This window comes from Neovison vison, chromosome 5, assembly GCF_020171115.1.
Source record: "Neovison vison isolate M4711 chromosome 5, ASM_NN_V1, whole genome shotgun sequence".
In the NCBI taxonomy this organism is placed as follows: Eukaryota; Metazoa; Chordata; class Mammalia; order Carnivora; family Mustelidae; genus Neogale; species Neogale vison.
The window spans coordinates 138,596,853-138,733,953 of record NC_058095.1 but is presented as its reverse complement, the minus strand read 5'-3'; the positions used below and the strand labels follow the sequence as shown (position 1 = coordinate 138,733,953).

Below are 137,101 nucleotides of genomic sequence, written 5' to 3'. Positions count from 1 at the left end.
AACTGACTCTGCCCATTTTGAATTTCCTTTTTGCATATTAATCTCCCCCCTTATAAAATGGAAATGAAATTACGCACTTCACTGGAGGGAAGATTTAATGAGATAACAAAATACCTAGTGTACTGCCTGTCATATAACTGGTATTAAATAAAAGATAGCTGGTAACATAATGATTCATGTTGATAGTAAACAATTAAAGAGTCTGTTCCATATGTCTCAGAAGTCCAGACCCATGTACTTAATGTATCCCCTGCATCCCCTGCTTTATGAAAATGTCATCTTAGGTCATATACATATGGCATACCCAAAAGGTATTTTTGGCTTCTAAAATATTCAAGTCACCAAAAAAAACAAGAATCATTTGTGAAACACTTTTTTTAAAATTCTACCCAGAGTATATTCACCAACCTCTGCGAGGTTAAAATGTCACTTCAAAGAGTTCAGTTTTAAGGAGTATCAGTGATTTGTCTCTTTAGGGAAAAAAAAAAAGGTTCATTTTGTTTTTGTTAATTTTGTCATTTTGTTAATTTTATTATTTTATCAGTTGTAGCCATTAAATAACACCCCCCCCCCAAAAAAAAGCAAGTTGCCTTTTTGGACTTTAATACCAAATTTCAAGGTTGGTAAGCATACATGATATTGTCACCAATTCAAGGTGACCAATTATTTGGTGTCAAAACCATTAGAGATCAATAATCAGGAAATGAGAGCAGTATGTTTTTATCTATTATCTGTTAATAGCAACTAAAAAAGCTTTATAAATATACTTAAAAATAACTGTAGGCTATCCAGTTATTTAAAATCAGCCAAATAATCCTAATAATAAAAACAAGTTACTGCCTGACACCAATTAGGATGGCTATTATCAAAAACAAAACAACATAACGAAACAGGAAATACGTGTTGGGAGATAACCTAGAACCCTTCAGTGTGACAATTCTTTAAAAAATAACAAATAGGGGGCACCTGGCTGGCTCAGTGGGTTAAAGCCTCTGCCTTCAGCTCAGGTCATGATCCCAGGGTGCTGGAATCGAGCCCCACATCGGGCTCTCTGCTCAGCGGAGAGCCTGCTTCCTCCTCTCTCTCTGCCTGCCTCTATGCCTACTTGTGATCTCTGTCAAATAAATAGATAAAATCTTAAAAAAAAATAACAAATAGAATTACTATATGATCCAGTAATTTCCACTTCCGGATACTGATGCAAAAGAACTGAAAGCAGAATCTTAAAGAGATATTTGTATGCTTATGTTCATAGCCGTATTATTCAAAATAGCTAAAATATGGAAGCAACCCAAATGCCATTAGACAGATAGATGGATAGATAAGCAAAATGCAGTATATACATACAATGGCATATTATTCAGCCTTAAAAAGAAAGGAAATTCTGACACTAGCTACAACACAGATGAACATTGAACACATTGAGCTAAGTGAAATAGGCCAGTCACAAAAAGACACATACCATATGATTCCATTTATATAAAGTACTTAAAGTAGTCAGAATCATAGAGACAGAAAGTAACATGGTGGTTGCCAGGGGCCGAGGGAAGTTATTGTTTAATGGAATATAGCGGGGAGTTATTGTTTAATGGAATAGAGCTTCAGTTTTCCAAGATGAAAAGACTTCTGGAGATGGAGAGTGGCGACAATTGCACAACAATAGGAATGGACTTAATAGCTGGGTATTTAAAAATGGTAAGATGATAAATTTTATGTTATGTATTTTACCACAATAAAAAAATTGGGGGAAAAGTAAAAAAATTGGGGGAAAAAGTAACACACCCTACACTATGTTACTTGCAACAGAAGACAAATTGTATATACAAGGTGAAACAAGAGAGATTAATAAATATTTTTACATGTGTCTGCAAATCCAGCATACACAGGTATATGAGTGATCCCTGTATATCCTGAATAAGGAAAATATTATTCCTATAGGAACTCAGTGTGGCTTGGAAATTTTATAATTTCTAGTTAATGTGGAGGAAATTATTAGAAAAAAATATGAAGAACACATAAAAAGTTGATGATAATGTGAAATATAGGTGAAATAATGTGATGATAACTGGTGAAAGGAAATAAGTTGTTTCACTCTGTTAACACATTCTATTCACAGGCAGAAGAAAGATGGCTTAAATGTTTGAACTACTTAACACAGACTCAAATACAGGGCTGACTAGACAAAACAAACTAGTCATTAGAATTGAGGTTTCTAGTCAGATTTGCCAGATGCACTAAGAAACTTGGTAGCTAGTGTGGGGCTTTATGGTAAACAGAAAGAAAAGCGAAGGAAAGACCAAAGAATCAAGGACATAGTTTTATAGTTTGCATGTGTGTTTAATAAAGCATAAGTTTTTACCACTGGAAAAAAAAATCAAGGACACAGGAAAACAAAACAAAACAAAATAGCAAACATAGTTGAATATGGACTCAGTTAGTTCTGATGAAGTATATGTGTACATCTGAGTTACATTTAATTTTTAAAATTTTGTTAATCTATGGTAATTATAAACTGGACTGTGTGAACTCTGAGATCCTGTTTCTTTCTCTCTCTCTCTCTTTTTAAAGTTTTAATTATTTATTTGGGAGGCGGGGCATGTACGTTCACAAGCAGGATAAGGGGGAGGAGAGGCAAGGGAGAGAGAGAATCTTCAAGCAGACCCCATGCTGAGTGTGGAGCCTGAAACTGAACGCATCCCACAATGCTGAGATCATGACCTGGGCCAAAATCAAGAGGTGGGCGCTCAAATGACTGCGCCACCAGGTGCCCCAGATCCTGTTCCTTTCTAAGGATTATATTCTAAGTTTCATTGCCCTTTAAAATTTAACTTCCATTCTAACACTTATCTTTTTTTAAGATCTTTAAAAAAAATTATTAGAGAGATTGGAGAGAGAGCACAAGTAGGCAGAGCAGCAAGCAGAGGGAGAGGGAGAAGCGGGCTCCCCCCTGAGCAGAGAGCCTGATGCGGGACTTGATCCAAGGACCCTGGGATCACGAACTGAGCTGAAGGCAGTCACTTAACCAACTGAACAGCTCAGGTGCCCCTCTAACACTTCTTCCCCCAAGAAATAACTCATTGGCTTTTTAATATTTTTAAATTCAATATTCAGGCATTCTTTCTTTGCTGGAGTACCTAGAACAATATCTTCTGATGTTTAGTATATAATGAGGTCACAAAAATGAATACCTCGTTTGCCCTCAAGGAGCTCACTATCAATATAGCAAGTGTTGAGAGGTAAACAGATAATTCCTTCATCTTAAAGGATAAGGAGGCGTGAGGTTAAAGTAGCTACAGGTGTTCCAGGTGAGAGGCGCTTTGAAAGTGCACAAGAAAAACCTGAGAAACAAGATTGCCCAGTGCCTGAAGAAACTTCAGTAGTTAAGTGTTCTTGGAGAGAAGGGTGGTGAGTGATTGGGCTGCATGGCTAGCAGTGGCCACATAATTAAGAACTCTGTTTGGTAGGCTAAGGAACTTGGATTTTATCCTGAAGTCAAGGGAAGTCAGTTAAGGACTCAAATTAGAAATGTGGTGAGATAAAATATGAATTTACAGTTAATCTGAGGATGAAGTGCATGTGTATTCAGATTCAGAGGTGCGTGTGTGTATCAGAGGCATGGAGGAAACTGAAAGAGAGCTGTAAGAATCCCAGCAGGAGTCACGTCACCTGGACCAGTGCCTGGACAGTAGGCTCTCAGAGGCAGGAGCAAAACCTGAATACCTCAGAGATATTCAGGAGGCAGAGCTGGCTAGCCATTGTGAGCGTCTCTCCTAGGATTTAGTAGGTCTATGGAAAGATCTTGAAGCCAGTCATTTAATAAAATTTTCCAGGTATGCTTCTGATTAGTCAGGTGTAGGACATAGCGTTACATACCGCTTCTCAGAGAGTTTGAGTTTCCAAAAAGAGAGAGAGAGAGATGGCAATTAGAAGACCCTGGAGAGCCTTTGGTGAAAGATCAAAGAGCCATGACTGTTCCCATGGTGAAGAAAGAGAAGCCACAGGGAGGGAGCAGCATCCCCTACAAGATGGATTCCAAGATTTTGGAATCCAAGATTTTGGAATCCATCTTGTAGGGGAAAGACTTCCAAAATTCCAAGATTTTGGAATCCATCTTGTAGGGGAAAGACTTTGAACAGAAGGAGGATCTCAGTTTTGAGTTAGGAACTAAAGAAGAAAGGATAGGAACATGGACCCAAATATTTGGGGGGAGAGGATAGGGACAGGATTTAAGGAATTCTACTTTATATCCTCCTCTAATTCCCCAGTGAAGCAGCCAGGACCTTTTCTGAAAAGGCTAAGGTGAATAAGGCGAATGGTGGGACGCCTGGGTGGTTCAGTTGGTTAAGCAGCTGCCTTCGGCTCAGGTCATGATCCCAGCATTCTGGGATCAAGTCCCACATCGGGCTCCTTGCTCCGCAGGGAGCCTGCTTCTCCCTCTGCCTCTGTCTGCCTGTGCTCGCTCTCTCTCTCTCTGACAAATAAATAAATAAAATCTTAAAAAAAAAAAATAAGGCGAATGGTAAGAACCATGGAGAGGATGAAAAGGGGGCTCACTGGAGAAACAGAAGTGTGCTGTGGCCTCTTAGAGAGCACTACCAAGGCAAGAAACTGTGTTTGTACTGGTACCAACAAGCACACTGTGATTTTCTTTTCTTTTCTTTTTTTAAGATTTTTTTAAAAAGATTTTATTTATTTATTTGTCATAGAGAAGCGAGAGCAAGCACAGGCAGACAGAGTGGCAGGCAGAGGGAGAAGCAGGCTCCCTGCCGAGCAAGGAGCCCGATGTGGGACTCGATCCCAGGACGCTGGGATCATGGCCTGAGCCAAAGGTAGCCGCTTAACCAACTGAGCCGCCCAGGTGTCCCCTTTTTTTAAGATTTTTAATTTATTTATTTGACAGACAGAGATCCCAAGCAGACAGAGAGGCAGGCAGGGAGAGAGGAAGGGAAGCAGGCTCCCCGCTGAGCAGAGAGCCCGATGTGGGGCTTGATCCCAAGACCCTGGGACGATGACCTGAGCCGAAGGCAGAGGCTTTAACCCACTGAGCCACCCAGGCACCCCACACTGTGATTTTCTTCCCATAGAGTTGTCACGTAGAGCAAATAAAAATATAAGATCCCTGCCTAAATTTGAGTTTTAAATAAAAAACGGATAATTTTTGAGGACAAGTAGATCTATGTAACTTTCAGGACAAACTTAAAATAAAATTTTTTCATTAGTTATTTGAAGTACACATTTAACTTGACAACCTGTATATTATTTGGGAACCCTGTATGAGAACTAAAAAAATCAGGTGTGAGCATTAATGTCTAATACTTAGAGTTAAGGTTGAAGTTTACTATAAAAATCCTCTTCATTCATTAATATTTATTTTATGTGCAAGCATGACTCACTGTCAATAGCAGACAGATCCACAGACACATGCTCATAACGTGGCAACAACCACAGACTGATAAGCTGTGACTATTGAGCTGCATCCTTCCTACCTGTGGCATTTCCAGAAACATCCACCTTCACCTCTGACTTCAAGAATCAGTGTTTCTTCACAGTGAACCATCTGTTGGGTTTTTTGCTATCCATATCTGATAAAAACGCAATAATTTCTCTCACACAACTCTAAACCAGCTAACCTGATCATTAGCTAAAAGTAGAGTAACCAATGGTCTCAGTTTGCCAAAACTGAAGATTTCTCAGGACTTGGTATTTTCAGTTTTAACACTGGGAGCATCCCAGGCAAACCAGGATCGCTGGTTATCTGCCTTGTCCATGGTAGATCCTTTAAACCAGTGATGTCTTTATGTTGACTACTAAGTTTTAGTTCTCAAAAAACAATTATAATTTCTCTCCTCAAAATTGTTCCTCCTCCACAGCCTCATCTTCACTACTTAAATTATCTTTTATATAAAAGGTAAGAATTACCCTAAAAAGAGTAGATTTTTTTACATTTTATGTCATATCACATCTTAGTTCTTAGAATATTCTCACTGGAAAAGTCTGTCAATTATAAGATCATGTGTTTTCTAGGCTAATTTTAGCGATACCATTTTTAAGTGATTGAGTTAGGGAAAGAGTTGATCCTTCTGTATCAGCTGACTTTATCCCTCTACATACCAGTTTGAAGATATCCTATGATGCACGAACAATACAGAATGACAAAATGCACATATATATCTGTATATATTTGTATCCTGAAAGCAAAAGATAAACAACTGGCAACAAAATCTTAGTTTTGTACCTTGCAGTGAATTACCCTCCCACAAATTTTAAGAAAACACCCATTCTAGTGGCTCAAGCATGACTTTACCATTGGGCAGAGACAAACAACATAATTAGGGAGTTGTGTTTAGACCAATTAAAACTTTCATAATGATGGCAACATTCAAGTCTTGATTTACAGTTATGAGAGAGGTTAGCTGCCAAACAAATATTGATTATCTTCTTCTTACTTTGATTTTATTCCAGGTAGCTATGTGATTAGATAAAAGACTCCTTTTTACAGCCTCTACTGCAGCTAGACATGAGATTCAGAAAGGCCCCTTAAGAGAGGAGAACCAGCTTACATGAAGCCTTTTTACTTTTTCTTCTGTCTTGCTTCTTGCCTGGAACTCAAACATGGTGGCTGGAGCTTCAGCAGTCATCTTGGACCATGAGGAAACTTTGCAAATAGAAGCTATGGTTACAAAAGGCACAGGAGGAATATAGGAACAGGCTGAGTCTCTGATGACTTTGGCACTACCCTATAAAATGTAGACCACCCATCCCCAAACTTCTTTTACCTGAGAAACAGTTAAAGATCCCATTTTGTTGTCTGCTACTACCTGCTAATGTAAATCCCAACAGACACAACTGTTAATTGTGAATATAAGTAAAGGTGAGGTGTGCTTGAATTAGTTCATAATAGTAAAACATATTGTTTATTGTATGTCAATTTCTGAAATACTTTCTCAATATTATCTTATTTAATCCTCATAAAGAATTATGAAGTAGGTATTGCATATACTCTATTCTTCATATAAAGAAACTTAGCTCAGAAATGTTAAGGAACTTGCTCAAGGTCACAAACTAGAAAGTGATAATACTGGAACTCAAATTCAGAAAGGTGGCCGTGACACCCTGGTTCTAAACTTCTCAAGGGAAAAACAAAAACAAAAACAAAAACAAAACAAAAACCCACACAATTCCAGTGACAGAAAGCAAAGAAAATTTTATAATTTTAATGGATCAATCTTTCATTTGTGAAATTATGAGTGTTTATTATGAACTTTGCTCTTTTAAAGAAGCGAAACCTAGAAATAAGACACATGTCCCATCTTTACAGCTCCTGGTTTAGGGGGAAAGAATCTACAAAATATTCCTGTGAACCTGCTCAATAATCCCAAGGAAATTATAAAACAGGTAAGGTCCTCCACCGGAATCTTCACATTGCTTCTCAGTCTTCTCCTCATCTGTAGCCAGGCGGTGCTTTTGCCTGATGATGAAATGCCGGATTCCAAAGGACTCTCTTCACATCCATAGTCGTCAGTGATTTGTGCATGTGTTTCCATGATTTTCTGACAGATGACAGTAAAATGTCTCGTGAGTGTGTTCTTTCCTAACTTGCACAAGGGTACTATTTGGGCTAGTGTCAAGAGTGTAACCACTCTGTGTGCTCCTCTATTCTGGGCACCTTAACTTGCGATCTCCCATCCGAAGCACCCCAACAGCACTCCCACAGCTCCAGGCCCTATCACATCCTAACCTTAACCTAACAGGCTATGTCCCAGACAACTTCCAATGGCCTAGAATGACACCTCTCATCTCAAATCAAAGTCTTGATATCATTCAGTGGTCAAGATAATGAAGTCCATAAACTAAGTTATGACAAAAATGGAAATTAGTCTTTCTTGTTTTCTTTCTTAAGACATACTTGAACACTAAAACGTCTTAATTCATAGACGTGTGTGTGTGTGTGTGTGTGTGTGTGTAAGGGAAGGAAAAGGGAAAGTTTAGTAAAGTAATAACCATTTAAAAATACAGTACTGGGGGCACCTGGGTGGCTCAGTGGGTTAAGCCTCTGCCTTCGGCTCAGATCATGATCCCAGGGTCCTGGGATCGAGCCCCACATCAGGCTCTCTGCTTGGCAGGGAGCCTGCTTCCTCCTCTCTCTCTGCCTACTTGTGATCTCTCTGTCAAATAAATAAATAAAACCTTAAAAAAAAATAAAAATACAGTACTGAAAAAATACAGTACTCTTACTATAATCCCTAGTTCATCTGCATCTCATTCCCCAGGTGAAACTCTTTGAAAGGTAACACACACTTTTTTCTCTTTTTTCTGGTATTTACCTCCACATTTCTAAATAATCTACTGATACTGGTATGTCTTATTTAATTAATTTCAAATGTATTTATGAATATCGTATTATGATAAACGAGGATTTCCATCTCTTATACCACCAATCCTATTTTCCTTATATCTGCCACTCTCCCAGGTGCCTGGGTGACTCACTGGGTTGAGTGCCTAACTCTGGATTTTGGCTCAGTTCATGATCTCACGGTCATGAGATCCAGCCGTGAGTCAGGCTCTGTGCTCAGCACAGAGTCTGCTTGTCCCTCACCCTCTGCTCCTCCTCCCACACACTCTCTCTCTCCAACAAATAAATAAATAAATAAAATCTTAAAAAAAAAAAATCTTATACTCTCCCAAGATAGTTACACCACAAGTTTTGGTTAAATCAATATCCAGTGTTTACATTGTTATGGCTGTGTAAATGTTAACACTTCAGACTCCTATTCTTTCCTGTAGACGTTGTTTTTCCTAGCATTCACTGCCTCATCTTGTCATTTCTTAGTGTTAGTAGCTGCTTCATTTCTCAATTTTTCATGAGAAATTTTTATACATCAAATATCATTATTTTTTGAGTACTCAAACATTACAAATAATCTATGAATTCCGTTTGTCCCCAGAGGAAGACTCCCCACCATCCTCCTGCTCTGATCTTGATTGACTTATTATTGGGTTCGTTATCCAGCTGTCAGTTGGGGTGTCCTTTCGCTATTAATAGTCTGGAAGTTTGCTTTGCCTCCTCCCTGTGTTGGATCCCTTTGTTACTGTCATGTCTACTCCCTCATCTGGAGTACATTCTCTAGTAGTTTCTGCAAATGTAGAAACTATGTTTGAATGCCCACGTGTCTACATTTGCTGTTATACTTGACTCTTAATTTGTCTAGGTGAAAATCATTGTTTCACAAATATTTGATGAACAGTTTCGCTGTCCTTTAGGATCCCAGATTACTGCCAATGAGCAGTAACAGCCCTGATGTTCCAAAATTTCCTGACAACATGCCTTGGTGTGGGTCTCTCCCCTTTTACTCTGCTGATAATCAGTGGAGTCGTTTCAGTCTGAAGACTCACGGCCTCAGCTCCAGGAAATTTTCTTGTTCTCTTTTTCTGGAGCTCCTCTTCCTTCAGATGTTCTCCTAGATCGATCCTTAGGATCTATTACATTTTCTTTACTAAAGTCTTTTTCTTTGTCTTTTTGTCGGATTTTTTCTGAGAGATTTTTTACCTCTATCTTTCATGTCATTTATCAGAGATTTTGTCTGTTGTATTGTTCGTTTCTAAGAGTTCTTCTTTGCCATTTTTCACTTCATCTTATTTTTTGTTTGTTTTTTAGGGATGCAGTATCTTGAGGGAGGTTAGGTATGCACCAGGATATTGGTATTCAGGGATCCATTCAGGAAAAGATGGTAGGAAGCCTTTGGAGAAATATGAGGAAATAATGTATTAACCCATTTTCTAAGATTACCAGGAATGATTTAGGATCAGACTTTTTACTTCTCAAAGTGGCTTCAGGACTGTCCTTGGTTCACTCTATGGAACAACAATTTTTGAATTCAGATACAACTCAAACTGTGCAGGTTAGGTTAGTCGACAATCTAATGGAGGGAGAATGATTTCTAACAAAAGAATTCTATTTTCTTATGACTGAGTTCTCACCAGGACCAAACAAACGATCTATTTAGATTTCGTTTTGTCTTCTAATTTTTTGGCTACAGGCTTCCTTAGGTTCAGAAGCAACTCAGACTGCTTCAGAGAAAGGATAGGTATTTGCTCAGTTTCCTGTTTTGATATTATGCACAATAATAACTGAGGTTCACAAACTCGATCAGGCAGAATGATTTCCTGCAGTTCCATTCTTGTTTGTGATCTTTCCTCCTAACTGGGCTACACTCACACTTTGTAGTTCTCTCAGGTTTCTTGGGTCTTTTCTAAAAGGCTGACCAAGTAGCAAAAAATCCTTAAACCTTATCTAGCTGTTGAATTGGCCTCAGATTTGTTCTTTTTCTCTTTCTTTTTTCTTCCTCCCCCCCAAATGATCGAACAGCATTGACTTCTCTTTATGGAATACTAGAAAGTTTGGGCAGGGACAAATATCACAGCTTCACCCTTCCCTCCACCTGGTTAGCCAACATCTTTATTTGGATGATATCGCATTTTATGTGAAAATCAGGGGCACTGGAGTATACAGTTTGGGAAGAATAAGGGAGATGCAGTATATTTCCCCCCCCTTTTAAAGAATTTTATTTATTTATTTGTCTGAAAGAAGGAGAGAGGGAAAGCAAGAGAAGGGGGAGGGGCAGAGTGAGAAGCAGGTTCCAGGCTGAGCCTATGTGGGGCTCCATCCCAGAACCCTGGGATCATGACCTGAGCCAAAGGCAGCTGCTTGACCGACTGAGCCACCCAGGTAAGCCCATCCTTTTTTTTTTTTTGAAGACAGTGGAGGTCCTCATGTACTGACTCTACAGACACGAGCCCACGCCGCCCTCCAACAGTGGCTGAGCCACTTCCTCTCTCAGAAGAGACTCCCTGCCCTGAGTCACCATCCTGCTGTTGTCAGCCGCCTGTTTGCTCAGTGGTAACACACTCCGCCCCCACGTCCCTACACGGGAGTTCTGGGGAATTGCCCCAATTTTCAGCTCTGCTGAGATGGTTTGTGACTAATCTCCTATCTCTTTAGTGTCATTTTGAAGGGACAAGAATAACCCCTATTTTTATTGACTTATTTATGTATTTTTGGTCATTTCTCTTCTAGGCCTCTCCTTATTTATTTGGACGCAGGCTAAATTAAGTCCAAAATCAGTAACTTGGTTTTGTAGATCATTCATTTAGAATCGGATTTCTCTCCTGCTTCCCTGTTAAGATAGTTTTCTTTCCATGAGGGGAAAACCACCATGCAGGAGGAAGATCTTATTTTCTGTGGTACAGTTTACCGTATTTTCCATTAAATGCTGTCAGTAATTGTCTGAAATAAGGTACAGAACTACAATCCTAGGCATTCTATTTAGGATCTGTTTATTCATAGTTTTACATACCACGCTTCTCCTGGAACGACAAGGATTGCCAATGCAACCAGAAGTTGCTACACTTGATCTTTGCACTATTCTGCAATGTCAAGTGATTTTTTAAAAAAAAATCGTGATTCCACTGTATTTGTTTGTTTTGTTTTACTATCATTTAAAACTGTTATAATTAAATATCCTCCACCTCTTAGAATTGGTGTTTTACGTTAGAGATCTTGGCATGTTTATTAGCGACTTAACCCCCCATAAGGCAGAGACACCCACACTGAGGGGCTGTGGAAGATAAGTCTCTGTGTACGTACTTAACTCCCATCACTAGCTTGGAGCCAAAGGGATTAGAGAATTTTAAGCAGCCCAATTTTGTTTGAACATAAGGTGTGAAGGTGGGAATGGCAGGAGATGATGTAGGAGAGACAGTGTTAAAGAGCTTAAATTTTGTAATTTTAGAGTTTGTCATAGGTCTGGAGAGGAGGCTGGGCATAATCTAATTTTAGGAAGTCTAAAATCTAAATTAGATCAATTTTCCTAAATTTAAAAGACTATATTTCAAAAAAAAAAAAGAAACAGAAGAACAGATTATAAGGCTCCTATTTAGCTCAAGAGGGTTTAAAACTCCAGAAATCTGTTTCTCTTTATATAATTCAAATGGCATCAGTAATCACATCAGTATTGAGTAGATGCTCTATACTATATAGCTATTGGTTTAGTCTATATGTGAGTGAGGGAATGGGGCGATATCAAAAATCCCGTATAATTCCCATAAATTGTTTGGTAATATCACATTTAAATTATAGTATTAAAAAAAGATATTATTTTTTTTTATTCAACAAAGAGAGAGAGCACAAACAGGGGGAGCATCAGACTCTCCGCCAAGGAGAGAGTGTGATAAGGGACTCGATCCCAGGACCCCGGGATCATGCTGAGCCAAAGTTTAACCAACTGAGCCACCCAGGTGCCCCTAAATTACAGTTCTGAATGTGATATTACCTATGTGCTCTCTCTCTCACACACACACACACACACACGTATGTATGCATATATAGTGGAAATAAAAAGCATATAACTATGGGCAAGGTCAGAGGGAAGCCATATGCCTGAAGAATAAAGTGAGAAGATTTTTTAAATACCATGTATCACAACTTGTTTCTTTCTTTCCTGTTCACTTCCCTCCCTCTTCCTTCTCTTCCCTTTTTTCCTTCCTTCTCTGTTATTATTTCATAAAAAAGGAAGGAAGGAAATTGAGAGAAAAAGAGAGGAAAGGAAAGGGAGGGAAGAAAACCCACATGTTGTGGGTCCCAGCCAGGGTTTCCATGCCTCATGCATATTTGCTGACTGGTCATTATATAAGCCCTAGTCATTTCTATATAAGCCATGTACCATGTAGAAATATGGTATCTATAGACAGTAAAAAATTGCACCTAGACCCTGGCTGAGATGCATGTAATGTACTTTGCTTAAGACAGTTACAGAAACTATAAAAGGTAATTATCCTGGAGCTTCAGATGAATGTAGTTTGACTAAGAAGAGCAGCAGCAGATCTAGGTTTTCTGGCGTCTAGAATGTATTTGGTTTGGGAGAAGGGCCCTACTTATGAAATAAAAGCTGACAAATTCAACATTTATATGGTTTCTCCCAAAGCCTGGGGATAGGCTTATGCAAGCAAAGGACCCTCAATCTTAAGCTTAAATCTGCCGTTGCTCCATTGGGACTTTCTTTAGTGTAGCAGGACCTTACCCTGGGCAATCACAAAACCACTGGCAACACTTAAACACATGTCCTCTGCAGAACACAGGAAGTCATAGTCTCTGCCCATCTCAGCCACAGAACAGGGAAAAATGATTTGAGTGACAATCTTCTCAGTTCTCCCAAGCTGGTTATAAAACTAGTACCATTCTAGATGCATAGGAGAGAAATTAATCTCTGGCATGCAGTGAATGCTTGATTGCAATATGGCCTGATTCTCACTTGGAATTGGTTGAGAAAGACCTCCCTAGCTTCATAGCATCTGTTATTCTTTGCTACAAATGTATCACTGTAAGTTACACAATAAAATGTATAAGATATATATATATATATATATATATATATATATGTCAGAGTGCTTACTTTTGCTACTTTTTGAAGCCAATTTCTATAAAGCAAAGTTACTGCTCTACACTTCGTTTCCAGAAATAGGGCTTACTCAGAGGGGATGCGTATAAGCAGATATGATCTGGTAAGTAGAGCAGAGTAATATCAATCATTAGGACCAAGAGGCAAAGATCAGATCATAAACAGGAAGTGAGGAAAAGCATCAGGAACCACCATAGTAAGGAAAGAGATATCGAGTAGAAACAGAGGAAATGTTACAATGCTGTTCTTAACAGCGCTCCTCACAGGGCACATGAAAGAAAGATGCAGAGCAGGAATAAAATGAAGATTATACAACATTCAGAAGAGATAAGATCATTCCACAAATTTCTAAATTGGTAGATCTCAAGGAAGATTCTATTTGTACTATTAAGGAAAACTTCATGTCCTCCTAGTTCCCAGCATGGATTAACTTGAGAAGATGGATACACCCTAACGTTATCTCTCCAAATTCCACACCTACTGTTCATTACAAACAATAGAAGAGTGTGCTTGTGAGCTTCAAGGAGGGGAAGAGGAGAAAAGAAGAGGGACATTGGCTATGGGGCTGCAACGGAATTTAGTATAACATAACACTGCACAATAAAGTAGGCAATGAAAAGGCTATGGCAGTGGAAAGTGTCAAAGCCAGGTGATTGAGGAAAGCCAGAGAAAAAGAACATGCCAATATCCAAAATGTTAGAAAAAGAGTTCAGGAATTGAAGACAGAATATGGTGCCAAGAATATGGACTCCCAGGTAATAACATCAAGTGCAAACAGTTTCGGATTAAATAGAAGGAATGGAGAGATGGGAGGTAATAGAGGAAGTCATTACTGAATGGTTGCCCCAAACATTGGTTCTTAAAGTGTAGAGCCCAGATGAATAACTCATAAGAATTTGTTAGAAATGCAGATTCTCAGGCCCTTCCCCACATCTACTGAATCAGAAACTCTTAGGTGGGATCCAACAACCCTTGTTTTAACAAGCACAGCCAGGGATTGCAGGACAAGCTCAAGTTTGAGAACCACTTCTCAGAATATCAGCATTTGCAGCTTGTTGTACCGGGAGTAGGAAGCTCAGCCTAACTCCAAGTGCCAGTTTCTGTCTTGACTGTCATATGTTAAAGGTTTTTATTTTAAAAAAGAAAAAAACTGGGACACCTGGATGGCTCAGTTGGTTAAGCCACTGCCTTTGGCTCAGGTCATGATCCCAGGGTCCTGGAATGGAGTCCCACATTAGGCTCCTTGCTCAGCGGGGAGCCTGCTTCTCTCTCTACCTCTGCCTACCACTTTGCCTGCTTTGACAAATAAATAAATAAGATCTTTTAAATTAACTAATTAATTATTTTTTTAAAAAAAGAAAAACCCACCCAAACTGTTTGCACTGTGTTTAGATTTCAGGAATCAGTCACAAATCCTTTTGTTAAAAAGATCTGCTACCAAAAAAAATGTGCTTTTTTCCCCTAACCACTGAGAGTTACAATGAACATTTTATAGTTCTGAAAATAAAAGACTTCAAAAGAGAAAGCAGTGAACTTGCTGCTGACTCATTTGCACCAACGGATTAAATTATGAACCATCATCAATTTTTGCTCTCGCTGTTGTATCATGACTTTAGGCAATTATTTATGACAATCCTTCACAAAACATTTACACCTACTCAAGTACAAAGGTTCCTATTGTGTCTTTCACAATAGATAAAATCAGGTTCCACAGTACATCATCTTCTTTTTGGGGACAGGGGCTTGAAGAACAGAAAGTACACTATAAAACAAAATGCAATCCGAGGCAGGACATTAATTCCTAACTTAGTAAACCAATGAGCAAATGGTAATTTACTTGATTTAAAAAAACCAAACCAAACCAAAACAAAACAAAACCACCAGTTTATTTGAACAGGAAAAGCTCAACGATAACGAACTGTTCGAATTCTTTTGTTAGACAATTCTTTCGTTAGACAATTCTTTTGTTAGACAGTATTATTGCTAGACAATAAGTAGAGGGTGGTCATCTACCAAAATGAGTAAAAGGAATCCAAAAGTGTCAGGTGTAAAAAAGCAGCTAGTATCTGGAGGCTGTGAAAACACAGATAGTAAAGGAATTAATTACAAGGAGCTGGCTGTCCCCAATCCCAGGCTGAGAGTCTGATATCTTCAGAGAGGAAGTGGCTACCATAGTGATAACACAGCCTGCTGGTCGCTGAAGAAGTTGCCACTGGAGTGGGCACGCCATTGCTGGAAGTTGTGAGTGGGCTGGAGCTGGTTTCTAGAAGTGATGCACCATTGCCAGAAAGTGTAGGCAGAGCAGACCCACTCAGACTTCTGGTAGGGAGATCATCACCTTAGGGTACAGCTGGAGCTCCTCTGAACATCAGCTGTTTCTGCTCTGGATAATATCTGAAGACAGGAATCTGGAAGGGAAGTGTGTTCCCACTGCTATTGGTATTGTCACACCAGTGTTGAGAATCCAGCTATAACATCACAAAGTAAGCCAAATAGAAGTGAATATGTAGTTGATAGATAATAAATTGATAACTACACAGCCCATGCTCTGGCTAAATGCACTTTTCTCCACACATGGAGACCTCTACTCAACAACAAAACAACTCGAGTTTTCTACCCAATGAGATGCAGCTGTCCTTCATACACATGAGAAAGTTCTCACACTTTTCTCAAAATGGAAAGATTCACCCTTCCAAGGGTTATTGTAATTATTGCACTGTAATTCAATCACAGCCCAACTGAATATTATTATCTAAAGGCTATTTAAATGTAAACTTCAAAAACATGTATATAAAATCATAAATGACAGAGAAGAAAATCACTAATATATGCATTTATGCAAAAAAAAAAAAAAAAAGCAAAGCTGCTACAATCCTTGCTTTTGTAACTGGCCATGAGGTTGTAGTCGATAATAGACTTCTTTCTTCTACTACCTTTTCCATATTTTGCTTGCTCTCAGGAAAGATATCACCTATGTGGGCTCTTTACCTGGTGGAATGATCCCAAACTTAATTCCTGAGGAGTCTGTATTCTCAATAACTTTGTCATTCATTCATTCATTCATTCATTTATTCAATCATTCGTTCATTTATTTTTGGTTGCTGAGTTTTCCATTAATTCCAAAACATGAAATTACTTGGACAACTAGGTAACCATTTGGAAAAAGATAAGATTAGATCCATATCTAAATTCCAAATAGATTAGAAATCTAAATGTAAATTTAAAAATCGTATAAATACTACAAGAAAACATGGGTGAATTCCTCTTTCACCTTGGTATAATTCTAGTCATGATTCAAAATCCAGAGACAATAAGAAAACAATAAATTTGATTACATAAAAATTAAAAAAATTTTGCAAGACAAAACTCTAAACAAAGTTTGTCATGAACTGACTGACAAACTGTGAGAAATATCAATGACATAAGATGAACAAAGGACTAATAATCTTAATGTACAATGAATCTTAAAACTGAGCGACAATAGCCAAAGCTGTGCTTACTAGGATATTACGGCATTAAATATTTATATCAGAAAGGAAGAAAAGTCTCAAATCAATAAGGTAATTTTCTAATTCAGTAGTTAGCAGAAGAAAAGAAAAATAAACCCAAAGCAGGAAGAACTAAGGAAATAACATGGAGGAGAGCAGAAATCAACCAAACTGAAAACAGAAAAATAGGGAGAGTCAATGACACAAAAAGCAGGTTCTTTAAAAAGAATAAATAAAATTGATAACCTAGAGTGACACTGAGCAGGCAGCGCAATAATACTAATACCAGGAATGCAAGAGAGGATATCACTACAGATCCCACAGGCAATAAAAGAATAATAATATGAGTGGGGCACCTTCGGCTCAGGTCATGATCTCAGGGTCCTGGGATTGAGCCCCATCTCAGTCTTTCTGCTCAGCAGGGAACCTGCTTCCCGCCCCCCAACCCTGCCTGCCTCTCTGCCTACTTGTGATCTCTGTCTCTAAATAAATAAATAAAATTAAGGAAAAAAAAGAATAATGATGTGAGTAATAATAAGATGAAAAAGACCAATCCTCGAAAACTACAAATATCAAACTTATCCAACCTGAATAATCCTATTACTATTTAACAAATTGAATTCAAGTTTAAAATCTTCTGATAAAGAAATATCCAGCCCAGATTGTTTCACTAGAGAATTCTAGTGAATATTTACAGAAATAAAAATAATAAAAAATAATTCTATACATTCTCTTCCAGAAAATAGAAGCAAAAATAGAATAAGTGGAAGTTAACAGAAAAATAGAATAGAGGACACTTCCCAACTCATTTAATGAGGCCAGAATTACTCTTGTGCCAAATCCAGACAAAGATTTTAGTAGAAAAGAAAACTCAGACTCATACCCTCAAGAACATAGAAACTGGGCACCTGGGTGGCTCACTGGGTTAAGCCTCTGCCTTTGGCTCAGGTCATGGTCTCAGGGTCCTGGGATCGAGCCCTGAATCGGAGTCTCTGCTCAGCAGGGAGCCTGCTTCCCCTCCCCCCCGCCACGCCTCTCTGCCTACTTGTGATCTCTCTTCCTCTCTGTCAAATAAATAAATAAAATCTTTAAAAAAAACAACATAGATACTAAAACCCCAGCAAAATATTAGCAAATAAGATCCAACAAAATATAAAAAGAATAATGCATCGCAACCAAGTGGGTTTATCCCAGGAATGCAGGGCTAGTTGGTTCACCATGAGAATTCAATCGTCATCATTCACCATAGTAACAGCCTAAAGAAAAACACCACATGATCACTACCAATTAAGGCAAAAAAAATTTTACAAAATTCAATACCTGTTTATGATAAAAACTCTCAAAAAACTAGAATAGATAGTAGCCTTCTCAACCTGGTAAGTGGCATCTACGAAATATCCTCTAAGCGAACAGCCTCAAACCAATATCAAATATATATATTTGAAACACATATGGTTTTGTCATAGGCAAGATATAAAGTTGACATAAAGGCCTTCTGTAATGAGTGACTTGGGTCACTTGTTTGCATAAATAACACATAAAGAAGACAATCTTTCCCTTCTTTCCATTTTCATGGGATATTATATCACTAACTTCAGAAGATCCAAATATTGTTTGGTTTAAAACAAAACAAAACAAAACAGGTGTGCCTGGGTGGCTCAGTGGGTTAAAGCGTCTGCCTTCGGCTCAGGTCATGATCCCAGGATCCTGGGATGGAGCCCTGCATTGGGCTCTCTGCTCCACTGGGAGCTTCCTTCCTCCTCTCTCTCTCTGCCTGCAGGCCTATTTGTGATCTCTGTCTGTCAAGTAAATAAATAAAATATTTAAAACAACAAGAACAACAACAGAGGCTGGTCCAAGTGAAATGTTGTTTACAATTCATTGATCACAGCCAGTTACAGAGTTCTCTGTTCCTTCTCCACTCCCACTGCTTCACTTGACTGGCCTTAAATAGAAAATTAATTAATTACACAAGAAAAGCCAGAATTCCAAAGTGTAGTTTGTTCTCTCTCTACCTTTTTCAAGACAGAAGTTTCTCATATGAATGAAATGCCTTTCATTATAATTACTACAACTAAAACAGTAGTTCTGTTGTGAATATCCCCAGGTTTTTCCTTCCTTATGTTATGCTTAAAGTAATTTTATAATTTAGGTTGGATGCTGGAGACGTAATATAATTACTTGTTTATGAAACACAACACATGATTTACTGTAATTACAAATCCTTCTCTGGGCACCTGGGTGGCTTAGTCAGTTGAGCATCTGCCTTCCGCTCAGGTCATGATCTCAGGGTTCTGGGATTGAGCTGTGCATCAGGCTCCTTGCTCAGCAGGAAGCCTGTTTCCTGCCCCCCCCACCTCTCTCTCCCCTGCTGTGCTCTCTCTCTCTCTCTCTCAAATAAATAAGATCTTAAAAAAACCAAAAGAAACACAAAAACAAATTCCTGCTTCTAATACCGTTAAGAATGTCCTTTATAAAAGGGGTATCAATGAAAAGGCCCAGATTTGTCTTAATCAGAGAATTCTGTATTTTATTTACAAGGAGATTTTGGGAAATGGAAGTTCAAATTTTTTTCTTTTTAGACTCATTAATATTTGCTTCTGCATGGGTGGAATGTTTATATAGCTTAAAACAACTATTAAACTGTAATGCATATACATAATTTTCCATACAAATGGCTAATAAAAAGGTGATTCTATAATCTATAACTATTATTTAAAAAATCATTCAAGGGGCACCTGGGTGGCTCAGCGGGTTAAGCCTCTGCCTTCGGCTCAGGTCATGATCTCAGGGTCCTGGGATCAAGCCCTGCATCGGGCTCTCTGCTCAGCATGAAGCCTGCTTCCTCCCCCTCTCTCTCTCTACCTGCCTCTCTGCCTACTTGTGAATTCTGTCTGACAAATAAATAAATAAAATATTTAAAAAAAAATCATTCAAGTACTTATTTTTTTTTCTTTTAGTATACAAACTTAATAAGAACTAACATGTTTAAGATCAATTTAAAGGAATGTTAGGGGCTGAATGGTATTCCCCAAAATTCATATGTTGAAGTCTTTTTTTTTTTTTTTTTTTTTTTTAAGTGAAGGAGAGGGTGAGGAGGGGCAGAGCGCAGGGGAGAGAGAGAATCCCAAGCATGCTTCATGCCCAGTACAGAGCCAGATGAGGGGCTCGACCTCATGACCCTGAGATCATGGCCCAAGCAAAAATGAGGAGTCAGATGTTTACCCAACTGAGGCATCCAGGGGCCCCTCTATTAACCTTCAGTACTTTAGATTGTGACTGTATTTGAAGATAGGGCATTTGAACAGGTAATTAAGATACTATATGGGTGGACTCTAATCGAATAACACTGGTATCCTTTATGAGAAGAGGAGATCAGGACATAGATATGCACAAGGGAAAAAACCATGTGAGGACACAGCAAGAAGATGAACATCTGTAAGCCAAACAGGCCTCAGAAGAAACCAAATTTGATGACACCTTGGCAGAAATGTGAGAAGTAAATTTCTGTTGTGTAGGTTACCCAGTTTGTATTATTTGCTTATGATAGTTCTAACAAGCAAGCACAAGGAGTTTTAAAAAAATTTTTTCAGGGTGAGCTGTGTGCTAGGCACTGTGGGGAATACAAACATTTTAAGAAACAGTTGTTCACTCAAGAAATTTAAAACGTTTAACTGGGCTGAAGACCACTGTGGTAGATCCTATATTCTCTAATAGGCAGAATAATATATGTATATATCCCTTTACATTCTTTAATAAAGAGGAGAGAAAACTAAGTGGTCTGTTCATGATCACTAAAATCTTACAGTGTTTTTTTGGACTGTAATACGTAAATCCCCACAATAATATGTAAATACAGTTTAATTATGAAAAAATTATTAATGAGGGGCACCTGGGTGGCTCAGCCAGTTAAACATCTGCCTTCGGCTCAGGTCGTGGTCTCAGGGTCCTGGGATTGAGCCCCACATCGAACCCCATGCTCACCAGGGAGTCTGCTTCTCCCTCTGCCTCTACCTGCTTGTGCTCTCTCTGTGTCTCTCTGTCAAATAAGCAAATAAATAAATAAAATCTTCAAAAAAATTAATGAAAAACACTTCTTTCAGCTTAACCACGTTACTGCAAGAAGGAAAAATGGTAAAACTTCCACCACATTTAATGGAGAATATCTTCAAGATTTCCAAATAGGTGTTCATTAATGGCTAAACACCCACTGAAAGATCCTAATTTCAGGCCAGGAGACTGATACCTAGAGCTGAGTAGAGAAAAGCGATCATGCACCAGAAGACCTAGAATTCAAATCATGGTATCCAGGACTCTACTATTCTTACAAAACAGGAGCAGCTCTTGTATTTGTGATTGTTCTGAGGAGAAATTACAGAGAATTTCTCTTTAGTAAAAAGTTAAAAAATTTATACAACTCTTTTTTCTACTTAAAAAAAATCTCGATTATTAGTTAAAAGAAGATGTGTTGATAAGTGAGTTTTGTCTGTTCTCTGTGGTTGGGTACAAGCTGTATAATCTGTTCCAACCTACTCATCTACATTACTCATCTCTATCACTGAATAATTGAAAGTTAGTTTCACATTTGGGCACTTACTGCATTGTCTTCTCATACATTCTTAATATTGTATTGCTGATAAGTTGATAATGCACCCCCTTATATTAGAAATAAATAATTAATTAAAGGTGTTGAACTCTGGGAATATGAGCTATCAGCTTTCATTTCCTCCCTAAATATTGAGTTTATTACTTGGATCACTTGGATCAGTGGTTAAGGTTAGCCCATCCTCTGCTGAACACTAAATAAGCATCTTCAGGAAGCTCCTTCTGCAAATGAGCTAATTAATTTGATCAGAAAAGACAGAAAGAAGCAAGTGTACAGTTCATAGTACTTGCTAGGAAATATTTGCAACACAGGGAACTTGCTGAAAACTGTATGAAACATTCTTAGGCTTTGTCTATAAATTTTAAGATGAACACTGAACAAATTAACTCCATTCATTCATTCATTCATTTACTTAGTCCACAAAGATTTGCTGAATCTTTGATTATATCTTATATCAAGTCCTAGAAGTAGAGCCCGAGATGAGGATTCTTGTTAAAATAATTAGTTGAGGAAGCGATCTCAAAAGAAGGTGGGTGAGAGAGTCAAGATGGTACAGGGGAAAACGTTGGGAAGGACGTAATCTCTTTAAGACATTAGCTTCAGTCTAGTTCCCGAGGAAATTCTCATCCCATCTTGAGTGAATGGGGCCAAATTTTGTGCCCCTTGTTGGTCGGTTATCACATGGCAGCTATAGATCTCAGGGTGTGGCTGTTCCAGTCTCCTCTTCTGCGGAAAGGGATAGAGCAATTCTCCCGAGGTGGGGACAGCTGTGAATGGCTAATAACAGGAACTCAACAGCTAGGGGACTGGGGATAGACAAACCAGCCAGATAAAGGGAAGGTGGCCACCCACACAGTCTAGTAGATGACTGTTAGAAACGGTCACGACTTACATTTTTAAAGGTAGAATGTACTTTAGAGATTAGATCGAGGGGTACCTGGTGGCTCAGTCAGTTCGACTTCCAACTTTTGATTTTGGCTCAGGTCGTGATCTCAGGGTCGTGAGTTCAAGCCTGCATTGGGCTCTGCGATGGGCATGGAACCTGTTTAAGATTCTGTCTCTCCCTCTCCCTCTGCCCCTCCCTACTGCTCGCACACTCCCGCTTTCTCAAAAAAACCAAACCAAACCCAAAAAACAACAATCATTTTCTACATAAGCAACACTGAAGCTCAGAGACATAGTCTTAAGAGTACCTAATTTGGCACAATGTGGATTACAGCACATACATAGCTTCCACCAGGATAATTTTATTATATCCTAATTCCTAATTCCAGAAATTTTTCTTTTGATTAGTATATATGTTGCAGAAATCTTATCTCCAGTATTTTTCTTTCAGAGAACTAAAGGACCTGATAACATATTTTGAGACTAAATGAGTTTTGTGAGAGGAAAGAATTAATAGCCCAGAAACAAGTAAATGGACTGCTCCTGCCTACAATGAATTTAAGAAGAATTCAATATCTAAATTTAGATGATAATGAAAAAAAAAAAAAGGCAGCCCCAAACTGGAGATAAGAATAAGAAATAAGAGATCAATTTTTTCCTATCACAAGCGATGAGGCAGAAAAATCTCAAGCAGCAATAATGCCTAGTAATGAGAGAGAAGAGATGTCTTGTCATTGGATTTTTTTATTAAAAGCACTAAGTATTTTGACCACATTTTATGAGAAAGAACCTGAGAGAAACCGAGTTAGGACTCTGTTTTCAAGTCTTTAGACTTGACATAGACAAAATCCAGGAATGTGACTTTTCTCTTAAAACATTCTTGCTCCGGGGTGCCTGGGTGGCTCAGTGGGTTAAAGCCTCTGCCTTCGGCTCACCTCATGATCCCAGGGTCCTGCGATGGAGCCCGCATTGGGAATCTCAGCTCAGCAGGGAGCTTGCTTCTTCCTCTCTCTCTCTGCCTGCTTCTCTGCCTACTTGTGATCTCTGTCAAAAAAAAAAAAATTTTTTTTTTTGCTTCAAGATGTATTTACATTGTCTTTAGGACGAATAACCAAAATGTGAGGGTTATGAATTCTGTTTATCTGTTTATATCAGGAGTTCTTAACCGGAAGTCCTGGTGTGCCCGAAAGGTCCATGGATAGAATTCAGAGGGTGTTTGAACTTGAGGGGTAAAAAATTTACATCTTTATTTTTAGTAAGGTTTAACTGAAGTTTAGAAAGTCCTTCAAGTATGAATGTTGGCAAAACCTTGGTCTCTGTGACTTGGTCACCGCTAGAATTCATAGATATTTTTAGACCACAGTGAAGTTATAGATATCTTAAACTATCATTTGTGCTAATCATTTCTCAAAAAGTGCTGCGTATGGGCTCTCAGCCTTCCAGTTTGGAGCTGGCCAAGTCCAGTCCTCCAACTGGTGAAGCCATATAACCTCATAATAGAAATTTAACTACCACAGTTTCCAAGAATTTTGGCATTCTTTGAGGGAACCTATCCATTTCTTGTGAAGCGAGGCATGGAAACTTTAATTAAATTTATGATAATATATTTTTTGGCGATCCAAATTGTCAACACTTGTAACCAACAAACCCCCAAACTGGACATCAACAGGATACCTTACATGACAGATGCATTCCCTTGTCAAAGGTGATCATTCTTACTCCTATTCAGTAACAACGACCTTCACACAGATAAGTGTTCTAAAAATAAAACTTAACTTTGACTTGAAATTAACAGATTTGAAATCTATTGTAATTTAGTGTATTTTTAAAAGCTCATATGTTGTTATATTACAAAAATAGTATTTTATAATATTTTCAGTTGAATTACTTATTTTTGGTAATCCTATATATTTTATGTATTAAAAACCTTATTCTTGGTAGGAATCCATAGGCTTGACCACACTGCCAAAAGGCCCATGATATTAAAAAAAAGTTAAGAGCCCTGGAATTAGGAGGTATTTATTACTTATGTCAATTATGACACTAAATAGTCACTTTCACTGGCCTTTGTTTCTGTGTTCTGACTCAAATTAGTGAATTATTTCCTTAACTCATATTATCACCTATTTTTCTATCTTTTGTGAGATGTATTTTACATATTATAAAATGCACCCACTTCAGGTATACAATTCAGTGATTCAATTAGTAACCTTTTTTTTTTTTAAGGTGTGTTTACTTATTTGAGAGAGAGAGAGAGAGAGAGAGAGCGCACACAAGCAGGAGGGGCAGAGCGAGGAGTGAGAATCTCAAGCAGACTCCACGCTGAGGTTGGAGCCCCACATGGGGCTTCATCTTATTACCCTGAGATCGTGACCTGAGCCAAAACCAAAAATTGGACACTTAACTAATTGCACCACCAAAGCACGCCTCAATTAGTAACATTACTGAGTGCTGCAATCACCACCGTAAGTCAGTTTTAGAACACTTGCAACCCCCAATAAAATCAGTCTTTAATTCATTATTGGGCATATTAAAATTGTATCCTACCCTCATCATTGATTATGTTTTTTAGATTTTAGGAATTCATCTATAATAAAAGTCCTATGATTATGCTAACACTTAGCACAGCATGAATGGTGTGCATTTTAGAAACAAGTTTAACTTAAAAATACTCATTCTAATTGATTCAGGTAGTAGTCATCAATGGATGCTTAAACTAGTGTGTAAATGTTTGAGAAGTAACAGGATGGTTACACAATCTCAAAGTATCTTTCCCAAAGTCTTCTACTAATTCTAAGAGGTAACGTAACAATGTTACAGTGGAGAACCGTGACAGACACCACCTTCGCCAAATGATCAAGGTTAAGCACAAATAGTGAGACAAGTCATCAGCATATGCCTCCTAATGTGGTACACTAAGAACCCAGGATCCTTTCTGTGATATTCCTGTATAACTTGAATCTAACAAAGGGAAAATATCAGACAAAACCCAATTTGAAGGATCATCTACAAAATAACTGTCCCGCACTTCAAAGAGGGTATGTGCATCTTCAAAGAGGCCAGCTTCATGAAATACAAAGAAAGTCTCGGGGCTTCCATATTGAAGGAAAGTAAAGAGTTATGACAACTGAATGTTATGCATGATCCCAAATTTCTTTTTCTGTAATTGCCTTTACTGGTCTGTTAGTAAAATCTGAGTAAAGGCTGTGTAATATATAATAGCATTGTATCAGCGGTAATTTTCCCATTTTGAAAATTGTGCTCTTGTTACATATGAAAATGTTCCTGATTTTAGAAAATGCACACTGAAATGTATAGCAGGAAAGAACTTATTCTTAAATGATTCAGTGTGTGTGTGTGTGCGTGCACACTCACGTGTAGAGAGGGAAAAAATGAAGAAGATTATGAGACAATAAAAGTTAACATTTGCAGAATCTGGGTAGAGGTTATTCTAGAATTTGTTGTACTATTTTTGAAACTTCTCTGTAAGGATGACACTGTTAAAGGAAAACAAAATAAAAGACAGCCCTAAGTGTACTCATTGTCCTACCAAATGCTAAAAGTTCTGACACCTCAATTTACATCACTATTGGTTGTATTTAGCTGCTGGCTAATTTTCTCCATAGATTTTTTTGGCTGTGCCCCATTTGCTTCTTTCATTTGAGTATTTGTGCTCTCTTCTTTTGTTTATTATTTCCTTAGGGCATATGTTGCTGAGTTTCAAACATATGGCCATTTTCATTTTCTGCCATTCACCTCCAAAAAAAAAAAAAAAAAAGCGAAAAAGGACCAACCATTGCGATAAACTAAAATAAACTATAGAAATGTGGAGCAGAATGAGTCATATATTTTGGGAATCTGCAACTTTGGTTAGCTACCAACTCAATTTATGACCTTGGAAAAAAGCACATCACTGCTTTGAACCCTATTCTCCCCATAATCTTTTTCAAAACAGCACTGAAAGGATTAACTTATGATTGTGCATCATGTTGACTCTTCTTGGTTTAGCTCTTAAAAGAGTTACCACAAATAAATACCCCTATAAATAGCAAACTTATGAAAATCTTTTTCTTGGTATTTTGGTAGTTGTTTTAGAACTCTAAAAGCTTTTCATAATGTTCAAAGTATTACCAGCACTGGCTGGAAGTTGATTTTCTCCCTGTGGACATTGTATTATTGAATAATATTGATGAGAATAGGAATCATGCCAGGGATTCATAGATCACGAGTATTTTGCCATTTTTGTCTTTTCATTTCTAGACTGAAAGTATCTAATTATTTTTTCTTCCAAGTTTTTACCCTCTCTACCAGGCCTGTTATTTTGCCTGCCTGGTGTCCATCCACCCTTCTTCTAGATCAAGTTTAATTTGCAGACAAGGGGCGCCTGGGTGGCTCGGTGGGTAAAGCCTCTGCCTTCAAACAGGTCATGATCTCAGGGTCCTGGGATTGAGCCCCGCATCAGGAATCTCTGCTCAGCAGGGAGCCTGCTTCCTCCTCTCTCTCTGCCTGCCTCTCTACTTGTGATCTCTCTCTCTCTGTCAAATTAAAAACAAAAACAAAAACAAAATCTTCAATAAAATGATTTGGAGACCATCCTGCACCAACTCAGTTCATATGGTTTAGCTGGTACTGACCCAGGAGGATGAAGTCCATGGCACAGATGGGACAAATCAGAGCAGCACATACCCTGTCTACGACAATTGTAGGAATAGGCACATGATACCAAGAACCATGAGTTCCTCTTAATGACTCTTTCTAAAATGAAGAAGCAGGTGATCTTTTTCCAGTGAGATTGCTAAAGTGGGAGAATGTAAGTCCATTATTTCTAGTAGCTCTCTTGCCTCCAGGAGGGGAAAATAGGTCTAAGCCTGTTTCCAGTACAGGTAAAAGCACAGGTGAGAGATAAAGGAAATAATTTCCTAATGCTTATTTGAGTGCCTAGATTGGTATGCCTGCAAAGAGTTAACCTAAAGTTCGCTCTGGGGGTCAATATATTCCCTGGTTTTTGTTGTCGCTGTTGTTTGGCTTAAGTTGTTGAAAGAGCTCCAACAAAATCATTTGGTACCTGTGGTGAAGGCAGCTGGTTGCTTATTCAACATCCATTTTCTCCTTTATCCTTAGCAACATAATCTCAATTTTATTTAAGGTTCCAAATGCCCCAGCTTTAAAAAAAAAAAAAAAAAAAAGTACTTTCCAACCTCCTTTGTAGACAGATATGACTATGTAACTAAGTACTAGTCAAGATATATAGGTGAAAGTAATAGGTTAGGATTTATTAGAAGGCTCTTATTAACAGAAGGCTTGTATGAGTCCTTTCATTCCTTACCTTCTATTTATTCCTGCCTAAAATGGACGTATGATGGTTTCAATTCCTGTTGCCATCTTATGACCTTGAGGATGGAAGCTATATGTCAAGAAAAGCACTGTCGAACTATAGGAAGTCCTGGATTCCTATTGTCTTTGTGAAACTCCATGCCACTGCGGAGACAATAAACTCTTAGGTGTTTAAGCCATAGCAGTCAGGTATCTATTACTAGCAGCTGATAAAATCCCTATGTAATATGATACATCTGCAGTCAAATACTAGTGGTACTTCATGAAATGCTTAAATTTATTTTTTGTGAATGGAAACTGAAGAGAAACAGAACATTCTTGCTTCAAGCTATCATTAATTTACCTCGTTTATGAACTTCAGGTGACAAGCAATAATTCTGGTTGCTACTACCTCAATCCTTTTTCTGATCATCTCTACACACTAAAGAAAATTCTAGATGGGTCAAATGTGGCAGTTCAGAGTCACACGAGCTTGCAGATGTTCCTAATTGTTTGCCTTCTCTATTCTTGGGCTCGTTATTCCATTTTAAGTCATCGTCAGCTTGTTACTTGGATTTCTTACATCCAACCTTTGTTACTAAGTCCAATTCTCTGTACTGGCATTACAGTAATCATTCAAATATATATCATGATCTTAAAAAAATTCCTCACAGAACAACTAAATGAACTGGAGAGTAAGCAAAATTAGGCAGAAGCTGGAGGGAGGTCAATACTTGAAGTAAAAGGCAACAGGTGAAAATATTATATGGGATTTCTATCCTGAGGGCAGGCTCCAGTGAAGGAGCTAAAATTTGAAGAGAAACCCATGGCCATTCTCGTTTCAAGAAATAAGAAAGCATAGAGTTTGGGGTGACCACTATAGTCAGAAATAAAAAGGGGAAATATAAAAGAGAGGTTCAGAGAGGAGAGTTCCAAATACTCTGCTCAAATTTTAGTTAAAGACTGAACTCTAACTTGCTCAGGGCAGATTTGAAGCAACCCAGAGAAGTCAAAAGATCTGAACAGAGATTTCGGCTGCTGCCTTCCATAGGTAAGACAGTGTGAGTCCAGTGATGTTAATCACCTTTAAACAACAAGAACAAAACAAAATACCACCCTTAGTCAAGTAGGAATAGAAAGAGAACTTCTTCAATTTGTTAAAGAACATCTACAAAAGCCCTGCAACTAATGTCATACTTAATACCAAGAAAGTTGAGGTTTTTCAGATAAGATTAGGTACTGGGCAAGGATGTCTCCTGCACCACTGCTTTTTAATATCATTCTGTTAAGTCCAGCTAATGCAATAAGACAAGAAAAGGAAATAAAAGTTATAAAGATTGGGAAAGAAGAAATAAAACTGTCTTTGTCATTGATGACATGATCACCTATGTAGAAAAGCCTCCAAAATTGAAACAAACAAGCAAACAAACCAACCCAACAAAAACCATTGGAGAATTCTTTATAACCTGCGAGTGGGGAAAGATTTTCTATAAATCAAAATCTAAAAGGTTGTAAACAAGATTGATAAATTTATGTAGATATGAAAATTTCTGCATGCTAAATATATACCATAAATCAAAAGACAATAAAGTGGCAACACATAGCATAAAGGGCTAGTCACCCTAATAAGGAGAGACAGCAATTTAATAAGGACCAACAACCCAACAGAAAAATGAGCAAATGATTATGAACAGTAAGTTCCTGAAAAAGAAAGAAAAATGGCTTTGTCACTGCTGTTCAATTAACTCACTCATAGTAAGATAAATGTACATGTCACCTACTAGACTGGTAAAATTCATAAGTTTGATAACATTCAGTTGACAATATTGTGATGAAACAGCTACACTGTTCCTGAAGGAATGTAAATTGGTAAAACCTTCATACATGGTAATGTGGCAACATCCATTAATATTATAAATTCATATGTCTTTTTACCTCGCATTCCCACTTTTGGGGACCTCATCTTTTAGATACACTCTTTACATAAACAAAATGGTCCATATATATAAGGTTATTATTAAAAAATTATTTGCGGGGTGCCTGGGTGGCTCAGTGGGTTAAAGCCTCTGCCTTCGGCTCAGGTCATGATCCCAGGGTCCTGGGATCGAGCCCTACATCGGGCTCTCTGCTCAGCAGGGAGCCTGCTTCCCCCTCTCTCTTCCTGCCTGCCTCTCTGTCTATATGGGATCTCTGTCAAATAAATAAATCTTAAAAAAAAATACTGCTTTAAAAAATTATTTGCAAGAGAAAAAGATCAGAAACAACTCAAAAGTTCAACAAATGGGAACATGTAAATAAATTATGTTCTTAAAATGCACTTGCTATTCACTATACAAATGTTTATTTTTATAAAAAGATTTTATTTATTTATTAGAGAGATGGAGAGAGAGCACAAGCAGGCAGAGCAGCAGGCAGAGTGAGAGGGAGAAGCAGGCTCCCCGCTGAGCAGGGAGCCCGATGCAGGGCTCGATCCCAGGACCCTAGGGATCATGACCTGAGCCAAAGGCAGCTGCTTAACTGACTGAGCCACCCAGGCGTCCCTCCACTATACAGATGTTTAAGAAAAATGAGTAAGTTTTCTATAATAGACTTACTGGAAAGATTTCCAAGATATATTAGTGATAAAACTAAAATACAGAATAGGATATATGATATGCTACTTATTGCATAGGAAAAGGTGGATTAGAATGAGACTTTACATTCATGTATGCCTGTGTATTCATAAGTAAATCCTGGAAGGATACTTAAGAAAATAATGAATGGTGTTTATGTATGTAGAAGGGCTGAGAACTGAGTGAATGAGAATGTGTTTGTATTTTATTACATATATAAGAATTAAACTTAAAATGTGTAATATTTTACCTATCACGTTAAATGTTTACAACCAGCAAGTTTTCATTATAGTTTGGTCCACTTTACCAGAACCAAAAATCTTGGTAAAAAAACAATTTTGGAAGCACGTGCTATGGAAAAAATAAATGGAAAGAATGACATTTCAATTGTCTGCCATTTCTAAATAAAATTAGTGATATTGATATCTTATTTGTGAATATATTTTTAACTGAAGGACTTTTTACTAATACATTCTATTATTTAAATAATAACTACATATTTTTCAGAATCCAGCACCTTTTATTTTTTATTGTTACGTTAGTCGTCATACAGTCTGTCATTATTTTTGATGTAGTGGGCCAAGATTCATTGTTTACATATAAACAAACACCCAGTGCTCCAATAAGTGCCCTCCTTAATACCCTCATGGGGTCAACCCATTCCACCACCCCTCTCCCCTCTAAAACCCTCAATTTGTGGGGCAAATTGGAAGGGGAGAGAAACCATGAGAGACTGTGGACTCTGAGAAACAAACTGAGAACAAAGGACCTTTTCAAAGAAAATAATTTTTGGTAGTGATTTAAAGAACAAAGCAAAAAATGTTTGAGCTCCCTCTGCCGGCTCTGTAGTAGCACATCAGCATGTAGTTTGGTTTTATTTAGAAACTGGCACACAGTTAACGCCATTAGTTCATTTGCCAATATTAAAGAGAATCGTTTTAGACTGTGTGTTTTCCATACTCTTATAGATGTTAAAGTCTGCTAATGTACTACTACTATTAGCAAGTAAGATGAACATTCAATATTAATGTTGAAGTTTTATATAGTATGTGCCTGTTCCATTTAATACTTCCCTTAATATTGGGTTAAGCCTCTGTCTTCGGCTCAGGTCATGATCCCAGGTCCTGGGATCGAGCACGCATCGGGCTTTCCGCTCAACAGGGAGCCTGCTACCCCCTCTCTCTCTGCCTGCCTCTCTGCCTACTTGTGATGTCTCTCTCTCTGTCAAATGAATAAATCTTAAAAAAAAAAAAATTCCTAAATATGGTACCACATTAGTGGGCTGTATAGGAAAAAATTTCTACATGAACAATATGTATAGGGATATTTTAATTTATTATGCCTTCCAAATTTCAGTAATCATAAATGTTCCCGTTGTGTTAGTATATTCATATTTAATTAGTTAAAAATATATGCATATTTTGAAGCTAGGGAGGAATGTAAAATATTTGCAGAGTTAAGCAATAATTCACGTGACAATTTTGAGTATCTATAGTTTTTTGTCACAACAGCACAATCTATGATCTGCTTTGCAAAATTACAAGTTACCTCTTCCTTTTATGTTTTCTATTTTTATTTTCCAAAACATTTATTAGTGTCTCAGTGGTGACCATCTGATCCTTCTCTTTATCCACTAAATTCTTCAATTTTTTTGTGTTGAACTTAATTAAACCTCTCAAAGGATGCCTTTTAAAAAAAGCAATTCAGGTTTTCACCTCTTTTATTTTTTATCAGTTCCATTATCCTCTTGCTTGTTCTGACTGCTATTCCTCTCTCAAACTACTGGTGCTTCTCGTTTCATGTGTTGCTGAATTCTGGTTGCTGAAATATTGGGAATTCCCCATGTGGTGGAAGGTCAAAGTGCTTCTAGTCAATGGTGTGCTGGAGCCCTCTGTTAGCAGCCTGTAAGAGCTTATTTACAAGAATTCTGCAAGCTGGTTGTTTGGACAACTTTTATTAAAAACTACCTAAACTTAAAATTACTCAATTGTACCTTAAAGTGCAATAAGTACTAAAAACTTATTACTTCCTAATTATTCTACCCTATTTTAGTATTATTTGTGCCCCTCGGGTTATTTACATCTATTGTATCTGCATGGTGGAAATAGTGCGCAAAGATATGTTACTGTGACTCTCTTTCCAACTCTGCATTCAGCGATATGTTGATAACCTGAAATAAGCTAGTTTGGGAGCATTTATACCATGGAAATTGGCAACTGCCACAGAGTTGGACTCGATTTATTGTTTTGTTGATTATCTTTCTAGACATAAAAAGTAATCCAGAAAATGTTACAGATATAAGTATTTTGTAAAAATCATCTAAAACATTTTGTCAGAACCAATTTGTTGTAGGGAATTTGTAATAAAGAGTATTGTATATTTTATTATTTGTTAAGTTGTGTTTTACATATCCTTTGTATCAGTCAAACTTAGTACATACATATGTATCCATACATTTTATTTTCTAGAAAGGCAGTTGCTAAATATTAACCAGCAGAGCCCCAGTCTCTATCCCTGAAGGTAGGATAGAAAGGCAAGCAGTCAATTCTCTGCTGATGCTCCTGGAGGAATCACTGATGTACTACTCATGCAGCCTCAATGGTAGTGCTGTGGTTTTAAAGTAAGTCCACAAATTCTTTGAGAACTTTTTTTTTTAAGGATTATTTATTTATTTATTTGACAGATAGAGGGATCACAAGTAGGCAGAGAGGCAGGCAGAGAGAGTGGGGGGGAAAGCAGGCTCCCCGCTGAGCAGAGAGCCCGATGCGGTACTCGATCCCAGGACCCGGAGATCATGACGTGAGCCGAAGGCAGCGGCTTAACCCACTGAGCCACCCAGGCGCCCGAGAACTTTTTATATAAGTCCACAGCACCTATCCCCCACCTCCACCGGAATGTGAGCTATACTGTAACTCTAAAGAACAGAATGTGAAAGAAGAGATGGTATTAGATTTCCCAGTGATGTATGCAAACATGGTGGGGAAGGGGTCTGATACCAAAAGGGGCAGGGTTGGATGAAGCTCCATGTTCCCTCCTCTTGGCCCCTCTATCTCCTAACTACTTATTCTCCAGACATTTGACTACCTGCTCTGTTTGGGATGTTCTGCAATTCCACAAGCTAAAAGGTCTCCGACTCCATGAGGGTATGGCACAACGGGCTCTGAAATCAGGTAAATTGGCTTGAAATGTTGGCTCTCCCACCTCCCACTGTGCGATGTGCCCAAATCCCCTGAGTCCTTCCTCTCAGCCTCAATCTCCTCATCTCTACATGGGGACATGAACAGTATTTACCTTATGGGATTCATGTGATGAGTAAATGCATGTCAGCTCTGAGAATTCCATGAACAAAATAGGCTATTCAAGACCCTGGATTGATGGAAAGTGATGACATATTTTTTCTTTACTTGACAAGGACATAGACCATCAAATGCCCCTTATGCTCCACAAAGCAATTGCCTTTAAAATATCTCTAAGCAGCATTTTTTCCCCTAAAGGTCTCTTTGCTTAACACATTCCTGGAATGTTTCTTTTGAAGTTGCCTCCAGCATGAGTATCTTTAGTAGTGACAAATCTCTTTCCTTTGGGGATACATTAGGACCAGAATGGCCAAACGGAGACAAGTGCAGTATTAAGGGGCGTCCTTTCAGTTAAATGTGAGGGGCAATTGTGAAGTTCTAATCTGGTCCCAATACATGTGCCCCACTTTATCAGCTGCCACAACTCCCCGTGCAAGGCACTCAGAATTCCTCAAACCTTACCATTTCCTGAACAAGACTTTCCCTGCTCCCAGGACTCTGGGCGACTACTCCCCCTGAATAGAATGGCACAGCTTTATCTCGCTGATCCATCCAGAAATATCCTACTTAACTGGCATGCCCCAGCTCACATTCAACTCCTTTGTAAAGCTTCTTCTCTGTCAATGGTCCAGATCAGCACAATGAGAACCCAAGAACAGGGCTCAAGGGAAGCAGCAGACAAGGTTGTGGACCACGGGGCCAAGTGGCGAAGGTCTGAATCCTGCCTCTACAATGTGGTCACAAGCTCTGTGATCTTAGATGAGTTATTTTACTTCCCCATGAATCAGTCTGCTCCACAGTGAAATAAGATAGAGTGGTAGCTACGTCAAAAGTCTGTTTTGGAGATTAGATAAAGCACCTAGAATAGTATCCAGCAAATATTTGCCTAATAAAGTCCTAGATCTATCATTTCTTAGCAAGGTGACCCTCTGTGGGTTATTTAACCATTTGCATCTCAATTTCTTGACTTTAAAACAAGAAAAATAGTATCAATTTCATAGGATTTTTGAGGATTAAATAATGTATGTAATTTGCCTAGTACTTTATCATATGTAGAGCCTCAATATGGCAGAATATCAACAAAATGGTAGTTTAAAAAAAAGTTTGTTGCTTCTTCTGAACTCATAATGCTTTATTTATATCTTATTATATCAAATTATAATAACCTAGATTGGGAACTCCTTGAGAGGACAAGAGCTTTGTCATTATTCTTTGGATAAAGGGAAAACTGGTTCACCTGGCAACTAGGATGTGAAAAGGGAACTGAAAGTTGAAATAGAAACTACCACTAGCAAAACCATATCATCACTCACAAAATAGAAAAACTGTACAAAACCATGACACGCAAGACAAATTGTCTCCAGTCTCTGCTTAGCAACTCATTGGACCCATTGTAGTCTGAATAAGACCACATAGACAGACTAACCGAACAACAACTCCACAAAAAGTCATGTGTCCTAAAGATACAACTACCGATGGTTCCTAGTTTACAAATTCAGAGCAATCTCTGCCAAGGCCATCCTATGACTACTTCCGGCTCTACAAACTCTATATAAGTACTCTTTTGTAAGTGCCACCTGTTGAAATGTTGAACTCCCCACAGTGTACATTCTCCCTCGTAGCAGCCAGCTGATAAACCTGATTTGAAGAAAGGAAAGAGAAAAGAACTATCTATTATATGTTAGGCACTGGGAATAAAACAGTGAATGGAAAAAAGCTTTTGCTTTCAAGAAATGTGATCTTTTAATGTGGTGGACAACTATTAACAATATAGGGTGATAATAATTATAGTAGGGATGCACAGTGTGAACACCCAACCCAGTCAGAAAAGACTTCCTAGAGGAAGTGATTTTTTTAAGATAAATTCTGAAGTGTGATTAAGAGTGAAGTACAGAACAAGGCTGGGCATGGTAAATGTTCTTAACAGCAGGGGTTTTTTGTGCAAAGAAGAGAATAAAGGGCAGTGTGTTTTGGAATAGAATAAAGGACAGTTAGGAATAGACTGAGGATTTTATAGGCCTAAGGCATCAAAAATATTATAATGCTTTTTCATTTTAAAGTCAAATTCAAAATAATGTTAATAACAAAATACATGCAGGAAATTCCTTCTGTCTGGTTTTTATCATGTTTGGTTGGATACTTTAAGAGAAATTCCCAAATTCTCTAAAAAATATATTTATGTTCCTGTTTTGATTTTTATTTTTTAAGATCTTATTTATTTGTCAGAGAGAGTGCATGAGAGCACAAGCAGGGGGAGTGGCAGGCAGAGGGAGAAGCAGGCTCTCTGCTGAGCAAGGAGCCCAACACGGAATTACCTGAGCGGAAGGCAGTTAACCAACTGAGCCACCCAGGCATCCCCTATTTTGATGTTTTCTTCAGCATATACCAGTTTGCTTATTGCTCAATACAGTACTGTGTATTTGGGGAACTACACAAATACTTCGGTAGGGTGTGAAAGGTGAGGAAGTGAGATGAATTTGGAGAGCCAGACAGACACCAAATAATGAAAGATTAAGTAAAATGTGGTTAAAGAAGCAGTCACTGTTGTTTAGTGATCTGAGTTCAAGTTATACCATGCTTGAGTACTCTCTGAATGTACTTAGACCACTCAAGGCTTTAATTTTCTCAGCTATAAAAAGGGAATGGTAAATTGTAAGGATTAACATAGTATCTATAAAGCACTTAGCACAGTGCTTAATACCATAAAACACACTACATTTCAATTAGATATTATTATGAATAAATTTGTACTTCAGTCTGGTAATCGGGGAGTCAGTAAAAGATTTTAAATTGTGACATGATTAGTATGGGCTTTTATGGATTTCTTTGGCTGCAGTGTGTAGCCTGGGCTAAATGATAATGAGTAGACTGTAGGTGTACTTATGAGGAAGACTCAGTAAGTATTAATGACTAATTGGATGGTGGTTGAAGAGATTTATGCATATATATATATATATATATACACACACACACATACACATTACATATTCATATTCACATATGCACACACAAAGCCCTTTGTATAAACTGCCATAGATGATGACAGTTAGGTATAATTCTCAGTATCCAGAGGAAAAAAATCTGTAATATTTTAAAACCATCTGTCAGAAACCATAAGAGACTCTTAATCTCACAAAACAAACTGAGGATGGTGGCGGGGGTGGAAGTGGAGTAGGGAGAGGGTGGTTGGGTTATGGGCACTGGGGAGGGTGTGTGTTATGGTGAGTGGTGTGAAGTGTGTAAACCTGGCGATTCATAGACCTGTACCCCTGGGGCTAATAATACATTATATGTTAATAAAAAATAAAAATAAAATTAAAAAAACACCCATCTGTCAGGTAAATGATGTGATGTTTTTGTTGTCAAAATAATTTGAAATGGAGTAAGATAAGAGTATAGAGTATCAATGAAATAAGACTGATCATGAGTCGATAATTGTTGAAACTAGATGATAGGGAAGATTATACTCTTCTGTGTTTGTGTATGTTTAAATTTTTCCAAAATAAAAAACATTTAAGAAATTACTAAGGAAGGAAGCTTGCCTGTCTTGTTTACATCTATATTTTCAGGACCTAGAGAAGTTCATAGCACACAGTAGGCTCTCAGTATATTATTTGTTGAATGAATGAACACTGGGGAACAAGACTTATAACCTGGGTGAGAGTCTCACAGCTTAGGCTCAGAGTAAAGGGTCTTGGGCTTCTCTTCATCTATCATGATACAAGTAACATTCCATCAGCTACTGTAAAGATGAGTGCCTCAAAAAAAAAAAAAAAAAAACACAAACAAACAACAAAAACATATCCAAAGAGAAAGCAAAGAAGATTGACAAACTTCACTTTGGAATTCCATGAGAAGTAGGTATTTACAGGCTTATATGCATATGATCTCTAGAGAGCCTCTGTGGGGACTCTGCCATATCATTTCACTTCATTGCTTTTTTCCCCAACACATATTTATTATGGAGCAATCTCTGTCCTTCAAGCCAAGAATCAGAAGAAAACTAGGTATATCCTTTTGTTCCTCCCCCTCTCACTGCCTGGTTAATAAGAAGTGAGGGAGGAATGAACCATCTTTTGAAGAAAGTTCAACTCTACATTTCATTTTTGTTTCCTTAGTAGCCTCAGGGCAAAAATACCTATTACAAAAGTAATGATGTAGAACCTTAATGAGAGTCTTTGAAATTCAAGCCCAATTTTATTAAGGCCAGTACCTCAGCAGAGGAAAATAACCAATGACACTGAAACAACAGACATCAGCCACAATTAAATACCTACATGAGACTCTCTCTAGTTTTAAAGCTGTGCTGTCCAAGAGCATAGCCATTAGCAATGTGTAGCTACTGGGCACTTGTGATGTGGCATGCTTAAATTGAGATAGCTACAAGGGTAAGATACACACTGGTATCAAAGACTTAGTAACAAGAAAAAAGTAAAATATCTCAGTAAGTCTTATATTACACACTGAAAAAAACAGTATTTTAGTTATTACGGGCAAAATAAAATATATTAAAAGTAATTTCACCTTTAACTTTGTTAAAATTATGGCCACTAGAAAATGTAAAATTACATATGTGGCTCCTATTATATTTTTATTGGACAGTGCTTTCCCCAAATGGAAGAACTTTACTCTCCTTATGTAGGATAAAAAGCTCAGTGTATTAATAACACAACTCCTAGTCCTCTTACTCTGTACTGTTCTGTTAGGTTTTAGATCCCTTCCATTAAAGTACTGCTATAGGGAGTTATTATAATCAATTATGGGTATAAATGGAGTGCCCACTAAAGAATTGGTGATTGTCCTTCAAATTCTTTTATTGCAACCAGAAGTACTCTGATCTTATTAAGGGGGAAATCATATGTCCTCTGATCCTAGTTTACACTACTAGCAATTGCTGAAGGTTTTTCTCTCGAATTACCTAAGGACATACCTCACCGCAGCAAAGCCTTATTTCTCTTTTCAAGTTATTGGCCTCTAGTCTCAGATGAGAAAACTATATTCCTTTTATTAACATGATCTTGATTCTACTTCTAGGGAGACAAAAATCCTAGCATTTTTATATAAAGGTGATTTGCCTTTTTTTTGTTTTTATTTAAAAACTCCCAAATTTAATTAAGCTAAGAAGTGTATACGTTCATGTTTTTAATTCAACCTGCCACACTGAAAACCTCTCAATTGATGCACATTGTATTTTATTTTTATTATTTTTAAAAGATTTTATTTGACAGATCGTGCATATGAATGCACAAGCAGGGGGAGTGGCAGAGGGAGACAGAGAAGCTGGCTCAATCCTAGAACCCTAGGATCATGACCTGAGTCCAAGGCAGATACTTAACCAACCAAACCATGCAGGCGCCCCTGCACATTAGATTTTAAATAAAATCTTGTTTAAAAATCTTAACATGGCCCTTGTTTACCTAATTTGGCCTATAGCTATGTCTCCTCCTGACTTGACACACTCTCACCTCTCTGACCTTTAAGATCCTGGCCCTTCCTTACCTCAGGAACATCCCACAAGCTATTATGTAGGCCAGAAATGTTCTTGTCTCTATTTTGCTTCACATGGCTAACTTGTACTCATTATTCAATTTTCTTAACCATTTAAATATCATATCCTTAGAGAAACCATGCTTCAGCATTCTAAACTGTTAAAATGGTTCATTTCCCCCTCTTTAGAATACTAATATATTTTGTAAGTTTTTTTCCTATATGATTATTTGTTAGAAGTCTGCCTTCTTTGTGAGCCTATAAGCTCCTTAGGGCAGATACAGTGTCTTTCTTTTATCTACTACTGTATTCTCAACAAGCAGTGGAGAAGAGACCTCTAGGAAACATTTGTTGAACAATGCATTGGAAAGGCCTAGTAGAGTACAAGGGTTGAACACAGGAGATAAAGAAGTAACTGAAGGAAAAAAGTTCTCAAGGAGGTCACAGGGAATTCAATTCAATGAGAGGTACTAAATCAATGACGGCCAGAGAAAGTCATAGGCTTGCCAGAAGGTATGTGTTGGGATGAGATTATATTAAATTGAGTTGGATAGGGATGGTTTCAAAGAAGCAATTGGGCCAGAAGGTATGGCTAGATTTTGTTATTAATTGTGACTTTAATTTATAAAAATAGAATGAATCAGATGACTTGTATCATTAGTTGGATTCTCTGGGGAGATGCTGAGTTAGAAACGCAAAAGGTTTACAGCAGACTAGCACTTGTGAAAGTGAAAGAGAGGAAGCAGGACCGGGCAGGGGGAGCTGTCATAGACTGCCATGCAAGATCTGACAGAGCCTCTATCATCAACGTTGAGTATGTCCTTATACAATGCCTGACACGGTCTTTGGCTGAGGATGGGCTTGGGGAAAAGGGGCTGCCCTTTCAGCTTGAAAGCTCAGGTGAACCTAGAAGGAGTTAACAGCTGGAGGCTGTCAGTTAACTATATGCCTTCAGTTGGGCAGCGAGCCCTTTCTTGAAGGAAGATCTGAGAAGATCTGAGAAGCGCACCTGACTACCACGCAACCAATTAATTTATACATTCAATAAGGGATTTTTATTTTACAAGCTCAACAATTTTGTTCTAGGAAGTATTTGGAAAAACAAAGGTTTACATTAAGTAAAATTTGGAAAAAAAAAAAAGCAAAAAGGGAGGGATTTGCCTGTATAGGTATTAAGATAGACTATAAGATGTTGGTAGATAAAAACAACAGGGTTTTTTTTTTTGTTTGTTTTTGTAAGTAAAAACAACAGGTTTTATTTATGACTGTTGTAGTCATAAACAGAGAGACCAACTGAAGAGTTCAGATCCAGAGCCATATATAAATGGAAAGAAGATATATAATAAAAGTGCCATCAAAAACCAATGAGAAAGGGATATACTGCTGTGTAGAATTTCAGAGAAAAATTGGCTTGCCATCTGGAGACAAAATAGGCTAGCTCCCCACCTTACACCAAATAAAGGAATGTATTCCAGGGAGAATAAGGATCTAAATGTGATTCTCTGGAGAGTAATGAACTATAAAGGAAATAGAACATATAGAGTATCTTTGTGATGTAAAAATGCAGGCTGAATTTTTAAACCAGAGCCCAAAGACCCCACTGAGAGTAATAAGATTACATCCATCAGCTAGGAGAGAGAACTGGAAGAACCTCTGAAGGAGTTAACTACACTATGGAGAATCTTCCTAGGATCAGGGCGGCTAAATAAACCACGAGGAAATACAAGTCTATTAGGAAGTATCATTATGGCTTGTCTGTCCAAAATATTTTCCCTTGCCTCTACTTCTTTCCTATTTAAAATTAAGCACATATCCTTCAGTAAACATTTCTGAGTTCCAGACACTGTGCTAAGTGTGGGAAGTACAATGATGAATAAGCTTGAGTCCTAGTCCTTAAAGAGTTCATAATCTAGTTAAGGAGACAGAGGAGAAAACTAACCAAGATGTTTTAACTCATATCCTACAGGTAGCAACCAAGAGGCAACTATCCTTGCCTAGGGCATCAGTGAGAAGCTGGTTTTTGAGCAATGAGGGAAGTCATTCCTGGCTAAAGGAACATCACTAACAAAGTCAACAGGTTTTCAAAGAGCACTGTGTATTGGAAAATGTTAACTAGGTAACCTAATACTGATATACATTCTGAAATGTTATTGAATGCAGAAAGTATTCAACAGAGGTTGTTTTAGTCATTTCTTAGCAGCAGTGACAATAACACTAGCTAATTATCACTTAAAAAAAAAGATTTTATTTATTTATTTGACAGAGAGAGAGATCACAAGGAGGCAGAGAGGCAGGCAGCAAGAGAGGGGGAAGCAGGCTCCCTATTGAGCAGAGAGCCTGATGCAGGGCTCAATCCCAGGATCCTGAAGCCATGACCTGAGCTGAAGGCAGAGGCTTAACTCACTGAGCTACCCAGGTGCCCCTAATTATCACTTTTGACGGCAAAGTCAAAGATGAAGCTGAAGTGATAAGGGATAGATGTTAATGGTTAAGAAAGAGAAGCACGCTACAAAGCACTGATGACTAAATATGGAATAACAAGCACTGTGCAATGGATTCAGAGGAGGAAGAGGTCACTGCCAGCTTCGTTGGTCATGGAAAATTTCATGGAAATGGGAGAGCTTCACTGAATCTTCAAAAAACTGAGAACTGATTGAATATATTGGGGCTGTGCTTGGAGCAGGAGCTTCAAAACTATAGTTACTAAGGGACAGATAATCAGATACTTGGAAAAATAAAGCAAGAGTGCTATAACAGACGCAAGCACAGGAGAAAATCTCAGAGTGACTCTTGGTTTAGAGCAGGGAGGTTAGGGATGCCTTTCCAAAGGTGAGGCTATATACACTGAATTATGATGGATGAGTAGGATTTCATCAAGTGAAAGGGAAGAAAAAACATTCGCAATAGCCCCATTTAGTGTGGGAACACACCTCCTTCCAAGGAACATGGAATAGCTCAAGATGGCTGAAGCAAAGCCTGAAAGTGAAAGAACTTTCTAAGGCAAATAGGTAGGGGTTTGATTACAAAAGCCCTTTTATAGAATGTTGGAAAAATCTGATTTTTATCCTAAAGACAATGTGGGAGTTGAAGATTGTAAGCAGGGAAGTTATATCATTACATGCAAATTTTACAAGGATTGCTATTAAAGTCAATGATGATAAAGGCAACTAAAGATGGACTGATAATGGGAGCAGCCAGAGAGACAGAGATTAAAAGGCTGTTGCTATTGTTTAGGAAAAGTCAAAGAAGACTTCAAACATACAGTACCAGTGGTATTAGGAGAGAGTGGGTAAGATTTGAGAAACCAGAGAAAGAAGTGGAGGTGTTCCTTGTGGAAATGATGTAGATAAGTATTTGGAGAAGTGGAGGGTGAGCAAATCGGTTTACCTAGAGTATACAGTATTGGTAGAACGGTGGTTAGCTTTGCAAGGCAGGAGCAGAGGGACATTTAAGGAACAGTTGGTGATGAAGTTGAACACCCTCCTGGAGTCAGTCTGAGACAAGTCTATTAAATAAACAAGCTAAACAATTAGGATTTTACTTTTCCCACAGCAAAATTAAAATAAAAAAATCAGGGGTGCCTAGGTGGCTCAGTGGATTAAAGCCTCTGCTTTCAGCTCAGGTCATGATCCCAGGGTCCTGGAACTGAGCCGGGCATCAGGCTCTCTGCTCAGCCGTGAGCCTGCTCCCCACCATGCCCCCCATTCCAGACGGTCTGCCTCTGCTTACTTGTGATCTCTGTCAAATAAATAAATAAAATCTTAAAAAAAATCACTTTTATTGTCATAAAGTATACATAAAATTTACTGTTTTAATCATTTTAAGTGTACAATTCGATCGCATTAACCATGCAATCATCAACCATGTTCCTCTCCAGAAACTTTTCAGCACCCCAAATAAAACTCTTTCCCCATCCTCCCCCTACTCTCCCAACACTGACACCCAACCATTCTACTTTCTGTCTCTGAGTTTGGCTACTCTAGGTACCTCATAAGTAGAATCATATATTTGTTTTCTCGCTTCTAACTTATTTCACTTGGCTAAATCACTTTAACCAACATCCGGGTTATTCGGTGACAATTCTAATTTCATTCTACTCTACATGCTGTATTTTAAAACAAATGTCTAGCTTTTCTTACTTGATAATCTTTCCCACTTACTGCTTAAGGACACTTCAATCCACCAAATTACAAACTCAGAGTTCTTAAGGACAATTTCGTCTACCACCGCCTGCCACGAGAGCTTTTTATTGTTCTACTTATTTTAAATCTCTTTATGTTGCTAATAATTTTCATTTCATTATAGTTTACAGGCACTAGACCTTTCGCAAAATCCCACCTCGTACCTTAACCATAGTAAATAACAGCAAATAAATTAACACGGACAGGATTCAAACTTCCCCAGAAGGGAAGTTAATTTATTTAGAACGCTGATATGAAGGGTCTTTTGACACTTTAATTTCCTATCTGTAGCTGAATCGGCTCTAAAGGAAGAGAATTAAGAACACACTGTTCTTATCTTTCGCTGGGGGAAAAGTCCGAAGTTTCAGATGGTTTGAAAACTATTTCGGAACCGTCGAGGTCATCTCACCTTTCTTTTGGGGGCAGCCCTAGACCATTACCTCTCTGCGATCAAGACGAGTAATTTTGGACAAGACACCAATCCTCTAGAAGTCTCCAAGGGTTAGCTTCCCAGTCTGGCCACACCACAGCGCACAGTACGGTACTGCAGGACCCTGAGATAAACTGAGGAGGCAGTACAGCACACCTGGAGACCACGGGCCGCCCTGCGTCCCCAGCACAGCGTGCAGACGCTCTCAAGGAGCGCTCCGCTCCGGAGATTCGTTCCACTCCTGCGCCACAGCCATCTATTACATAGGACGAACTGGGACTCCCACTGTTCCTGAAGTCAGCGGCCTCTCCCTTCTCATAAGAAAGGAAATCTTTATTCCGTACGCGGGCCAAAGCGCAGAAAAAACACAAAGGCCGCAAACCACGTAAATAAGCCAAAAAAAAAAAAAAAAAAAATCGAAGTACCGCTCTCAACTAGCGCGCTCTCCGCCGATCTTACGTCTCTTCCCAGCAGGCCCCGGGAGTCACCGCGAGACTTCATCAATTCTCGCGAGATTTATCGGCAGCCATCTTCTTGGGGGTGCTGGGAGCCGGGAAGACCCCCCGAATCGTTCCCATTGAGCTGCCCTTCGTTTTCGCTTTCTTCACTTTTGCCTGTTCTGCGTTGCCAACACCACCTGATCCCGAGGCTGAGTGAAAGCCCGGATCCAGGCGCGTGTCGCGCTCCCGGTTCAAGATTTGCTCGGGTGGAGGGAAGGGGGAGGGCCCGGGCAAACCGTTGCTGCCTCAGTCGGGGTCCGGGGACGGGGAGCTCCTGGCACCCCGTGGATTCGCGGCCTGCGACGGTACCCGCAGAGCTGTTCGCTGATCGGGGCTCGCGGGAACCTGCCACCGGCGCCTCCCACCGCGGCCCACGCGGGAGGCGCGCGGAGGAGGGGGCGGGGGCAGCGGCGGCTGTAGCGGCCGCGACCTGGGCGGGCAGAGGAGTGTGACGGGCCTCGGGGCCGCTGTGGATGGTTTCTAAAATGATCATTGAAAACTTCGAGGCACTCAAGTCCTGGCTCAGCAAGACTCTCGAGCCCATGTGAGTATCCGGGGGCTTTCTCCTTGCAGGGATGAAAGTGGGAGATAGGCGGACACAGAGATCTGTGTAGTTGCCCGAAGTGCCTGTGATGGAGGCCGAAGCGGGGAACATAGATCCCCGGGTTTTGTGTTTTCTCCATTTCCACCCTCGCTTACAGGTTCAGGATTCCCCAGAGAGCCTGAGCTGACCTTTATCATACAGCTGAGTTGGTCCTCCAACTCCTTCTCTTGTTTTCCCGTTATATGTAGACCGATCCCAGTCTACACACACATTTGGTGAGGGCCCCCAAATCGGTTTCTTTTCTTTTAGTGAATCCAAGCATAACCTCTTGCCCACAGACTGTTTTACCTTGTTTCTTTAAATGAAGTGAATGGCCCTAGTTAGGGGTTAGGACAGTTCTAATGTAAGCCATTCACGTTTTACCTAAATATAGTCCCCGAAAGAAAGGCCACGTTTCCCATGTGCTATCTGGCTCACCCGCACCTCCCTTAACTGATTGAAGATGTAACAGGTGCTAAGCTGCCCAGTAAGATTCCCTTTTCCCACTAGCAGATTTGTTAGCTTGGAGAGGAGGAAGAAAATGTTATTTATCCATATGGTATATTTGGCACGTTTAAGTGGGATGCTGTAGATGGACTCAGTGTTTGTGTGTGTGTGTGTGGGGGGGGTTGTTCAGAATGCTGGAATGTTTTATTTTGGAAAAAATAAGTGTTTTAATACATATAAAATATATCATGGGTCAGGTGCTTTATCAAAATTAGTTGATTGACAATAAAAGTGAAAGAGGGAAAATCCATTCATTTAATAAGCTTATTAAGTGCCTGCTGTATATTGTGGGAAGCTTTGGTGATAGAGCTTTTAAATTACAAAGTTGAGAAGACAGTAGTAAATGAGTATTAAAGAAATAAGGTAATTCCAGATTAAAATAGCAGTGACGGTTGTAATAATAGAGGGTCATATAAAAGACTGATTAGAAGGCCTTTCGCAGGAGGTAGCATTTGAGCAACACTGAAGGAGGAGAAGAAACCATCTGTGTCAAAGTCAGGAGAAAGACTGTTCCTTGTAGAAGGAACAGCAAGTGCAAAGGCCCTGTAGCAGATTTGATCATGGTGTGTTCCAGAAGAGAAGGAAGGCAACTCTGGCTGCAAGGAACAGCGTGATGGGGGAGAGAATGGAGTAACAGGAGGTTGGAGAATTAGTCAGGAGCACATTATTTAGGTTCTGTGAGGTCATGGTCAAGACCTAGGATCTTATTTAAAATACAGACCTTAGATAATTTAGACCTTAGATAATTTAAAGCAAGCAGGGATTGATTTGATTTTAACACCGCTTGCTTGCGGAGATTAAGGGGGCAAGAATGAGAAGACTATTCTGAAGGGCACTGTAGGCAGAAATGTAGGTCGTTTATATTAGAATGGTAATGGAGGCAGAACAAAATATGATTTATAAGTAGATCTGATAAACCTTGCTGTTGGAGTGGATGTGGGAGATAAGGGAAAGGGAAATCAAGGATAATGACTAAGAGGTTAGCCTAAACAGCTGGATGGGTGATGATGGAGAAGGCTGGGGGAGAATAGGTTGAGGGGAGGAGGAAAGGTAATTGGTGTTTGTTACACGTTCAAGTTCGATATTTAAGAGGTGATTGGATTGAGTCTAGAACTCACGTAGGACTAGAGAAAGAAAGAGTCATGCAGAGAGTATTTGAAACTATGGAATTGTGGGAGATTTCCTAGTCAAAATGTTGATAGGGAAGAAATGAGGGCCCACATTTGAGGTAGATCTCAAGACTGAGATTTATGGTACTTATGAAACAAATGTATGACAAGAGAGGTGGGTTGGCAACTTGATGAGATGCTGCAGAGTGGATGAAAAAGGTGAGGCAGATAAGTGGCCCTTAAGTTGGGAAAGGTAGGAGTCATTGGTGACCTTAGCAAAATAGTTTCTTTGAAGTGAGATGGTCCAGATAGAAGACTTATTTCAGGATGGAGAGAGAGAGAGAGAGAGAGTGCAACAGTGGTTGTAGTGGTTTAGAGGATGAACTTCAGAGTCGGAATGGCTGACTTTGAATTTTGCCTCTGCCACCTACCAGCTATGTAATATTGGGTAAATTACTTAAGTGTGTCGCGTTTCCTCATCTGTATGGGGAAATAATACGTATTAATCTTTAGACACTGCCTGGTTTGTAATTAGCACTCGATAGGTATTAGATGAACAGAAATTGTAAAAAAATTTTTTTGAGTTTAAATAGCATTCCTTTTTAAAGACATTTTTGAGTTACAGTTGACACAATGTTATATTAGTTTCAGGTAAGCAACATAGTGATTTAACTATCTGTATATGTTATACTGTAACCTAAAAGAAGATTATAGTTACGTAGTGTATGCTTGTGACTTTTATTCAGTTTTAATAAAGTATGTTTCAGATATCTTATAGCTTACTTAGATGACTGTAGCACTGCAGTCATTACTGTTAGGATAAATAAGGCTGCTAGTACAGCCTAGACAGTGGTAGGAATTGGGATTGCTCCTTTCATAATGTACATTGCTGTGGTAAAATTGAGCCCTTATCCAAGTTCCTGTCCTTTCGTTGCATTTTAGGTGAGTTCTCGATGACTTTTAAAGCTAATTCTATTTGCTTAAGACTTGTGGGTTCTAGCCTTGGTTTTGTGAAACTTTAGGATGTGTTATCTAAAGGGATTTTTTTGCTTTACTTTAAAAGTGTAATTGCCAAATAGCACTTATTTGAAGGAGGATATTTGAAGGCCCAGGGTTAAGATGTAACTCAAAACTTGTATGGAACTTTCTAGCTACCTGTGCTAGTAAAATATCTCATGGTTTTGGACTTCCCCTGCATTTTCAATGTTAATTCAGCAAACATTGAGTACTTAATCTGTACTTTGCGGTGTGTTAGATATTGGGGATATTGGGAAACAACCTGAAATAACTATATTCATATTGTTTACTATTTAGCAGGGAAGACAGATGTTGAGTATTGTGAAGATCTTTGAGTATTGTGAAGTCCAGAATGCTGTGAAATGTATGTTTGGAAGGTCAAGAAAGGCTTTTGCTGGCATAACATTTGATCTTAGCTTAAAAGGATGAGGAACAGTTTGCTAGGGCAAAACAGTAGGAGAGCTGTGAAGGCATTCTAGGTTTTGAAGAACAGATTTATGAAAGCCTTAAAATGAAAGAAAAAAAGTGTCTTGGGGGAAATGAAAGAAATTGAAAAAAAGAGCAAAGGGAAGACTAGCAGAGGATAGCTCCAGAGAGAGAGGAGCTGGATCATTCAGGACTTTGTTGAGTCATGTTAAGGATTTTGGATGTTAATTGAAAGATAGTGGGAAGCTGGGGAGGGGTTTTAGTGCAGGAGTTTTCAGATTGACATGAAAACAAACAAATCCCCAGCCTGGTTGCAGTGTTTTGGCATGAAATAAAAGTCGGTAAATCTGCTTGGTATTTGATTATAAGGTCTGTAGATGTGTCAGGGCTCTGAGTTTTGTGTTTTTCCCCCCATTGAAAATGTAGGTGTTAAAATTGGCATCTTGAAATACTTAAGATTGATATTTTGTTCTCTCAAGCATTTGCTTAGTCATACTTGCTATAATAAAATGAAATTAGATGTTGGTCTTGTCTTTAACATTTATTTCTTTTTGCTAATGTGAAGTCCTGGAAAAAAAATTTTAAGCTGTGTGTGTGTGTGTGTGTGTGTGTGTGTTCAGTTTTTCTGTTTTTGTTTTTTAAATAAATAGAGAAGGTTTTCTGCTGTATTTTGAAACTTTTTATGAGTTTATACATCACTAAATGGGTAACTTAATAAAATCATAGACTTTTTTAGCCAGAGGGAAACCTCAAAATCAAATCAAATTAAAAAATACTCCTTAATTTTTCAGACGATGGAGAGGCAGATAGACTTAATGATGTGCCCAGATTTTGTGAGGTTAGTAGTAAAGAACAGAATGCATAGTTTTGTGTTCCTGCTGCTATGTAGTGCTGGGGAGTTAATGTTGTGTAGTGGAAAGAAGCCAAGTTTTGTAACCATATAAACTAGTGTTCACATCTAAATTCTGCCACTTACTAAGTAATCTAGCCAAATGAACCTCCCTTTTATACCTCCCTTATTGGTATAATAGGGGGAATTATACTTATTTCCTTCTGCAGTTGAAAGAAATGAGACACATTTTTTTTTTCAAGATTTCTAAATTAATTAGAGAGCCACGGCCTGAGATGGTCACCGTGAGGAGAGGGAGAGGGAGAAAAGAGAATATTAAGCGGACTCCCTACTGAGCTTGGAGCCCTGCCAGCTGATCTCACAACCCTGGGATCATGACCTGAGCCACCAAGAGTTGGATGCTTCTCCCATGAGCCACCCAACAACCCTTGAGACACATATTTAGGAGCCTAGCCCTTCTGTCTTTCCTTAAATACTGCTTGATTAAACATAAATAGGTTACTTTTATTACGACCACTGCTGCTGCCACTACACCTGCATTTGTATGCATTGTTGATAGTTTTCTATTATTTCCAAGTTCTGAGAGGTAAGGAGACCTCCATTTTGCAAGTGAAGACACTCTGGCACAAAGTTAAGGTACTTGTCCAGAGTCACACAGTAATTTAAACTCACGCTTTTTTGCCTCTGGAACCATGTACTTAATTTACTGCTACACAGTATAGAGTGTATTCTGCCCTCTTACTGTATGCACTTTTTATCCTATTACATTTTCGTAATACTAGCTGCCATTATAAAGGAGTAAAGTTCGAAAGCATTATGGTTGTCAGTGCTTTACAGTTTAAGAAAGAAACTTCTTCAGAATTTTTGTAGTCTTTTTCCCCTCACCCACACTTGTTAGCTATACCTTTCTTACCACATTAAAATTATTTTTGTTCCTGTTTTACAGGAAGAATTTGAAAGGTGATCTTTTCACTGCTGAACTTTTATTCCTCTTTCCCTCCTTTAATCTTTCTCTTTTTACAGACTCCTTTTGGCATAGAAAGTCAATTTCCTAGTACTTAAGGAAGAAAAACTCAGCAACAGTTGCAGCAAAAACAAAACAAAAAAATAAAATAATACTTTTCTTCCAGTCATTTTCATGCTAGCTTTTCCTTTCACTAGTAAATCTAGAAATAGTAGTCAGTTTTTAATTTTTCCCTCCTTTGTCCCCAACCATTTAGTTTCCTTTGTCATTTAGTTTCTTCCTCCTTATACACAAAATTGCTTACCTCAGTATTACCAATGAATTTATTAAATGTAGAGATTTTATATAAATTTTATATTTTTTGTCCTATATATATAACACTAAGCAGTGCTGATGCTGCCTTTTTTTTTTAGCTTCTCCTATCCTAAATCCCTAATACTTCTCTTTCTTCTCAAATCAGCTGTCCTCTTCAGTTCTTATTCTTGCCTTTTAGTTACATTTTTTCAAGTTCTTTTTTCATGCCTTTTTTCCTCTCAACTATTTCTACTTTTGTCATCTCATTCATGTTCATTCCCATGGATAGTTTCCATTATAATCTGTTCCAGTGGTTCTTAAAAACTGTGTGTGTGTGTGTGTGTGTGTGTGTGTGTTGGAGTCTTTGAAAGTTTGATTAAAGACTTCCTTCCTTAGGATATTGCATATGCTGTATATAAATTTGTTTTGAATTTCAGATCTTTTCCAAGAGAACCTCTAATCTCTGCATCATTTTTCACATATGTATGTTTAGGCATAACCTCTCTTCAAAGCCTTATTCCAGTTGCTAGCTGTTTATCCACCTGGTTCTCCCATCTGAACTTCAAACTACATTTCTGAAAATAAATGTTCTCTGAATTCACTAATTTCCATTTCAGTTCCTCAAATTTTCTAGGCTTGAAATTTTATTTTTTAGTTTTTCCTCCCTTCATCCTTTCCCCCTTCAGTTAATCATTGGGTTCTATCTATTTTAATAATTGTTACTAATGACATTGCAATAGGGGGCCTCACACTTCTTATCTAAACTTTTGCAGGTTTTTTTTTTTTTTTATTTCCCTTCCCCTTAGTTCCTACCTGGATGCTCAGTCTTGTTTATATGCTTTCATTTGATCAAAATCTTTAGCATTCCTAAATAAATTGCATGCATTTTGGCTTAGGATTCAAAATGTATAATCTGCTTATCTTTCCAGTTTTGTCTTCCCATTTTTTTTGGTGGGTCTTTAATTTCAGCAAAGCTGATCTTTTTTCTATATCACATTGTTTATACTGTCCCCTTTTCCAGACTTTTAGAGGGTAACATTCATTGAGTGCTTATCATATACTAATCATTGTGTATTCATTGAATGTGATCTAGATTCTGTTATTTCAGTTTTAAATAATGAGGAAATTAAGTCTTAGGCAGATTAAGTAATATGGTTCATTCATAGCTGATAAATAATGGAGAAAGGATTCCAAACAAGATATTTTGATTTCAGAGCTTTGTTGCATGTTATGATATACTGCCTTTCTCCATTTCCTTTATATATGTTGAAATCAAAGGTGAAGGATGATTCCAGTTCTTCCAGAATGTTATGATCCATCCATCTGGAAGGAGTGACATGACTCTTTTCTCCTAGCACTAGTTTGCATCAATTATGACATTCATCACTTGCTTACTTGTTTAGTAATTAATTCTTACTACTTTAGCTTCATTATTAGAATCTTAGGTCCTTGAAAGTGGACTCCAAATCATAAGATTTAACTGTTTTCCTGTCGTATACAGCACACAGCATAGTGCCTTGTGTGTCAGAAATTAAATGCACTGGTTGAAATTTCCAGTTTGGGTAATCATAACCTAAGGAGAGAGAAATGTAAACTCTAAAATCTACCATACTTCAATGAGAATTTTCTTTTCCGAGCAGCAGATGTGTGAGCAATTTGAAAAGTTACTAATCTCTCGGTCTGTTTCTCTTTAGTTTTACTTCATAGCACCTCCAGATTATGTAAAGCCTAAGTGATTTTTTTTTTAAGGGGGAAAGGACACTGAAAAATAATAACATTTACTCAAAGTATTTTTGAATTCTGTTATGTGTAAGCTGCGGGCCTCCATGGAGCTGCTCAGAAAAGAATGCTATATGACAATTCTAGTCTGATGAATTTTACAGCTGGTAGAAGAATTTTTCTAGGGGCCCCTGGGTGTCTAAGTCCTTAAGCATTTGTCTTCAGCTCAGGTGAGCCCAGCATCAGGTGCCCTGCTCAGCGGGAAGCCTGCTTCTCCCTCTCCGTCTCCCCCTGCTTGTGTTTCCTCTCTCGCTATGTCTCTCTAAATGAATAAATAAAATCTTTTAAAAAAAGAATTTTTCTATGCTTAATTATTGGTTAAAATATTTTTCATTATCTTCCTTATCCCTTTAACTTTTGTTGAGTTGACTCTCATTACCACGTTTTGCTGCTCGACCTTTTTTGGCTTCTTCACCTGAGTGCTGAGTAGTTAAAATGGATTTAGCATTTTCTGTATGTTTTAGCACATCCTTGTCTTTGGCTTACAATAGTTCTCAAATAAAATGATTTTATATGCATATAAATCAAAAGACAGAGGTACTATTATGAGCAAAATAGGAAGTCAGATATTCCGGTGTTTGGTGTCTACACATCAGGAATGACTAATTTAAGCTTGAGCTAAAAAGCTTCTAGGAATATTTTTTCCTTCCTCCTGCTTCCTTAGTCCCAGAAAAAAGAGAATGAGAGAAATGAATCGATGGTATAAGCCCTTCCTACCAAACTTAGTCACTTACTTACTCCCACTGCCTTATTTCTGTGGAACAGTCCTTTTTAGTCTACAAATAGTAACTTCTCAAACAGGTGAAAGTTTATTTTTAACTTGGGGTCATATTTAATATTGTGTGTGTGTGTGTGAAATAGAATTCACTTGAGATCTGTTACTGAGTGATTCTTCCTGAGATATTTTACCAACACGTAAGCAGGTATGTTTATGTATTCTTCTTTCTCCTTTGTACACAATTGGTATCATACTTGGATATCATTCCATATAATACATAAAAGTGTTTCCTTTTTGTTAAGGTTATGTAGTATTTTAATGTAATAGATATACTATAATTTAATCATCTGTATTGATGAACTGGACAAAAAGTACTACAGTATATATTTACCACATGACACACCCATGTATACCCATCACTCTGATTCTGCTGTTAATATTTTAGTGTACTTGCCCTGTCCTTCTTTGATATATTTTATTTATTTGATTTGACAGAGATCACAAGTAGGCGGAGAGGCAGGCAGAGAGAGAGAAGGAAGCAGGCTCCCCGTGGAGCAGAGAGCCCGATGTGGGGCTTGATCCCAGGACTCTGGGATCATGACCTGAGCCAAAGGCAGAGGCTTTAAACCACTGAGCCACCCAGGCGCCCTCTTTGACGTATTTTAAAGTAAATTGCAGATGTTAGTGAACTTACTGCTAAGTACTTACGCATATCATTAGAGTTCAGAATTTATAGTTTTATTTATTTATTTAAAAATTTATTTATTTATTTATTTGACAGAGATCACAAGTAGGCAGAGAGAAGGGAGCTGAGGAAGCAGGTTCCTTGCTGAGCAGAGAGCCCCATGTGGGGCTCCATCCCAGTACCCTGGGATCATGACCTGAGCCAAAGGCAGAGGCTTAACCCACTGAGTCACCCAGGTGCCCCAAATACACCACCTTTTTTTTTTTTTTTTTAAAGATTTTATTTATTTATTTGATAGGCAGAGGTCACAAGTAGGCAGAGAGGCAGGCAGAGAGGAAAGGAGGAAGCAGGCTCTTTAACCAGCTGAGCCACCCAGGTGCGCCCCCTCCTCCCTTTTTTTTTTTAAGATTTTATTTATTTATTTGACAGAGAGAGAGATCACGGGCAGGCAGAGAGGCAGGCAGAGAGGCAGGCAGAGAGGCAGGCAGAGAGGCAGGCAGAGAGGCAGGCAGAGAGGCAGGCAGAGGGGCAGGCAGAGAGGGGCAGGCAGAGAGAGGCAGGCAGAGAGAAGGGAAGAAGCAGACTCCCTGCTGAGCAGAGAGCCTGATGCAGGGCTGGATCCCAGGACCCTGGGATCATGACCTGAGCCAAAGGCAGAGGCTTTAACCCCCTGAGCCCCCCAGGCGCCCCTCAGCACTTATAGTTTTTTTTTAATTTAAGATTTTATTTATTTATTTGACAGAGAGAAATCACAAGTAGATGGAGAGGCAGGCAGAGAGAGAGAGGGAAGGAGGCTCCCTGCTGAGCAGAGAGCCCGATGCGGGACTCGATCCCAGGACCCTGAGATCACGACCTGAGCCGAAGGCAGCGGCTTAACCTACTGAGCCACCCAGGCACCCCAGCACTTATAGTTTTAAAAGAAGTTTGATACAGTGTTTATATAATGGTGTACACAGATCTTAAACTGTATCCTTTGATGAGTTTTGCAAATGTATACATCTTTGTAACTCAATTCCCTGTCAAAATAAAGAACATTCCCATCATTCTGGAAAGTTTCCTCATTCCCCATCCCATGCTACCATTTACCCATAGAAATAATCACTGTTCTGATTCTTTCCCACTGTATATTAGTTTTGCTTGTTATGGAACTTCATTTAAATGGAATTTTAGATTAGGTGCTCTTTTGAGCAGGACTTCTTTTTACTTCTCAGAATGTTCGTGAGATTTATCCATATTGTTGCATGTATCTTAGTTTTTCCTTTTTACTGCTGAGTAGTCGTCCATTGTCAGGTGCATGCTATATAGTTATAATAATACCTGTGCTATGTTTTTTAGTACTGATTAGTTAATTTAACAGAATTTTTCTTTTTTCTTTTTAATTGAAAATAATACATACTTGTTTTAATAAAAACTCATGGAGTATAGGAATATAATCCAAAAGTGAGTCTTCCTAACCCCATCTTGATATCGTATGTAAAAAGATCAACATAATTGTATATTTATAAAAATAAATATACATATACTGTGTTTATGTAGGTATATGCAATTGAATATCACTGGTTTAAATTGCATGAGTCCAGGGTGCCTGGGTGGCTCAGTTGGTTAAGCATCTGCCTTTGATCCCAAGAGTTCTGGGATCAACCCCAAGTCGGGCTCCCTGCTCAGCAGAGAGCCTGCTTCTCCTTCTGCCACTCACCCTGCTCATGCTCTCTTTCTCTCTCTCCAAAAGAAAGAAAGAAAGAAAGAAACCAATTAAATTGCATGGGTCCACTTACACATGAATGTTTTACAGTACTGTGAATGTATTTTTCTAATAACTCAATATTTTCTTTCATCTAGCTTATTTTATTGTAAAAATACAGTATATAATTATATATAACATACGAATTTTGTGTTAATTGTTTATATTGGTAAGGTTTCTGGTAGCAGTAGGTTAGTAGAGTTAAAATTTGGGGGAGTCATAAGTTATACAGATTTTTGACGGTGTGGGAGTTGTCACCCTTAACCTTTGCGTTGTTCCAGGATCAACTGTAATTTTTTTAACATGGGCAGGATCATGTTGTTTATATGCTACTGTAAGTGATATGGGTAGCAGACACTCTGCATATCCTCCCATGTGAGTATATTATTTAGTTTCCTGTTCTGCCCAGTGGTTCCATAGTATTACATTATGTGAATATACTATATAATTTATTTTAATAGTGTTTTACTTAAGACGTGGGCATTACTTTCTAGAAAAAAAAATTAGCTTATTTTCTTAATGTATTAAATACCTGAACATAGTTGCAAGAAAGAAAACTTGCCAGAAGGCTTTGAAATGAAAAGTTAAAGTCCTCTTCACCCTTCTCGCCCTAGCACTTTTAGTATTAATATGTGTTCTTTATACCTTTGAAATGGCTGATTCCAGTTTTGAGTAGCTCTGCCATACTTTACTTAGCCATATTTTTACTTGTGTTTTAGTTCATTTCCTAGAGGTTTTTTGGTTTGTTTTTTTACTTTATAAATAACTGCAATGAACATCTTGCCATTTGTAGTTTATTTTTCTCTAACTTTTCCTTCTTTCTTTCCTTTCCTTTCCTTCCCTCTCCATCTCTCTCCCTTTCCTTTCCTTCTCTTTTTTGTTTCTCCTCCTTTTCCCACCTCCCTCCTGGTTCCCATTAGAGAGGAATTATTTTCCAGATGTCACCGAATACTGCTGTTGGAGGCCTTTTTAACATTAAAAGATGTGTTGAAAGCTCAGCCAGGTGTGCTTTTGGTGGTGATTGTTTAATAAATCCGGTAGTTCAGATTAACTTATTTTTTGAAGTCATGTACTGTGTTGCGGCAAGTACTATATCTAGTGTTCTTGTCTCAGAGAGCCATTTAAAAAGTGACAGAGGGAGAGATAGTGTGTCAGTATAAATTCTGGTCTGTTTTTGACTTTATAACTTTCTATATCCTGCTGTTTTGACACTCCCTGCTGCTTTGCCCACATTCTCCAATGATTAATTTTCCATTGCTTACTGGCAATTTAAAAGTTACTGTGAAAAAGCATTTCTACAAATTTAAGACTTCTACAAATCTTAAAAAGTTACCAAAAGTAAAAGATACTTGATTACAATTTCTACATAAAAGCATTAAATATGCCATTCAGCAGATCATTTTTTGCTCTTTGTAATGCAGTTTTTTTTTTTTTTTAAGATTTTATTTATTTGACAGACAGAGATTGCAAGTAGGCAGAGAGGTAGACAGAGAGAGAGAGGGGGAAGCAGGCTCCCACAGAGCAGAGAGCCCGATGCGGGACTCGATCCCAGGACCCTGAGATCATGACCTGAGCCGAAGGCAGAGGCTTAACCCACTGAACCACCCAGGCGCCCCTGTAATACAGTTTTTTTAATTGAATAAATTTGCTCAGTAAAATTGTATAATTTTTAAAGTGTAGTGTGTCTCTTTAATACATTTATGTATCTTAATATGACTGTCGATATAGTGATATTTATTATATAATTACAGTACAGTATTATTGTCTGTGTCTATAATACTGTGGATTAGGTCTCTGTGGCCTATTTATTACTCATTACAAGTTGTGACCTTAAATACCATCATGCCTGGTATGACCCACCCCTGCCCCTCAGACCTGCTCACCCATTGTAGCCACCATTTTACTCTTTTTCACAGGTATAACTTTTTTTAGATTTCACATGTAAGTGATTCATACAGTACTTCTCTTTCTCTGTCTGATTTATCTTGCTTAGCATAATGCACTGAAGGTCCATCTTTTTTTTTTCCACAAAAGTAAAGATATCTTTCTTTCTTGTGGCTGAATAATATTCTGTTGTATTTATGTACCACATCTTTTTTATTCATTTATATATTGATGGGCATTTGGGTTGTTTTTAGATCTTGGCTGTTGTGAATAATGCTGTGATAAAAATAGAAATTCATATATCTCATCAAAATCTTGTTCTCATTTCTGTTGGGTACATACCCAAAAGAGGAATTGTTGGATCGAATGCTCTTTTAAAAATTTTTTGAGACCTCTTTGTTATTTTTTTATAGTGGCTGGGCCACTTATTTTTCCCCCACCAACAGTGTATAAGGGTTCTCTTTTCACTACCTCTTCACCAGCATCTGTTGTTTCTTGTCTTCTTGATGGTAGCTATTCTAACAGGTGTGAGACAGTTTCTCTTTGTTTTGATTTGCATTTCCCAGATGATTCATGAAGCATCTCTCTTGTGTGTTGATCATTTTGATGTTCTTTGGGGAGGTGGCTGTTTAGTTCTAATTTTTTAATTGGAATGTTTGTTTTTGAGTTGATGGAGTTTTTATATCCTTTGGATATTAACCCTTCCAGTTTATGGTTTACAAAAATCTCCCTTTCTTCAGGTTATCTTTCATTTTGTTGAGGGTTTTGTTTGCTCTACAGAAGCCTGTAGTTGGATGTAGTCCCACTTGTTTATGCTTTTACTGCTTTTGCTTTTGGTGTCCGCTTCAAAAACTCATTGCCAGTACATTTGTCAAGGAGTTTACCACCAATTGCCTTTAAGACCTTTGTTTCAGGTCTTAAATTTAAGTCTTTTAATCTATTTTGAGTTAGTTTTTGTATATGGTGTAAGCTTTTGATCTGGTTTTATTTTTTTGCATACAGCTTTCCAAATTTCTCAGCATTTGTTGACAAGACTATTGACTCTCCTTTCCCCAATGTAAATTCTTGGCTTCTTTGTTATAAATAAATTGACCATGTTTGCATGGGTTTATTTTTGGGCTCTGTTCTGTTTTATTGATCTGTGTGTCTGTTTTTATCCCAATACCACACTGAAAATTAATATACTTTGTAATATAGTTTGAAATCAGAAAGTATGGTGCCCCTAGCTTTGTTCTTCTTTTATTGCTTTGGCTATTCAGGGTCTTTTGTGCTTCCATGAAAGTTTTAGAATTGTTTGTTCTATTTATCTGAAAAATACTATTGGAATTTTGGTCAGGATTTCACTGAATCTTTAGATTGTTTTGAGCAGTGATGGACAATTTCACAATATTAATTCCTCCGCTCCATGAACATAGGTTCTCTTCCCATTTGTTTCTTTGATTTCTTTCACAGTCTTGTAGTTTTTGTTGTACAAATCTTTCACTTGCTTAAATTTATTCCTAGGCATTTTATTATTTTGGGTGTTATTGTAAAAGGGATATTTTCTTCATTTTTCAGCGTTTCATCATTAGTATAAAGAAATGCAACTGACTTCTGTATTTTGATTTTGTATTCTGCAACTTTACTGAAGTCATTGATTAGTTCAAAAGCTTTTTGGTTGAGTCTTTTCTTTTTTCTTTTTTTCTTTTTATTAAATCATGTCATTGGGAAATAGTTTTATTTTTTACTTTCCAATTTAGATGCCACTTATTCTTTTGCCTAGCCTAATTGCTCTAGTAAGGACTTAACAGTTCTGTATTGAATAGGAGAAGTGAGAGTGGGCATCGTTGCCTTATTCCTGATCTTATAAGAAAAGCTTTCAGTTTTTCTCCATTGGATATAATGTGAGCTGTGAGTTTGTCCTATATGATAGCCTTTATTGTGTTGAGGTATGGTTCTTCTCTGCTCTGTTAAGGTCTTTTATTATGAAGGGATGTTATATACTGTCAAATGTTTTTTCTGCATCTGTTGAGATGATTGTGTGATTTTTATCTTTTATTTTATTAAAGTGGTGTCTTTTTTACATTTGTTGATTTGCATATGTTGAACCATTTTTCCATCCCAGGGATAAATTCCATTTGTTTTGATGTATAATCCCTTTAATATGTTCCTGAATTTGGTTTGCAAATACTTTGTTGGGAATATTTGCATATGTATTCATTAGGGATATTGGTGTGTAGTTTTTTTGTGGTGTTCTTATCTAATTTTGGTGTCAGGGTAATGCCAGCCTCATAAAAGGAGTCAGGAAGTGTTCCCTCCTCATTATTTTGGAAAAGTATGAGTATTATTTTGGAAGAGTTAATTCTTCTTTAAATACATCAGAGACTTCTCCAGTAAAGCCATCTAGTCCTGGCATTTTCTTGTGTTGGGAGTTTTGGATTACTGATTGAACCTCTTTACTAATTATTGGTCTGTTTAGATTTTCTATTTCTTCCTGATTCATTCTTGGTAGGCTGTGTGTTTTAGGGATGTATACATTTTGTCTAGTTTATATAATTTGTTGGCATATAATTATTCATAGTACTTTAAGATTTTATGCATTTCTGTAATATCTGTTGTGTTGTAATGCCTTCTTTTTCATTTTTTTTAAGGTTTTATTTATTTATTCATGAGAGATGGGGTGGGCAAAGGCAGAAGGAGAAGCAGGATCCCTGCAGAGCAGGGAACCCATTGTGGAACTTGATCCCAGGACCTTGAGATCATGACCAGAGCCAAAGGCAGCTTCTTAACAGACTGAGCCACCCAGGCGCCTTCTTTTTCATTTTTTACTTTATTTTATTTTTTTTGAGCATTCACTTCTTTTCCTCTTAGTCTAGCTAAAGATTTATCAGTTTTGTTTATCTTTTTAAAGAAGCAGCTCTTAGTTTTGTTAATCCTTTCTGATGTTTATCTGGTCTTTATTTCATGTATTTCTACTGTAGTCATTATTAACTTTGGGCTTAATTTATTCTTTTCTTTTGAGTTGTAAAGTTAAGTTGTTTATATGAGATATTCTAATTTTTTAATATATACATTTACTGCTATAAATTTTCCTCTCAGAACTGCTTTTGCTGCATCCCACAGTATTTTTCTTTTTTAAAGATTTATTTATTTATTTATTTGACACAGAGAGAGAGAGATCACAAGTAGGCAGAGAGGCAGGCAGAGAGGAGAGGAAGGGAAGCAGGCTCCCTGCTGAGCAGAGAGCCTGACTTGGGACTCGATCCCAGGACCCTGAGATCATGACCTGAGCCGAAGGCAGAGGCTTAACCCACTGAGGCACCCAGGCTCCCCTGATTTGTTATGTTTTTATTTCATTTGTTCGAAGATAATTTTTTATTCTCTATTTGGTTTCTTCTTTGACCTGGTGGTTTGGAAGTGCATTGCTTAGTTTCCACATATTTGTAGATTTTCTTACTTTCCTCTTGTTGATTTCTAGTTTCATACCATTGTGATCAGAGAAGACAGTTGGTATGATTTCAGTTTTTTAAAATTTGCCAAGATTTGTTTTGTGGCGTATCTTGTGCTCTATCTTGGAGACTGTTCTATGTGCACTTGAGAAAAATGTTTATTGTGCTGCTTTTGGATGGAATGTTCTATATGTCTCTTAAGACCATTTGTTCTGAAATGTAGTTCAATTCCAGTGTTTCCTTACTGATTTCTGCCTTGATAATCTGTCCATAACAGATGGTGGGGTATTGAAGTCCCCTACATTTACTTGTATTGCTGTTTACCTTTAAGATCTGTTTTAATTGCTTAATATATTTCTTTTCTCTTCTTTTTCTTTTTAAAGATTTTATTTATTTATTTGACAGAGAGAGAGAGAGAGAGAGAGAGATCCTAAGTAGGCAGAGAGGCAGGCAGAGGGGGAGGGGGAAGCAGGCTCCCTGCTGAGCAGAGAGCCCATGTGGGGCTCCATCCCAGGACCCTGAGACCATGACCTGAGCCGAAGGCAGAGGCTTAACCCACTGAGGCACCCAGGCGCCCCAGTTGTTTAATATATTTCAGTGCTCAGGATTTGGGAGCGTATATGTTTTGCTATATCTTCTTAATGGGTTGACTCCTTTATCATTATATAATGACCTTCTTGGCTCCATAGCTCAGGGGTTAGAGCACTGGTCATGTATAATGACCTTCTTTGACTCTTGTTACCTTTTTTGGCTTGAGGTCTATTTGTCTAATGTAATTATAACTCTGCCCATCTTTTTTTTTCCCCCCCAAAGATTTTATTTATTTATTTGACAGACAGAGATCACAAGTAGGCCGAGAGGCAGGCAGAGAGAGAGAGAGAGAGAGGAGGAAGCAGGCTCCCTGTTGAGCAGAGAGCCCGATGCGGGGCTCGATTCCAGGAACCTGGGATCATGACCTGAGCCGAAGGCAGAGGTGTTAACCCACTGAGCCACCTGTCATTTCACTTTTGAGCCTGTGTATGTCCTTAGAGTGGAAATGACTCTCTTGTAGTTTGATTTTGTTTTTTTATCCACCCAGCCACTCTGTGTTTTGATTGGTGAGTTAATGTTCATTTATGTTTATGATGATTATTGATATTTAAGGATTTACTATGGCTGTTTCATCTTTTTTTCTTCTGGTTATTTTCTTCTTTTCATTGTTTTTCCTTTTGTTTCTGTCTGTAAGTTGGTTTTCCGTTGTGATTTGCTCAGTCTTCTATTTTTTTTTTTTTAGTTTCATGTCTCTGCTGTAGGTTTTTGCTTTGTGGTTACCTTGAGGTTACATAAAAAATCTAGACAAGCAGCCATTTTCTGCTAATAAAAATGTACCTTCATTTTCTTATAAAGATTCCATTGTTTTAATCTTCCCTTTTGTATTTTTGATATCATAAGTTGTATCTTTTTATATTGTGATTACATTATCAAGTTGTAGCTATATTTTTAATATGCACTTGTTTTAAAATTTTTATTTTTTTATGTTAAGTAGGCTCCGTGCCTAATGTGAGGCTCAAACTTACAACCCTGAGACTAGAGTTGCATGCTTCACCACCTGAGCCAGTCAGGTGACCCTTTAATATGCTTTTTATTTATTTATTTATTTATTTATTTAAATTTTTATTTATTTGACAGAGATCACTAGTATGCAGAGAGAGGGGGAAGCAGGCTCCCCGTCAAGTAGAGAGCCTGATGCGTGCCTTGATCCCGGGACCCTGGGATCATGATCTGAGCCGAAGGCAGAGGCTTTAACAACCACTGAGCCACCCAGGCACCCCTTATATGCTTTTTTAAACCTTTATGCCATAGGGAGGAGTTTAAAACACTGTTCTGAAAAAGAGTTACAGTATTCTCATTCTGGATATTCTATTTATTACCTGGATATTCTATTTTCTGTACTTTGGTCTTTTCATTTCAGCTTAAAGAGCTCTTTTTAGCCTTTTTTTTTTTTTTTAAAGGTTTATTTATTTATTTTAGAAAGAGAGAGAAAGGGAGCAAGTGAGCATGGGAGAGAAAGTCTTAAGCAGACTCCATGATGAGCATGGAGCCCAATGCAGGGCTTGATCTCAGGACCCTGAGTTTACCACCTGAGTGGAAACCAAGTGTTGGACGTTTAGCCAGCTGTGCCACCCAGGCACCGCTTGACATTTCTTATGAGCATGTCTAATGATAGTGAACTCCCTCAACTTCTGTTTGTCTGGGAAGAACTCTATGTCTCCGTTGTCTCTCAAAAATAAATAAAAACAACCAGCCAAGAGTATTCCACTGGCAGAGTTATTTTTGAGATACAAAGGAGACGTAGAGGTTTTCCCAGTTTCAATGTTTTGAATATGTCATTCCATTCTCTCTTGACCTATAGAGTGTCTGCTGAGAAGTCAGCTGATAGCTTATGGTGGGGGTACCTTTGTAGGTTACTGGCTTTTTTTCCTGGGCTGCTTTAAAATTCTTTATCGTCGACTTTTGACAGTTTTCATATAATGTGTCTTGGAGAAGATCTTTTGTGTTGGTGTAATAAGGTGTTCTGTTACCTTTGTGGATTTGTATATCCAATTATTTCCCTTGGTTTAGGAAGTTATCAACTATCATTTAAATATGTTCTGTGCTCCCTTCTCCCACTTTTTTTTTTGAGGTACCCATTATTATTGTGGGGCTTGAACTGATGACCCTGAGATCAACAATGGTATGCTTTACTGACTGAGCCAGCCAACACCTGGGGTGGTTTTTTTGTTTGTTTTTTGGTTTTTGGTTTTTTAAAAACTTTTTAAAGATCTTACTTCTTTCTCCTCTTCCACCTGAATCATTTCCATATTTCTGTTCTTTTTTTTTTTTTTAAGATTTTATTTATTTATTTGACAGAGATCACAAGTAGGCAGATAGGCAGGCAGATAGAGAGAGAGAGAGGGAAGCAGGCTCCCTGCTGAGCAGAGAGCCCGACTCGGGACTCGATCTCAGGACCCTGAGATCATGACCTGAGCCAAAGGCAGCGGCTTAACCCACTGAGCCATCCAGGCGCCCCTCCATATTTCTGTTCTTGAATGTGTTAATTCTCTCTTCCATAGGATCTGCTGTATTTCTAGTACATTCTAATTCATTCTTCATATATTGAGTTTTTCACCCCAGAATTTTTTTTTTTTAGTTTTAATCTCTCCTGCAAAATACTCCTTCTGTTTGTTAATTTTTTTTTAAAAGATTTTATTTATTTATTTGACAGACAGAGGTCACAAGTAGGCAGAGAGGCAGGCAGAGGGAGAGGGGGAAGTAGGCTCCCTGCTGATCAGAGAGCCCGATGTGGGGCTCGATCCCAGGACCCTGGGATCATGACCCTAGCCGAAAGCAGAGGCTTTAACCCACTGAGCCACCCAGGCACCCCTCTGTTTGTTAATTTTATCCCTGAGATCACTGAATTGTTTTTCTGAGTTTTCTGGTTACTCATTAAATTTCTTCATAATAGCTGTTCTATATCCCAAGTTAGATCACAATATTTTGTGTCTTTGGGTTCAGTTACTGGAAATTTTTCATTTTTTATTGTGATGCCATATTACTGTGTTTTTTCATGGTGTTTGATGGAAGTGCTTCAGTTTCTCCATTTAAAGTAGTAAACACCTTTCTTATTTAGGTAAGGTTTTGTTTATTTTGATTCTTAACCATTCAACAGGTTTGTAATTATGAGCCTTCATTTTCTTTCCCAGAAGGTGGCACTATAGTACAAGCCTTTGGTTTCTCTTACCAGAGCTGACTCACGGTTAAGGTTGTTGAGCAGGTTCATTTAAAAGAAAAAAAAAAAAAAGGCCCAAAGGGTGGCTGCAGAGCTTGGGGAGGACTTCAGGCTTTGGGATGTTAGTGGTCTGCGGGGGATCCTCAAGTTGTTGGGGGGAGGATACCAGATGTCCTGGGTGGTGCTCTTATCCCCCAGGGCTAATAGCAAAAGACCCTTTCCTTCTGTTCTCTTTGCCTACTTCCTTTTCCTTCCCCTCTTCCCAGTCACTGTGGTCTCTGCGGAGAGAGCAGCTGGTTTTTGCAGCTTCAGCATGCGTGGTCGGGCAGACCGCTGTTGTGCCTTTACCCACCACCTCCTCTGCCGGAAAGGTTGTGCTGGCTTCCCGCTGGACCAGCCACCACCTTCTCTGCTGTTGCTACAGCCTCTGTGGTCAAGTCCACTCACTTTCAGGTGTGCAGATGGATAGATCTCTCCGGTGTTTGTGTGTCCTCAGCAGAGGTGCTTCCCCCCGCCCCCCACTTCAGTTGTGGATATCTAGTTAGTTGTAAATCATAGCGGAGAGAAAAAGGTAATGACCCATGCTGTCATGATGCTGATGTCTATAATATAGTTTTAAATGTATTAAGTACTTCAAGACCTTTTGGGGGCATTTTATAAGAAATTGCCAATGTAACTGTATTTGTATGTTTATATTTTCTTTAATGATATCTCTAGTATTTACTTTACGTTTTATAAAGTTTAACTCTTTATAATAGACAGTGAATGAGATAGGTCCCATTTTGAAAACTGTTCATAGACTTGCAGTGATCTTCAGTCTCTGAAGTTTTTCATGTACTCTCTCAAGTTGGATTCTGTTAAACTTTGAAGCTTCTGATGACATTAAGTAGCCAAAATTGGAAGAACAGTTCTGTGAGGAATTATGGCTGTTCATTTGGGTTAGGAAGAGGCTTTGTTGGCTTCAGAGTAAGATTAGATTTTACTGCCATGCAGAAGTGTTTGGACATTTTGGGGACCAGGTTGTGGTATACTGGGAAAGATACGTTAAATCTGGGCTGTAACTAACAGATTTTATTCTTTTTTTAAAGAATGATGAGTGTATGGAGGTTTGATTAGGTTAAGCACTTCTGCAGGCAGAGAAGATTAGTTAGCTGTTCTTTCTTGTAGCTTTAAGAGAGAGTTGTGAAATGCCTGAATTTGGACTTTGGCAGGAGGTTAAGAAGAAATGGCAGTGTTCTTGGGACTTGGGTATTGATAGAGATGAGAAGGAAAGGCAATGAGGAAAGACCTGTTAGTATGCTAGAGACATTTTATTGACTTTATCTGTGCAACAGGTCTTTGAACTTGGTGGTACACCTTAAGTATGTCATAATTGGTTTTGACCTAAAGTGAGAGCTGTTTTTTTGTGAGTTTAGTTGATAATACTCTTGATTTAGTGTGCTCTTAAATAGTGTGACAGTTAGTCGATACTTCTCAGCACTTTGTAGTTGGGTCTGGGGAAAAGGTAGACATAGTTACCTAGAATCCCTGTAGGGGAAACAGACAAGCATAGCATACCACAATAACAATTTAGTAGGACACACATGTGTACAGATCTTAAGGTCTGGCAGTTAAGGAAAAATTTATAAAATGTTTCTCCTTAGTTGAATTTTGTTTTTATCTCTTCCAAAGGGTTAAAATTTACTCATGAGTGTTCAGAAAGGGGGATTCTGTGGCTCCTGAAAAATAGGTAGGTGGAAATTCTTTTAATTTTCAGGTTACATACCGAATTATTTTAAGGTTCAGTTAGCTAGGTTTTTCCCAAACTTCTTGTTTTAGTGCTATTTCTTTTGGATAATTCTGCCTCTTCTTGGTCACAAAAAGAAAATATTTCCGGGCTTCTTTTCTCTTTTAGTAACTGGATGAACTACCTCAGCTCTGGTTTGTAAGTAGGTAGAATGTGATTATGAGTAAGTGAAGCGGTGGCCTTTGGAGGCCAGAGTCCTTTCCCAGAGAACTCAAGTCTTCTATGAATTGGAATATGAAACATGGACTACATGTGGAGTTTTGTTGTGGACTGCCATATCAGCATTTCACCTCCAGTCCCACTTTTCTTTTAAGAGAGAGTTCTGTGACATGATACTATAACCGTACCTGTCTGTGCTCAGTTTGCTGTTTGGGCTACTGTTCTTTTTAGTGAACAGCATAGAGTTTTCCAATCTGAGTTAGTTGGTCTTATCTTTGAGAAGATGAAATTGACTTTGTCTTTGAATCACATACTTAACAGATACTTTTTTTTTTTTTAAGATTTTATTTATTTATTGGACAGAGAGATAGGAGAGAGGGAACACAAGCAGGGGGAGTGGGAGAGGGAGAAGCAGGCTTCCTGCAGAGCAGGGAGCCCAGTGTGGAGCTCCGTCCCAGATCCCTGGCATCATGACCTGAGCTGAAGGCAGACGCTTAACTAACTGAGCCACCCAGGGCGCCCTTAACAGATACTTTTAAAATGAGTTTTAAAACCGTGGTTCTCAAGTGTGATGGGAGGACTCCTGAGCTTTCCTGAGACCTTTCATAGGGTTTGTGAAGTCCTTCCATTTCCAACTATTTATCTGTATGAGGTCAGATTTTTTTTTTAAAAGATTTTATTTATTTATTTGACAGACAGAGATCACAAGTAGGCAGAGAGGCAGTCAGAGAGAGAGGAGGGGAAGCAGGCTCCCTGCTGAGCAGAGAGCCCGCTGCAGGGCTTGATCCCAGGACCCTGAGATCATGATCTGAGCCAAAGGTAGAGGCTTCAACCCACGGAGCCACCCAGGCACCCCGAGAGGTCAGATTTTTTTTTTTATGTATTTCAGCCAAAATATCATATCCCAACAGATTGAATATAAAAAAAGATATTAGAATTGTTCTTTTAAGCCAGACATTTAATGGTATTTGTAAAATTGTGGAACATTGTTTTCTCACCAAATTTTTATTCTGTTGTGGAAGTATTTTTTCATTAAAAAAAAGTAGGGTATTTAGTTTCAGGGCAGGCTGTTAGTCATGGAACTCTGCCTATCCCTGCCCTGCATAGGGATTTAGCCCAAAATAGGGAAGATGAGTCATTTTCAAGGAGCAGTGTGATGCAGGAGGAGAGAAAGACAGTTCCCTTTCTTTGGATTCACTAGCTATCAGAATGATGTAAACCTGGAACTGCTCAGGGCCATCTTTGTTGCCATGTGAGGGCCTGCTTAAAATAAAATGAATTCAAGGGAAAGCAGAATGGAAAGATGGTCCTGGTGATTATCATTGGAACCTCTGGATCCAGCTATGCCTTTAAGTTAATTCAAAAATTAATTTACTAAATTCCTGCTTTTGATTACCACCCACCCCAGCCCAAAGGGCTACTTATGTTAAATTGTAGGTTTGTTATTTAATTTGAGTTGTTATTTTAAACTAAATAACTTAAATTTTTTCAGTTTTCCTAATATGATAAATATTGATAGATGTAGTCCTTTTAAATGAAAGCTCTTTAGAGTTCTCTGTAGTTTTTAACATGTAAATCGATCTCGAGACCAAAATGTTTGAGGACTACTGTTCTCAGGAAAAGAAGACATTGCTGCTATTTCTTGGGACTAAGAAAGGGAATGAAAGACTTGACTGAATAGTTTTCAGTGTTGTAATTACATGTATTGTGGTAAGTGTTTGCAGTGATAAGATGTGATTTATATGATGCTCATGGATGGATCATGTTAAGATATGCTTATTTTGTGTTCCTGACTTTATTTTGTAGAATGAAGTGGGTGTGATAATTCTTAATGAATAACCTTTGCTGTAGCTAATTACTACATGCAAATAATCTATTGTTGCCTCCTTATTTGAATTGAATGAAACTTTATAGTAAACTATGGCAATTGAATTTTTCAGTGTATGTATTATATTTGTTGTAATGGGATTTGGATTTTTAAAAGAATAATCCTAAGTACAGAATAATAGAACTATGACTTTGATGCAGATTAGATATTTTTCTTGAATATAAAGTGAAAATTTGGTAGGAACAGATGTGGGTGTATATCCGTGTTCTAAAGTTACTGAGTTAACATATTCAAATTTAATTTTTAATTTCCACTGCCACCTCCAGCTACACCTTCTCAAGATTACCAAAAATGGAAGCTTGGGTTAAATTCCTTAAGTTATCTTCCACAGAATTTCTAAAGCCTCCAAGAAACTTGAGCAAAACAAAACAAACTTCTTTTTGAAAGAAAGTACTGGAAGGCTGGCTTTTTTGTTTTCTTTGTCATTACTATTTTGAAAGTTCTAAATTAAAATTAAAAGCTAATATGAAGAGTGTGTTAGGAAGATTAATTATAATCTTTATACCTAGGAGTGATTTGATTCATGTCAGTGCTTTTGGGAAGTTTTATTTTTATTATAACATTTGATTTTCTGCATTGGTTTGGCTTTTCCAACATTCTTAGTGTATGTACATCCCTCCTCAGATACTTTAGGAAAAGAATGACCTTCCTAGATGGTTACCCCTGCTAATGTGTTTCTTTTTTTTTTTTTTTTTATATTTTATTTATTTGACAGAGAGAAATCACAACTAGGCAGAGAGGCAGGCAGAGAGAGAAGGAAGCAGGTTCCCCGCCGAGCAGAGAGCCCAGAGAGCCCAGAGAGCCCGATGCGGGGCTTGATCCCAGGACCCTGGGATCATGACCTGAGCTGAAGGCAGAGGCTTTAACCCACTGAGCCACCCAGGCGCCCCTAATGTGTTTCATTATTATTATATATCCTTAACACAAATTCAGAGATTGCTTAAATTTTACTTTTTTTGCCTTTAAAAGCATTGATTTGAATGATTTCATAGTGATCTGGACATTTAATTTGTTAAAGCTCATTGAGCATTTGATTTTAAATCTTTAGAGGTGAGAGATTAGAAATCCAGCTGTTCATGAATGCTCTCTTTTCTCTATCCCACTGGACTCCTGTGCTTCATATATAAGTAGACATCCACTTCAGACCTTTTCTTTTGGGCTCCTTTGGCCTGGGCTGTTCTTTTTCCAGCTAGCTCAAAGCTTGCTTGTACTCCATTTTGATCCCTGTTTAAATTCTGATCCCTGTTTAAATGTTATTTCAAGGTTCTTCCCTGATGATCTTATATATATTCATTCATTTTTTCTCCTCTTTCCTATTCTTTCCTCTTTCCTTCCCTTCATTCCTTTTACTCTGTATTTTAACTTCATGCTTTACATTATTTTTCCTCAGTGCACTTGCACATGACAATATGTTGTATGTATCTATGTACATAGTTTGTTTCCTCCACTGGAGTTTCAGCAGCCCTAGTGTAAATTCTGTGAGGACAGGAACTTAAATTATTTTTGAAGTTGAATCCTTAGGATCTAGAACAGTGCCTTACATAGTAGGTGCTTGTTAAGTATTTTTGAAAGATGAATGTGATATTTGGAAGATAACCAACTATTTTATTCTCAGTACTTACCTTCAAGAAGATGAAAAAAGAAAGGGTCCTTGATAAAAGTGAGCTATTGATCTAGTGGGATAGATTTGTATATATTTTCTCTGTCTTATTATTCTTTCTTAGGTATTGTGTTAGGCACAGTGGCTACATATGTGTGTAAGAAGTTCTGTTTTTGGATTTTGGTATAAACTCTTATATAGTACATGTTTTTTTTTTTTTTTAAAGATTTTATCCATTTGACAGAGATCACAAGTAGGCAGAGAGGCAGGCAGAGAGAGAGGAGGAAGCAGGCTCCCCACAGAGCAGAGAGCCCCATGCGAGGCTCGATCCCAGGACGCCGGGATCATGACCTGAGCCGAAGGCAGAGGCTTTAACCCACTGAGCCACCCAGGCGCCCCTATAGTACATGTTTTATCTGTAGTGCCAGGTCACTTAAAATTTTTTATTGCTAATACTTACAAACTAATTGAAAAGAATACTATACTGTCTTACATTTCATATATTTGCAAAATATTCCACAAACAAAATTAAACCTGAGGGTTATACTCTTTCAGGTTTGTGAGGGATTTACTATTCAATCCAGTGCTTATCTGCCAGGGGCCGTTCAGCCTATGCTTGAAACCATTCTAATGATGGAAAATGCACTTTGTTTCAGGCAGTTTATTCTGCCTTTGGGAGGCCTCTGATTATTAAAAAAGTTCATCTCTATTTTAAGCCAAAATCTGTTGCTTCTACTTACTGGCTCTAATTATATCCCATGGAGGATGTATTGAATAAGTGTAATCTTTCTTATGATAGCCCTTCAATTATTTGAAAATCTACCAAGCTCTCTCTGACATTTCAATTTTCCAGGCTAAGAATCCCTAGTAAGCTCTCTGATAATGATAACCATTTACCATTCTGGTCATTTTCCGGGAATCCGTTTGGGTTTGCTCATGTATTTGTAAAAATGAAGTGAAAGCTGTGGCTCTCTTTAAGGCTTGGGGAGCTGCACTGCTTCCTCTTCAGTGCTGTGTTCTTTTAAAATTAACATATAATGTATTATTTGCCCCAGGGGTACAGGTCTGTGAATCATCAGTCTTACACAGTTCAGAGTACTCACCATAGCACATACCCTCGCCAGTGTCCTTCACCCCATCCCTCTCCTCCACCCCAGCAGCCGACAGGTGTTGGCGAGGATGTGGGGAAAGGGGAATCCCCCTCTTACATTGTTGGTGGGAATGCAAGCTGGTTCAGCCACTTCGGAAAACAGTATGGAGTTTCCTCAAAAAGTTGAAAATAGAGCTACCCTATGACTCAGCAATCACATTACTGGGTATTTACCCTAAAGATAAAAATGTAGGGATCCAAAGGGACGTATGTGCACCTGAATGTTTATAGCAGCATAGCAGCAGTGCCCACAATAGCCAAACTATGGAAAGAACCTAGATTTCCATCAACAGATGAATGGATGAAGAAGATGTGTGTGTGTGTGTACACACATACATACGCAATGGAATATTATGTAGCCACCAAAAACCCCGAAATCTTGACATGTGCAACGAAGTGGATGGGACTAGAGGGTTTTTTGCTGAGCGAAATAAGTCACTCAGAGAAAAGCAGTTATCATATGATCTCTCAAAATGAGGAGTTGGAGAGGAAGGGTGGGGTTCTTGAGGGGAAGGGAGGGAAAAATGAAACAAGATGGGATTGGGATGGGAAACAAACCATAGTACTGTTATCTTTTTTAAATTGCATCTTTATGATTTAAGTTTCCCCCCAACCATGTCACTCTTTATCTCATTTGACATACTAAAATACTTAGTTGCTCCTTCTCCAACCCACCTTTCACAAGTGCTGTTGGCAAGTCGTGTCTCACGCCTGCCTTATTCTGTAGTTTGTTTTGTGTTTTGCCCACCCAACCTTCTCAACCCCCCAACACACACAGACACAAGAGTAATTGGAGTTGGAGCACTCTGTGGTTGGTTTGATGCTTTTTTAGCAGATTATGTACTTGCTGGATTGAGAAGTCCTTATGGAATATAGAATCAGTGGGAATTCAGCCTGTTTGCTAAGATAGGGATGAAACGTGTCACTCAGTGCTCTTTTGTACCTAAACATTTTCAAAATCTGTCCCTTCTCTCTGATCTGAAAGATTTCAGTTCCACTTTTCTTTCACTGTTTCTAGAATGCTAGTAACATAGTATAGGGTAGAGTCTAGCTCTGACAAGATCTGTTCATTGAAACTGCAAACTTATCATCAACAATGGCAACTGGTGCCATCATCAGTCTCGCTTGCCATGGAGACTTTTTAAAAAAATAACCTCTTAGTATCTTAATGTAATTTTCTTTTGATTAGGTAATTTAAACATTTTTACTGCATTAATTTTGCATAGCATGTTGTTGGGTGTTCAGATGAAGTAGCATTGGCACTTTTAATTAAAACATGGAAAAGAGAACATGTATTTTGCCCTTTCTCCTTGATTTATAATGTGGCATATTATTAAACCTCTGTAGTTCAGATAGTCTTTTACTTAGCTGCAATTTACACGTACGTATCTCTTTTTAAAAAAATCCTGAATAGGAAATGACTATAGGATTTAAGAAAAATTGCCTCTCAAATGTAAATCTACCCATTTTGGCATAAAATGTGAAATTATAAACCTTGTTTCTACTCTATAATTTGTAATTTAACAAATTTTAAGAAGTAATTTGTCCTTTCAGACTGTTTCAAGGATTTAGAATTTTTGTGTATAGTAGCTGATTTGCTGCAGTTGTGATTTTATTGGTTTTTTATTCAGTTCAGTAGCTTCCTATAAAAGATGTTGAGCAGTGATTGTTCAGGAATGATTTTGTCTTACTGTTTTATAAAACCGTGGTCTGTAAACCATAATAATTACAGAAATCACAAAAATCTTTTAATATATTTTTTAAAAAGATTTTATTTATTAGAGAGTTCAAACAGCGGGGAGCGGCAGAGGGAGAGCGAGAAGCAGACTCTCTGCTGAGCAGGGAACCAATATGGGGCTCAGTCCGAGGACCCTGCAGTCATGACATGAGTTGAAGGTGGACACGTAACTGACTGAGCCACCCAGGCGCGCCTGTGTTTTTAACTGCTAAAATTTTATTTGGCTCAACCTGTCCTATTTAGAAAAATAATGGAGTGGCAATGGAATAGATTTGGTGTTTAGTTAAGAGAAATGTAACGTCACAGTTAAGTCACTAGAAGAGTCATTTTTAAGGGGATTTCAACACAACAGTAAGACCAATGTTGAGTTAAACTATAGCATTTGGACTCATTGTGGAGACTGTAAATTTGTTCATTAACAGCAGTTGCAGTAAAACAGTATATAACACAGTGGTAGTATTATGTTTCACATTGATTTTTCAATTAATTGAATATGTTTAGCTTGTTGCCTAGTTAAGTGTTTAGTTGACTGTGCTTATTCAGGTTATCTAACATGAATAGGCATTGTTTCATTATTTCTTGTGTAGTATTACTGAATTGGTGGGTATGAGTATATCTGTAAATACATCATGAGGTTATATATGTCCCATTTCTTTGGGCTTATTTCATCACCAATGTAAGTATTTCTATACTCATTGTGATAAAACATAAAAAGTCTTAAATCATTTTGTCTATTTTTTTAAAATGTTCATTAAGTATATTGAAAAAAGAATTTCAAAGAAAAAGTCCTTAAAAATCTTTCATGTACCATTAAAATGGAATTTTTTCTTGCTTCTTGTTTAAGTAATAGCCTATTTCAAGTCGTTGTAAATAAATGTAAATAGATCTATGAGAAAAGTATGATTACTGACAAATTACCCTTCAACTTAATTCATGAACACAGCAGACATTCACCACCTCATGATACTTACCATCCCTGCGTCAGGAATTTGGAAGCAGGTGAGCTAAGTATTTCTGGCTCTAAATCATGAGATTGCGGTTAAGCTGTAGATCAGTTCTGCGGTCTTCTCAAGGTTCTACGGTGACTGTAGAATTCACTTCCAAGCTCATTCTCATTTGGTTACTGGAAAGAGACCTCAGTGCTCTGTTGACTAGAGTCCTCATTTCATTGCCACATTGTTCTCCATAAGGCTGCTTAACTGTCCTTGGAACATAGCAGCTGTTTTCTCTAGAAGTGATTCCAGAGTGAGAGCAAGGATGATGCCACAATACTTTGTAGTCCTAGTCTCTGAAGGTAGACACCCTCACTTCTGCTGTTCTGTTTGTTTAGAAGCAAGTCCCTAAATTGAGCCTACTCTCAAAGGGTGGGGAATCAGGCTCTGCCTTCAAAGGGAGGAGTGAAGAATTGGCAGATGTACTTAATGACCACAGTAATGTAAATTAGGAAGTCTTAGAACATATGATAAATGCTATATTAGTTCCTTAATAGAGTAGTTGTCAGTTCTTATGCTGTATTAGACTCATCTCTGTAGCCGTTATAAAGCAACAAAGCAAAACACAAATGGTTTGAATTAGGTCTGTTGATTCACTTGCAGTCAGGTTTTTCTATAGGTGTTTTTTACTGTGCAACCAAAGCTCTTCATTATCTTTTAAAAGATGTACTGTTTGATTCAGTGACATACGTTACTTCTGTTCTTTTGTAGAACTGTTACAGAATAGAGCTGAATACAGTATCTACAGTTCATGGCACAAACTAAGTGTTCGGTAGATATTAGTGTTTGGCTATTGCTACTATTTTATTCTTACTTAATCTAACTTATAAAGTGATCATTAATTAAATGGGTAACAATTGTAGCTTCATCGAAAAACAGTTGTTTGGCTTTTTGTCAGGATGGGCGTGGCTCAGGCATCAAATACTTGATTGCCTCACTCTGTTCCTCCTTCAGTTAGTCCCCATTATCTCCCCTCATCCCCCCCCCAAAAAAACCCAGTAATGTTTGTTTGTACTTCCATATGTTTATTATTCAAACATAAGCCAGTCCAAATACATAGTTTTTTCTCTTTCCCCCTACACAAATAGTAACATGATGACCAGTTTTCTCTACCTTACTTTTTAAACATAACAAATTGATAAGGAGAATTTCTGTGACAGGAACACGTCCTCATTCTTTTTTGTGTCTTTTTTTTTTTTTTTTTTAAGATTTTATTTATTTATTTGTCAGAGACAGAGGGAGAGAGAGCGAGCAAGCACAGGCAGACAGAGAGGCAGGCAGAGGCAGAGGGAGAAGCAGGCTCCCCGCCGAGCAAGGAGCCCGATGTGGGACTCGATCCCAGGACCCTGGGATCATGACCCAAGCCAAAGGCAGTTGCTTAACCAACTGAGCCACCCAGGCATCCCTCTTTTTTGTGTCTTATTGCTGTATTCATTCTTTCGTGTAGATTAGTATAATTTCTTTTTCCAGTCCTCTGTAAATGGACATTTTGCACATTTCTTATTTTGCAATGAATGTACCAATGAATGACTTGTGCATGTGTCACTTTGTATGTGTAAGTATGTCTGTAAAGTAACTTCAGAGAAGTAGAATTGCTAGGTTATTTGCACTTGGGATTGTATGCTGCCATTCCTCAGGGGCTAACAGTCTCCTCACAGCAGCCACAGTGTTTGAAAACTGCTTGTATCCCCATAGTCTTACCTCCAGAATATATTTTCATACCTTTACCTTTGTCAGCTTTATAACTGAAAAATTGTATTTCAGTATAGCTTAAGTTTGAATTTCTCTTATGGATGAGGGTGTATTTTTACTCATTTAGACTTACTTTTCTGCTTAGCGCCTATTTATATTATTTGTTTTCTTTCTCTTATGGTTTTGATCTTACTGATAGAAACTACATATTAGGAGAATTCACCTTTTGGAATGGGAAGCTTTTTTTTTAATTTGTCTTTTGACTCTTTCATTCCAAAGTTTTTGCCTTTTGTGTGTGTGTGATCAAATTATTCTTACAGATTTCTGTCATTACTCAGAAAATCTTCATTACTCCAAAGTTATAAAATAACTTTGTTTTTTTCCCTAATACTTGAGTGGTTTCATGTTTTTCAGTTTTAGATTTATTATGCTGTATGGAATCAGTTATGGAACCAACTTAGTTATTAAATAGATAACTATCAACTTGTCTCAGTATCATTTATTGTGTAATTCATCCCTTGTTCGTTGACTTGGATGCCACCTTTATAAAATCAAAATTCATACATTTACTTATTTGGGTCTGTTTCTAAACCTGTAGTATGTTTTCAGGTTTTCTTTTAGTGCCCTCTCTGTCTGGGTTTTCTAGCTAGTACTTGGGGTGGAGGTAAGACAAGGGCGCTTTTTGTATTTTTATTCTTTCCATGCTAATAGTTTTTGATGGTACTGTGTTATAGCTTCTCTTTTAGTAATAATAAAGCCTACTGAGTTTAATACATATATTAGTACAAATGTGGAAGGATACAGGGTAGTGGCTATGTATGTAATATAAAATATATTACTATAAGGGAGAACTTAACATTTCTTTATTGCCTTCCATGGGTAGCTGCTTTTTACATGTATTAATCCACTTAATTGTTTATCATATCTACTAAGTCTGTAACTGGAATTTTTAGAATGTGCAATTGTTTATGGCTAAATTTCCTTCAATATTGCTTTTTTTTCTTCAGTTGTGATGCAGATCCATCAGCCCTAGCGAAATATGTTCTCGCTTTGGTAAAGAAAGACAAAAGTGAGAAAGAGTTAAAGGCATTATGTATTGATCAACTGGATGTATTTCTTCAAAAAGGTAACATCTTTAGTTTAAAAATACTAGTTTATTTTAATAAATCTTTTAAAGCAAGATTTATCATAATATTAAAAGAACTCAATAAGAGAATAGACTCTAATTGTAACAAAGTTGAATAAACAGTATTATTACTGATTAGCTTATTTATAATGAAAACCTTTTTCATTAATATCTTTATTCTCTTTCTTAAAGCAAGCTGGTATTTTTCCTTAAAAGATTAAGTAAATGAATGCTTGTTTATTTAAAGATCGTGTTGCTTAAGAAACTACTTGGAATGTTAGCTTGATACTGCTTCTAACTTTTTTCATTTTGCTACTGTCTAGATAATAATAATATTTATGTTCAGTACTCTGGGTGCAGGGTCAGAGTCTAGTAATGGCTGGAAGTGACTGGCCCAGAAGCTCTGGCCATCGTAGTTCCACTACCCTGAATTTGAATGGATTAATATTACCGTAAGATTTGTGTCATGACTCACTGGTTGGGAAGCTGTTGGTCTTAGTAGTATATTTGAGAGTTATAAAAGTCAGTGTATACTTCATCATATTGAACTCTGATGTGTAGAAGAGGACAATTCAATCTTAGCAAGTGTCTTTAATCTGCATTTTTTTTTTGTCTTGGTTTTTGTTTTTAGAGACACAGATATTTGTGGAAAAGCTTTTTGATGCTGTGAATACAAAGAGTTACCTACCTCCTCCAGAGCAGCCATCATCAGGAAGCTTAAAGGTAGAATTTTTTCAGCACCAAGAAAAAGATATTAAAAAAGAAGAGGTAAGGATTTGTGTGTTAAACCTTAGATGTTCTTTAAAAATATAAGGAATCATTAAACTGAGTTTTAATTTCTGTATTTGTGTCAAGGATCCTCAGGATAATCCCTAGGAGCAGTCATAGAACTTAGCACTTAGTCATACTCATGGCTATGACTAATTACATCAAAATCAGCGAAAGAAAAAGTAGGTGTTGCACAGTCTGGGGGAAAACAGACGTAAGCTTCCAGAGACTTCTCCTAGGAGAGTCACAAAGGATGCACGTAACAAGTAGTTTCAACACATTTGAACATAGAGGAAGCTCATTAGAGACTCAGTGTCCAGGGTTTTTATTTGAGGCTGGTCACAGATGCACCTTCTGCCTACTATGTACTAAAATTGTGATTTCCCCGGAGGAAAGCATGTGTTCAGCTTAGAGCCATATCAGTGACAAAACAATTCAGGCATATGGTGAGCTATTATTATCAGGGAATGATGGGAACTCTTCAGAAATCAAAGTTCACAGATACTAGCCTTGAGCCTACCTTATAAGAAGCAGGCCTTTCTAAAGACAACAGTCTCAGGCTTGCTTTTTAACTGTTTTCTGCATAGTATCTTATATCTGTGGACTTTCATTATCTGTGTTCTGTGAAAATAATTAGATTAACATTAGATCAATTTGCTCTGTCCTGCCTGCATTTTGTAGGGGACTGGTTTTTTTTTTTTTTTAATTTTTTTTTCCAATTTATTTATTTTCAGAAAAACAGTATTCATTATTTTTTCACCACACCCAGTGCTCCATGCAAGCCGTGCCCTCTATAATACCCACCACCTGGTACCCCAACCTCCCACCCCCCCGCGACTTCAAACCCCTCAGATTGTTTTTCAGAGTCCATAGTCTCTCATGGTTCACCACCCCTTCCAATTTACCCAAAAGCACATACCCTCCCCAATGTCCATAACCCTACCCCCCTTCTCCCAACCCCCCTCCCCTGTAGGGGACTGTTTTTAAGGTAGTCATGTATAAAGACAGGGCAGTGGGCATGACTTCATCCTTTAAGAGATTTTGAAGAGTTTACCTTTTATACAAGATTGCCATTCTTGCTGAATAATCATAAAAATTCAGGTCTTCTCAATTTGATGTTTAAAGATTGTAAATTCGAGTATAACTAATTGATAAGCTGATATATTTCTGCAGTTAGTCTTGCTTTAGGTCAAATAAATCTATGGTTAAATTTTTGCTTTATCAGTCAGTGCTTTATGAGCTTGAAAATGTTACTTTTCCAAGCCTTAGTTTGCTTAGCTGTGAAATGGAAATATATAGGGTTTTTTTGAGGAATAATAAAATGTTGTCTCTAAAGCACTTGGTGTAGTGTGTAGCACATAGTATGTTCTCAATAAATGGCAGTTTCTATTACTGTTGAGAGATTGTTGTGTGATGGAAGATGTGATTGGGTTTTTTCCCCTCATACTCTTTTTTTTCTTTACAGATTATGTAAGTAATGTTTATTATGTAATAATATAAATATATGTATAACTTTACATAGTAATTCTCAAATGTATTTTTATTTCTGTATCTGAACATATCTACACACATGTACATGTATATAGTTACACAGACGTGCACATAAAACACTTCTGTTACTTCTCTGTGTAAGGGAAAACCAGAAATAATTTTGTGTGTATTTCATACCTAACAGTCGGGGCTCTTTTCTGTTAATAAGGAAGAAAGGAAGAGTGGCTGCCGTGCCGGCACACTGCTTATACCACATAGAGATGCACAATGAGTGATTTAAGTTTTGCTCACCAAAGGAAGTTTGGTGGGTTAGTTCTAGATTTTTGCTGTTGCAAATCATATTTTAATTCTTACATAATCTTAAGCAGTCTTCTCTTGATTTGAGAAGCAGTAAGAAGTCTATCCCCAAAATGAGTTAGTGGCAAAAACCTTAGTCCTACGTCTATTGACATAATAATATTTCTCCACAGTTTTCTTGACCAATTGTGAAGGATATTTATCCCTGATCTTTCAGAACTGTCAAAATGTCAGATGACAACCTGGATTTAAAATACCGTGGGTATAGTAAAAGTTCCCAGTTGAGCATGTACTGTGGAATATGATGATCTCTCAACATAAATTACTCGCGAGTGGGTGTTGAAGCAAGTAGAAGGGAAAAGGTGCATTGTACCCTGTTTTATTTGTTTTTTTTTGGGTGGGAAAGGGTCGAAATGGGTGGGAGAAGGAGAATGAAAGTATTTATAAGAACAAAAAGACTTAAAAAAAAAAAAGGTTTTTAAGCAGTGCTTCTCAGATTTTGGCCTATTGATAGGATTTCCATTTAATTTATCACCCAACATTGGACACTTCTGACAGTAAGAGGCTTTTACCCAGAGGGGTATTGGAACAGCTGGCATGAACTGGGACACTGTTATATTATCCTGCAGACTGCCTGCATCAGATTGTCTTAGAGTTCTTATTAAAAGTGCAAAATCTTGAGTTGTATTTACAGAAGCCACATGTTCAGTATTTCCTGTATTTGTTTATCCTCTAAATCTTTTTTTTTCTAGTAACACCTGTTAATGTTCTATATAACCAGTGTTCTGGACAGTATAGCATGGAAAATTCTGGCCTCAGAAAAGTAGCACTGATAAAGGGAATTTTTTTTTTTTTTTTAAAGATTTTATTTATTTATTTGCCATAGAGAGAGAGATCACAAGTAGGCAGAGAGGCAGGGAGAAGCAGGCTCCCCGCTGAGCAGAGAACCCCATGTGGGGCTCGATCCCAGGACCCTGGGACCATGACCTGAGCTGAAGACAGAGGCTTAACCCACTGAGCCACCCAGGTGCCCCTAAAGGGAATGTTTTCCAGGGCTGCTTTCTATTAATAATAGAATACGAATGGAGGCCCCTTGTAGGAAAGAGGAATATATAGCTGCCATACTGCTGAGAACTGGAGAGCTGTTTGATCTTATGTATCATTTTCTCTTATATCTCTTTTTCTGACTTGGTTAGTTCTAATGCATTCTGCTATATTTCCTAATGTGTTTGGTGCCAGGCCAAATCTGTGGAACCAAAACAAGAGTGTGTGTTGGAATTTTGAAAGAATTAAAATTGACTTTTTACTAATAATGTTAAAATGAGGACATTGGCCTAATTGTTTTCCCACCATTATTCTCTAAGATAAACATTTCTGGGTTTCTTTAGCATTCACTTTAACTTTCAGCAAGCCTTTCTTCTGGGGTTAAATTAAGTGATTGTACTTAGAAGAGAAATTTTTTTTAATGCTTTTAGAAAAGAATAATTTCATGACTGTATTTTAATGTCAATTAAATCATTGAAATAGTAACATGGCAAGGAATAATTTGCTAAACTTAATGCATATTTTTCTTTGTATATCAGATCACAAAGGAGGAAGAGCGAGAGAAGAAGTTTTCCAGAAGGCTAAATCATAGTCCTCCCCAGTCAAGTTCCCGATACAGAGAAAATAGGTGATTGATTGATTGAACCATGTTCAGTGTTTAGAAATTGGATATCTTTTATATGAATGCTTAGATTTGATTGTCTTTCACTTAGGGGCAGGTAATATCTACTCTGTTGGCCTAGGAAACTGTAACTCAGTTCCTTTCTTACAAAGACTATCTACGTCAGATTCGTAGGTCCTGGAAGTGAGATCTGGAATAGTGCTTAAAAAAATTATTATGGTATTTATTTCTAACTTCAAATTCCAGTGAAATCTTTTTTTTTTTTTTTTTAAGATTTTATTTATTTATCAGAGGGGGGGGGGGAGAGCGAGCACAGGCAGACAGACCGGCAGGCAGATGCAGAGGGAGAAACAGGCTCCCCGCCGAGCAAGGAGCCCGATGTGGGACTCAATCCCAGGACGCTGGGATCATGACCTGAGCCTAAGGCAGCTGCTTAACCAACTGAGCCACTCAGGCGTCCCTCCAGTGAAATCTTAATGTGAAAACTTTTTTGCATGAAGTTTCCCTTTAGTGTGAATAAGTTATTTTTCCCATTAAGATTTCAGAAGCATTTAGTGTGGGCAATAGGTGGGCCACATGCTTTTAAGTATGAGGTTATGTGTGTACAGGACACCGTGTGCTAGGAGATGACATGTACTGATCCTAAATATTTAGATGTCTTTGTGTATAAGGGTGAAGATTGAGACTTTGACAGTTTTTTCCCTTTAAAGGGGTTTTAGAGTTCTTAAGCAGATAATGTTCAGTTTTTCAATTTTAGTTCCTAAATATGTGGTGGAATAAAGAATCATGATGTTTACAGGAATTAAAAGTGACTTTTGCATTTAATGAGTTTTTTCTGTATCCACTTAATTATTTTCCTAAAAGTGATCATTTATTTCTTTAGAAGTCGTGATGAGAGGAAAAAAGATGATCGTTCTCGCAAAAGAGATTATGATCGAAACCCTCCTCGAAGAGATTCATATAGAGACCGGTACAATAGAAGACGAGGCCGAAGTCGCAGTTATAGCAGGAGTCGGAGTCGAAGCTGGAGTAAAGAGAGGCTTCGTGACCGGGATAGGGATAGAAGCAGGACTAGAAGCAGAAGCAGAACACGAAGCCGGGGTAAATAATCCACATATGTGTGTGTTCTGATTAGCATTCTTCTCTTGTGAATGAGCTATATTTGAGGATTTTAAAAATGGTTTTAATTTTTGTCAGCGTTGTCTTCATTTTTCTATTTTTTTTTGATGTATTTTGTGGTCTAAGTGAATGTTTTTTAAAAAATTCCTTTAAAAATTTTATTTAATGCTGATTAAAACCACAGTGAATCACCACTGCATGCCCATTATAATGACTAAAAGTAAAAAGGCTGACTTTATCTAATACTGGTAAGGATAGAGGTAAACTGAAATTCTCTGGAAAACACTTTCACAGTATCTTAAATTGAAATCTACACCTACCAAATGACCCAACCATCCCAACTCCAACCTATTTACTTAAGAGAAACAAAAGTGTATTTCCACACAAAGACTGTACGCAAATGATCATGGTACCTTCCTTTGAAATAGACAGAAACTAGAAACAACCCAGATGTCATGTGAGTGGGTAAACTGGTGGATCCATACAGTGGAAGAAAAGAATGTAACTTTTGGTATATGTCACAAAAGGATGAATCTCAAAATAATAATGCTGAGTGAAAGAAGCCAGAAAAAAGAGAATATACATGCATATAAAGTTTTAGAAAATACAAACTAATCTCTGGTGACAGGAAACAAATCATTGGTTGCCTGGGATGGAGTAAAGGGCGGAGAATTATCAAGTAGTGCAAGGATATTTTGGGGGGTGATGAATATCTATGTATATAATTTTGGTTATGTTTGGTTTCATATACATAGATAAAATTCATTAAATTGTATAAATATGTTCAGTTTATTATATAAGAGTTATATTTTAAAATCAGGAAAACAGTTAAAAGTCTCATTTCAGGTGAATATATTTGCAGGAGCATGTCATTTCCAACATTTTATTTTCCAGTATGTGTTACTGAAAGGAAGATACTGGAGGCAATAAAACAACTAAAACACTTTCAAGTAAAACACCTTTACTCAAACTTAGATTTTTGCTACTCTTTTGGCCTTTACTGTATAGTCACCTTTAGTCTTTGGGAAATACTGTTTATGGCCTTTTATATGCTTTATACTTTTACTGTTGCCCTGGCATTTTCCCTTTCTGTGATCTAGGTATACTAGGTCTTTTCTGCACATGGCTTCACTTAACTAATCTCCTTAATTCCTTTTCTCCTTGGGACCATACATAGCCCAGTTAATGGTTTTTTTTTCATGTTTAGTGTGAACTCCTTTTCCTTTCTCTTGGCTCATCTGTTTCCATCTTCAATAAATAGTTTTTCACTACTAATACTATTAATAGTGTATTATATTTATTTAAAAACGCATGCTGGGATCTTTAGGTGAATTACAACTCAAATGTTCATCACAGAAAAAATAACCGTACTTCACTGTATATTTTGTTTTGCGGGCTGAAGTTACGCATACTAAGATTGCACTGAAGAAAATAAAAAATCTCTTTTCTGTAAACAGCACTCCAAGGAGAAAAAGCTCATTAAGTACAGCAAATTTTGTGCGATTTTATACTTCAGGTCATATTGAAAAAAAAAATTAGCTTATCTTGGAACATTGTGTATTCATTTAGTAGTTTTTAAAGAAAAGGAGGCTTGTGTACAATGTGGACATTTTCTCTGTGTTTAGCAAAAATACCACTGTTTTGTATATCTTTGACTTTTTTATATAGTTTCATAAGTTATTTATATTTTGTTGCAGAAAGGGATCTAGTAAAACCTAAATATGACCTGGATAGAACAGATCCACTAGAAAACAATTATACTCCTGTCTCTTCGGTACCAAATATTTCGTCTGGTCACTATCCTGTACCTACTTTGAGCAGCACTATTACAGTAATTGCTCCTACTCATCATGGCAATAACACTACCGAAAGTTGGTCTGAATTTCATGAGGACCAAGTGGACCATAACTCCTATGTAAGACCACCAATGCCAAAGAAACGGTGTAGAGACTATGATGGTAAGTCTTTATGTTTCCTGAAGTACTGAATTAGTATTTCCAGTAAATTCTGTAAGTTTAGGTTGCACAGTTATTCATGGACAGCCCAGTTAATGGTGGTAAGTTAGTCTTAGGCACTTCTTGAATTCTTCAGTATTATTTAAACCTTTGTTAGTCACTACTGACTATTGTATATCAGTCTAAAGACACTGCTTCTTTACACATTAATATATTTTTGGAGTTTATCAAACAAGAGTAGTATTTACTGAGTTGTTATCTGGGAATCCTGCTACTGAAACATTCTTGACAAAATTCACTTTTTTAGAAATAAATGGTTATTGGCATGTAATTAGAACCTAGAAATGTGAATATCACCTATAAGAATTTTATAAATGAAGACTCAAAGTTTTACTGTAAAAGCTTTGTAAATTGTACTAAAGTTATAGTTGCATTATTCTCAGAGTTTTAAGTGAAATTTAAATAAAGGAAATGAAAAATAAATAAAGGAATTGCTTCTAATGACAGAGAGTATGTAAAAGTTTTATGCCCGCTTTCTAGCTAGGTATACTCATTTTAATTTGTGGATATATTTTTTAATGTGTTTGTTAGCTATATTTACATCGTAAGTATTTTATGTTACTGGAAATTAGCTCTTGTGTTATGGTTAGTTATACTGGCCCAATATTAAAAATATTCTTCTTTTTAAATATCTTACCTTTGTAAACCATGTTTCTAATTATTCTTGCTTACAGAAAAGGGTTTCTGTATGAGAGGAGACATGTGCCCTTTTGACCATGGAAGTGACCCTGTAGTTGTAGAAGATGTGAATCTTCCTGGCATGCTGCCTTTCCCAGCACAGCCGCCAGTTGTTGAAGGACCACCTCCTCCTGGACTTCCCCCACCTCCACCAATTCTTACACCTCCACCTGTGAATCTGAGACCCCCAGTGCCTCCGCCAGGCCCTTTGCCACCCAGTCTACCACCCGTCACAGGTAAGTAAATATGTTTGTTTGTCAGTACCCATTATCTGTCCATTCATAGCCTTTTTAGAAGTTAATAGTTTGATGCTTGCTTTTGTTAAAAATACCTGAAATAATCCTGAAGATTCCTGCTAGAAACCAAGGGCAAAGTACTCTTATTTAGAATATACCTGCACTTTGCGGGTGTTGCCAAACCTATGGTTTACTGTGGTTTGGAGGGGCCCTGACTTAGCACATCCCCAACGAGTCCCAGCTCTCCGGAGTTCTTTATAGCTTAAGACAAACCTATTTTGGAATACAGTAAAAGGATATTTTACCCTAGAAAACTAATATAGTTATAAGAATTTGAGTTTATAGATACTATAATTTTGCTGATAAATGAGAATATCATGTTTGGATATACAATAACTTATTTTATTTGTTTGCTTTCAGATGATATTTCTTATTCTTTGGTTTTGACAGGACCACCACCTCCACTTCCTCCTTTGCAGCCATCTGGCATGGATGCTCCCCCAAACTCTGCAACCAGTTCTGTTCCTACTGTAGTAACAACTGGCATTCATCACCAGCCTCCTCCTGCTCCACCCTCTCTTTTTACTGCAGGTGCAGTTTTGCCCCTCTTTATATTCATAATGTAGTGAGGGTTTAGAGCAGAGTTTTAGATAAGGAATTTAAAAATGTCTAGAGAGTGACTAGCTCTATTAGGTTTATTTTTCTTAGTAAAATCATATAGAATAAAATGTAGGCATGGGATTGTATATTAAATATAAGTCCCTTGGATTTCCAAAAGACTAAGTTTTATGTATGTGTGTATATATGTATATTTAACTTTTTATTTTTATAAAATGAAATTTTCTTTTTAATACATGTAGCATGTTAGCTCTGTATTAGTAATGTTATATAATTTACTTTTTCTTTTATCAATATTAAAAAATTACCAAGTGGTGTTTTATAATTGTTTTTTAATTACAGTTTTTGTATTACCAGATACATATGACACAGATGGCTACAATCCTGAAGCCCCAAGCATAACAAACACTTCCAGACCTATGTATAGACACAGAGTGCACGCACAAAGGCCTAACTTGATAGGACTAACATCAGGGGATATGGATTTGCCACCCAGAGGTACTATGATTAATATTTTCTTCTTATTTTCATATCAAGAGTGGCAAACATTTATAAAGAATATGGTCCTGCATTTATTGGGGTTGAATAAGGGATGGTGATTAAGTTTATTCCTCTGATCCTTTGGTCTTTCTTAAGAGAAAAGGTAATGTGTAGTTTTCTATTTGTGTTACTGGTGACACTTTATTCCATCACTGGAGGGGAAAGGAATTTCCTGAAAGTTCTTTTTTTTTAAAGGAGAATAAATCTTTTAAAAAATTCTTTAAGACTGTATTTATTTGAGAGAGTGAGTGCGTGCGAGTGAGAAGGCACAAGCTGGGAAGAGGATGAGGCAGAGGCAGAGGCAGAGGCAGAGGCAGAGGGAGAAACAGATTCCCCACTGTGCAGGGAGCCTGACTCAGAGCTCAGTCCCAGGGCCCTGTGATCATGACCTGAGCCGAAGGCAGATGCTTAATCGACTGAGCCAACCAGGTGCTCCCAAAATACATATTTTTTCAGGTAGCTTTTTGAGGGGTTATTTTGTATCATTTGCAGTCTTTCTTTTAACGATTTATTTTATTTATTTAGGGGAGGGAGGGGCAGAGAGGGAGAGAGTGAATATTAAGCAGACTCCACGCCCAGCATGGAGCCTTATAGGGAGCTTGATATCACAACCCTGAGATCATGACCTGAGCTTAAATCAAGAGAAATGGAGAGTCAGACATTTAACTGCGCCACTCAGGCACCTCTGTTATTTGTAGTCTTGCGCTCTTGAAAGTAATGATTTAGGGGTGCTGGGTAGCTCAGTCAGTTAAGCATCTGCCTTTGGCTGGGTGGTGATCTCAGGGGCCTTCAGATCGAGAAATGCTTTAGTTCCTGAAGATATTTTTTGTAGATTGGATAATGAAGTAAGCTTTATAAGCTTCTACAAACTTGTGCTTGATACATATTTTACATAGAAGAATTGGTTACTGGTTTGATCATAATATTTTAATCAAAAGGAATTATGTTTTAGGAAGTGACTTATCAGCTTTTAAAATTTTCTTAGAGGGGACAGACTTTTTGATAAAATTTCTAAATGAGAAAAGAAGGTAGGAGTTTAGATGAGGAAGTCACAAGCTGGGGCAGCAAAACTGCTCTGCTAGAAGTACAAACTGATAGGTTTAGAGGAAAGGAGAAAGGTCACATTAATTTGAAAGAGGGAGCGTTGGCTACAGATAACAGGAAGTGAGGGGTTGTCATCCATAATGGACAATGTATGTAGGCCAATAAAATATATTTTTTTCCCTAACTACTTCAACTAACTTTTAAATCCCATTTTCTTTGTAGTCTTGGCTTTTTTTTTTCCTAGTAACCAAAAAAAAAAAAGATCATGATTGATGCCTCATCAATTATGAATAAAACTGCAACTTGTTGAATGGTAGTGCCTAATGTGGTTTAGTAAACTTGTGAATACTTATACTTTGCATTTTTTTATTTGTTCATCGAAATGATCAAATTCTTTGATCATTCTTGAGTGTTCAGGGGACTTTGTTACAGAGGTATGAGGAACATCATAATTTATAACAATTTAATTTATATCATCTTTGATTTTACAGGAAAGCATTTCACGTGGATATCACTTTTCCCTCACACTTTTTAAATTCTCATTGAGGAATTCTAATAGCTATCATTAATAACAACAGAAGAAAAAAATTTTTTTGAGTTTTATATAAGGGATAAGATTGTTTATAAATGAAAACTATAAGCCACTTAAGATTGTGGCTTTTCATCTCCCAAGTCTCTCCTGCCTAGCTCAGAGAAAACCCCATTCTTCTTTGGCCATTGCTTAGCACCTTTCTTTTTATCATACCTATAGTCTTTGCTTTTACTAGAACCTCCTACATGAAGTCATCTCTTTCTTACCTTGCTGCTTAGGTGTGGCAAAAATATATGCTTCTATAGATCAATATGAGACTCATTCCAATGCCAGGTAAACTTTTTTGATGGTGGTCAAGAAAAGGAAGAGGGATCATGTTCCTTACATAAATCTCTTACCATGTAGAAATTGCAGTTATGGTAATTTCAGCTCTACATGTGTAGTTACAAGTTATGGGAAGTGGCCCCATTGAGAGAGCAATGTCTAGTATGTATGGTTAGAAATTTGAATGCCTTTTCCTATAGATTCATTGTATATAGTGATTATTTTTGTACTGTTCTTTATATATATCACATAGTATTTTTGTCATGTGGTTTAGGAATATATTCTCCACTAATAACATTGTTTTTATGTACCACAGAACTGATTTAGCACCCCCATTTTAATTGAGTAGTACCTATATTTTTATTTCCTCATCTTTTCTATTTCTTCCTCCTCTCCCCCCATCTCCCCCTGCAAAATGTTTTCATCGTTTGCCCATTTGGTTTGAAACTTATTTTCCTGGATGGTGACAGATACATAATTAAAAGTTTTTATATTATTTATTACATAATTAGTGTACATTTCTTACTATCTATAGATGATAGACTTAATTTAAATTTGTTGTAGGCTATTATGCGATAATTATATTGTTCCATAGTTTAAACTTGATGGGGAATCATCATCATTAAACAAAAGAAAAAATTTAGGCCCATTGATGCCTTAGAATTACTAATAAAAGTGCCTGAGAGGCTCTGAGAATTGTCCTTTCCAGATCTCTAAGGAGGTAGGGAATTTGATAGATGTTCCTTGACTGGATATAGGTAGGAGTAAGGGCTAGGTGGTTTTCCTTTTGCTGTCAACAAAACCAGGGCTAAAAATTTTAAGCATAAAAACAATTTATTAAAAGAATACTGTAGGGGAAAACTCAGTATGTATAACTAATAGACTCATTTGCTAATTGAATACCAAGAGGAACTTATTTCCATTTTTAATACTCCTTAAATAAGTAACAATGAAAGGCAATCTGAGTCAGAGAATATAGATGAATTGGAACAAACACATCACAATGAGTAGGGGAGAATATATCACTGCTTTTCTTAGTGAACCTTCAGATAAAGAACATATTAAAGTAAAAAAGGATATTTGATAACTCAAAAACTTTAAGAAAGTCAGTGAACCGTGTTGGGAGGCAAGAGTAAGGCCACAAATCCTGTTGTAGAACTGGTCTTGCGAAGGTGCCACTGAGCAAAGAAGCTGCCAGCTTGCACTGTGAATATCACCAGTGTTAGATAGTGGATGTTTCCACCTGATCTGCTGTGGAAACATAGGATGGTTTAGCCAGAGAAAGGGGGTAGGTAAAGAAATTACATTCCATAATACTTTTGAGAAACTAAAAACTTGATGACTGGAACAGAGGGAGTGAGATATATGGAGGGAGGTATGAGACCAGTTAAGGGCATTTAAAGAATTCTAGAAAAAGAGATGACAGTATACTAGCTGGGGTAGGGTACTAATAGTGGAAAATGAAAGATCTAAATTTAGTGGAATTGATGACATTATTGGATTGCGGGACTTAGAATGGGTGAAATGGAGAGCTTGAAATTGAATACATTAGATTTCTGCTCTGGATAATTTGCAGCTGATAATATCATTGAGAGGATGGACAGATTTGGTAGGAAAATAAGTTTAATTTTGGAAGTGTTTAATTTGTTGTGTCCTGGGCGTTTGAAGAGAAGTACCCAGTTGGAAGTAAGATCTGGACGTCAGGTCTCTTAAGAGAGAGATGGTTTAGAAAATACAGATTTTTAATCATGAGCATGTAAAGCAGTAGTTCTTAATCTTTTCTTCTGTGCCGTTAGTAATTATGGGAGGTATAGGGAGATGGAATGAGGCATATCCAAATCTGCAAGCCTGACTGATAGGGGTTCTGAAAGCTCTTCTCGTGTGTTTCTGATATACTTTTCTTCCCTTTGAGAATCACTAAAAATGATGAATGAAGCCATGGTAATAGATGTCTTAAGGTGATTGTGTAGAGCGAGATTGGAAAGTGCAAGTAAGTAACTTTGGAGAACGCCAGTATTTGAAGCTGTGGGCAGAGAAGGGGGAGCTTAAGTAGGTCACTGAGAAAATGAAGTCAGGAAGGCACAAACAAAAGCAGGGAGTGAGGAGTACTGAAAAATCCAAAGAAGATAGGAAAAGAAGTGATCAACAGCATTTTATGATAAGAGGTCAAGTAAGAGAAGGACTGGGATATATTTATAAGCTTAAGCAACAAGTTAGGACATCAGCAAATTCAGGATGAGAAAGTTAAGTGCAGTAATGAGAACTGCTGCCAGTTTTTGGAGGATTAGTGAATTGGGTGGTAGGGAAGCAGGTTAGCAAGTGTAACATCTCTTAGGAAATAGCTGTGAGGGTGGGGAGCAAAGGAAGGTGGTATCTGCAGGGGAAGTAGTTTTATGAGATTTTATTTAAAAATGGGGTAATTTGAGCTTGCTAAATGTTGATGGGAAGTTCCAGTTTAGAGGAAGAGGTTGAAGATGAAGGAAAACAGCAGAGCTCTGGGGCACTGATTTTGCTGATCTTTATATGGGACGAATTACTGGAAGGAACTCCAGAAGCAGAAATTCAGTTAGTACATTAGACTTGGTGAAAAGTAATGCAAGTTTGGACCAAGGTTGTTTCGGTGAGAAATGAGAGGAAATATATGCAAGGTGAATTGAAGGGATGTGGGCAGACTCAGAAATCAAATAGTAGTTTCATTAATAGAAATGCTTAAGAAAGATTTAAAAGTACATTTGATACGAAGATAATTTGTACTTTGTATGTACAAATTTTGAGTTTTGAGAAACCTGTAGGATTTTGAGAACTAGATGGCCAGAGAAAACCAACAAGTTAGGAATTGAGCACTGACTTCTGGACAAGAGTTCAGTGTGTGGTGGAGAGATTGATGTGATCTCCTGCCTGGAGATCGAGTTGTAGCCATCCCGAAGAGGTTGTGCTGGAACACCTTAAGTTATTTTGGTTAGTTTTGTGTTTAGAAATATTAAGAACAGGATATATGCAATCAATTTATCCATCTTTAAAAAGAATCTTAAAATTATATTTTTCTATGTGGATTAAGGTTTGCATGTGTTAAGCTTTAGTATTGTTTCAGAATAACAGGTTAAATGTACCTATGTTTGTCACATTCCAACTAAGTAAATGTAAAGTGTTGGAAGTAGCAGATGTGTACAGCTCTTTTACACTGCAGTTCAGTCTTGAATACCTTTTTAAATCAAGTGTGCTTTCAATCTTGAATACCTTTCTAAATCAAGTGTGCTTTGTGTTACTGTGTTGATATTTAAATAGGCAACTTCAATCACAACTGTATCAGTTCTTTTTTTTTAAGTTATCAATTCTTGAAGGTCATTGGGTTAATGTTAAATTTTGAATAAATTTAAATTTGAGTAAATGTTCAATTTAGGTTGTGCATTTGATTTCAAAACTATGAACTCAAAGCCTTAAGTAAATCAGAAACTTACATTTCTGATGTATTTGTACATTTATTTACGGGGAGGGTGATGGCCAATGAAAACAGTGACATTGATTTTACCTTTACCATCCCCCCCCACCGCTACCTTGAAAAGAAGTGGTGTAATTTCACATGTAAGAATTACCGAGTCTTCTTTAGTTAGATATGAAGTGAATTCAGAATAAGTTAAAATCCTTTAGATTATTATATTTGAATCTGCATTTATTTCTGTTTCTTTTAAAAATGTATATTTGGACAAGAAGTCAGAACTTTGTTTTCAGTATGCATTTAAGGAAGTATCTGTGATAAACAGAAAATATTAATCTGTGCTCTCTTTTCTTTTCAAATAGAAAAACCTCCTAATAAAAGCAGTATGAGAATAGTAGTGGATTCGGAATCAAGGAAAAGAACCATTGGTTCCGGGGAGCCTGGAGCTCCTACAAAGAAGACCTGGTTTGATAAGTAAGCTGGCAGGATTGAGAAGTTTTAATGTATAGTGATTTTTAGCATACTGGGGTATTATTTGGCAGTATAGTATTCTCTTTCAAAATGAGCTTTATATCATTCTGTTTTATAAGCAGTCTCACACTATAGTGTACATTGATTTCTAAATATTTGTAAATTAATAGGTACTTGGAGGGTGTTTTCATACGGAAGTGTTGTGGTAGTCAAGGACACAATTTTTCCTCTTCCTTCCTTTCCCCACCTCCAGAAAAAAACACTGCTTAACTTAGAGATGTCAGTGAAAACTACCGATAGAAAGGATAGTCATGAGACCACTATTCGAGAAGGAAGTTGGGTCAGGTTTGGGAAGAGGCTTTAGCATGTAGGCAAGTCCTATTAAGAGCTGGAAAGTGATCTTTTGGGGAGCTGGGGAGCCTGGATAGTCATTAAAGTTGTCAGGGAAGGGCTTCAGAGAAAGAGGATCATTGAAAGAACCAGAATGCTGGGGTGCGTGTGAAGATTCTCTTATAACATTTGTAAGTTGAAGGAGAGAGGATCACACTTCAGAGCTTTAGCATAATTTAGTAATGGGTACTATCTAGTTCTGGCTCTGCCTGTAATTCTGTGATGTAAGGAAAGTGTGTAACCTCTCTGGGCCACAGTTTTGGACATTTTTCAAGTGCCAAATGTATGGTTTACAGTTTTGACTTTTTTTTTTAAGGTGGAAAGTGGTTGAGACGGTTATACCTTGTTTTTAATCACTGTTTTAGAATAGGATACATTTCAGTAAGCTAGCGTTTGCAGAAGTGCAACAAAAATTGTATATGCAAATTTACTGAAAGAGCACTGGACTTTTCCTGCTTAAGTGGGTGTGGATTCGAGTGGGACATAATAAATGGCATAGGAGAAGCCTTCTCAGTTAGCTTCTGTGAAAGATATGTACAGTAGTAATTAAGAAATTTCAGCTTTTGGAAGAAAATTTCTTTATCAACCAGTAATTTCAGTTTTGAAAAAACAATAGAACTTAAATTGTAAAACCTTATTAATCTGTGCTTGATAGGGGTTAGGATTTATAAATAAATATATTAATCAACTTGATTTTTTGTTACAGGCCAAATTTTAATAGAACAAACAGCCCGGGCTTCCAGAAGAAGGTTCAGTTTGGAAATGAAAACACCAAACTTGAACTTCGAAAAGTTCCTCCAGAATTAAATAATATCAGCAAACTTAATGAACATTTTAGTCGATTTGGAACCTTGGTTAACTTACAGGTAAGAGCTATGCAGTAATTCTGTGGTCTTTGCTTAATTATTTAGGGAGGGATTTTAATGTAGTTAAGAAAAATACTTTTATAAAGGAATATGGAAAATTTGGTGACATTCTAAATTTGGAAAATTGGAATGATACAAAACTATATTTTTAAAACAATGTGTGATTTTGAGTAAGTTTTTTGCTCTCAGAAGGCAAGGAGTTTTGATTGATCATATTATATACTTTCTACCTAATAGAAGTTATTACAAAATTATAGCAAACTTTAAATAATTAGAGTAGAAAAATCCAATCTTTTTAAAATTATTTTTTAGTTTTTAAAAAGACTTTATTTATTTATTTGACACAGAGTACAAGCAGGGAGAGTGGCAGGGAGAGGGAGAAGCAGGCTCCCGCTGAGAGGAGACCCCACCGTGGGGCTCGATCCCAGGAAGCTGGGATCATGACCTGAGCCAAAGGCAGATGCTTAATCGACTGAGCCACCCAGGTGCCCAGGAATATCTAATCTTTAATAGTGTTCCTCAGTTTCTCTGAAGCATTACAACAGAATGCTTTAGTCAGGATGTTTCTGCTGCTCGTATATCAGGAAGTACTTAAACGTTAACTTTGGGGGGACCCAAATATCAGCTAATTAAGGAATACTTAATTAGTTCAAATATTTACTTTTTCCTCTGTCACTTTTGAACATCCTTAAGGATTAAGTATCAGTGTAATTTGTATATGACTTCACCTAAAATTAGACCTTGGGTTGGGTATTTAAGATTTAGATGAGATTATTTAGTATGAGTTAACATTATATATGTCAAAAATACTGTAATTATGTTGGGCTTTTTTTCCAGTATGTATGGTGTTCTTTTCGACTAAAATAATTACTTCCCATAACCTGATGAAAATAACTTTTAGAGAGTACAACTGAAGTCGATTGTTCGGAAAATTTTGCTTTTTTGACATTTAAAAGATAATATAGGGGCACCTGGGTGGCTCAGTGGGTTAAAGCCTCTGCCTTCTGCTCAGGTCATGATCCCAGGGCTTTGGGATCAAGCCCCGCATCGGCCTCCCTGCTCGGCAGAGCCTGCTTGCCCCCGCTGCCGCCTCTACCTGCCTCTCCCTCCGCCTACTTGTGGTCTCTGTCAGATAAATAAATAAAATCTTTAAAAATAAATAAATAAATAATATAAAAAGAACATGAAAAATGCATGCTTGCTTGGTGTGGGGCAATAGAAGTTGTTCCCCGCCCCCCCCCAGAGATTTTATTTATTTGACAGAGATCACAAGTAGGTAGAGAGGCAGGTGCAGAGAGAGAGAGAGAGGAGGAAGCAGGCTCCCTGAGAGAGAGAGAGAGGAGGAAGCAGGCTCCCTGCCTAGCAGAGGGCCCGATGTGGGACTCGATCAGGACCTGAGATCATGACCTGAGCTGAAGGCAGAGGCTTAACCCACTGAGCCACCCAGGCACCCCGGGGCAATAGAAGTTTATATAGAATTTAAAGGAAATGTTTCCACCTTAACTCTTTGTGTACTTCTCATTCCTTTCCCCATATATCCCCATAATCCTATTATTGTTAAAAATATATATCATTCTAGGTTTTTTGTATTTCTTTATCAGCACACGCGAAAGATACGTATATATTAAAAAATATACGGACCCATGGTATACATATTACTCCACAGTTAATGTAATCTTGAACATCTCTGAGTATCTTTTTATAGCAATTCAATTTTATCTACCACATTTAGATGTATACACAAAAAAGTTTTCAGAATATTCTTTTCCTCTTGCAATTTAACTGCCCTGGTAAAATTAATTTAGGGAAATTTTCAAAACTGAGGAGCAAAACATAGTGTCTGACTACTGTATCAGTTTGCATTTTTTATACAGTCCTTAGTTAACATTTCTTTGGGAGTGAAAGTAAACTGTGGTAATCTAGACGTAATCTAGACGTAAGAAAGAAAATAATCTAGATGTAAAAATAATCTAGATGTAAAGATAGAATACTTCCTGGAAGGACCAGAATTTCATCTCTTGAGGAATTTTATTGGATGAAACAATGGATTCTTTTGGAATTCACTGGTCTTAATATTTTAAATCTTAGGTTGCTTATAATGGTGATCCTGAAGGTGCCCTTATTCAATTTGCAACATATGAAGAAGCAAAGAAAGCTATATCAAGTACAGAAGCAGTACTAAACAATCGCTTTATTAAGGTTTATTGGCACAGAGAAGGAAGTACCCAGCAGTTACAAACTACTTCTCCAAAGGTAAGAGAGAGATTTGTGTGAAACTCAATGCTTTTCTCAGAAAGCTCTTAGCATATAGTGTTTAAGAGCAGGAGTACTGCAGTCAGGCAGACTTAAATTCAGATTCTCCAAAACTGTGAAGACTGAAGGAACTTATTTAATGTCCCTAACCTGTTCTCTTTATTGTGAAGTTAGTCCCTAGTTTAGAGAATCATTGGATGATAAGATAAAAAGCATATAGAAAAGTCCCTAGTAGGTAGGAGCCAATCAGTATGTGGTAGCTTATACATATTCCAGAAACTCATACTGTGTGTTCATTTTGGAAATCCTTCCCTCCCCCCCCGCCCACCTTCCCTTTTCTCTTTTTCAGTCACTGAATCAGTCACTAATGTTAGATCAGTTGCTTACAGGAGGATTTTATAGCAGTTTGTTTCTCGATTGAATTTTCTCCTGTTCATTATTTCCTTTATAAATAAGTTAATTTATGCAAAGAAAAACATCTATATATGTGTGTGTGAAGGAATTTGGAAGACAGGTTTTGATTATAAGCTGCACTTTTAAAACTTTCTGCATGGGCAGTGTAATAACAAATAACAGAGGTTACTTGACATGTTCATGAGCTGATCCTCTTGTTTAACATTTTTTTTTTATTCTGAGGTAATGCAGCCCTTAGTCCAGCAGCCCATTTTGCCTGTTGTGAAGCAGTCAGTTAAAGAGCGATTGGGTCCAGTACCTTCAAATACTATTGAACCAGCAGAAGCACAGAGTGCCAGTTCAGACCTTCCTCAGGTAAATGAAAAGTCCTATTGTGTGTGTCTCATAGCAGGTTCTCAGCAAATTAGTGTCCCTTGTGATTCGAATTATAGTTGTGTGTATCTTATACAGAAATACAGTCTGTACATATATGAACTCTGCCTGTAAATTTTCTTAACCATTAGCATAAGATTTTCACATTCTGTTTTTCCTATAGTATTTGAATTTTAAATTCTTCTCTCTAGTTAATACTTGAGTTCCCTTTCACTTTGTGAAGGAATTAATTATAAGCAAAACTGCCTGAAAAATGAAGTTCAGTATATTAAATCTTATTTTTCCCATCATCTTTTACTTAACTACATTTCTATTCCAGAGAAGATGATACAGTAGACTGCACCAAAAGCTTTTGGGAAGGGAAGGCTTAAGTCATCAGGTTTTAGCATGCTTGATGATACTGTTTCAGGTTACTTACATAGTTCTCAGAACTTTGCATCACTCATTCCTGACTTTCAGATTCTCTTCTCCACATGTCATTCCCTTCCCACTGCCTTCCACACTTGAGTGGCAGTTTCTTGTTTCTGCACCCTCTGTCTTTGAAACTTAGCTTTCTTTTTCTCTAGATACTTTAGCATTTGTTGTTCAGTGTAAGCATTAGGATATAGTTAGGATGCTATTTTCTTAAAATCGTCTTCTAGGTAATTCCTGAAGAGTCAGATAATGAGATTGTATGGAAACATGCGGAACGGAAATTGATAAATTTTCAATTACTAAAAAAAAACCCCAGTGATAATAATTCCCCATCCTGTTATCTCAAATCATCGCCAGATACAGTGTATTTGGCTATAGAAACATACTTTAGGAAAGAATGGCTTTTATTTTTAAGCTCAAGAACCATGCAGATATTTTAGTTTCTCAAATCTAATATTTACATTGTTCACACTTTTTGAACACTTGTCAACATAGGATTCTAAGAATTTATGATTCTGTATTAGTGGAGGGACTTTAATAAATACCTAGTTGAAACCTTACTTTACATCATGATTTTTTATGAGTGCATAATACTGCGTACTGTTTGTTTTTCCACACACATTTTCTTTCTGTCTCTTTGAAAAAGGCCCAGGTTGTGTGATTAACATCAGTATACTTAACGAGTTAGTATATATTAGTAGAATCAGAATGTTCAAAATCCCAACAGACCTATATGTTTGAGGAAACACTGAATATGTCCATTTTAATTTTTTTAGAATGTAACTAAGTTATCTGTGAAGGACAGGTTGGGTTTTGTATCAAAGCCATCTGTTTCAGCAACTGAAAAGGTAAGAAGAATAATAGCATGATCTGTTTGTCTTGGCTTCATAAATGTTTTCAGGTGGCATCTTAATTTTTTAATTTTTTTCATAGTTCTAAACTCTTGCTTCTTAATAGTATCTGTATCTCTTATTCCTACCTTTTTGCTTTCCATCTGCTGAAAAAAAAAAATTTGCCTACTTTTTTTTTTTTACTTTTGCATCAGCATTTTAATATTTGCCTCTCACTATATGTTCATGTGCTTCCTTCTTTTCATTTTCTCATTTTATTACTGTATTTTCTTTAGCGATATTGTGCATTTTAATTTGAAAACTCTTGCAGCCTAATGGAAAAGGCCACAAATTAGAAATTTTACCTGAGTTTGAGTTTTGGCTCTTCACTTACTAACTGCATGATACTGGGCAGTGCTCTTAACCTTTCCGATTCTTTTTCCTCCTTGGTGAAATGATGATTGTAAATTTGTGTTGCTCACAGAGTTTTGTGAGGATTAAATAAAATGATTCATTTAAAAGTATTTTTTAATTGGAAAGGATGATGTAAATGTAAATTTGTTATTTATTACTAACAGCTATTGTACATAGCCTGACAATTTCATTTGTCATTTTTTTTTAAACAATGGGGTAATTACTGATTAAATGGACCTATTTCATAGTTTTGTGTAGGTGTGTTATTTATTTTTTCCATTTAGGTATGAGCGAATGCTCTGGTCTCTAGTCTTATTTGATATATGGAATCACAGAATAGGATTAGATCATTTTTCTCATTTCTGTGTCCTCACCTTAGAAGGAAGGTAAGGCCCAGTGGATAAACTAGGAATTACTGAGTCAGGACTAGAATGTGGGTCTCCTCTATTTTATATCCATGGCTCTTTCCATTATTAAGATTATGTAGAAAGTTGACTCTTATATGTTACATAGAGCATCCCATGAAAGGGCTAACCTCTCCTCGCTGGTTTTTCAGTATATCCTCTTCCTTATTTGCCACGTTAAACTAAGGCAATTCTAGAAATTTGAATTTGAATCTCATTCTGTATTTCAGATTTTCATCTTGGGCACCTCAACATTACTTCAGGCATAATATGCTTAAAAAATGATGATTTGCCACCTAAATTAACCTCTCCTCCTCACTCCAACTCTGGAAGTTATACCACCATTTTCCAAGTTGTGCAGTCTAAAAACCTGAGAGTCATTCACTTGTGTTTGTCATCCACTTCTTTTTCTTCACCACCTTCAGTTTCTTGGCATCTGGATGTGGTGTCCTAGCCGTATGCTCCTCCTGTAGTTTATACTACCACCACTGTACTCCAGACTTATTTTAATGTTAACTTCTTACAGAAGTTAAGAACTTCCATTTCCCCAGCTACATAACTGCTTGATTCGTAGCGTATCATATCTCAGTTATTTGGGGCTTATGTCTCTGTGTTGGATCTTCTTTTTACCTTAGCAAGCCTTTTTCTGCTCATTATTTCTCACTCTTTCCTGCCTTTTTTCTTTTTCTTTTTTTGGTGGTGATTTTCCTGGAGTGCATTTTCCTCTAAGTGAATTCTAGTCATTCTTTTAAAGATTTGAAAAAATCTCTTTACCCTAGTCTGTAAAATCTTTAATTTTTTTCCACATATGATGCCTCCCTTTTTTCCCCCTGTATTTGTCTATATCTTAGTCCATGCTACTGACTTTAGCAGTATCTAAGTATTTACTTTGATTAGGTTTATCCACCTTGATAGTAAGTAACTAAGGAATAAAGAAAATAAGTCTGTTACACTTTGTTTAGTAATGACCAATTCTGGAGAGGTCTAAAAACTTTGTACTTAGCATCTGTTTATGTCAAGATTTAGACTCTGAAATTTATAGCTTTTACAGAACTCTTCTGGTATGTTTGCTTCTTTTTTTTTTTTAATGTGTTTTATATAGCTTTAGGATAAAAGAGATAAACAAGATTTGGAATTGATAGTGTACATTTAGTAATAGAGTTACCATTAACTGAAAAATCACTAATGGTAGTATTTTTATGAAGAAATACTGTAAAGAATCTTTTAAGGAAAGCAGTTATTTAGAAGTGTGTAACTTTCAGTCATCTTCAGTGAACTTCTTTATAGAAGAGCATTTTGTTTTTGCTTATTCTTGGTTGTTCCCGTTCCCCAAGTCTATAGGGGTTTTTGATGAAGAATCCTTAGAGCTTAGTGATTCAGAGAAGTCTTAGGAAGGATAGAAGAATGTTTCCCATCATCAAATTGAAGGCTGGGAAATACTCAAAACTAGTATCTATACAGTGTCTTCTGTCGTTATGAAAGCAAGTAAGTATACAAATATAAAAAATTTCCCCTTCCTCTGAACAACACTGAGTAAACCCTTCAGTGATTCTTTATTCTAAAAGTCCATTTTTATGTTGAAAGAGAAAACTTAAAACCTAATTTATACACCGAAATCTTAAGACATTGCAGTAGCTATTAAATGGTATGATTTGGAAAGACTGATCAGTGTAATGTTGTTTGAGTACTTCTCAAGATACAGTGATTTATTAAGAATAAAGGTGGCATCTGTGTGTAGCACCTTGATTAGTCTACAGAAAGACTTAAGACTGTCCAAATTATCTCCCTAAGACCCTTCTTAACTAAGAAAGTAAAATGATTAATTACATGAATATTTAAGGTTTGTGTATCATTATCAGTTTCAGGTATAGGATGTTATTGTTCTTAGCAGCTTAGCAATAGTTTCTTTCTCTCCCCCCTCCCCCCGACCTTTTTTAAATCTAAAAATATGTATCTTTGTCTCTTTGCAATATGATATGTTAACATATGCACCATGGGACTTTTAAAAGGGAAATTATGTGGTATACTGAAGGAACATTGCGAGTCATTTGGAGACTTCAGCTGTTGAGTTAACAGCTGACATTAGGTATGATCCTGAACAAAGCTTAGTCTCTGTTTCCTTAACTAAAAAATGCAGCCATCTAAGTAACCCTCTGATTTTTAAATTTTCATTTGTTGAGTAATTTTTAAATATAACAGTTAAGGAATTTATGAGTTTCTTTTCGTAACTGTTACTATTTTTTTTTTTTTAAGATTTTATTTATTTATTTTTTTGACAGAAAGAGAGATAGTAAGAGAGGGAACACAAACAGGGGGAGTGGGAGAGAGAGAAGCAGGCTTCCTGCTGAGCAGGGAGCCTGATGCAGGGTTCGATCCCATAACTCTGGGATCATGACCTGAGCCGAAGGCCAGTGCTCAATGGCTGAGCCACCCAGGTACCCCTGATTTTTTTTAAATGCATTGATCTCTCTCAGGATTATTACCTGGATTATTTAGTCAATTATTACCAAGTTTTTTTTTTTTAAGATTTTATTTATTTATTTGACAGATCACAAGTAGAGAGGTAGGCAGAGGGAGAGAGAAAAAGAGGGAGGAGGAAGCAGGCTCCCTGCCTAGCAGAGAGCCCAATGCGGGCTACATCCCAGGACCCTGAGATCATGACCTGAGCTGAAGGCAGCGGCTTAACCCACTGAGCCACCCAGGCGCCCCTGTTTTTCTTCTTATTTACAAGAATTAATAGTAGCTATGTCTGATAATATTTTACATAGGAAATAAGGTAAAGAGGTGTTACTGGATTGTAACTTGTTAAGAAATTGACTTTTGTCTTGGAAAGTGAGAGGTAGTAGTGATGTACATTTTAATAACAAAGCATATATGATACTTTTCAGCTCACTTTTTGAATTCAACAAACCTTTGACACCAAACCTAACAAATATATTACAATAAAGGAAAATTATAAGCAATAGCTCATGAATGTATACCTAAAAATCCTAAGCTAAATATTAGTAGGTTCTCAGTGATAAGAAGAAAGAAAATACTTGCTGGCCAGGTAGAATTTATTCCAGAAATGCAAGATTGAGTTAACATTTGAAAATCCACTTAATTTACCACATTAACAGAATAAGGGGGAGAAGAGTAGGAAGAACCTCCTATGACTATTTCAGTAGAAAAAGCACATGATGAAATTTATTACTTAGTCACAAAAAATAGGACACAAAATAAGAACAGAAATTTTTTAAATTTGATAAACTTTATCTTCATAAAACCTCTAGAGCTAAAATACTGAATAGTGGAATATTGAATGATTTTCTTCTTGAGATCAGGAACAAGATCTCTTCTTGAAATCATCACTTTTTTAAGTGTAGGGCCTAATCAGTATAGTAAGGCGAGAAAGTGAAATAAATGGTGAAAAGATGGCAAAAGAAGAAACAAAACTATATTTACTCACAGATGACATCATATATGTGAAAAATCCAAAGGAATTCACCAACCTTTGGAATTACTAGGTGAATGCAGTAAGGTCAATAGATAACAAAATACAGCGCAGGCAGAAACCCATTTGGAAAATAGAGAAGGTGTGATTGTTTGAAAAGCCACCACCTGTGCTTTGACTTTGTTCTTAGAAGTTGTAGCACCTTCTGTTCTTTTGGATTTGTCGTGTCCTTCCACTGGTTTTATTCTTAACAGATTTTCTTCTCTTTTATCACAACTCCATCTTTGTCTTTTGAAAATACAGATATCCCTTGCTATTCATACTCTTACTGTCTAAACTCTAGAACCAAATAGATTCAAATAGTGAGCAGTTTTTGTGATCATATAGTTCATTGTTTATAAGACATTTTATTTTCACCTTTTAACACCTCTGAATTAGGCTACATCTTATCTGTTTGCGGCTATAATTGGCAACATATTTGTCTTTAGTAGGGGTACATTGTGATAATGTGTTTCGTAGTGATGTCTTGAACTCAGTGAAATATGCCAGCTGATGTTCTGTGTAGAGAGAATAGAAGGCGGTTTCTGGATAAAACAAGGAGGTGGGATGCTTTTAGGAGTAAAGGAGTCTTCTCATTTTTGTCATACACTTTTATTCACTTCGAATCAGTATTCCTTAGTCTGATATCAGATGTTAACAAGTATACTTTGAAAAGGAGTGTTCCCTTCTCACTGAAATTGGAGAAATGCCAAATTAAACAAGTTACATGGGTTTCTTTAGTTCAGGCCTTCTCACAGCTTTTATGGTAAAATGCATCTTGAAACTAGAAAGTAGGTTTGTATTATTTCCAACTTATTTGAGTATAAAAATCTTTTTGGTCACAACTTTTCAACTCTTTATCGCACGCTCATGAAGGAAACAGTTTATGAGACACTCAGACTGTTTTGAGCACATTATCTTGTGTTTCTCTATAAAGTTATAATGTCATCCTTGTATGATCGTGCAGTTTAGCATCACATGGTATGGTAAGGTAGCATAGAAGAAATTTTTTTTCTGATATTACAGAGAATGGTGACTGAACTCAGACTGCAAAGTAAATCTGTATTTACTCCATATATTACCGAAGGCAACCATTTCATTATTTTTAGTGATATCTGAGTATTATTTTTCATTATTGAAGAAAATTATCAGTCAGATTTGATACACCTCAAGTATTATAAACAACCTTTATTTTTAAATGTCAGTTTTATTGTGTGGAACCAGTATAATTAATAGTATTCTATGTTTTTATGTTACTTGGAGGCTAAAACATTCTTGAATACTTAGACTAGTGATGAGTTGTCTAATCTTTGTGATGTTTACTAATCTAACTTCATGAAAGCACACTAGAAAATAGTGTCTGATACTTCTCTGATAGACCCAGATGTTTATATTTTAGTAGCTAAAAGGTCAGGCTTTTTCTCACTGATAATCTTCTGTTTGTGTAGTTCTTTTAACCTAATTTTAAGAAGGGAACTCCCTTAACACTTTGGAAACTGTGTTTTTTTTTCCCTCTGGAAAGTTACATTGTTCACACACATACGGTTCCATGTTTAGTTTTTATAACATTCATAGATTACCCTTAAGGGATCTCTAGACTCCTTTCTTAAAAACTGGTAACTGACCACACCCTGGAACCTACAGCTTCCTGCTTTTGAAGAATGAAAAAGGTAGCCTATACACTTTTATTTTCATGAATGACCCTTGTGTGGATTGTACACTTCAGTTTATCGTCATTTCAGTTTAATTTAGGTGCAAAACTATTCGTTGAGTGTTTACTACATGCCCTGGCACTGTTCTAGGCACTGAAGATAGATAGAGTGGTGAATGAAGCAAAAAAAAAAAAAGCTGTACCCTCATGGAATGAATTTTTGAGTTTGTAAGGACATTAGATGCCATCAACTTAAACATTTTCATTTTATAGATGAACAAACTGAGGCCCAAAGAAGGTGCTTGAAGTTACCCAGAGTCTCATAATTAGTTGGTAACAAGGTTTAGGTACTAGAAGAAGCACAAAGAGGAGAAAGACGTGGTTTTACTGAATAGACAGACACATAATTAATATATCATTTGGTCATTTTAGTTAGGTGTTTGAATAGCCATAGGAATAAAATTTCATGGAAGGATCTGGGTAGAAGAAATAAATAATTAGGGGTTTGTGGAGGTCTTGACCATTTGGTGCTGAACTTGAGCTAGGTTTAAGGGAGTAAGGTCACTTAAAACAGAGGGATCAATGCATCAAAAGGAATGGAGAAAGAAAGCAGTTTCTTAAGTTCTTAACAAAGGTTAATTTCAGAACTATAAATCGTGAATGATCATGTTAAATTGAGGGACAGTATCCAGTTTCCTCCTGTGTCATGCTCTTGTGTACAGTGTTTGCTCTAGTCACTAGGGATATTAAGTAAATGTTTTTAGCAACTAATATTTTCTCAGTGATAAAGTAATTGCAGTGTTTTTTTCTTGATTTCCAGTTTTTGTATGTTCTTTTCTATAGATATATACTGTTTAGTTTTTTTTATTTTATAGTTTATGCCTCAGTCATACCCTTTCAAATCACAAAATGTGGTTTAATTAATAATGTTACAATTATTTAAATAATACATTTATTTCAGTGTACTGATTTTTGACAAAAGTGTTTTAAAATTGGGTTTTATAGAAAAGACAGGTATCATGAATGCTTAATACATTTTTTAATAAATTGAATTTGTATCGGTAGGTGTTGTCTACATCTACTGGCCTAACTAAAACAGTATATAATCCAGCTGCTTTGAAGGCTGCGCAGAAAACCTTACTTGTTTCCACCTCTGCAGTTGATAATAATGAAGCACAGAAAAAAAAACAGGTAAGTACAGATAATAGTGTCCAAAATGTGCATGTAGGAAAGCTTTTCTGCATGTATGTGTTTTTTCAAGACTTACCACAAAACAGAACTAAAAGAAAAGTGTATGTTGGCTGCCACTGAACTTCTGTTTTTCATAGTGTAATGATAGGTATTAATTTTGGGTTGAAGGATTCTCTTGAAACTTACATATGTATTTAACTTGTAAACTTTACATTTATTTGTTGCCAAACTGCTGCATCTACAACCATTTCTTTCCTCTGGAATATCTGTTTATCAGAAAAATATACAGTAAATATTCTAATGATATTCTTGGTCTCTTTCACTAGGAGGCACTGAAACTTCAGCAAGATGTAAGGAAAAGGAAACAAGAAATTTTAGAAAAGCACATTGAAACACAGAAGGTAAAATATTAGATTTGGCAAAATATATTTATATTCTTTTAATTTTAAGTAAATTTAATTTGACACTATATAGCTAATCCTAAGAAATATATTTTATGTAATTGGAAAGGGTAAAACTGAAATATTTGTCTGATAAGGTATATATCCGTTGATTTAATGTATTGAGGATGAAGAGCATTAAATGGTGAACTGGGGTTTGGAGTGATTTCACGGAACTCGGGTGGTCAACTTGAAGTGAAAATGAGTGTTTATCAAGATATGTTGCTGCATAGTAGTTTGTCAACTGATAGTGAATTGGAACCTTTTTCCAGTTTTTTTTTTTTTTTCTGTTGAAATATGTACCTTTCTTTAATTGGCTTGGAATCCTCTAGTTTTGTGTCATCCAGTATGGTAGCTAGTAGCTTCATCCAACTTTAGAGTACTAGAGAAAAGTCTTGTCTAAATTGTTATGTGCTCTGTGGGTATAAAATGCATACTAGATTTCAAAGAAGCAATATGAAGGAAAAAAGTAAAACATTTCAGTAATTGTTTTGAAATATAGCATTTTGGATATATTGAGTTAAACACAGTATTAACTTTACTGGTTTGGGTTTTTTAAAAATCTTTTTAATGTGGCTGCTAGAAAAATGTAAAATTGCATGGTTTACAGTATTTTGTATGGGGTTGCTCTGTGACATTTAATTAGTGTCAGTTTTTGATTATATCTTGTAATAAAAGTTATGACATTTCAAAATATTGAAAAGGCAGAAACTTCTTACATTTTCACTTAAAATTTCTAATTTAAATTTGGATATACTTGGTAAAGAGAAATTACAGTGCTTTACACCACAAACTGAAACCAGCTTGACTGAGAAAACCTGTAGTATGTGGTATCTTCTCCCCCATATTGCCTTGTTTATCTTTTGATTCCTGTCCATCAGGAATCAGTTGGGGATATCAATCTTAGGCTAGCCAGTTATTGTTCCCTGTGACAAAGAATGTAAATAATTTTTTAAGATTTCATTATGTGAAGGGAGCCATAAAACTTCCTCTGGTTCTTTCTGGGTTGCAGACTACATTTGGAGTGGGAATACTTAGGGCCAGTAATATCCACAAGGATTGGAAAGTAAAATTATTGATATTACTTTAAATTGACAACTTTTCGGTGGTCAGATTGAATTTCTTATGTTTGTGCTTTGAACTTATATTCTGAGACACCAGTGATAACATGAAATTCTTGACAAAGTGTGCCAAGATTTAGACTTGAGATAGCACCACCAAAATCTGTTATTCTGCTTAGAAGTTGTAAGCCTTGCCATAAATATATAAATTAAAACTAGTAGTTATTTCTATGTTTATTTTGCTGTGTTTGCTTTGTTAATAGTATGAGGAATAAATATATTAATTTTTTCTTTTTAAAAAATTTGGCAGATGTTAATTTCAAAACTGGAGAAAAACAAATCAATGAAGTCTGAAGATAAAGCAGAAATAATGAAAACTTTAGAGGTTTTGACAAAAAATATTACCAAATTGAAAGATGAAGTCAAAGCTGTTTCTCCTGGACGCTGTCTTCCAAAAAGTATAAAAACCAAGACTCAGGTATTTTACTTTGTGTTGTTCTTCATTATACTACTTACTAAAAACATTTAACATTTAAATGCTTTAAGATTATTTTCCTTTTAGGTAATATCTTTTGCTTAAAATCCGACTATTATATGCTAACATTTTTTCCCTCCTTCATTAATTAATAGTAAATATGTATAGATAAGCAAACTCTATTAATTCTTTTAAATCCTGTCTCTATTAATTTTTTAAATTCTTTAGATTACAGTTGGAAAGTCAGTAATTAGGAGAATAGTTATGGATAATCTTTAAAAGATAACTTGAGTGATACAGGTACTTGAGGGAAGAATTTGAACTTTATTTTATTTTATAAGGAGTTCATAGTATGAAAGGTTAATAAACAGAGGTAACATTCCGGAGGCACCTGGGTATCGCAGTTGGTTAAGCCTCTGCCTTTGGCTCAGGTCGTGATCTCTGGGTCCTGGAATCAAGTTCCATGTCCGGCTCCCTACTCAGTGGGGAGTCTGCTTCTCTTTCTCCCTCTACCCCTCTGCTTGTTCGTTCTCTCTCTCTTTCTGAAATGAATAAGTAAAATCTTAAAAAAAAAAAATAACATTCCAGCAGCCTTATATTGAATTGATTAAAAGGGGGGAAATTCAAGTACATCAGTCTGTTGGATGTGAATAAGTGAGGAAGATAATTTCATGTGATAGTGATTTTTAAAAATCTCCAGTTATACATTTGTACTTAGTGTTGTGTGTATGTACGTATATGTGTAAAATCATGAATTCATATTGATATTTCTGATTCTCTCCAGTACCACAGGATGCTGCTTTTCCTCCTCTTATTCCGTATTTTATCTCCTGTTGCCATAATAACAGCTTGCTTCCCACTAACATCAGTACAGTACTCATTTTCACAGTCATTTAATACATTCCACATAGTTCCTGAATTGCTCTAACAATAGCACTTCCGACCATTAAGTAAAAGATTCAAAATGTATTTGTATTTTTTACAAGCTCACAATATATTCAGCTAAGAATATAGGGTCAGAACTGTGGCCTATGATTACTTTTTTTCCCCTTTTGTATGATTATGCCATCAAGTTAATGAAGTTAAATGTATGTCTATTTGTAGTCAATTTTGGATCTCCCTCCATTTCATTCTTGCTGCCTTTATTTTTTGAATAAAACATAAACATGTTTTGAAAGTTAAATTACATTTAAAAAGTATATATAGAATACCTTTTCCCTTTGATCCCTGCCACTCTATCCCCATTTTTCTCTCCCTCTTGGTATGTGTGTATGTATTCTTTCCTACGTAAAAGCATACTATATATTGCTCATTAACATCTTGTTTTTTTGTTTTTGTTTTTTTCTTTTCACAGTTACTTCCTGAAAATTACTTCATATCAGCCCATAGAAATCTCAGTCTGGCTTCTGTATGGAAAATGAACTATAGGGAAATGAATGGAAGTAGGAACAAGTTAGGAAGCTATTGTAGTGTAGACCAGAAGTGATTGATGGCTTGGACTAGGGTGGTAGGACTGGAGATACAGAAGGAATGTATGGATTAAATGGGAATGTATAAAAGCTCTTTGTAAAAAAAAAAAAAAATTGTAAATGCAGGATATTAATTTTTGTCACTTAAATTATTAATTACCATTTTCTAGATGCAGAAAGAATTGCTGGACACAGAACTGGATTTATATAAGAAGATGCAAGCTGGAGAAGAAGTCACTGAACTTAGGAGAAAGTATACAGAATTACAGCTGGAAGTATGTTTCACCACAACTACATAGTATGCCAAAGAGAAGCACATGTAGTCATGGTGGTCAATTTGAAAATACATCCCCCTCATTCTAGTCTATAATTGTTGGTAGTCTGTGACATACATTCTGGGATTTGATACAGGAAAGAGAGAAGAAATTTGCAAATTTTTCAGAACTGGTAGAGAAAATCTGTTATTTAATGAGGTGTGGCGGCACTTCTACCTGTACACCTAAATCCTTCCACTTCTAGTGAATTCGGTTCTTTTCCTAATTTTAGTCTCTCCTTCTCCCTGGGACCAAGATCTGTTAAAGCCTTTTCAGTTATTACAAAGATATTCTGTGTGTATACAGACATATTATATTGAGTTGCTGTAAGGATTAGACTTTAGTGGAGAACTGTATTAAAAGTATGCTTACTTAAGTTTTGCCTATAGATGGTGCTGTGGATATTTATAAAAGAAAATAAACTTCTAATTTAGCTATATGATTGTATAAGAAAAATTTAGTGAAATTGATCATTATAATGAGCATTTGTAACATTTAGCAAAAAAGTGTTTAAAAATCAGAATTACATTTTGAAGTACAGAGACGTTAATGTCATTAATACAGTTGGTCCTTGGGTACATTTATGATTGATGCCACAATTAAAATTTTTTATATATTAAATTATTTTGCCTTCATCTGAGAATTTTGCTTTTTTTGCCCAAATTTGTTAGCACCTTGATTTTTTTTCTAATAGGACATATTCTGAATTTAGTACTGGCATCGGGGTATTAAAGACTTAACATTTAGTAGCCAAACCACTGTGCTGTCTTAAGGCTCCATCTTGCCTGTCATAGAAACATAGGATGGTCTCGCAACCTGCATACATTTTGCATTCTCTGGAAACTTGATAGGATTGCCTTTGTATTCTGGCCAAGGTAACAGGTTTTGAAAAAGATAGATTTCTTTCAGTTAATATAGAAATTGTGTTTTCTTTATTATAGAGATTACTTGCCTGTGTTGGTGACACTTTATTTTATTTTTAATTTTTATTTATTTTTTTTAATTTCAGTATTCCAGAATTCATTGTTTGTTCGTGATACTTTAAAAAACAGGTTATTTTTAAAATTTTGGCTCAGAAATTTTAGTAAATAAATAGTGGTTCTACCAGTAATCTTTATTAGTCCATGCTTTGTTTCTCTATCATAATAAAACTAAATGCTGAATGGCATTTTCTGGTTTCCTTGTATGATGGCTAGACTTCAGTTTGTAGTTACCGTTGGAATATGCAATAATGTATTATTTCCCAGAGTGTGTCACTGACCATACCAATTCCATTTTTTTGTTAACATATTAGTGCAAAAAGCTTTTGAGGCCAAATAACTTTGGAAAAGTTTATATTAAACATGCTTGTTACCATAGGGTTTCTTTAGAGGTTTTTGGTTTGTGAATCCCTAAATATACGTATTCAGTATTCAGTATTGCTCAGGTTTGTTCATGAATCCTCTTTCAGGGAATATTTTGAGATAGTGTTGCTCAAAGCGTATTTCTGTATATGCTGCTCCATTATGAACATTAATCCTTGACCTGTGAAATTTATTATTTGGGTTTTAGATTATTATTTTAGCAAATGTTAAGATGAACTGTCTTGAGATGAACAAACAAATATTTATACTTAAAGAGATTTGTCAGTGGTGCCTACTTGACATTTCTGCTTGAATACTTCACATCCTCAGACTCAACCTGTTCAAAATTGAATTTGTCTTGCCCCTAAATTCCATCTACACAGTTACCCAAACCAGAAATCTGGGAATCTTCATTGATTCCCCCTTTCCTTCATTGTCCATATCAATTAATTACCAAGTTTTATACATATTACCTCCAAATATATCTTAAGATATGTTTACTTCTCTGTGATGCCACCACTGTAGACGAAGCTTCCATCTTGTTGTTGGAGCTATTTTAGTAGCCTGCTAACTGGTTTCCCAGCTTGTTCTTACTTTTTTCTACTCTGTTCTTAAAACTAGCCAGAATAACATGTTAAATACTGATCTGATGGTATCACTCTGCTTTTGTGTTTAAAATGTTTTAACTGATTTTCTTGGCTCTTGGGATAAAATTAAAAATCCTTAATTGTGGTCCTTAAAATTTTTCGTGATATGGTTCTGCCTATCTCTCTAGCTTCGTTTTTTTCATCCCATGTTGTCCAGTTGAACTGCATTCCCTGTATTCTTGGATGTACCACGTTTCTTTCAAATTCGATTGCTTTGTTCATGCTGTAGCCCCCACTCCGTACCCTTACGTTTTTTGTTCTTTGTGTCTTCTTTGATTCACTGAACACATATTAAATATCTACTCTCTCAGCTGCTATTGTAAGTGCTAGGGATCAAGTAGAAAATAAAACAAGTAAGTATCCTCATGGAGCTTTTTTGTTCTAGTATCTTACTCATTGCCAGTCTTTAATGTTCTGTTCAAGTCTTTAAAACATTTCCTTAACTCTTTGCTTTACTTCTCATTAGTACTGTTAAGTAACTTGGTTGCTAAAGGTCTCTTACCCCTCTAGGATTTGAGTTTCAGGAAGGAAAGGACTTGCATATAGGAAGTACTTGTTAAATATTTGTGCAGTGAAGGAATGGTATGCTATCCATATAGAAAAATGTGGTGGAATATAAATTATTGTGCTACATTGGTTGTAAAATGATGTTAGTATAAGTGACTAAAATGATGAATTTGAGATAATTATACCTACTGAAGTCAACAGGCAAACAAATACACTACTTAGAAGTTTTAAGTGGAAAAATGAATTTGTTGTATATTATGTATGTATTAAACTGCTGAAGTAACATTTTAACATTGTGTATTATTTGAAAATCAAGAATTGTTGGTCTTTTTAAGATACAGTCTGGTATCTTGGAAAGTAGGAACTTAGTAGAAAAAGGCACATTTAATAATTTCAAAACGTTGTTTAAATTAATGTTATTTTGTTTTCTAATTGCATCAGCTCCCTAAAATGCTTTCACTTTAAAAACTAAAACCTCAGGGGTGCCTGGGTGGCTCAGTGGGCTAAGCCTTTGCCTTCAGCGAGGGTCATGATCCCAGGGTCCTGGGATCGAGCCCCATGTTGGGCTCTCTGCTCAGGGGAGCCTACCCCCGCCCCCCCCCCCCCGCCTGCCTTTCTGCCTCTCTGTCAAATAAATAAATAAAATCTTTTTAAAAAAAAACAAAAACTAAAACCCCACCTTAAATTATGAGATCCTTTCATAGGCCAGTATTTGAATATGATGTCAAATTGTATAAAAGTTTGTCTATTCTCACAGAATATATGTAACACGGCCTGTGTTAGAAATTGTGATGTTTAACTTGTGTGTCTGGTCTCTTCAAGGCTGCAAAACGAGGGATCCTTTCATCTGGTCGGGGTAGAGGAATTCACTCAAGAGGTCGAGGTGCAGCTCATGGCCGAGGCAGGGGTCGAGGTCGAGGTCGAGGTGTGCCTGGTCATGCCGTGGTGGATCATCGTCCCAGGGCACTGGAGATTTCTGCGTTTACAGAGAGTGATAGAGAAGATCTTCTTCCTCATTTTGCGGTACTTTCTTACTGTCCAACAGAAAACGTACTAATAATCATTGTTGGGGATAATGGATATTGAAGGGCAAATTATGAAAATATGAGTAATTTAAATCCTTTAATCTGACCAAAGGGTTTGATTAATCCATAATAGTCTTTTGCTAATTATTTAAAAAATAAACTGAGGGATTTTTTTTGTTTGTTTAATTACTGTCTGGAAGACAGGTTGCTATTCTTAACAGTAGGCCTTCAGATATTGTGAAATGAATGATTTAAATTTTGCTGTTTCAGAGGGGAATGTCCTATAGTTTAGTTTCATTTGATATATACATGGAACAGAAAATTTAACATATCGCAAAGTCCACCCAGATACTTTAAAATTAAGATGGAATTTTATGTCTTAATACCATATTCTTGATCTTGCTGACGTTAGAAATGAAACAAGACAAAATTTTGATATATGACCTTGAAGTTGCCTGTTTTCACTGGCAGGATATAATTAAAGGGAGTAAGTCTAATGTAGACCTATGAGAAAGGAGAATGAGATTGTAGTCCTGGCTAACCCATTATTTTACTTGGACTTCCTGGGATCCATTGGGCTTGTGTGTAGAATAGAAATTATATTTGCCTAAAGGCCTTTTCAACTTAAATATTGTGATTCTTAGTGGTATCCCAAAGGTTAGTTACTAAGCATCGGCCTTGCCTTCAGGACTATAGTAATTGCTCTGGAGATACAAAAGAAATAACCAGTTCTTCACCTTCAAAGGCTTTATGTGTATTGTTTTAATACAAGGCAGTTAAAGTAAGCTGCAAACATAATTTACCACATCATCAAGCTAAATTTATTAAAAACTGAAGTACTTGAGTAACTCAGAAAAGTATCTTTCACATATGCCTATATGATGGAAAAAGAATAGTATAGGAGAATTTCATAAGGTAGGAAAACTGATTTAGATGTTTGACAGTCATATTCTAGGCTGTTAATAGAAGTTACAAAGGTGAAACTGTATTTTGTCAGGACATAGGGAATTATTGAAAGAAATGGAAAATATTAAAGAAGTAACGAAAATGATTAATATTTAAGGATGAGGAGTCTGGAAAGTCTTATGCTTGATGGTTTCAAAGGGAGAAAGAAAGGGATCAGAGAACTAGAAAGGATCTTAGAGATAATTTAACCCAATTTTTGTCTGTTACTCACCCCAGCTTCTCCACCCCTTTCACAAAGGGAAGGAGATTCAGATAATTGTTTTGCATGCAGTTATATAGCTAATCAAGAAACTAGCAAAGAATATGCTAAAATAATCCAGATACACCAGCGAGTTTGTTATAATGTATTTTAGTGACAACTAGGATGGATTTTGGTTTTATAAATATTCAGAGCCTCTAAATGGAGATGCTTGTGTGTATTTAGAGATTTGAACTCCTTTCAAAGTTAGTAGTGGTAATGCACATTTAAAAATAGTCTTTAAAAATGGTGCATGTTTAAAATTTAGTTTTCTGTCTCAACCTGGGATTTGAACATGTGACAAGTAATAGAAGAAAACTGCGTTATTATAGGACCATTAACTGTTACAGATTGTGATTAACAACATGCTTTCATTCATTTATCCACCTAAACCAGTAGTAGTATTAGTAATAAAAATAATAGCTAAAAGTTTTAGAGCATTTATTTTGTGGCAGGTATTATTCTGAGTGTCTTATATAATTCATTATATTTTGCGTTATCTCAACATCTCTGAGGTACATACCCACTTTAGAGATGAAGAAGATGAACCATGAAGAGATTAAGTAACTTGTTCAAGTTCAAACAGCTAGTAACTGACAGAGCTGAAAGGAGCCGATTGATGCTAGAGTATCGTTATCTTTACAGAAATTTTCAATATGGGGAGTGTGTGTGTGTGTGTGTGTATTTAATGAGATTATAGTTATTTTGTTTTGGAGTAGGAAAGAAGGCAGGTATTAATGATAAAGGACTAGAATTTTATATGATAAAGGTTGCTGTTTAAAGGAAATATGATAAAAAAAATCCTTCTACATAGAGAAAAAATAAAATCCAACAAAACAAAAGCAAGCATAATTTATTTGGTTTTTTTTTTAGAGTGTGCTATGTAGAGGAGTATGTAGTAGGAGTGAAAGCAAGGTCAGTTCGGATGTTAAATCAAAAGACCTAGACTCTTCTGCTATTTAACTTAAATTACTTTGGGAAAATTATTTAAATTCTCTGAATCTTCTTTTTGGCACCTTCTTTAAATTGGGAATGACACAAAAAACTCATAGAATATCCTGAGGAGTAAATATTCTGTTTCAGAAAGAATTTAGCATATTCTAGGATTACGAAGGTCAGTAAGGAAGCCCAATTGTGACTGTTATTTCATTTTTTTAAGGAATAGTTGATTCAAATATAAGTTTCCCTAATTCTAAAAAGTATAGAATTGTAAATAGGACCATTCTTTATCTTATAATATCAAGTACTAAAATGAATTATTCATCATTTTTTTCTGTTAATCACCATGAATTGTTATATATTCTGGGTTACATTTATTGGTAATTTTAAAAGCCATTAGGATTTTGGATGTTTCAAAATATTTATTTGGAGGAAATACTTCTTTTTAATTTAAAGCAATATGGTGAAATTGAAGATTGTCAGATTGATGACTCTTCACTTCATGCAGTAATTACATTCAAGACAAGAGCAGAAGCTGAAGCAGTAAGTATTAGAAATAATCTGATTTGTTGAAAATTCAGATTTAAATGTTTTATAAATATTGCTTTTAAGTCTTAATATAAAGAAATTTTTTTTTACCTACTAAATAACTACAGTTTGACAGTAGATAGATTATAAGAAGTAATTCATGGCCACAAAGAATGTCCTAAAGCAGTTAGGCAATTCTGTTTATCACATGATATAGTTAGAATAGTCACCAAGATGAATAGTAAGTTGTATTGTCTTGAGACACTAGCAGTTCTCCTTCCTTTCTCTTTCACAGGGGATAGGGCCACCCGACTTTCCATTATCCTTTTTCTCAGCTGGCCCAGAACATAGTCTGCTTTGGCAGAAAGAGTGATGAGAGATAAGGTAGAAGCTAAGATAAATCGTCATGTCGGATCTTCTAAAGCATCCCTTATCTGCTGCTTCCTAGTCCCAGTAGGCTGAACTTTAACGTGTCCCTAGCTCAGCATATCCCCAACTAAGCTTCTATAACTTTCTGCCCAGGCATGATACATTGCTTTAGCTTTTAGGGTCCTTTTATTATGGTTGTCTTAAACCATGCATCTTGAATTGTCTTTATAAAGGATGAGTATATGCAACCCTGTCTTGCATCGGGGTTTAAAAGATTTAAAAAAAAAGGAAAATGGGTATAAAGTGTAGGAGTTTGATAGGAATGTTTTTAGCCCTGTGTGTGCTTTTTTCAGGATTGTAGAGAAATAGATGTACCATCTTATCCTTGGAAAAATGCAGTAAGAGTTCCAAATGTGAATTAACCTAATGTGAATGAAAGAGTAGTATGCTTTTCAGAAGTTTTTAAGTGGATTGTGGTCTAAATTAAAGTTTTTTAAAACTTTCTAAATTGATTCGTCTTCTTTGTAGTGAATATTCCCTGACAACACAATGGTACCTTATTGGGGACCTAGCCTGGTAGGAGTTGGGCTTGGAGCATTGTAACCAATAAAAGACTGTGGGTCTGAAAAGTCTCAGTGAAGTGCTCAGCTGGGGCCTTGTAATAACTAGTGTCAAGATTAGTGGTGTAGGAGATGGATAGTTTTATGGAATAGGAGTTCCTGATCCTAGAGTTTCATTTTTTAAAAATCTACTTTTGGGTAATGTTTCACTTAAAGATCTTTTTTCAGAGTAAAGTATGTTATTGATGAGAGTTAAAAACTTTTATAAACTTGTATGTGTACATGCTATATTAGAAAATAGATCTTTGATCAAGTTTTCTCTCAAAGGTATTATTGAGTATAAGTTGAAAAATAAGCTTCTTTTTGTTAGGTAGCTTGAGTAAGTCTCTTTATGTTCTATTTTCTAGGCAGTAGTCCTAAAACAGTGGTAGTTGTCATTGTATAAATGATTATAAGTTTGTTAAAACTTCTTGTTTATGTGGCTAAGGGAAAAAAACTTTTTACCTTTGAAATAATTTTTGAAAGTTTGGCTCTTGGAAAATTTATTGACATACAGCCTCTTTCTTGGGTATTGCTTTTTCCACCTCAGATATATATTTATATGTACTATATATGTGTGTACATATTTATATATAAAGTATATTTTTATATGTACATATTTATATATATATAAATACATGTATATTTATACAATGCATATGTTTTCCAAATGAATAGCAATCAATTCAGAAGACTAGGGATTGATGTATGACAAACACTGAATTTTATGGGGGTTAAAGAAGTGGCAGAATAAGTTAGATCCAATAAGGATTATCTTTTCAGAGTAAATACAGTTTTAGTTGGAATTACTTAATAGCCTGAAAGGAAGAACTACCATTGCTATGATAAACATTTGAATTAAGTTATAGAAGTTGTTGATCCAAAGCCAAATAAGCCAAAACAGTTCTTGAAATTTTGTGACTTTCTGTTGTAGAATAGAAAATTAAGTTGAAGCTTATCTTCTCCAAACAATATAGGCTAAGGCAGTGGTTTTCCAAACGTCTAGATTTGGGCGACCATTGAAGTTTGGGAATTTAAAAAAAATTAGTGTTTTTGACATAGAGGCGCCAGTTTTTAATTTTGTTAAGGATGAACACTTACAAAATATAAAACAAATTTCATGGACCATCATCATCATTTTGTAAAATAAAGAAAATTTTGACACCAAAAAATGTAAGAGGTTATAAACTCAAGGTAAATGATAGGTCTTCCCAGGAAAAGAAAATAACCTACCTTTTTAAATGTTTGTTTCCAAATATTTCTTTGTTTTTATTTTCTGAACTGTTGTCCTACATGAGTGAATGAATGTCTTTGTATTTTCTGTAATCAATAGATGGCGTAGTATTTCATAGTGAAAGTACAAAATAAGGTACTTCAGACATTCATATATGACTGAAAAGTGAGAAATTTTCCCCATATAGATGTACCAAATTTAATTAACCATGGTGATGGCCTTTAAATTGTTTTTGTTCTCTTACAGTGCAGCAGTGAATGTTCTTGGAGCATATTTCTCTGTGTACATATGTGAATATGAATATAAGATACATTCTTGATACAGTATAGCTGGATGAAATGATATGTGCGCTTAAATTTTTGCTGGATAGTTCTAAGATTGCTTCCTTCATTCCCCCTCATATAGGTTGTACCACATTTCCTTGCCCACCAACGATGTATGAGAGTGCCTTTTCCCCACACACTTGCCATAGTGTATACTCTGTGTACTGGTTTGCTCATATAAAATACATGGGTACATGAGCCACAGAATGGTATCAGTTTTATTTTGGTAAAATAGCAACTCATTTCAGTTTTAATACACTTTTATGATTAAAATTGAACATTTTTATACTTGTTTAAATGCTCTTTATTTCTGTCAACTGTTAATGTCATTTGTTTACTCTCTTGCTGAATTCTATTATGATTTTTTTCTTTCTGATTTTTTTTTCAATTTTTTTCCCTAGAAAATTAGCTCATAATTTCTAAACATTTCAATGAAAATTCATATGACTTTTATTTGGCATAAGGTGTGAAATAGGGAGCCTACTTGATTTTAATGAATAAAAGCTAGTTTTCCAAACTTAGGTGAACTGCCCTTAGTGTGTAAAAATTTTCCATGTTTATTGGATCATGTTCGGGATTCATTCTCTTCTCTTGATAAGTTTTCTTTTCATGTGCCTCTTCTGCACTACTTTAATGAAGCTAAACTTTATATTTTAATAGTTTGTCAGGGTAGTTGTTTGGATTCCCTCTTATTGTGCTCACCTATTAACTCATTTTAAACATCTTCCTCATAGATTTTATATGTTTATTTGTTATATAAGCTTACCAGATTCTAAAAAGATAGAATAATTTATGAGAGATTTAACATCTTTGTGATACAAATATTCCTCTATAACATCATTATATTTCAATCCTTTATTCTCTAACAGCATTTAGAGGTTTTCTTTATATAGATTTTATTTATATATGTAAAATTGATATAGGTAATATTCATATGCTGCAGATTACATAATACATAACATATAAGTATATAATATAGTAACATATAGTATTTAATGTGAAATATATATAACACACGTATAATTTTTTACATAAATAATTAGTTTTCCCCCAGTCATTTAACTTCTAGTTATTTTAAATGAGGTCTTCTTTATGTAGAAAAATCATTTGTCTGTTCTTATTAAATATGTAGCTGCCATCTTACCAAATTATCTTGATAGTTTTTTAGTTTTGTTGTCTTTGGTTTTTCAGGTAACCATATCCATCATTAATGTTTACAACTTCTTACTTTCTGTTACTTATTGGTACCTTTAGAAAAATATTAAAAATAAGAATAGTAATTGTGTCTCCACTCATGACATTCCATTCATTGTCTTACTCATGAAATGAATGAAAACATTTCTAATAACTTTAGTATCATATGTGATGCTAGCTTTTTAGATTAAGATAGAATACAAATGATTCCTGTTTTTTGGAAGCTGTAGTGATTTTGGGTTTTGGTTTTTTTTTTTTTTAATGACTTCCCCTTCTCATGTTATTATTTTTTCTTTTTTTTCTTTTTTTAAAGATTTTATTTATCTATTTGACAGACAGGAGATCACAAGTAGGCAGAGAGGCAGGCAGAGAGAGAGGAAGGGAAGCAGGCTCCCCACTGAGCAGGAAGCCCGATGTGGGGCTCCATCCCAGGACCCTGGGACCATGACCCGAGCCAAAGGCAGAGGCTTAACCCACTGAGCCACCCAGGGGCCCCGATTTTGGGTTTTGATCAGAGAGAGATTTTATCATAATTTTTGTGTATTTATAGAAATATGAGGGTCCCCCCCATCTATTTATATTGTTTCCTGAGATTCACTAACCATTTGCTTCTGGTACAGATCCCCATGGTACTGTATTTTTCTCTGATAAATCACTGAAGTCTGAAGTCTTCCTTTTTTAAAAAAAATTTTTTTATTTATTTTTACTTCTAAAAGACTTTATTGAAGTATATAGTTGATAGGCATGTTATATTAGTTTCAGGGGTACAGCATAGTGATTTGGCAATCCTCTTACTCATTTCTCACCATGATAAGTGTAGTCACCATCTGTCACCATATAACATTATTACAATATTACTGATTATATTTCCTATATTATACTCTTGATCCATGTGACTTACTTATTTTTTAACCAAAGGTTGTACCTCTTAATCCTCTGTAGATAATTTTGCCCATTCCCCTATCCATCTCCCCTTTGGCAACCACCAGTTTGTTCTCTGTATTTAAGAGTGTTTGCTTTGTTTTTTATATTCTGCATATAAGTGAATTCATATGGTATTTGTCTTTTTCTGACTTACTTCACTTAGCATAATAACCCTCCAGATTCATCATGTTGTCGATGATAAGGTTTTATTCTTGTATTTATTTGTAGTTTTAATTTAGTCTTCGGAAGTAAGATTTGTTTGTAGACTGGAGGGGTGTTATTTACATCAGGTATCAATACTACTTGGCTTTATAAAGTCACTGAAAAATTTTCCATCTTTCTTTGTACTGAGTTAATTTTAAGTAGCATTGGAGATACATTTTCTTAAATGTTTAATAGAGTTTATCTGTGAATATATCAGCTTCTACTGATTTTAGACCCATGTATCTTTTTAAAACCTTTTTCTTTTCTGTGGAAAAGATTTGTTTATTTATTGCTTTTTTAAAAAGATTTAATTTATTTGTTAGAAGGGGAGAGGGAGAGTGAGCACAAGCAGGGGGAGCAGCAGGCAGTGGGAGAAGTAGGCTCCGTGCTGAGTAAGGAGCCCAGTGGATGCGGGACTTGGTCTCAGGACCCTGGGATCATGACCTGAGCTGAAGGCAGATACTCAACCAACTGAGACACCCGGGAGTCCCAATATATATATTTTTTCTTTTTTGGCTTTATTTTGGTACTTTGGTTTTTTTTTTTTTTTTTTTTTAAGATTTTTAAAAAAAATTCATTTATTTGACAGACAGAGATCACAAGTAGGCAGAGAGGCAGGCAGAGAGAGAGGAAGGGAAGCAGGCTTCCTGCTGAGCAGAGAGCCTGATGTGGGGCTTGATCCCAGGACCCCAGGATCATGACCTGAGCTGAAGGCAGAGGCATTAACCCACTGAGCCACCCAGGCACCCCTACGTTGGTGGTTTTTCATTGAAACTATCAACTATTTTCATTAAGAAGAGCAAATTTAATTTTATCTTCTTCTGGAGTTATTTTCCCCACTTTTCTTTATTTTGTTTATTTTTACAGTTAGCCCCACTTCCACCATTATAATACTACCACCTTGCTCAAATAAGCATCCTGTAGAATACATTTAAACATAATGTTTTTGTTAACATTTTATAAGTAGTTACAAAGTTCATTTTTAAATGTACATTTTAATAAAATGGTTGCAGAACTCTTGAAGTGACGGCCACAGTATTGAAAAGCATTGACCTAGTTGATATTATACTATTAAGCAATAGTAAGACAGTGTGATACTGGACTTGGCCAAAATATTCCAGAGAGCATAAGGACAAAATAATGTCAGAATAACTAAGAATATTCTGAAAAAGATGAAGAGTGATACCAAATTCATTGTGAAATAATTAATATAGTAATGGTATGGATAGACAGACAATAAAATAGTCCAGAAAAATACCTGAATATATGAAAGAATTATAGAGGATTAAGGTATTTTATTTAAATCAGGAAATTTAAATTTACTGAGTAATCTGAAAATAATGTTACAACATTTGGCTATTAGGAAAACATTTTACATTATGCCTTTATTTTTGGTATCAAAATAAAGGTGCATAAAAGTTTTTTCTTTTTTCTGTACATATGACTAGTAAAAAGCTGGGGATTCCTAAAAGTAATTTTAGTGTGGAGGGGGCTTTTTAAAGGACTGGCACAATCTGGAAGCCATAAAGGTAAACACTGATAAATTACAGTTCATGAAAATTTAAACTTATTTAAATTTATGACAAAAAGAACAGTAGCAGCCCCTTTCCCTTTAGTAAAACATCCATTGTAATTGTAAAATCAAGGTCTAGTTGAGAAAAGAATATTCTGCCAAACAAATAGGACAAAGTTCCATTCAAGAAATTAGTTTAAATATGGTGTAGGTGTGTGTGTATGTAAGTAGCCATTCAAGAAAAGTGAAAAATCTATTGGTATGGCTATGGAAAGGGTCTGTGAAATAATTGAATTAATAATATAAGAAAGAGGTGTGAGACCAGTAAAGTATGTTCCCGTGTACATATCCTATATATGTATATATATCAACACTCTTCATAAGTGCATAGGACTTTTTTTAGTGGGTTACAGGACTTTTTTCCAAACTCTTCATAGAATAGTGGTTATCTCTTCAGGATAGGACAGTCATGGATTATGATACTTGATGTTATGTAACCAGAAATTTTTGAATTTTTTAAAAAATAAAATGGGTAGATTATAGAATTTTTTAAACATTAAAGATTTTATGTTGCAAATGACTTAAAGTAAATTTGTATATTTAAAAAGGAAGAACTCAGTTATCTCTAATTTATATAGCCAAATAGTCAAAAATTTCTAATGGTGAATGTTGATAAAATGTTAAATATACCTAGCTTTGAAATCATCCTATAAAATGTTAAAAACTTTAGAGGGTTGTAGACTCACCTTATAAATTTGAAGAGATATGTGCTAAATACAAAGATTTACAGTATTAGGTCATCAGAAATGTTAAGAACTTAAGAACTTAGAGAAAATTTTTGGCCCTTTTTAACTGGATGAAAAGATGAGCTTTATGAATACACATTTTGCATGACACTATTGGAATTTCTTATAGTAATGTATTTTTATGTAATAGTTTTAGCTTTAAAAAATTACAAGTCATTTCTAAACTTAAATATCATATATAAATACTTAAAAATTTTTTTAGTTATATGACATTGTGGTGAGGCCATGGACTAAAAACTCCTGAGCTGCATTTTATAATAGGTATGAAATCTCTTAAATTTATAATAGATTTACATGTGCAAGATTTAAAATTTATACCTGGAGACTTAAATATCACACAAATCATGATTAGGTGTTGTTGAACATGTAATTGTTTCTGGATTTCACATTATACTATGAAGTTGTGCCATAAATCTTTCATGACTATGAAAGATTCTTTCATGACTTACTCTGGTATGTTGCTAACATTCATTTATATTCCTTCATGTTATTTTAATTTGAATACACGATTTCCTAATCACTTAATTTAGCAAATACTAAGTTTGACTTTTGCCTTACATAGTTCTGAAAGCTTTGTAGGAAATACTTTAGTTTCAGTAGAAACATTCAGGGTTTTTTTCCTTCATGGAGATAACTTAGGTTTCGTAAGAGTGATACATGTTGAGCATCATATATTTAAAGATAATGTGATACCTTATTGATGTAATTTTAAAATAATGTACTTTACGCATGCAGAAGTGTTCTTAGATCTGTTAAAGGTTTCTAGTTTGTAGTTACTATATATGTCATTCATAAATTAACAAGAATTAAAATACAATAAAGTACATTTAGCCTGCGGATCCTAATTTAGACTTCAGTTCAGAACCTACAGCCAGAATCTTGAAATGTCTTGAGATTGTTGCCTTTAATAGCCATTATCATTGTATTGTAAACATGTAGACATAGTTATAGTCAGATACTGGCCATTTGTAGAATAGCTCTGCTCAATCATGAGAAAGTGTTCTCATTTTCTTTTTAAACTTATTTCCAAACACAAAGCTGATTTTAGAAGTAAATAACCATAAAAAGTAAATTATAAATTATAATAATAAATAGTAAATAGGGAAATAACCACAAAGTAAATAGATAGGTATCTTCACTTTTGTTTTACTAATTTAAATATTAGATACTATAACATTTCATTGTTTAGAAATTATTAATATTCTGCATTCTAATGTTCTTAATTATTTTAGGCTGCAGTTCATGGAGCTCGTTTCAAAGGGCAGGATCTAAAACTGGCATGGAATAAACCAATAACTAATATTTCAGCTGTTGAAACAGAAGAAGTTGAACCTGATGAAGAGGAAGTATGTTTTTTTTTTTTTTAATTTGTGTTGGATCTTAAATGTTCACATTTTTATATGAAATATTTTATGGCTGTGATTTTAACATAAAACCTTTATTCCTGAGCCATATTCCAGGCAGGGGATGTCAGATAAATGCAGACCAACTTTAAATTTTCTGGATTAATGAGAACTATGGATTACTAATCCAAAGAAAGAAAGAAAGAAAATCATATATATACGCAGTTTTCATTTACTTTTAGAAAACAATAATTATTCTTTAGATTTTTATCCACAGGATATCTTGTAATATTTTAAGTTTTAGAGTATATCTCCTACTTATTTGCTTTATTAACATTTCAGGTTTCCTTTAATTCATGCCGTTTTAGTTCATTAGAGTGAATGCCTTCTATATGGTAGATACTGTGATAGGCACAAAAATGAATAAGACACGGTCCCTATCATCAAGGAGCTTTAATCGGGAAAGGGGGGTGGTGACAGACACATAAGAAACTAATTATAATGAAAGGCAGAGTGATACGCTCAATAAGAGATCTGAACAATACGCTGTGGGAACCCTGGGGAAGGAGTGGTTATTTCTGACCAAAAGGGTCTTGAAGAAGGTGGTGACAGTGGAGCTGAACCCTAAATGATAAAAAAAGCTTTCCATAACCAAGAGCTGGGACTGGGAATAGAGTTGAGAGAGGCATTTTAGGTGTGAAAGGGGAATAGGTGTTGAACAGTCCATTTTTCTTAGGTACAACAATTAGTATGATGGCTGAAAGGTGTGAACATAAAGAACAATAAAGTGGGAGAGCCCTTTGAAATCATAAACATAAACATAACTCTATTTGTTTGATCATGAAATAAGCTGTAGGAAAAAGTTGAGGTTAATAAAGGTAAGGTGGGGAAATAATGTTTCCATGTTTTACCTTTGTTAGATTTTCTTAATGGCACTTCATTTTGTTTGAAGAGCATTCGAGGCTGTTATACATATCCATAGTCAAATGCAAGAATAAAATGTGTATTTTGAAACTCATATACATGATTTGTCATTTTATATTTTAGATTATACCTTTGTCCTTCCATGAGTTTGAATTGAATGGGGAGAAAAGCAGGAGAGCTCCTGGTATTAGGTATTTTGAAAAGTTTGAAAAGCAGTCTGAGAAGCTTTTATGAAGGGAATGGGGAAAAGCAGGGAATGCTATAAAAGAAATGTTTGTTTCATATAGCAGAAAAAAGTATAAATCTATAAATCTTGATAGATGTTTCTACAAGTTATTGGTTGATTTAGTGTCCAGGGTTAGACAGGGTAAGTCAGAGAGCACTTATTGATGTTTTCTTTTTTTAAAAACTAAAGGTATTGAGCACTGTTTTGTAGGTGTAGAAGATGGCATAATTTGATCAAGTTGAGGCAGGAGAAATGGCATGTAAAAGGCTTACTTGGATATTATTTTAGTATCTGTTCAATATAAACCATAGACTAGATATTGTAGAGGAACCATTGAGTGGATAAAGGTTGCTTTTCTTTGTTCTTGAATATTGTAGCTATAGAAATACCTTTTGTATTCGCCTCTTTTGAGAGAAATCAGTATTTAAAAGTGTCACCTTTTTTCTTTTCTTTTTTTTTGGGTAAATTCCTAAATGCATTTTAACCTAAAGTTTCAGGAAGAGTCTTTGGTGGATGACTCATTACTTCAAGATGATGATGAAGAAGAAGAGGACAATGAATCTCGTTCTTGGAGAAGATGATTTGACTGATCATTGATCTGCATATGCTAGAACTCTACCTGTGTTTCATTAGTATTATCTAATGTACTTTTACATATTTGTAAAAACAATTTTTTTGGTAAAATGTGATGAAGATGGATTTCACAAATAGAAGAGAAGCAAACTACCTTCTGATCCTGTATTTTGAAAGATTGATGTTTGCATTTTATTTCAGTAAACAATTGCTAAAGACATCACACTAGAAACATATGCAATGTTTTTATTACATACTTCTACTGAACATTACAGAATTCTTTGGGTTCTTTGTAATTTAATGAATAGGTCTAAAACCTTACGACCAATACTTGTTATAACTTAGAGGATTTTGTTTTACTCCAAATAAGGAATGAATTTGCATTTAAAATCTTAATGAATGTTTTCAAAAATGAATAGATAACATAGTACTCTAACTAAAGTCTCCAAGTTATGTATTCATAATATTACATAGTAGTATGCTTAGGCTTTACTATGTATTAGCCTTTTGTTGGACTTGTGTATGTATTTTACCATATGGGTTTTAATGATAACGGTGTATGACTGCTTTGCATATGAGTCCTTATGCATTCAGATGTTAAAAATAAAGTGGAATGGTCTCTTGAAAAGAAAAGAAAAGAAAAAAAAAACAATGACAAAAAAAACCCCACAAAGACCAAGACAATGTTCCTTGATTTAAAAAAAAAAGAAAAAAAAAAGAAAAAAAAAAGAAAAGAAAAGAAAAAAAATTAAAATAAATAGACCATTCCAGATGGTGATCTACCCTTCCCCCCAATTATCACAAAAGGAGCTATAATCACTAATTTATTAATAATGGTTACTGGTACCTTTACAATAATGTACAATCCAATGTAAAAAATTTATACCACTTCAGTTTGGTTTGATCCTATAAATTTTCAACAGATGTCTTAAAATTTAAAAGCAGGCTGATTAGTTTGGAACCAGACTTCAAGTAGAGCTAACATTTGGTGAATAAGAAAACATCACATTACATTTTGGATGTATGAAAGAAAACTTGACCATTTGAAGATGTATGAATAAAGAAATGTACTATAGATACTACTTTAGGAAAACACTGTTTGGTAAGTGTTCCAGTCTGATATTTTAAGTGTGCATTTCCTATTCTTGTATAAAAATCTTTGACATTTGCAACAGTATTGTGATTTTTAAGTGGATTTCTCTGGCAAATGAACATGATCGTTGAAAGTTGATACAGCAGTTTCAGGAAATAAATGCATTCTTTGTAGAATGAGGGGGTGGGAGATTACATATTTACCTTTCAAAATTTATCATTTCATTTGCAAGTGTTTCTTCCCCTCCTGAGATTATAGTGATTATATTCAGTGTCACATTAAAAAGAATCACATTCTTCCCATACTGGGGTCCTCACAGTCACAAACTGTAATTCCAACACCATAATCCGCTGTCAGTGGGATAACTAATGGATGCTGTTCCTCTTTTATTTTTTTCCTCTCACACTTAGGGTTAAAGTTGTATATATGTTCTTGATGGTAATACTATTTCATAGGAATGTTTTGGCTTACATTTGGTACATGTCTTAATATTTAAAATTTCAAAATCGATTTCTTTTGTCAAAATAGTGACTTTACTCAAAAACTTCTTTACTTAGATCTGTGATATATTTTTATGTAGTCTCTTGTATGTTGACTATGTGCTATTCTGATTCATTAGGTAAGTTTGTTTTCTTTTCTTTTTAGTAGTCGTGAAAGGTGCCAAATTGGCAGAGGCTCACGTTTCTTCTCTTTACACCAAACAGGTATTATAAAGACAGAAAATCTTTCAAAGGCCAGTTAAATCTCCATGCTGATTTTTGGCTTTATAATTTGACTAGTAAATTTTAGCCTGATTTTTAGAAATTATTATAAAATTCCCTTATAATGTAACTGAAATTACCTACTTATTTAAATCCATAAATAGCTTATCAGTTTCCCTAGTCTTAAATTTTCTCGTAACCTAAAATTAAAATGTTTTAAGCCATGTTGCTTTGAATGAATCAGAAAACAAGTGCATTTCAGTTTCGTTCCAAAGAATGCAGAATAAATATTACATTCATTAGGTTCAGAGTTACATTTTCATTATCATTAAGATGATTTTAACTATAAATATTAGTACTTAATTGCTACTGGATTTTTGAAATTAATGAATATGCTTATAAATACTATGCATGTACTTTCATGTGTTCTGATTTTAAACTCAAGGTATCCCTTTGAAGTAGTTGCTAATTCCCATTTTACAGATAAGGAAACTTAGGCTAATAGAGATGGAGTGACTTCCGAAAGTCACAGCTAGTGAATGAAAGGACTAGATTTGAATGCAGGCGTTCTGATTTGGGTGCCAATTTTTTTTTTTTTTTTTAAACTCTACATTGCTACTCCTTCCTAAATATTGATTGAGCATGAGATTGTGTTTGCAGTAAATACGGTAGTTCTTGCACAAAATTGGTAGATGACTTGGTCATTAGCCAGTTCATACCTTTACCCTCCCTTCTAATACAGCACTTTGTTCATATCTCTGTTATAGTACTTATGTTGTAATATAATTTATCTGGTTTATATGTCTGTCTTCCCCACTAAATTACAAGCTCCTCTAGGAAGGGGACCATGTCTTATTCATCTTTTTATCTCTAGTGATTATCACAAAGCCTGGCTTATAATGGGCACTCAGATGTTTGTTGGGTGAATTAATGAATGAATGCATATTTAAATCTCCAATAATGGAGTGACAATTACCTCCCTTGTTAATTCTTATCAATTTTTCAAATCTCTCCTGAAGGTCTTCTCAGTTATTGAGACCATTTTGCTGAACAGTTGAAAAGTTACGTATTGCAACAGTGGGGTTAAAAATACTGATGGAGGAATATACATATAGTCTTAATGGAATTTCCACAACAGTTAAGACATTAATAATTTGGAGTATTAAATGTTGTAGTCCGTTTCAGGGGTAAGCTAGCCTTTGGTTTCTGTCTGTGTGTGAGAATAGAAATGCCAAGAGCCACCAATCTAGTCCATCCCACTAACTTTTTTATATCCAAAGATGACCTAGCATGGAGGTACCAGATAAGACTTAAGGGATTTAGCTTTTGGTCCCAGCTCTGCAACTGACTCTTTGGCCTTAGACAAGTCTCTCAACTTATCCAGGGGTGTTTCCTTGTCTGTAAAATGAAAGGGCTTGGACTAGATGATCTTAAGGTCCCTTTCACACTGTAGTTTCCTTGGTAGTATATTTAATATAAAACACTTTAATGTATCTGTGCCAGTTCCCCCTACCTGTTGATGGTATTGTTGTTTCTGTCATCAATGGAAACAACTTAGATTTGGTTATGATAGTCTGAATAAATGTGTCTCAGTACAGTTTTGTATATAGTGTTCCCAAATGCTTGCTTTTGCTGGCACAAAATTCATTTAACTTCTAAAGTATAGCTCAGCTTCCCTATTCACTAAACTTGGTAGACTTCTGCTTACAACTTTCCTTTTGCTTCTAAACTCGAAGTCTAAAACTCTTTCTGTTAATGATATGCTACCTAAAACTTGAAACATATATTTAATTCTACAATTCTCCCAACAAGTTCTTTGCTTTAGCACAGATCTGGGCTGAGTTTGAAGTGAAAAAAAGATTCAGAACAGTGTAGGTAGATGCTACTTAACAAAAAAAAAAAAAAGAGAGAGAGAAATTATATTACTGGTTAAAAGATTGATTAGGATTACCTCAAGGGATGGTTGTCATTTTATATATTTCACTCAATATTTATGTCTTAAGCAGTGTTGTTTAAATGTTATTGAATAATTGTGAGATTTTAAAAAATTAATTTTAGTATTTAATTGATGCCCAACTATTTAATGAAATCATGTTGCAGGAATGGGAGAGTATTCCATAGCTCTTGTTTTATTGTAATACAGTCAAGTGTATCAACTAATAGACAAAACTTCAGTGGTTTAGGCTGATTACCTGCAGAAAAGTATGGCTGAGCTTAATTGTAGGAAATTTCCTGTGACTAGAACTGTTTTATGGGGACTGTATTTCCAATCTTCAACTTGGGACACTAATCATTGGCTCTAAGGGTTACATAAGAAAGCAAAACATTTGCTTGTTTGGTATGTTGAAATATCAATGGTTATTTTAGAGTGTTATACAAACTTTACCGATCTATATTTTCTTTTTTTCTTCCCCTTATACATAAAGTGAACCAGTTGTAGAAAATTAGTTTTAGTCATCCTAGAATTTGTAGAAATATTTACAAGCTTTTTTTCTTACCTTACGCAAAAATCTTTGAATCTTTTAAAACAAAAATATCCTGCGTGGAATTCTAGTTAATTAGTTCACTTTTTGGTCTTTTCTCTCAGGGCTTTTATTCTTCTAAAGCCCTATAAATAAAAACAAAAATTTAGGATTAAGTCATCAATGAATGATGTTTGTAAGGCAGAGAGAAAATTTCGTTTTCCCAGATCTCAGAAACTACCCTTTTCTTGTTAACTTCTTGAACTGGCTAGTTGCTCTCAGGTATGTATACAGGCTTTTAGAGGAGAGTAGCATTTTTTTGTTGTTGTTGTTATTTTCTCTCTCTCTCTTTCTCTGATCATTATATACTTATCAGATGACAAGAGATTATCTTCCAAATTAGCTACCTAAAAATTCTGAGAAAAAAAGAAATCTTGGTGAAATGACTGCCATTCTCATTATTTTCTAATGAAAACATCATACTTGGTTAGTAGAAAAATTCTGAGTTTGGTAAATAACTTTCTTGCAGTTTATCAGTAATATGTATTCATTACATAGTGTATTGAAAGCACTTATTTGTTTTACTTTTTTTGGTATCAATTTATTATTGTTCCTGATTGCTCCCTCCCTCTTAATTTATTTCATCCATCCACTAACTTTCCATCATCCAGTTAGTCTCCCCTTTGTATATGAAGCACTGTCTCATTCTAATGTGTTCCTTTTTATTTTTGGTTGTTTAATCATTGTGCTTAGTACAGAATTTCATGTCCTGTAGTGTAATTGAAGATTGAAATGGTTATCATACAGAGTTTAAGGAAATTAGATACACCTCACAATTACTTGGAAATCATTGGGAAATTTAAGGAAATGGTTCTTGCTTTTATTTTTATGTACTCTATCTTGGAATTTGTTTGTGATTTCTTAAAGTTACTTTGCCTACCCACACTTCTTTAACATTTGACTATCTTGTCAGTTACTATACTTCCTGAGCAGAAGTTATAGATCATGGCTGTGTTGTAGCGCTGGGATCTTTGGCTTAATGTTTTAAGGAGGAAGCATGATGCAGAGAGGTTTTGTTAAAATCATTTAACCCAAAGCTGATTTTTTGTGAAATTTGTCTGCAACTTTGATTTTGATTCCTTTCTCCAATAGATTTTTTCTTAATGTTTAGAAAAGTTGGAGATCAGTTTATGGTGTGATTCAGTTTTTAGATTTATTTACAATTTTCAAAGTGTTTTTTAATAGTCTTCTCTTTTTCCAGCAGAGAGAGATCATCATTGCCTGAATTTAGCTTTGTGACTACAACAGCAAGACCTGTTCCTGTCTGGAGACGACTGTTATAATATCATCCTATCATTTTATGTTTGCTCTTTATCAATTTGAATAGATGTTTACATGTACTATAATTCGCATTTTGTCTTTTCGCAGTTCTCTAATTGCTACACCTGAGTCCAGAAGTATGTCTGAGTGTGTGCTTTGTCTGACCTTGCTCTTAAACGTCTTCTCCCCTTACTTTATAGCCATTTAGTTTTTAAACACTAAGAAGGAAAAAGACCTCTTGGCTTCCTAATACGAGTTAAGTTCAGTCTCAGCCAAGTTGAAAATTGTGTCTAGGAAATCTATAAAGCCATGATATTGTGTTCATTAGCATGAACAATTTAGAATGAAGAAAATGATTAAACAGTTAAGCATCAGTCTGTTTTTAATTTTTCCGGGTTTTAGGATACATTTCTGGGGTTAGGATAGTCACTTAAATAATTTTGAACAGATGCTAAAATACTTTTTTATACACTGTAATAACTTGCCTATTTCTTCTAAATATACTTAACCGAAATTGTTGCCAAGGCCACTTATTATTATTATTATTATTAAAAATTATCCAAATAATTTTTTTAAAAAGTTTCTTAGCTCTTCAAAGCCAACAAGGAGAATAATTTTCTTTTCAAGTCATACAGGATGATCTGTGGATTATAAATATTGAGAAATATCTATTAAATGTCTAATTTACACAGTTTTTCCATATTTTCCTCACTTGCAATCAAGACATCAAAGACAATCTTAAAAGCAAGGGGAAATTGTGTTGTATGTCTAACGTTTAAAAGGTGTATGTTCATAATATTTATTTATAAGCAATATGGGTTAGAATTATTTATAAAGAGTGTGATTAAATCTGATCCTAAATATTCACCCAAATACCTTTTTTATAATGAGCATCATATGAAGCTTTCAGAAAATTAATTTGAGTATTCCTTCATAGATTCTCATGAGGCATTTGAGAAGTTGGAAAGTTACACTTTATTAGAAAAGCCCAATTATACTTGATTCTATTCATCCTTGTTTTTTTAGTTTCTTTAAGCCATGCTCATATTTTCACTTTTTTTGTGTGCAGTTGACTGGTCTGCAAACACTTTTTTCTTGAGTGTGCAGTGCATTTGTCTTCATGAAAAATAAAAAGAATGAACACATCAATCATAATGTAAATTATTTTGATCCACATTAGTTGATAATTGCTTTGTTAATATTAGGTTTGTGTTTAAAGGCAAAGTACATATATTTCGGAAGGTCTTCTAATATAATTATGACCTAGTAGCATACAGGACATTTTTAAAATTAGACTTTTGTTTTAGTTCATATTCGCAAACTAGCATATAGCCACAAGGAGTTCAAAGATACTTTCCCTAATTAGTTCAGTATTTTTTCTTTTCAAGGAAAGAAGATTCTCTTCCCTGATGGTAGTGACTTACTTGCTAGGTTAGAAACCCAAAGAACATAGACAGAAAAGAGACCATACTTGTTAACAGTTTTGATTGGTTCTTGGATGTGGACCACATACCAGCACCCTCAACATTACTTTGTCATCTTTCTTTTTCTTTCCCTTGCTTTTAAATTAAAAGACAAAGCAAAGCAAAATTAAACATGCCATTGGGAATCAGAAGTCGAGATGATTTGACTCTCAGCAAGATCATTGTACTTTTTGAAAATTTCTATGAGAGCCAATAGGTCAGTTACATATTTAAATTCCTATGTGCTTATTAATTAAAGATAAGGATTTTCATTATTTTGTTTTCCTGAATAGGATTCTCATGGAGCTATGTGTAGATAACTGTACAGAATCACTTTTGTGTAATTGAATGAAGTGGTTTACCTCTGCATGATTGCATTATGGAAGCCTTTTATATATCTTTATATTTTTCAATATACTTAGATTTTACACTATTAGCAGCTCTAGTCATGCTATATTTGTTTTTTTTAAATAGAGTTTATAAATATTTATGCTCAAAATACAGATCAACTGAATATTTTTGGTCTTGTTTACAAGATAAATAATACTTTAAAGTGATGCAGCCCCTCAAGTGTCTTAGGAAAAAGTTATTGGTGCTAAAAAACCTTTCAATATCATTTTTGAACCTGTTATTTAGACTTCGCTAGGCTTTAATGTATGATCACTTGTGACTTACTCTAATCTAGCAGCATAAAGTGGTCTGTGGTAAGTCAGGTAAAGAGCCCAGCCTGTTAGAATTTAAAAATATGATACAGAATTACAGTACACTTATTTGTGCCCAGCTTCCAAAAAAGAAAGTAGTTTTTCAGTTTGTCATTAACTCTTTCGATAAGAGGAACTTTAATCTGGCTAGAATTTAAAAAAAAAAATGATACATTCAGCATGGCTCAGTTATTCCAAATTTCAAGTGGAAAACTTTTCTAGTCCTAAAAATATGGTGTAATCCTGCTCTGCTTCAAATTCCCATCTGTCTTTAACTGAACAGGAGGTGGCAGGGTAATTCTTACATAATAATAGAACATTTGATGAGTTGTAAAGGGATAGATTATTTACGTTATACAAGTGTTGCGTTGATGTGTAGATTGTTTTCTACGTCTAGAAGACTTCATTCCAGCACCTTAGTGAATGTTCTTAAGATACAGTTTTTAAGTATCAACAAAGCATTCATAGATGTTTACTTTTGATTCTCAGAATCCTGAATCTGTTTTGGATGTGATATTACTTCAGAACATGTTATCTGGCACAAGATTTCCTTTAATAAATGGTTTAGTTCTACTCAATTTCTGTGGATTGTTGAACCTAAAAACACCAAAGGAGTCTTTTCTTGTCTGGAGACTGGATTGTTCCAGTTTTTAATACCTGTGCCCATAAGTATCCCATTTCACGAATGTGTGTTGGCATGGGGAAAAAATTCCCTGCTCTTTGAGTGGAGCGAAAGTAATTGGTTAAGCTGTAGCAGCTTTTTTTTGGTTTATTTTTCAAAGTGATAATAAAACTTGAAAAAGGTAAAACTTGAACTAGAAAACTACTCTTGTATGCTTAGAATGTTTATAGTACTACATGTTTATGTGGGGTTGTCAACATTTTTATTATTTATAGTTGAATTATGTTGTTTTGTTTGTTAAATATCCATAATGTTTATTATTTTTATATTTTGAAAAATTTTTAAATAAAATAGTCTTACTAAAAACAGTTGTTAACTTTTTAAAATTGTCCTGCATCTTGCATTAGTTATATTAATATGGAATAGAAGGAAGAATTTGCAGCCCTCAGGTATTTCACAGTTGAGAATTTTGAAAATATTTATATATTTGTGTGTATATATATATACACACACACACACATACATATATATATACATAGATGTACAAGTGGCTCCACTTTGCCTCTTCTCCTCTCTCCCCTCCATTCCCACTTTAAATTGTTCTAAGTCACCTTTGGTACCAATTTGTTAGTGGCCTAGTGACTCCTTTTCTAACATACATACAGATCCTCCATACCCTTCTCCTTAATACCTGCCTCTCTACTGCTAGAATTTGTCTCTTCATTCTATTCGGGGACTAGAAAGTTTCTCCTTATCATGAGTAATAAACATAACTACTGTGTGTCAAAGAAAGACTGACACATTCTGAAATGAAATTCTGTAAAGTGCTTATGCTGTCAACCTCCAAAGCCATTGAAAGTTTCTAGAACTTCCCTCTGTAATTTTGTTTTCATCTCAGTGTTTTCCTGATTTGACCTGCTTTCTCAGCATTCAGCATGCTCATTTCATATTCAGTTTCACTGATTGATAAATATTGCAATTTTTTTTTTTGTTTTGTTTTCATTGCAGATGCACCTGTCATCTATAATGTGGGTTAAATAAGCTCGGTAATAATGTGTCTTCCACTTGTGACACTGCTTCTACAAGAAAATACATTATCATCTCAAAAGTGCACAAGTCTTGGTACAAATCTAGTTAAAGCTGCTTATGAAATAGTGGAGGTTTTTGGTTAATAATGATGTACTGGGTAAAATTATTTTTAAAACATATTTGCAGATTGAGCATATTATCAACCTTCACTTAACTTGAAAAAAATATTTCTGCATGAAGTATGAATGACTTTGGTCTTTAAAATTTTTTTTTTAAAATCATATGTAGTATCTTACTATATAGAAAGCTAGAAGTTAAAAAGCATGATAGCCTGTTATTTATAAATTATCACAGAACATTTAAAAATGGGGTTAGATAATGTATACTGTTGAGTGGTCTTTTTTCATTTATGATAGTAGATTCATACCATTTTTTAAAGTCCCTCTAGTTGTAGATGAATCATAATGTATTAAATCCTTATTTTGGGTGTGTAGGGCCTGTCTGTCCATTTTTATTTTAATATACATGATGCTGTACCCTTGAATATCTTTGATTATTCCTGCAAGGTACATTCTCAAAACTACTGGGTTAAAGTACACTTGTTTTTAAAACTCAAGTTATGTTTTCAGTTTGATCTTTTACAAAGCAGAGATGTATAAATGTGTTGGTACTTCCACAGTTTAGCTTTGGAGAGCAGCATAAGTTCAGTTTTTTGCGTGTGTTAAAACCGAATTTATATTCATATTTTAACAGGAACTAAAACTGATGCAGTGGTGACACTATTAGTATTTTCCACAGTATGTTGTTGCCAGGATTTTGTACACCATACCAAAATTTTTTTTTTTAAAGATTTTATTTATTTATTTGTCAGAGAGAGGGAGAGAGAGCGAGCACAGGCAGACAGAGAGGCAGGCAGAGGCAGAGGGAGAAGCAGGCTCCCCGCCGAGCAAGGAGCCCGATGTGGGACTCGATCCCAGGACGCTGAGATCATGACCTGAGCCGAAGGCAGCTGCTTACCAACTGAGCCACCCAGGCGTCCCACCATACCAAAACTTTTCTAGAGTCTCCTATCTAGTCTGTATTGAAAGGACAGATAATCGTTACATTTATTAAGTAAGATAAATGGCAGAATCAGGACTGGAATTTCCATTTCTCAATATCACAAGCACTAGAAATACACAAAGACCACATAATTTATAGCAAGGACAAACTCCCCATATTTTTTTTAATTTCAACTCCAAACTGCTTTTCTTCAGGAAAACAATTTGTTTTCCCCATGAAGTTCATGAACATTTGTTTCTGAAACACAAAGCATGAAATGGAATAAAAGAAGGAAATTATATAGAAATGGGAAGACAATGGGTTCCATAGATTTTCCTTCTATGTCCTAAGCAAAAAAATAAAAAAAAAAAATTGAAAAGATAATCCATTTTCTTGGGAAGAATAAAATCCCTTGCAAAGCATGAACATTTTCCTGAGCTATTTATGTAATGGTGATGTTTTATCTAATTATCTAATCCACTATGTTGTATGACATTAATTCCAGTATCTGAGGGTTTGCAGTGTTGTGGTTTCTTGCCAGTCTTTGATTCACCTTTTTAAAACCTAGAATGTGTTACTGAAGTATGGAGCAATACACTTTGTGTTCAGTGCTATGAGAATCACGATTCTGATGATATAAAATGAGTATGCAATGTATTTGTTTTGAGGATTTTGAATTTAGGAAATGGAGTTAATGAAAAGACTTCTGACTTCAAGGAGGATAGAGTGCAAGTTAAACGCAAAGTAAGCTTTTAAAATCTCCCACATTTTTGAAACACTTAATGTTAAAACGTTACTTATTCCAAAGATCTTATTTAAATAAAAATTTCAGGGTTGTTTCCATACCATTTTTAAAAGAGTAATATCTATGACTTAAGACTTAATGGTCATCACTTTTTATTAGAAGTTAATGTTAGGAAGAAATACTTAGAGATGTCTGCAATTTTGGAGTTAGAAATGGATAGCAGTCAAATTTGTACTAAGTTTAATGCAGCATTTAGTTTTTCTGTGGTAAGTCTAGTAGGTAATATGCCAATTTCACATTTTATTTTTTTTTTATCAAGTTAATATTCAGAGTTAACAGAAATTAAAGAATGATAGAAGATCTCTGGCACTTAGCATTTGTCATGTCTGAATGAGGTAAGAATTTAAACATCAAACAGGTAACTCTTAAAAATATTCTTTGAGTATTGATTTGATTGTTAGCCATGATAGCCCTCATGTATGCCATATTGGTAATAATAAATGGATGAAAACTACATATATTGAGAACAAAATAGCATCCTAACCAATGATTCTATGATTAACCTAGAGGAGTTTTTAAGTTTTGTTTTATCAAGATATCCAGTGAAAAAGAGGAGAGAATCCTCAAATTGGGAATACTCACAGAATAGAGCCTTCTAAGGTGCTGGAGATGGGGAGACTAGATTTAGTCCTACATTTGTGGAAGTTCTAATTGAAAGAAAGCAGCCTACAAGCAAGAATGCATTTGTATTTTAGGTTTTTTCCCAAGCTGATGAGCCATATATATATATATATACATACATATACTCTATTTATTTTATTTTATATTATAATTATATATTATATTATATATTTTATATATTGTAATTTATATTTATATTTTGACTTATATTTATAAACTGAGCTCTATATATATAGAGCTCAGTTTATAGAATTTATTACAAGTACACATCCAGGGCACCTGAGTGGCTCAGTCAGTTAAGTGTCTGACTCTTGATCTTAGCTCAGGTCTTGATTGCAGGGGTGTGAGTTATATAAAATACAAAAATGTGTATTATAAAACATGTACCCAAGAATACATTTATACAGTGACCCTCCTCTGTTCCTCATGGGGAGCCACTCAATATAGGGGTGATTGCAGCCTGAGTTCTAAGGTATCCCTCCAAAAAAAGACCCACCCTTTTTCTCTGCCACAAGAGCACCTCAGCATAACTTATATTACCACATAAAGCATAAACCACACCATTCAGACCTAATGTTCAACCAAGTTCAATTTCCTAAGATTTTCACTGTGCTACTTATGTACATACTTACATAACCTATGTGTGACTTATGTACTTATGTACGTACTTACATAATCTATGTGTGACTGCTCTTGCCCAGTTGGACCTGGGAATTTTTCAAAAGATGAACAGTTAGGGCCTTTCTGTGTGCAATTCTAGCTATTGCTTACTACGAATCATAAACATAAAAGAATAAATTTTTTTTCTATATACTAGCATCGAACAGGTGGGAGACTGAAATTTAAAGTGCAATGCTAGTTACAACCAAACTGGAAAAAAAAATGATATACCTAAAAGAAAATCTAACCATGTACAGGACTTGTATGCTAAAAACTACAAAATGCCAATAACCAAGGAAGACCTAAATGGAAAGCTGGAGTTCATGGATTGGAAAACCCAACATAATATGTTCATTCTCCGAATTCACACACAGGTT

General features: G+C 36.0%; 1 protein-coding gene across 15 annotated transcripts; it reads left to right on the top strand.

Annotated features, from left to right (window-relative positions):
* Window positions 1-44,668: 44,668 nt before the first annotated feature.
* RBM26 (RNA binding motif protein 26) lies at window positions 44,669-130,310 on the top strand. 15 transcript variants are annotated; one of them, XM_044249938.1, is made up of 22 exons: window positions 44,669-44,796; window positions 75,998-76,116; window positions 76,748-76,884; window positions 80,256-80,344; window positions 81,222-81,439; window positions 83,155-83,415; window positions 84,147-84,386; window positions 84,807-84,977; window positions 85,347-85,502; window positions 91,243-91,354; window positions 92,448-92,607; window positions 94,696-94,860; window positions 95,497-95,628; window positions 96,837-96,908; window positions 103,897-104,022; window positions 104,349-104,423; window positions 105,834-106,001; window positions 107,638-107,742; window positions 111,101-111,301; window positions 113,903-113,989; window positions 122,373-122,486; window positions 129,724-130,310. In XM_044249938.1, the coding sequence occupies exons 1-22, from the start codon at window positions 44,726-44,728 to the stop codon at window positions 129,745-129,747; spliced, it is 3,003 nt and encodes a 1,000-aa protein (XP_044105873.1). In that variant the 5' UTR covers window positions 44,669-44,725; the 3' UTR covers window positions 129,748-130,310. The 15 variants fall into 15 exon arrangements, with proteins under 15 accessions (XP_044105873.1, XP_044105870.1, XP_044105869.1 ...); XM_044249935.1 differs by lacking the exon at window positions 129,724-130,310 and adding an exon at window positions 124,125-124,426 and having other exon boundaries at window positions 84,837-84,977; window positions 85,362-85,502; XM_044249934.1 differs by lacking the exon at window positions 129,724-130,310 and adding an exon at window positions 124,125-124,426 and having other exon boundaries at window positions 84,837-84,977; window positions 95,506-95,628.
* The last annotated feature ends 6,791 nt before the right edge of the window (window positions 130,311-137,101 follow it).

Bases quoted from the DNA above. Each gene is read 5' to 3' on its own strand.
- RBM26 (XM_044249927.1), top strand. From the start codon at position 44,726: ATGGTTTCTAAAATGATCATTGAAAACTTCGAGGCACTCAAGTCCTGG. The intron at 84,387-84,806 runs GTAAGTAAATAT...GTTTGCTTTCAG, and splicing joins CAGTCTACCACCCGTCACAG to ATGATATTTCTTATTCTTTG. The intron at 107,743-111,100 runs GTATGTTTCACC...GGTCTCTTCAAG, and splicing joins ATACAGAATTACAGCTGGAA to GCTGCAAAACGAGGGATCCT.